The sequence below is a fragment of the Dermacentor variabilis genome, chromosome 10 (genome assembly GCF_050947875.1).
Source record: "Dermacentor variabilis isolate Ectoservices chromosome 10, ASM5094787v1, whole genome shotgun sequence".
Lineage (NCBI taxonomy): Eukaryota > Metazoa > Arthropoda > Arachnida > Ixodida > Ixodidae > Dermacentor > Dermacentor variabilis.
In genome coordinates this window covers 76,252,306-76,396,484 of record NC_134577.1, presented here as the reverse complement: position 1 = coordinate 76,396,484, position 144,179 = coordinate 76,252,306, and the positions used below count along the sequence as shown (strand labels likewise).

The window sequence follows — 144,179 nt, the reverse complement described above, 5'->3', positions numbered from 1 at the left end:
GGATACACAGATAATTCAGTGGAACGTCAGAGGTCTCCTTAGAAACCTTGATGATGTTCAAGAACTAATCCACAAACACAATCCCAAAGTGCTGTGTTTACAAGAAACAAACTTAAAACCCAAACACACAAACTTTCTCCGACAGTATATAACATTTCGCAAAGATCGCGATGGTGCTGTCGCATCATCGGGCGGTGTTGCCATTGCATCCATAAGAGCATTGCATGTCAACTTTTACAGCTACAAACGCCTCTCGAAGCAGTGGCGGTTCGAGCTGTACTCCTAAACAAACTCATCACCATTACCTCTCTTTACATACCCCCACATTACAAATTAACGAAGCACGAATCAATTGCCAGAACCTTACGTTGTTCTTGGCGATTTCAATGCGCACAGCTCTCTGTGGGGCGACTCTCGTATAGATTCGCGAGGTCGTCTTATTGAACAGTTCCTTTTCTCTTCTGGTGCGTGCCTTCTCAATAAGAAGAAACCCACATATTACTGTCTTGCAAACAATACTTTTTCTTCAATTGATCTGAGCATAGTTTCTCCGTCCATACTGCCTGAACTAGAATTGGAAGTTACCAGCGATCCCTACGGAAGCGACCACTTCCCCGTACTATTAAGAACACTTAAAGAAGACGAATATCCACCACAGGCTCCTAGGTGGAAGACTGAGACAGCAGACTGGGAGAAATTCCAAAACTTAACCAGTATATCATGGGATGACATGTCCTCGTTAGGAATTGATGCTGCCGTGGAATATTTTACAGCCTTCATAATAGATGCCGCAACTAAATGTATATCACAAGTAAATGGATTGGCATGCAAACGGCGTGTCCCGTGGTGGAACAACGATTGTAGGATTGCTCGTAGGAAACAGAACAAAGCGTGGGGGATGCTACGCGCCTCCCCCACTGCGGAGAATCTTATCAATTTTAAAAAAGTAAAACCCCAAGGCAGGCGAACCCGCCGACAAGCCAGAAGAGAGAGTTGGCAGAAGTTTTTATCTGGTATCAACTCCTATACAGATGAGACCAAAGTCTGGAACAGGGTCAATAGGATAAAAGGGCGACAAACATATTCACTCCCTTTGGTGAACACACAAGGTGAAACACTGAAAGATCAGGCGGACACACTTGGAGAACACTTTGAGAGCGTGTCGAGTTCAAACCACTATTCGCAATCATTTTTGAAATACAAACAAATAGAAGAATGTAAGCCAATAATACAAAAATCCAGACAAAATGAACCTTATAACCGGCCGTTCAGTATTGCAGAGTTGAGAGCTGCTTTGACCACATGCAAAAGCTCTGCACCGGGGCCTGATAGAGTCATGTACGAAATGATCAGAAACTTACACACTGACACCAAACTTACACTACTCACGCTCTTCAACGTTATTTCGGCTACGGGATACCTCCCATCCACATGGAAAGAAGCGATTGTGGTCCCTGTTCTCAAGCACGGTAAAGACCCTTCCTTGGCGGCAAGCTACCGTCCGATAGCTCTTACAAATTGTCTTTGTAAGCTTTTTGAAAAAATGGTTAACCGCAGACTAGTACATTTCCTTGAACTCAACAATATCCTCGATCCCTTTCAGTGTGGCTTCAGAGAAGGGCGGTCCACAACCGATCACCTTGTGCGCATTGAGGGAAACATTCGCGACGCCTTTCTACATAAACAATATTTCCTATCCGTATTCCTCGATATGGAGAAGGCGTACGACACTACGTGGCGCTATGGAATCTTGAGAGACTTGTCGGGAATTGGCATCCGTGGCAATATGCTCGTGCTAATAGAAAGCTATTTGTCCGACCGTACATTCCGCGTGAAAGTCGGCAATGTATTGTCGCGACCTTTTATACAGGAAACTGGTGTACCTCAAGGAGGTGTACTCAGCTGCACTCTCTTCATCGTGAAAATGAACACCCTTCGTGCTTCATTACCGCCAGCCATTTTTTATTCTGTTTACGTAGACGACATACAGATAGGTTTCAAATCCTGCAACCTTACTGTATGTGAGAGGCAAGTTCAACAGGGCTTGAACAAAGTGTCCAAATGGGCAGAAGAAAACGGATTTAAAGTTAACCCCGACAAAGGTTCTTGTGTGCTTTTCACAAGAAAGAGAGGGCTTACTGCAGAACCCAGTATCGTAATGTATGGCCAGCAAATTCCTGTGAACAAAGAACACAAGTTCTTATGCATCATACTTGATTCGAAATTAACCTTTATTCCACACATCAAGTACCTCAAGGTCAAATGCTTAAAAACAATGAACTTACTTAAAGTGCTATCCCACACAACATGGGGCAGCGACAGGAAATGTTTAATGAACCTTTACAAGAGCCTCATTCGATCACGGTTGGACTATGGTGCCGTGATCTATCATTCTGCAGCCCCGAGCGCGCTAAAGATGCTAGATCCGGTCCACCATCTAGGAATCCGACTGGCCACTGGAGCTTTCAGAACAAGTCCCATCGAAAGTTTATATGCAGAATCAAATGAGTGGTCACTACATCTGCAGAGAACATACATCAGCCAAACATATTTCCTGAAAGTCCACTCTAACCCTCAACATCCATGTTTCAATACCGTTAACGACATGACATATGCTACACTCTTTCATAATCGTCCCTCCGTAAGACAGCCTTTCTCGCTGCGTGTGAGGGAGCTTAGTGATCAAATGCATGTCCCACTCCTCGAGCTCCGCCTAATGCATCCAGCAAAGCTGCTACCTCCTTGGGAGTGGCAGCTCATACAATGCGATATATCTTTTGTGCAAGTGACAAAGCATGCTCCTGAGATAGAAATCCAAATGCATTTCCGGGAACTCCAGTACAAATATTCCTGCACGGAGTTCTACACAGATGCATCGAAGTCACGCGACGGGGTGTCCTATGCAGCCGTCGGTCCATCCTTCTCGGAATCCGACGTACTACATCCGGAAACCAGTATCTTTACGGCTGAGGCCTACGCACTCTTGTCGGTTGTAAAGCATATAAAGAAATCAAACCTCCAGAAATCAATTATATATACGGACTCCCTTAGTGTTGTGAAGGCCTTGATGTCATTCTGTAACCACAAAAATCCGGTAATTAACGAACTCTACTCCGTACTGTGTAAAGCATATATATCCAACCAACATGTGATTGTATGCTGGGTGCCTGGGCATAGGGGCATTGAGGGAAACGTACTAGCGGACCAGATGGCCACATCCATTTCATTGCATGCAGTTAGTCCTACTGCTTCGGTCCCTGTCACAGACCTGAAGCCTTTCTTAAGAAGAAAACTGCGAAACCACTGGCAACGTATGTGGGACGCAGAAGTAAACAACAAACTGCACGTGATAAAGCCACAATTAGGTTCTTGGCCCTCCGTAACAAAATCACGGCGAACAGATGTCCTATTCTGTCGCCTCAGAATAGGACACACGTTTGGCACGCATAACTTTCTGCTCACTGGAAATGATCCTCCAACCTGTGGTAGATGCGGGGAGAGGCTGACCGTCCTCCACGTCCTCCTGGAGTGTCGGGCAGCCGAATCTGAAAGAAGGAAACATTTTTCCCTAGCATACCGGCAGCACATCCCCCTACATCCCGTAATGCTACTCGGCCCAGAACCTTTATTTGACACCAACGCAGTCCTAAGTTTTCTGAAAGATGTTGTCTTGCATGTTTTTAGCCCCACATGTTCGTAGCGGGTCCTCTCTTCAGAGGATGCCGCTGCGATAGCTGTTTAGTATAGCACAGGCCTCTAGGCCCTTGTGTTTCAAGGGCTCTGGCGAGGCAGCAGTGCTCCATGTAATTTTACGATCTTATATATTTTATATTTTGCATCATTATTCTACTATGGATTTTAATCTTCATAGTATTCGTCACAAGTCATCGCCATAATTTTATACCACGTAGACTTTACGCACTTTACAGCGACTATTTTAGGCCACTTTACAGCCAAGTCACATCTTCGTCACAGAACTCATCATTCCACCGCGAAGTCACTAACACTGTCTTGGCGCTCTTTGGCCATATCTGGCCCTTGCGCCACTAAACCACACACATTCATTCAAGTTCAGAAGAAGCACTTGCTCTCAGCTCTCAGCTTGTTTACTTTCTTTAAATGGTGAAATGCCCAGAACATTTAAACAATGTTTTAATTAACCACTAAACAATAATTAAACGGTGATCTTTTCGAAAACTGTGCCACAAGGTCAAGTTCTGATTTTTGGTGCTTTCATTGTTGACAGTGCGTAGAAAGCATTCTTGCGCCTCTTTCTTTTTTTGGAGGATCCAGAAAACACAGAAGGTTTAGTATATATCTGAATACATAGGACGAATGTACTCGCGTATGTGCAGCTATCTCGTGCTAAGGCAGGTTGTATCCTTAATTGTGAAGTGTGGTATTGCAGACGTATATTAGATTGGTGTGCATTACCTATGCACTTGGCAGTTCATGAAAATTTATTCGACGGTTTAGTTATATGTTTAGTGAAATAATCGTCGCATCAGCCAAAATTAAAAAAAAAATGTAAAACTAATGCTAGGATAGTGGATTTGCTTTGCTTTGACCGCTTGCTTGTTTTTTTGCCGCACCCTGAATAGTATGTTCGTCACCATTTCTTGTGTATGCAACGACGCAAATTTGCTTTGATTGAAAAGTGTCTTTTCGAAATTGTGCTTTATATGAAAAAACTGCTTATTTCGTTTCGTCGTGTTGCACATTAGAGTATACATCACGATGCAGCCGAACCAATGCCTGCAAAGCAGAGTTTAAACTTGGTATTTCCACACTACTGAGTCCCCAAGCGCTTTTATACTTAATTTTTTTCACAGATTTGTTCTGGAATACAATTTTGCACTGTTTGCGCTTCATGACGCCATTATTCGTCGGTTTTATAGGTGATTTTACAGATTTCACAGGCAAAAGTAGCCTTTGTTATTTCATAGTTCAAAAATCTTGTTTCGTAAGGACACATTAACGTAAGGAAAGACACACAGCTCTGAACAGGTGCCCCTCAAGCGTTATAACGCTGAACTTCAACTGCAGTTCCCTTGTTCTGTGCAGTTCCCTGGGGTTGTGGTGCAGTAATGGGTACATGTATCAAAAGAACAAAGACTTGTTGTATTCAAAGAATCCATAGAAACACTATACGAAACAAAATATGCAATATAAACGGACCTTTTTGTAGAGGGTATGCAATTTTTCACAGCAGTCTCAAATTTCCCGACAATGTCAAATGCAGTTGATATACGTTTATAAGAATTACTGTTCAAAATGTAAACGCATTCTGCACGCTAGAATTGAACATTAAAGCTCGTTCAGTGGCACAATGTATGTAACTCACTTTCAGTACTATTCGAAAATTTTCGATATACAAAACAATTTTTGAAGCGGGAGAACGAGCAAACACGGGCTTCGCGTGTGATTCTTACTTTTCTTTACAAGCTCCACGTTTCGTAAAACGCACTATAACTATTGCCACTGATTGTCGTGCCTCTCTCAATACGCATCTGTACACAAATTATTACGTCCTATCTATGAGATATTCTCTGCCACGATTTCATCTGCTACACTTCGAGTAATCTTCACATGCTCTTTCAGCTCGTAGGCTCAGTCCAATAGCCAGTAATGGTGAAAAGTATCACGGTTTATTCAGCCGCATTCATAGAAAAATCTCATTACTATACACTACGATTCATAATTTACCCCCTGTAAGTCATCATAGCCAAACTTGTATCAAGACAAGACCAAATCAATCAGCGCAACTCCTATGTAAATCATTTGTTAAAGGGCAAAATATTTTGTGAATATACTACAGCCGTGAGATGCATAGAGCCCTTAAATCATTGTTTCAAGCAACCATGCAGTTCACATTAAGCTCAAAACTAAGTCGCTGGTAATTTTGTTTGACTCGAAGTAACACTGACGCCGATGGGATGTCTTAAAAACGAATTAACTATGCGGAGCATGAATATTCTTCCTCTGATTATTAGTCGCTATAAAATGAGAAAAACTATTCCATTTGTCTGACGGGCCGGACTGAGTGAGAAGAAGGTCCTGCATACATTAATTTGCGCGTCATTTAAAAACGGTGCTCTGGAAAAAGAAAAGACGCGTCACTAAAGTACAGTAAATGCACTTTGCTAAATTTGCCTATCTTTAAAAAAATTCCGCTACAATAATGACACATAATTTCTTTTCCTAAGGCAATAGCCTTATTTTGAGTGCGCGTTTCATGAAACAAACGATTTGCTTCTCGCGCTTTTATGTGCTGAGGTCCTTTATAGAGAATGCGTAGTTATTTTGTTCTTATCACCAAATTATTAACTCAAGGATTCTTTTAACGTAAATTTCTTCGCATAAGGTATTGCAATAGTTAGAAGACACATGCGCTTAGTCATGGTAATGCGTGAGATTATTTATTGCCGAACATTTCACACGTCAGCACATTTGCAGCTCCGTTACGGCCTACATTAATCGTAATTTTTACTGTTGCATATGCCGTTACTTTCAGTCGTTACCTCCTATGTTTTCATAGGAATGCATGTACTCAGCGCATGTATTAGCATAGGTAAACTTTGTTTAAAAAAAACGAAAACAAATCCGGCAGCGCAGTGAACCACTTTTTCCACAGAGGACCACTGAGTTTCTATACGTTATCTATGTTTTAAAAATTTTAATGACCACTCATTTCAAGAATAATAATATATTCTTTCAAATATTTCACAAATTTAAAAAAATTTATATAGAACATCCGTGCTATGCATTTCAATTCATGTGCTAGCAGCCCACAATACCTACCTGGTTTCATACTATGATCCCTTTTGATCATAAACTGCTAACTTTGCTCACCATTAACGTTTGCGTAGATTAAGCTTTATTTATACCGTTTATTATTGCTAATATGCGAAGAGGTAATTGGTTCGTTTAGTGGTTGGCCGTTACTAGAATCCTCTTTACTCTTGACGCAGTGAAAAGAGATAAACACAAGAGCTCCGTGTCAACAGATGATTGACATGGCAAGGCAACCATTAATGCACATGCTAGATTACATAGATGCATGGTGCAATGGCTCAAAGGTCACGTAACAGGAGAGAGAGAGAGTGAAAACAAGGGTAGGAAAGGCAGGGAGGCCAACCAGAACAGCATCCGGTTTGCTACCCTACACTGGGGGTGGGGGAAAGGGGAATAGAAAGAGGAAGAAAGGGAGAGAGTAAGCACTGAGTACGTGTGGGAGGGACACGTAACAGGACAGCGAGAAAAAGCAAGGACGAAGAACGGAACGTACACAGGACGGGCGTCCTTTGCACCTTCTTTTCTCCGTCCTTGTTCTTTCGGGCTGTCCTGTTCTGTGCTCAAGCATGCACCAACTAACACAAACAAGAGCTTTAAGAAGTGGTACATGCATGAACAAAGCCGTAAACCCTTCAACAAGAACAACGACGACAACTTTCCATCGTCTTCATTCTAGTGTCGTATTCTAGTCATGCGGTCGTCGCAATACGAGGATGATAAATTCTTCTGTTCTTCCTAAAGTTGCCTAGATAAGCATATACGAGGATGATAAATTCTTCTGTTCTTCCTAAAATTGCCTAGATAAGCATATACGAGGATGGCAAATTATTCTGTTCTTCCTAAAGTTGCCTAGATAAGCATATACGAGGATGATAAATTCTTATGTTCTTCCTAAAGTTGCCTAGATAAGCATATACGAGGATGATAAATTCTTCTGTTCTTCCTAAAGTTGCCTAGATAAGCATATACGAGGATGATAAATTCTTCTGTTCTTCCTAAAGTTGCCTAGATAAGCATATACGAAGATGATAAATTCTTCTGTTCTTCCTAAAGTTGCCTAGATAAGCACATACGAGAATAATAAATTCTTCTGTTCTTCCTAAAGTTGCCTAGATAAGCATATACGAGGATGATAAATTCTTGTGTTCTTCCTAAAGCTGCCTAGATAAGCATTTACAGCACCCTGGCGCTTCAGCGCCTTGGCTTTCGGAGCAGATGCCAAAATAAGAAAGAATGGCGCTATGCAGTGTCCTTTGAGTGACGTCATATTTTTTGAGACTCAGGAAAGAAGGGGGAGCAGGCACCACATTTAATATTTTGTCATCATTGACTTAAAATTTTTTGCGCCTGTGACATTTTACTCTCTGCCACCATGGAGATAGAGAAGCGACTAAGCAAAACAGCAAATAATTTGTTGGAGTTTCAAGAAATCTGACAGGAAAGATTTACAAAACATATTTCCTTTTTTCAGAGCATTTCAAACGCTCATCGTAACAATATGCCGACATTCATATTTTAAAAAACGCTTACTGCAAGGAGGACAAAGAAGTGTCATACAGCGATGTGTTGGTTTGTGTTTGTAGAATTTTTAAAATTACATTAGAAACATGAAATGTTCACTAGTCTGCGTAGAAAGAGATCTGGCATTATTTTTTGTGCATGGCCGATGTTACCAGAACAATAGCGGAACCGCGAATTCGTTTCCTTTGTTTTCGTCTATCGCGACATCGATCTCTAGCTTTCGCCACCCTGCCGGGAGTTCGTTCAATCAAGTATAGGCACTTAGATATCCTGTAAGCGAAAATTTCAAGGACTCAGGCAATGAACAAAATGTGTAATACAGATGTCACACGTTTTTCCTTGGATGAGCACGGCATGAATACAAGTCTATGTTGTCTTCAGCGTTTTGTCTTTGTAACCATGTAAAACACCGTAACCTAACATCAGCTATCTTCCATGTAAATTTTCAATGGCCAAGTTGATGTCGAAAGAAATAAAACAACCATAAAAACAGGACTTTAGGTACAGCTACCTTTATATGCCTTCAGCTGCGTTTTACAACCGAGCCACTTGTGTACGAAAGGAGACTCACACAGGGTAGGCGTCTGTTTGATAATAATGTAGTTTGATGCTTCACCTTATGCTGAATCAGGCCAATAGATCTCATGTTCATGAGGTTACGGCTCCCAAACTACATGTAAAAACCGTATCGTACCTTTTCTCTTTTCAAATTCTAAAAAAAAAAAACAGTCTTCATTGGCGTTTTGCAATACTAGACGCAGCTAGATGAAATGGCTTCTAACTTCACTCATCCTTGAATTGTTCCCATAACCACCGCGAAGCACGAAATTTTCGATAATCCCCGACAAAATAATTAGAGCTTTTGTTACTGTTGTTGCTACTACAAAACTGTACGGCGCATTGATGCACAGACAAGAGCCTCTGTTTAGTGCGCTATCTCTTCATTCACGCCCATGTGACGTCTCGGCAAGAGCAGATGGACCGGCGACAATCTCAACTCGCAATACCAGGCACTGCGCCATTGTTTATTTGGCAGCAGTAACCATGGTAACACGGTAGAAGAAAATTAAAAGGGATGTTTAGAAAATTACGTTTTTTTTTTCATTTTCTGCATCAATAGAATTTGTCACGCTTTGAGCTTTCCTTGAGCACGAGTCTTATCGAAAAGAGTAGTACGTCTCTAACCGTTGCGACTGCATCGAGTGGAGCTGGACGTTGTCATCATCAAGCGTGTTTGGACGGTCACGAAATTTGCAAGCTGCATTGAAGGGGTCACTCCGCCGTTGTCATTCCTTCGTCGTTCCTGCATGGCCTCCGCACGTTCGAGCAAGGCAAATATATGTTGAGACAGGTGTTTTCCGGTGAAAATGTGCCCAACTCGGAAAACTGCGTTATAGTTTCAAATGTTCGTTAGAGAAAAAAACAACGTTCTTTGGAAACAGCAGCAATAGTTTCGCTTAAATCAATCCCCGCAGAAGATCTTTCTTTTCGTTCTTGTTTTACATTTAGGGCTATAGCAGCCTCAGCGGGCTGCTGAGCATGAGGTCGCGGGATCGAATCCCGGCCACGGCAGCCGCATTTCGACGGGGGCGAAATGCGAAAACACCCGTGTACTTAGATTTTGGTGCACGTTAAAGAATACCAGGTGGTCGAAATTTCCGGAGTCCTCCACTACGGCGCGCCTCATAATCAGAAAGTGGTTCTGGCACGTAAAACCCCATAATTTAATTAATAGCGGCATCAGCCTTTACAATAGAAGGCAGAGTGTATTTCTTCTTTCTTCTGCACTGATACTATTGCACAATTATCACTGCGTTTAGATATCCTTGAATTTGGCCAACGTAAACACTGTTTCAAGTTCGTGAAATCCAACATACCAACACTCAAATCAATGACATAGTAGCTCTTCTGCGCAGTGGAGTACCCTCAATAATTTGTATATGGCTGCTCTTCGGCTTGTGGGTAAACGGAGAAAGCTGCACTGGTGCCCGAAATGTTTCGTGTAACTAGCCTCTCGAGGTATTTTTCGCCGATTGCGTGAGGAAGCGGTCTCGCAAGGAATAACCACCGGTCTTTGTATGCGGGCCCGTACTGTTCGGGCCCTACAGTCATTCCATGCGACATTGCCTGCCCTGGTCGAACGTTTCTTGCCAGGATTCTGCCACTTAGGCAAGAGGCACCTAACCAAACCCCGACTGCTGAGTGGCTGTGTGCCGGGTTAATGAAGCTGGCTTCCCAACCACGCAAACACGATTTCATGAGCGCGCTACTGAGGCATGAGCTCACAAAGGCTCTTATGGAGAGCGTCGAATGGGCCAAGTGAAAGGTAAGGATCGTTTTTTTTTAGTTAGTGTGTGTTTTTACTTATGGGAATAAAACTCACGAAGGAACGAGCAGGTACCGGCGTTCCTGTAGTACTCTAATAAAGATTTTCGTGGGCGACTCGTGTAGCAAGAACAGAGGTTCACGGAACTCGAAACTGATTGCGAACGCCCTAGATCCATCCAGCCTACTGAAACGATATAAAATTGGTGAAGTTATACGGCCCAAGTAAATAAATTTGTCACAAATCCCTTTTTTTCATTCTTTCTTTATTTAATATGTTATCTGTACCTGCCGTGGTGGTTCGAGGGCTCGTTGCACCTTGATGAACATAAAGTCGCAGTTCGATTCGCGGTTGATCGGACAGAATGCAATTGTGTTCGTGCGTTGTGGTTTGGCTGCACGTTAACGAACCCCACGTGATCCAATATAATCCAGAGCCTTCCACTAAGGCGCCACTCATAATCCGCTATGCAGCCTCTAGGCGTTAAACACCGTAATCCTTTCAACCGCTGTCTCACCCGACCTGGTTATTTCACAGCGAACGCGTTTATTCAAGCCATTAGCTTAACTTCGGTCTTGCAACCAGCTATCTTTTCCTGAAGCTCAACGGTTGTATGCAGGTCGATTTCAGCGTTATTTCCTTGTGTCTAAAATCTTGGTGGCTTCTACAACAACAATGACTAGTTAATGTAATACTCTTCTCGCGGAGCGACGTGGAAAGGACAAAATTCAGCAGTGCCTTTATACAGCGATGCTTGTCTAAAACCTACATGGCTTTACAAGAACAATGACTACTTAATATAGTACTCTGCTCGTCAGGCGAAGCGGAAAGGACAAAATTTAGCAACGCCTTTATACAGTGATGCTTCTCGCTGTGATTGCTATAGAACTATCGGTGTGACGAAATTTGTATAACGTTAACCGATAAAGTGCTCCCCCTTTATAATGTGTAAAACTACCTTAAACACAGTTTTTGTGCTTCACAGCTCCAGATTATTCCGCGAACGCCCTCTTTATTTGTCCATTCTCACATTACACAGGTCTTGCAGGGTGTGATTAGTTTTTATTCGAAAAGAATTGGATAGCAAAAGCTGCCTAATTACTGCTTTGGCAACCGAATATAAGTTCTGAAGCCTCATATGGCAGTAAATTATCACTTGAGTGCCCTAGCTTGATCCGATTTCAGTAGCTTGGATTTCTGAATGATACACATAGCAATTTATGATCGGATTTCTAAAGGTTCACAACGGTATTGTTGCACAGCACTGAGAAGCAGAGCCAGGGCTCGTATTCGTGGAATACTTCGGGCATTAAAGCGGTTTGTAAATGAACAGCTGTAATAGCTTACGAAGTGCTAGCGGCGGAGGCCAGTGAATTACATGGAGCTCTGGCAAACGAAATGCAAAATGCAAATGGCTTTGCAAAATGAATTCCTACGAGAATGCCTTCAAGTTGCTAAGTTCCGGAGACATTTCTGTGCAAAAGGGCACAGTACTATTTTTACAGGAGTCTACTCTCAACCTGTTGTCTTTTTTTTTCAATATGGAAGTTGAGTATTCAGGACTTCTCATCAAAAACTCGTGTACATAATAAGAACGCGTGACTCTGCACAGCCATAAAATTTTTCACGGATACGAAGGTCACCTTTGGAGCCACACAAGCAACATGCAGTGATGGTATGCTCTTGTTTTGTTGCGTCTACCACCTTTTTTGACATTAGCGGTGGCAGCTGTTTATCTATAACGGTTAACTCGTGCCTTTGTTTGAGCGTTTCTGCGACAGATTGTTCAACCATTTCAGCAAGTGAGTGAATAATCTCTGGCATGACTTTTAAGGCAATACGCCATCTTTTCAGGTCAAGGCATACAGTCTCGCGTCTTCACGTTCACCGTGGTACGTGTTTGCTTTGACGAGGCAGTTTGCTACACCCTACACCTGAGAAGCTTGCCCCACAGTTCGCTAAAGCGGGGCGCCTTGACATTGCTTTATTTGTAAGTGTTGTTCGAGAGCATACTTTTCTTTCTATGCCCATACGAAAGGAATGAGGGAAGTGGATCCTGGCAGAGATGTTGTTCTCTCATTGAATTCTTTTTTCTTTTTCGTACTTCGTGAGGAGGTAGAAGGCGATCTTCCTACGTTATCATATGGACTGGGCAATCACGACAGCCTTATCACCGTTTCTCCAGCTTGCCCTAATCATAAGCGCCACATTAACTAGAAGGTTCGCGAGCCTTAGCAATCTACTCTCCAGTGCTATGTAGCACGGTTACACTTATTGCCAAAGTGAGAAGATGTGAACCCTGGAGAACGTGCCTATAGACGGAAACGTGCGTTCGCGGTCTCAAGAGCAGCGCCTTGTTGGCGTCCATGTACTCCAACTATCGCTGCGCTGTGTGCAGCAAAGGCATCTGGAGTGAGCGGTGAAGATCACGCTTGACGACATGACATGCTTCGTTAGCACCTTGGCCAGTAGTTAAGCTTTCCTCGTGTTTGGTGGAACAGTTTCTAAAAGAGAGCGCTAGGTGCGGCTTTTGAGAAACAACCTATCCCGAAACGCATCCTGAAAATGCAAGTCCTCTCGCAGTGACTCATTTGGGGCGCACGGCGTTAGCACGCTTCTAGGGGTCACCCTCACGCTCTGGAGAAGAGTGCCTAGGGCTCCTAATAATAAAAACGAGTGTTGAAAACATTCTTTTACAATTTTTTCAGCTGTAATGCTATCGTTTCTTATATCCAACAGTTTTCTTTGTCCGGTTACTGCTCCGAATTATCCTCTACATCAAGGCTTACTTTCGGGATTTAGTAATTTGCGTTCACGACCAAAAATGGCGGCTGTTGCTTTCAAGGAACAGAACATACATACATTATATATATACACATCATTTCCGACCTGATCGCTAGTTGACCACCACACCTGGGACTCGAAACCTCGACTTTACGGCTGAGGGACAGAACAGGGGGGTTAATCAGTCACAAATCTGGCGATATCCTTGTTTCACGTGTTTATCGTGGTTTCTCTGGCCGCGTGTATTCTCTTTTTTCCTTTTGTCGCAAGCATCATACTTGAGGGAGGCTGTATAACTCTCTTTAAAGAACGTCCGTGTAACTTCGTTAAACTATTAGGTAAAACAGTTTTGCTTGCGCCGCAACAAGTTTAGTCGTTGATAACATAGCTCACGTAAGGAAAGTGATTACCCAGAAGCGCTTCTCACAGAAGACTGAAATTGGTTTTATATGCGCCCAAAATGAGTTGGCGAGCAACATTTTCACTAGGCGTACGTCTTCGCGAAGGCACTTATGGGGAAATTCAAAGCCCTGTTTCAGATTTATCATGTTACTATAGCTGTCCCTTCTGAAATTGCTCTACATTACTTCGAGTTACCTCTCTTGAAAAGCTCTTTCCTTCCCTTTTTGTCTCTCTCTCTCTCTCTCTCGATATTTGAAGCCTACGCAATATTATTTACCACAGATCTCGCACCGCGCAGCATGTTTCTCGCTCTCGCGTGACAGTTTGCTAAGCAAGTTTCCACGAAAACGAAATAAACGAGAAAGCGAAAAAAAAACATGCTAAGCACAATCGGCAAGTCTATGGACATACAGGCGCGCCTATGGAAAATAATGGCTGATGGATTGCTTCGCGACGCCAAACCGGCGGTCTCGAATAATACGCTTCACTGGAAAACTTCACCTCCTTTTCGAGACAAAACTCCGAAATGCTCGCCACCAACGTTTTCAAAGATTTATTACTTGGACTGTGCGTTCTAAGCCAAACGAAGTTCTTCGAACCATTGCCAAGAACTCTGAAAGAAGTGAATTTCGAAATGGCAATATTTCTTCATTCACTGGCGAGAAATAAGGGGGCAGTTATGACTTTCCTCGCTCAAGCGAACCTAACTCTCAGTAACTCTTAAGGGCGGCCTAGCTGGCCAGCTGTTGGATATTATTATTCTGGAACGATCTCTTCTGGAACGACGTGGGAGCGGCCCGCATCAGTCCCAGACTGATGATCCCTCAGGACCTAAATAAAGTTCTTCATACCATATCATACGATCTTTTTCGGCGATACTATCGCTTCGGCCGTTAGACGCACGCGGATTGGCTTGCTGAACAAGACCTGATTGGCTGGTTCGACATTACGTCACGCGAAGGCCAAAGTGATTGTCCGAGAATGCAGCATTCCCCTCACGCATGAGTAATAGCCGCCTTTTCGTATTCTTTGTGTGTGTCTTTTTTTTTCTTGCGCTATAATAATGTTCTTATCATTTCCAGTTTTTATTTACAAGCAACCGTACAACATTTTACTATATTTAAATTTCTGAAAATGTTCAGTGAAGGTGACTAGGGGCCGCTTGCACGAACATGTAATAATGAAAATAATAAAGAATTTAACAACACGCTCTAGTGCGGACTGGGAGTTGTCTACGGAACATTTAATAACGCTTTCTTAAATTCCTTATTATTTCCGTTAATAAATGTTCGTGCAAGCTGCCCTAGTTGCGGTCCTTGCTTGCAGGTTACAATTTTATCAGTTGTTCTTGTATAACTTTGCTTTCCCTTAACAATTGCCCGCGCGTATAAAATTCAGCTGAAAATCTTAAATGTCCTCATCCGTTATTGTCCTTGTCTGCCGATTCACTGTTCTCTTAGTGAAGGTTGAACTAATGAACATGACTAATATGCCCATTCAGCAAAGAAAGAAGAGCCGTCAAAATCAGACTGATCTTATTTTTTCTGTTGCGAGGTCATGAATTTATGCATAGTAAAGTTTGATAGTAAAATAACAAGATTCAGAAAGTACCAGAACTATTGTTCGCAGAGGCAAACGAAAGTTAAAAAACGAAATATCAGAATTAGTCATTACAATGCTCGCATGTGCGTATCTACAAGCGCAAAAAAAACCATTTTAATACCAAAATGTTCAGTCTCCTCGTAATAAATTTGTTTCACTGTGTAATTACTAACAAAAACAAGACACGCTTAAAGAATCCACAATAGTTTGGTGCCTCATTAGTGTTTGATAACATTTATGCTTTGCACGAGTTTCTTCTCGACTGCTAAAGTGTGTTGTCTTCTTTACGCTATAACATACGTTCTGTAGTTTTTACAACACTCGATCTCGTGCAAGTTTGGCGAAATTTTCTAGCTCAAGTTGTACTGCTTTGTTCATAGGTAGCGAATGTGAATCAGATATTTTGTATTTGTCAAATATTAACCTACTGTTTTTCTCTGGATTCCCTCTCGCCTTTATATTAATGTGCCAATGTTCCGGAACCGTGCGACTTTAGTATAATCAAGTACAACTATAACGATGGAAACTGTTAAAGGTAGCTAATTTCCTCTGGTATAGCTTCTTGCTGCAGGCACCTTATGAGAAAAAAAACGGCAATTGTAGTAAAAATGTCATACCTTTCATGTGGAATTGCCATCTATTGTAGTAGCATGTTGTGAACGCTATAAGGGCAGAGGTTCTGCTAACAAGCACTTCAATTAGCAATGCTAGCAAAAGAGGCACCAGTGTAGAGGTTATCTGAAAACTGTGGCGCCGAGATGAATACTTTCTTATTTCGCAACTGTCAGCAAGCATTCAAATTGTATTAGAACTTTCTGAGGCTGGGGTGCAGGATGAGGCATTCTTTTTATTTCATGTGTTTCTTATGGTGCCTTAGCCGTTAAATCCGCAAAAGCACGTGCAACAAACGCAAGGCACTATACACGTTTGAAGACTTTTTCTATGGCACGTGATGCAAGTGGAGAAAATACACCCGTCTTTTTTGCGCTAATAGTATTTTCATGGAGAGACGCCGGTTACGAAAATAAGTAGTGACGCATAACACAGCAGCACCTCCCTAACCATAGGAGATAGCAAATATCCGTCAAAAGGTGTCGTTTTTTTTTTCTTTGTGGTTATCTTTTTTCTCTGGCATGCTACAGCATATTCTCCTAATTTTTCCCAGCCCTCCAGTACCGTAACGTCTGCCGAACAGGAGGATATACTTTCTTGCAATTTAGAATGCTAAAGAAAATAAAAAATTTAGGTGGTTCAGCATGCCGGCCGGCGTAATGCATGTGATCAATCGATAAGTGGAAGCTCGTCTGTTGAGTCGAAAGAAATTGAATTTGGGGTCCCAGAATCTACCATAAAGGGATCAACTTTTTTTTTCCTCTCAAGTGAGCAGCTGAATATGGGGCGTAGTGGTTGGCTCGCGTCTGTGTTGATTGAATAAAAGGGTTTATTGTTCTAGAACTACTACATATGTAGGACCAAAAGAGCAGACAGTATTGGAAAATGATGGGGCGTTTATAGGTCAGATGCACTTCAGATGCACTTTCAGAAATTCTTGCTCTTAAACGTGCGCCAAAATACTCGGCACACGACTGTCTTCTTATTGGCCCCCATATGTATTCTGTCCACCGCTACCACATGTGCAACACGCTACCCTACGCTCACCAGTATAACGCTGAGCCTATTACGAAATCCTTCAATATTACTGCATGCGGAGTTATTAAAACGGAGTAATTTGAGATTATGTGGTAAGTTTACTGGCTTAAAATGGACAAAAGGTACATAGCACGTCATTGAATGCGTTGCCAGAGCACAGTACCATGGTCGCAGCGCCGATGCACATGTGCACCTCCTTCTCGAGTACCTTTGCCATGATACTGCGAGGGAACGGATCATATCATCATCATCATCCTCATCATCATAACCAGCCTGGTTACGCCCACTGCCGGGCAAAGGCCTCTCCCATACTTCTCCAACTACCCCGGCCGTGTGCTAATTGTGACCATGTTGTCCCTGCAAAGTTCTTTATCTCATCCGCCCACCTAACTATGTGTCACCCCCTGCTACGCTTCCCTTCCCTTGGTATCGAGTCCGTAACCCTTAATGACCCTCGGTTATCTTCCCTCCACATTACATGTCCTGCCCATGCCCATTTCTTTTTTTTTTATTTCAGCTAAGATGTCATTAACTCGCCTTTGTTCTCTCACTCAATCTGCTCTTATCCCTTAACGTTACACCCATCATTATTCTTTCCATAGCTCGTTGGGTCGTCCTTAATTTAAGTAGAACCATTTCCGTAAGCCTCCAGGTTTCTGCCCCGCACGTGAGTACTGGTAAGACACAGCTGATATACACTTTTCTCTTGAGGGATAATGGCAACCTGCTGTTCATGATTTAAGAATGCCTGCCGAACGCACCCCCGCCCTTTCTTATTCTTCTGATTATTTCAGTCTCATGATCCGGATACGCGGCCACTACCTGCCCTAAATAGATGTATTCGCTTACCACTTCCAGTGCCTCGCTACCTATCGTAAACTGCTGTTCTCTTACGAGACTGTTAAACATTACTTTAGTTTTCTGCAGATTAATTTTTAGACCCACCTTTCCGCTTTGCCTCTCCAGTTCAGTGAGCATGCATTTCATTTGGTCCCCTGAGTTACTAAGCGATGTAATACCATCAGCGAATCGCAAGTTACTAAGGTATTCTCCATTAACTCCTATCCACAATTCTTCCCAATCAAGGTCTCTGAATGCCTCCTGTAAACACGCTGTTAATAGCATTGGAGAGATCGTATCTCCCTACCTGACGCCTTTCTTTATTGGTATTTTGTTGCTTCCTTTATGAAGGAGTACGGTGGCTGTGGAGCTACTATAGATATGTTTCAGTGTTTTTACATACAGCTCGTCTACACCCTGATTCCGTAATGCCTCCATGACTGCTGAGATTTCGACTGAATCAAACGCTTTCTCATAATCAATCAAAACTATGTATAAGGGCTGGTTATATTCCGCAGATTTCTCTATCATCTGATTGATAGTGTGAATATGGTCTATTGTTGAGTAGCCTTTACGAAATCCTGCCTGGTATTTTGTTGACAGAAGTCTAAGGTGATTCTGATTCTATTTGCGATTACCTTAGTAAATATTTTGTAGGCAACGGACAGTGAGCTGATCAGTCTATAATTTTTCGTCTTTGGCGTCCACTTTCTTATGGATTAAGATTATGTTGGTGTTCTTCCAAGATTGCTGTACACTTAAGGTCATGAGACATTGCGTATACAGGGTGGCCAGTTTTTCTAGAACAATCTGCCCACCATCCTTCAACAAATCTGCTGTTACCTGATGCTCCTCAGCTGCCTTCTCCCTTTGCATAGCTGCCAAGGCGTTCTTTACTTCTTCCGGCGTTACTTGTGGGATTTCAAATTCCTCTAGACTGATCTCTCTCACACTATCGTCGTGGGTGCTACTGGTACTGTATAAATCCCGATAGAACTCCTGAGCCACTTGAACTATCTCATCCACATTAGTACTGATATTGCCGGTTTTGTCTCTTAGCGCATACATCTGATTCTTGCCTATTCCTAGTTTCTTCTTGACGGCTTTTAGGCTTCCTCCGTTCCTTGAGAGCATGTTCAATTCTATCCATATTATACTTGGTGATGTCAACTATCTTACGCTTGTTGATTAACTTGGAAAGTTCTGCCAGTTCTATTCTAGCTGTAGGGTTGGAGGCTTTCATACATTGGCGTTTCTTAATCAGATCTTTCGTCTCCGGCGAGAGCTTACCGGCATCCTGTCTAAAGTTTTCACAGACTTCTATTGCACACTCCTTAATGATGCCCATAAGATTGTCGTTCATTGCCTCCACAGTAAGATCCTCTTCCTGAGTTAAAAGCGAATATCTGTTCTGCAGCTTGATCCGGAATTCCTCTATTTTCCCTCTTACCGCTAACTCATTGATCGGCTTTCTATGTACCAGTTTCTTCCATTCTCTCGTCAAGTCTAGGCTAATTCGAGATCTTGCCATCTTGTGATCACTGCCGCGCACTTTGCCGAGCAAGGCCACGTGTTATATAATGCCAGGGTTAGCGCAGAGTATGACGTCTATATTATTTCTAGTCTCGTCATTCGGGATCCTCCACATGACTTTCGGCTTTCCCGCTTGTGGAAGAAGGTATTCATTATCCGCAAATTATTCCGCTCTGCAAACTCTACTACTAACTCTCCCCTGCTATTCCTATAAGCTCATCACCTATCAATATAATATTCGCCCATCAATATAGTGTATTTTGTTGTGACTTTACCCATCGCCGATTCCACGTCTTCCAATATATATTTGCAGCCTTGCATATAAAAAGAAATGTGAGAAATAGTAGGTAGAATGCCGAATAGAGAAGTGATCATACGCCTGATGGCCGTGGCGTTATGTTGGAGTGATTCGGACATCAACTTCTCCTTTCTGATTATTTCTTTCCGAAGGACTTCTTTACCGTCGTCAACAGTGACACACCGGCATTCAACTCAATCCTCCGTTTCCCTTTCTCGGCATGATTCATTGATAACAGCGACTAAAAACAAAAAAGGGATAAAGAAAGTGGTTCGGGAGATAAGAATCGTAACTTTAAAGATACAAAGGACTATCGCTTCATGCTGTGACAGGCCATCTAGAAACAGTGAAAAAGAAAAGGAGGCGGCAAGGAGTTTCCCCGTCCTACCAAACGCAGAAAAAATAAACATCTCCCGTATCTATACTCGGCGGGAGCCGCCAAAGGGTCCGTGATAAGTGACCGTTCATGTGCCACACCTTTTGCATCGGTGGAGAGATGGAGAACGTGGCTCTATGCGACCGAGATGAAAAGCCGAGTGGGAGTCACCGCGACTGCTCGCGCAGTGGGTTTTCTATAGCAAATGCTACGAAATCGAGTGGTGACGCTCGGGGCTCTTTCAAAAGGGATCCCGACTACGGATGCTATTTTGTACCGGGGTCGAGAATGACGCAGCTTACATAGGCTTTTTTTACTTTTTTGTCTCCACACCTTCCTGTGTCTTTCTCAATGCTACAGGCCTTTGTTCCCATTCTTGATACGCACAAAAGCTAGCACGAGCAATGCCGGGGTTGGAAAAATGATGGTGCTTTGAACGGCGAAGTCACTTTATTACCACCGGCCATCATTGTGACGGGCTGCGGAGGGTGGCTGTAACTGCTTCGATGCGGGGGGGGGGGGCGAAATACACACACAACGCTCACTAGTGTAGCCGGAGTTGAAGCGGCCGCCATATATAAGTCTTAGTGCAAGGAAGGCTATTGTTTTCTTACCATTGCCGCCATCAGTTCAAAACTTCGCAGAATGGCGTAATGTAACATTATTTTTGGAGAGCTATTTTATTAGGCAATGCGATCATTTGCCCCTCAGAGAAAGCAACTTGAAGGAGAAGTCGAATGCTGCTCGGCGTCGTATGCTGTTAAACAATATTAAAAATACATTTTTAATCAAATAATATATTAATTATGGCCTGCAACACACGCAAACATCTTTTGTATTCTTGCACGGATTCTGAAAGGCTATGATTATGTTTTCTTGCTTCCGTTTATCATTTAGATGTCGCAAAGACGTGAATCTCCTTCCTGTACCTCTACGCTGTTGTAGATGCGTTTTCATTCTTGTTCAGTGATGCTAAACTCTGATGAATTTATTTCGGTTGAACGTTTACACGGGTAACGCGTTTAGCTACTATGCAAGTCCAACGAACACGTTTTCGTGGAACATTGAGAAGTGCGGTATCGGAAAAGGACTGAGCGTGCCTGTTCATTCCGAGAAAAATTGGCACCAGGAAATAGTATTTTATTAGGTTCTAGAGGTACTGTTTCTCGTGTGACGCTGCTTGTGGAGAGGGAAAGGGCAAGAACCGACTCGTCTTTATAAGTTCTCGTATTCACAACAGTTGAAGGCTTTTGATGTGGTTGTACATGCACGCTCATTTCTAAAGGAATGTACGCGCAGGACGTTATTTTTTATTATTTTTCTTTTTGGACGGTCTACATCTTAAGAAATTGGCTGTGGTTGATGGCGCAAATATATTCGTTGATCTAAATTACTCGGTGAGGTGGCCATTCTGTTCCATGAGAAATAAGAATGCTTAATTGGATAATGAAGATAATTTGGATAGTTAGCGTGTAATTATTTAACCTGAGGCACGTATTTCAATCTACGAGTCGTAACTAGTGAATTAGTGTGGAATACTGACTTACATCGAATTCTGGGGGTGACACCGTTTTCGAGATATGCGCCACCAAACTCGCGGAAAAGGTGCATTGTCGTTACACTTAATCTTTTAAACGAAAACGGCTGTTTTATGCATTGAAGCACACACCTAACTGCAACACCAATGCATTTTACCGGACACTTTGAATATCTCCAAACTGGCATTGTCCTGAAATTTCATTTTAACTGAGTATACCTAGCGAACGCGCCGGCTACATTTCCTAGATTGAGATATGTGCCATAAGGTAACTAATTAGGATGTTAATTGGCGTAATTGTGTTACTTAAGCGCTTTCATTTCTCATAGATGCAATGACCACCTCATCGAGTAATTTAAATCAAGGGTGGTAAATGTACTGTCTGCCACGGACAACGCTTAAAAATTGCTGGACCTAAGAAAAGAGAGCTTCCTGTATTTTTTTTTCAAATGGTGGCTACTTGCGACGTACTCAAACTGGCGAGCTAGATTGTCGACCATCATCAAAACTGCAAAACTTGGCACACGCAAGACAAAGATTCTAGAAGGTCTGTGTCCTCCTCAGTGGAGGACTTGTCTATAACGAACAGGAATGAACAAGGAGAAGAGAAGAGCCTTGTTGGCCTTTGATCACGCTTCGTCCTGTGTGCAACAGCGACGTCATTTAATATATATATATATATATATATATATATATGCGGATCCGACATATATTTTGGAATCTCTGACGCGAAGCTTTCATGAAGTGGCTAAAGAAACGCTATAGATATGCCCATTTCGCTCCGTCGTCTTTTGCCTAATGGAAACCGACAGGTGCATACGGTCTCGCACACCTGCACCACGGAATGTGACACAAGTGGCGATCATCTGAAAGCGCTAATTAGTTAGATCTTTCAGTTAAGAGTTAGCACAACCCGCCGTGGTTGCTCAGTGGCTATGGTGTTGGGCTGCTGAGCACGAGGCCGCGGGATCGAATCCCGGCCACTGCGGCCGCATTTCGATGGGGGCGAAATGCGAAAACACCCGTGTACTTAGATTCAGGTTCACGTTAAAGAACCCCAGGTGGTCAAAATTTCCGGAGTCCTCCACTACGGCGTGCCTCATAATCAGAAAGTGGTTTTAGCACGTAAAACCCCAAATATTATTAGAGTTAGCACAATAGGTACATACGTAAAGGGGCGGCCAAATGGGCGGAGCAACAGGCTGCTGTCCTGGGGTACCAAACGTCGGTTCGCACCACACGTGATTATTTTTGAAGCTAAAGCGTCAAATGGCTCGTTGAGCGAGAAAGCTGGCGCCTGTAGCTGCGAAACGGTACCTAAATTCTCATTGGCTGCAACGCCACGTCGCGAGCATGACTCGGCGGCGCTGAGAGGGAGAAAGGTGCTGCCTCAATATCGTGCCAGGTGTTGCGCGAGAAGAGAGGGCATCGCCGCGACGCGACGCGACGTCACCTTCGCTCTCTCTCTCTCGAAAGCCCGTGTTATCCGCGCGTTCCTTGGCTGCGCAAGCTCTCGACTGCATTCTAACTGCGTCTGGGTAAGGCCAAGTCAAAAAGCGCCGAGTGTCTCAACGCGCTCGGTTGTCCTCAACTTGAAGGACCGCTAAGGGTCCCATTGTACATTAATGCTTTCGCATTCACAGCTGATAAGGAGTGCTTAGATGTCCTCGCATTTTTAACTGTTAAATGCTTTTAGCTCCCGTTATCAGCGAATTTTAAGTGACCTTTAGCAGAAAGTCAGAGCCCTTACCTCCGCTCAAGTTGTGAGCCCAAAACGAGATCATTTGTGCAAGCAGTTAAGACTTAAGAAAATGCAGTCTCTGGCCCCGAACTCTTTGTACCGTAGCGCGTCACATACGCTAGTTACTGTCCAAACGAGTGACAAAAAATATTGCTTCCGAGTCATCCCTAATGTCTGTCCACAAACTCACTAAAGCTGTAACTTCTAGTACGCTGAAGCCTTATTTATCATTTCCAATAGCGACGATCGAAAGGCAGATGCGGGCACTCTGCATTTTATTGAGATCTTGCGGCACTGAGACAAAGTTGCCTGTTCAACGCTAGCGATACCCGAGTTCCGCGGCTCGAGAGATGGCGCCCCCCTGCGTCACCAAGCCGGCAGCGTCCAGCGTGCCGCGGATGGGTGTTTAGCCGAGACGACACTTGTAATGTTGTTCAGTCATGGTCTAAGAATAGATTAGGTGAGAGAACGGCGGGGAAGCGACGCTTCCTTGGGATAGGCGAATTAAGTTTTGGTTGGGAGACCTCTCGAGAGGTCTCTTAACCTTGGCGCTATAGTCGTGTGAAACTAGCGGCCGCCTTGCCCCTGCATCCACGCCGGTCCTCCTCGCTGCGCCTGCACTTGTGTTACGCCCAGGTGTGTCTGCGCTTCGATCTGTTTCATAGTTTAATGTACTGGCGTGCTACGCGATGGAAAAGTGCTTTGTACTATGCTGCGGCACGATACAAAGTAGTGAGGGGTGACGTTCACAGCGATCATTTTTTTAACGCAATCTGCAGACGAAGGCTTGCGTGTTACCCTTAAGTATGTTCAAGAACTGTCAGAGTTCCTTCTGAAGCAGTGCGGTTTCAAGTAGGTGCTCTCAGCCAAAAAAGAGTCAAGATCCCTTGGAGTGTTTTTTCGGTATTATATGACAAGCGGGTGGCTAAAATGACCATTCCACATTTCCAATGTCCCTGCAGCTTTACTGCATTCTTCCTCTTTATTCTTTATAGAGGCCGCCACAGCTTGGCAAATGTGTAGCTTCTCAGAAAGAGAAATCTGCATTTCTCAACCTCAGTGACTATATAGAGAGGTGTTTAAATCTGCAGCGGTTCAGCACGCCGATAAAACGCACGACCTCAAGCAGAAGCTGGATGGCCTTATAAGGGAGGACAACTGGGAGTGTGATGATGTATTTGAGCATGAATATTCGAATGCTGCAGTTGTTGGCTGCATTGTGTTTTATGTCACTGGATCTGTGGCACGAAAACTTGGCACTCAAACATCGTGTACAGCTTGCAATGAGGCTCTGGTTAGACAGAAGGGAATTTGAAAGCCACCTGAAGACGACTCGGCAAACTGTGAAACGAGACGAAGGCTCACGTATCCAAATGTGAATCTTCTTCTTTTTAAAGAGGCTGAGGAGCACTTCGCAATAGATGCCGGCGAAAGGGATGTATATGGTCGTACGACTGACGCTGTGCTAGTAAACTTGAACTTCACATGTACATGTGCTGCTCATAAAGAAGAAATGCTTGCTAAGCTCTTACACTATTACATGTGCGTGTGCATGCGCCAGTACTGTCGACGGTTAAAGCACGAGCGTGTAAAAGAAAAACCAAGGCTTGCGTAAATTGTTGAAACCTGCATGATTTCCTTTATGCGGGACGAGCGCATTGTGTAATATAATGTTTATGTGCACTATTTATCTGACTAACCTTTCTGTTGTGTATGTATGGTGTGATGTACACTGTTACTCTTACCAATGTAATTTTCCTGTATTGATAATAAAATGACATTTATGAGGCCAACGCCTAATTGTTACCTACACAAATGCATGCATTCTGCTCATGAACAATACTGTTACATGTATGTTTCTGAAAGTTGAAATACAACAGTATACATGACAGACAACATCGAATTTGTAGTTGTCAAAGACACGCATGTTAGCCACAGCTGAATAAAGTTGCAAGGGTTATGACAGTTTACTAGCTGTTTCCTAGGCCAAGACGTTGCAACACTTTCCAGTGAATTCTCTTAATTTTATTTCACGCTTATCACCCGCTCACGACGCTATCGCCATGGTGGGCCGCTCATGAGCGGTAGAAAATAAACTCGTGTTTATAACCGCAGCTACGCTTGACCACCCACGATGGTCCACCGGGGCAAGCGAAAAACATTGCAGACGTTTATTCACGCGATAGCCGGTATCAGAGAAAGTCGGACCCACGGCCGGTTCACAGCCGTGTGTCCATCAGGGTCGGCTGCATCGTGACTGGCGACAAGGAAGCGGCAGGGCGTTCTTTATCTCATCCGCAGGGCTTGGCCAGCAGCATTGCATTTTCGCCGTCATCCGACGGGAGCCGACCTTGTTCACCGAACGCACGCTTGAGAGCAGCACGATACCACTGCGCAAACGGTCCGTCATGTGGCTTTTTGTTTTTTCATATTTCGCGGCTTTCTTTTGCAACCCGGAAGAAAGGACTACGTGAGACGTACCGTAAAGAAAACAACTCGACCGGTGATTTCTCAAGCCGCTCGACAAATCTGCTATCGTACCTGGGGTCCTCTGCCAATAATTAAAAAGTTGGTTACTGAACCTATTTAATTAGTGACCCGTGGGAAAAATTGTCTCAGTTACTATAGGCTACGGCGAAGAGTATGCGTTCGAATTTGCTTCCGACGCACCTTTCATTTTTAAATTCTTGGCACAGGTTATGTGGGACACCCTATATATATATGTATATATATATATATATATATATATATATATATATATATATATATATATATATATATATATATATATACGGTACATTTCTGCGACCAGTGGCCCCTTGGGCAGTGATTTTAGACTGCACTAACTGCGTGATCGTTCAAAGGTGGCAACATAGCCGAGGAGGAAAAGCACGGGTAGCTCGCCCGAAAAAATAAATGTTTGTCTTGCAAAAAATTCTGAAATAACACATTCATCACAGAAAGAATTACTCCTTGCTTGTCAATCAATATAACACTGCATTGCGGAATAAATATCCTGTACCACTGTCTTCGTGACTTTGCTTGCTACACCAACGCTACAAGTTAATCTAACGTGAAGTTTTGCCTTCAACAAGCAGGTGGCTTCCGACTTTTCGTTCGGATGAAACAGAAGGGCACACATACGCTGTGTTCACAAATCGTGGCAGGAAGCATGGACGTTCTTCATTAACCACTGCAATTGAATTGGCCGCAGATTAACGCATGTAATCGCAGGGCGTCTGGTCCGTGGGTCATCGCTTCCATTTCAAGTGACCGTAGACGCCCTCACGATAAATCTTGCCAATTTGTGCGACATACGCTTGCCCATCAGAGCGTGCACTTCGCGGTACGCAATTCGGCCATCTTGAAGGGGCTTGTGAACCGAGCAACGTAATACCAATGTGACCATGTCGAGGGCCTCATTTAGGCTCAAAAATTTCTCCACAATACCTTCAAAGCGGTTGTCCATTTAAGCTTCTACAGCGACGTGGGAACCAATTGCTCCCGTCTCCGTTTTCCAAACAAAAGCCACGAGAAGAAGCCGCTTCAACTCGCACATAAAGAAAGTGCAATATCTAGCTGGTACTTGCAGTCGATGTTTGTGGAGAATAAAAAAAAATGTGTTGGAGCAGCGAAGACCAAAGTAAATGTGTTAAAGCAGCTTGGAGTCGCGTACGATATGAAGAACTGAGTTGCAGAGAGAGAGATAGGGAGAGAGAGAAAGGATGGACTAAGGTGAAGCGAGTGTTTCCCGAGAAAATAATGGCGATATCTGTGGTGCGTGCTCCCTTGGGGTCGACGTGACGCAAAGAATGCGGCAATCCCATCGCTGTTCGCGTGGCTGCCTACCGGACTCGAGATTTGATGCGCGTCTCGCTGCAGGCCGCTTGCGCCACGTATGGCTACGCACGCTGCACTGTATAGTTGCTGCCGTTCAGGAATTCCGTTGGCGGGGCGCCCCCCCCATCTCCAAATGGAAAAACGAAAACGAGGGCGGGAGGGGGAGGGTGGCACAGAAAACCCGGTGGAGTCTTTTCGTTGCCGCAGGCGATGTCGAGAATGTGTTTTGTTTGGGAGCGCTGCTTCGCATTGTTGTAGGGAGTAGTTCTCTCGCGCATATTCCTTCTTCGGGTTCAGGCCTATATACTGCGTTTACGCCTGCCCTGAACAACACTCCGCGGGCCCTTCTTCTCGTTGAACTTCCTCGTATATAGAGGTCGCGACGAGTGTTGATTTCAGCATTTACGTCTTGGAAGTTTTGCAACACGAGCTGTTGGGGAAAAGAAAACACTTGTTTATCACGCAGCTTTCAGCTGGAAGTTTATGCGCTGCAAAGAACACCCCCGTCTTTCCAGGAATGCTTTTCGTGATAAACACGCATATATCGAAACACTTTGAGGGCATTACAAGCGGTATGTAGGATGTTGGCAATATAAAACGGGCATCTCAGTGAAACTTGTAGTGCTCGAAAACTTTTTTATCTCTGTTTTCTTAGGGCCAAGGTATAACATATGAGAGCGGGCAGTCCGTGAGACTAGGCCTATTTTAGCGGTTGCGTTGAGTTCTGTAAATTTTCGATTACGGACTATGTTTTAATGCATTGCCATAGACGATGAAAATATTGGAAGCGTGAAGGTTTTCCCAATACCTCCTTTGTTGACCGAACGTCACGACATGTGAGCGCAAAACACTGCGATATTCTAGCAAGCCATTCTTAGAACTTACGACCATATTTGGAAAAACGTAGATGGGTGATCACACGAAGAGCTCGCCACGTCAAACTGTGATAGCCTTAAAGAAAAATTGAAATACAATGACGTATAATCTTACGACGAAGAGAAAGCCATACAAGTAGTCATTTGATTTGAGTAAGTAACACTTGCTCACGCTGTTCTGAATGCCTTGTATATTCGGAATTAATGGAAATGAATTCAGGTCTCCCAGTCTTTTCCTAATACCGTTGACAGTGTACCACTTGACCACTTAATCCAAGCAGTGGGGGCAAGCCAGTGGGCAAGGTTAGATCTATAAGCGAGGCTATCCGCAAGATCAATGCTGGAAAGATTTGAATTTTTCGAACACGTGAGCTAAAGAATGGAGAATCATGGAAGACGTGATTTCTCGTCCGTCGTTTTCTGCGCACTACAGTTTGTCAGAGGTGACGCTTCACCAACCAGCTGAAATGATATAGTGTATTTGTGCAAAATAGCATTTTTATTTCTGTTCACGTAGTCATCGGATTGGGATGGATGGAAGTCGTTACGTGACCGCCTGCACTCGCGGTCACAACATTGGCGTACGAGGAGCGCCGGCAGTAGAGGCTGCTGCGCGTGCTGATCCCAGAGCCAACGTTCCGTGTGGCCGCTTCTTTAACGTGTCACTGTGCTGCCTCCTCCGAGAGTGAGCAGATCACGGGAGCTTCACGGGACGTGATCAGATCCTACAATCACAACCAGCAAAGAAGCGCGCATCAACGCACCAGACTTCGCGCCTGCGCTGTCACGGTCTTGTCCTCAACAGATGATGACAATCGGCGAGAAGCCCGCGCGTGCGACATCGCACACCTAGACAGCACAGAGTCCGCTCAGGTGCGCCTCGAGCATCCGTAAAACTACCAGTGCAGTAAAAAAAATATCGGGGCTCTGCGGACATTTGAAACTTCAGATATGATTACAATAAGGTCTGTTATTGGAACCAAGTCCTTTATGAGAATTGATATTAGGAAATTTGCGCAGCCGTTTGCGGCAATATGTGGGTTCCAAACGATCTTTACGGCTTTTTGCATCGTTGTGTTACGTCGTTTTTTGGAACTGCACTGCGCTGTTCTGTCTTCTCCGAATATTTAACGGCCTTCGTGTACGTGAGCCATCTCACTTTCCCTGATTTCTGTGAAGCCTGGTACAGGACCCAAGGATTGGGCACGGAAATCCTACCCGGCCTTCGTGGGTGTCCTTGCAGCTGTGGAAGTTTTGGTATATGTCGGCTACAAATCTGTAGCCAACATTCTTGTGATGCATTTATTTAACTCGGTGTCTACTTCACTGGGTACGTGCCGATTTTCAGTGAACGCCTATCACGCCAACGTTTTAACGAGCTGCGCCATGAATGCACTGGGCACGGGCCGCCCTTCAATAAACCTCTCGCCAAGTTGGCTCACTATGGGCCACTGAGTGTGTGAGGAAACAATTCTGAGCGTTCGCAGGCACCGGTGCGCCAACGCTTCTGGTCTCGGAGGCCACGCTTGGACGTTGCGGCTGTGACACTAGATGGCGCAGCCTGTGAAGAAAGAAGAACGAGATAAGAACCTTATTACCACACGACGCGTTCCTCGGCGTCCGCACGCACCATGCATTTCGGAGGCCACACGTAAGCTTCGCAGCGACAACGCTAGATGGCGGCGAGTGTTCTTAGGGAATCGCAAAAAAAGGAATCCTCCTGCAGTACGTGCACTCCTCATACATAACTCGTTTCGACGTTGGCAATACTTTGTGTAGCTATAGTCATTCAATGGTAAACGCATTAACGTCAATGGTCACCGCTGGATTGGTTCTGTCGCCGTTACATTATAGGCTTCAGCTTTGTGGGGTTATAAATAGCATGCCCGGGCCTTATCCGAGCCTGACATCGGCCCGGATCTGACCCGAGCATTGATGCAAGTTGTGAGACCGGGCTAGTTCGTATTCTATGATGATGTAATCAGCGCAAGAGGGGACACAGAACACCAGAAAGGCGACAGCGCTTGTCCTTGTCGCCTTTCTTCTGTTGTGTGTCCCCTTTTGCGCTGGTTACATCGTGGAGCATTGAATCCCTGTGCCCAAGCCCTACACTGTCCCGAGTCAGCAATTGCTTGCCCGGTGCGAGCCCGGCTACGCCGCGTAGGCTCGAGTGCTCTAGTGTATTCAGACGTACTAATCAGCGCGGCGCATGTTGAAATATACATATTCAGAGAAAGATTGTCTAAACATATGTGACGCGGGCTGGATTCCTCTCAACGCCAGCTATTTTTTAAAAGAGTTTCCTTGTAACTCAAGAGCGACACGTACACAGTAGCCCATACTCAGTTACTCAGGTTGGCGTGAAAGATGTTCATGGAAGAGGGGCGCATACCAAGTGTAAGATACTCTGCGACCCAAGTTGGTCCAGCAGTTTCTTCTGAACACAGTTCTCTCAGCTAGTAGCATTGTGATCTACCCATTAGACCATGGGATACTGGTTTACCCATGATGTCGGCAAAATGGGTAAAAATGTAGTTGGGTAGCAACATATTGATACCGCAAAGCGGGTGAAGTATATTCAAAACGCTAATTGTCTTAAAACCCTTATCATCTAGGGGCAATACAATAATTCCTCCTTGGTGCTTGAGGTGGACAGTTCGCAAGGAAATTTGATTGACAAAACGATTTGTAGGTTCATATTCGGATTGCACGAGCAGGTTTAAATTGTAGGCCAGAACTGTTTCAACAGCCGACGAAGTATGGTAACATAATGATGGTCGATTATAGCCAGCAGCTTGAAGAAAACACAGATTAAGACGAGACGCGTGCTCACAATAAGCAACACGTTGTTTCTAATCTTGAGCTAAACATCAAGGCTTTAGCAGTACAACAACCAGGAATTTAGCTTATTGAAGTTGGTACCTGTCATTACCAAAGTTTGTCATTACCTAACTTATCTCTGCGCCGTAAGCTTTAGCGTCTTTGCCCTTTTCACAAAGTCTACCACGTAATGTCATTGTGTATTCAACTTGACATGCCTCCGACTAATCGCTCATCGTGAACTCATATCCAACACAAAGCTGCAATCTCTATAACACGACACTTTTTCTTATTCCTTCGTACCACACGCACACTTAATCATTGGAACCACCTTTCAGTCGACAGCGCATCAATTTCTGATAACGCTCTTTTTTTTTTGTTTATCTGCGCCCCTTTACTATGATAATCCTACGTAATCATTTAACGTATTCCTACTCCCGCCTCCCCCTTTTTTTATAAGTGTTGCGATTTCTGCAGTTTGCACGATGTTTGCGTTGTATATTATGATTTGCCGCTGCTATTGTATAACAAAGCGTGTTTGCTATTTTATTTTGTTTCACATTCGTGTATTATACCACCCACTCCCCTCGACAATAGTTTGGCGCTTGAGAGTATGTCAAATAAATAAATAAGTAAACATACTAGTGAACAAACTGCAAAACAAATAAATGAATGAGCTGTTCCATGCACTTGTTTAATACCTTCAGTTCCTAGTGCTGCTCCCTTGTGAGTGTTCCAAACATCAATTATATTGGCCACAGCAATTGAGCTTGTGGGCCTTCGGGGGTTTTCTTGAGCCTGGAGCTTTTCTCGATATATCTAGTCTAAGAACTTGTATCTATTTTTCTTCTCATGTAGTTATCATCTTGTTTGTATACTTCTAGCCTCGAATAAACTAGACCCGTTTACGCACCCTATGACCTTCCTTCATCGTCCCCTTTTGTCTTTCGTTTTTGAGCCCGCCGCCCCTGCAGCAGTGTAAGCTGGCAAACCCTGCGCAACCTGGTTATCCTCCTGCCTATCTTTTTCTTTCTTTCTGTCACTCTCGTGAACTTAACAACGAATCTTTGCCAAGAAAGCACATGGCAATTCGCTTTGTTTTTCGAAGGAATTATAATCGAGGCAAACTAAAGCCAATTGCCCTAGCCTTCCTGACTTCGAACACAATAGCGAATGATCACTTATTTTCGGTTTACCCTGACTTTGAGAATTTGTTTTTTCCTGTACAAATTTCTTTTTGGTGCAGTGCTGTACAAAAGCACTGTTAAACGATTGTCGCAAGTTGCTTTCGAAATGTAAAAAAAAGGTGACAATGAAAAGCTAGAATTCCTCAAGCGTGATGAAACGGAGCGGAATGCAAGAGCACTCGAATGAACACACACACATGACACAATAATTCCTTTGAAGGCCTCGCTTTTTTTTCTTCCAAAATGTGGGAAAACATGACAGAATGACATTTTTTTCTACAAACTTGTTACGCACAAGTAGCACTCAGCCACACACATGTGAAAAGATAACTCCCAACAATGGCACTCTTACACGTGACGACAGGCAAACATATGTACGGGGCAGAGACACTGGCCATTTCAGTTCATTGGGCTATTGAAAAAAATAACTCTATTAAACGAAGATTCAGCTATTGGATCGTAAGAAAAAGGTGACTCTCATAGATGCAAAACCACGAAAACCATGCGTGGCTCGATGATGTATATCATTACTTGGGGCCTATAAAAAACACAACTTTTTGGGTTGAAATGACTCCGTATTGGCAAGCAACAATATCGATGAACACGTAGCATTCGCGACAGTTGACCAAAGTATTCACACAGTGAAACACTCTTCATGAAAAGGGAGCTACCCTTGCTAGGCTCTGGCGAAGTAAGGCGACCTGAGTAACGGCGCTTGCGAGGTCATCTTGCAGTCAAGATATCACTTTGCAGCTATAGTGGAAGGAAGGCAACATATTCAATGCGTGAAATATTTTAGGTACAATAAACACCTACGGCACGATGTTACCACCATCAAGTTTCTCGCTAAGGAGTAAGCTGCGAAGAACAGTTCGCTAAAACTGACCTTCAATCTTGGACAGCCGGCTTGCTTTGTACAAAGGGCACGCACTCACAAAGTTACGCCAATGAGACAACATCGATTACAATTTGCAAGAAACAGCAACACAAAATAAAAAGGTAATATGGCGTTGCTTTTTTAGCACACTCCGAAAGAAGTGTTGGCAAAGCCTTGGTTGGCTTATTTACGCTTTATTTTCTCCGTCATATCGCAAGATCCAACTTGAGCAATTATTCGTTTCGTCTACCAGCCACGCAAAAGGGCACATTCTTTAGTTATCCTTGGTCGTCATATTTTTTTGTGTTGCCTTGCACTGTGCCGATATAATCCAATCCCTGTCGAACACACATTTGATCACTGCAGATTAACCGAACGGGCTTTGAAAGAGTAGGCCATGTCACACACAGTGCACATCTTTGCACACAGCGCAACATCTCAACGTTGTCAGCTTCCTACGTCACTGAAAATTCAAGTTGTAGTCACTAGGTGGGGAAAAAAATTACACGAACCTTCAATCATGCACACTTAATAACCAGGATAGCCCAGATCTGTAGCAATCTACGGTGGCGCGCCTGAGAACCTGTAACAAGACTTTGTGTGTCGAGGAGCTTCGTCTGACATTATTATTTCGGAACACGTACTGACGTTGCCTATGTCTAGCACAATTATGCCATGAGGAGCTGTCTTATAAACGCTTGCTTGAACGTACGATTCTACAGTTTTAAATGCCGGCTGACGAAAATAATACAATTAGCTCACAAGTTCCTGAATCGCCCATGCCTGTAACGAACAGTGTATATAATTGTCTATAAAATCTCTAGTCTCCATTTTTTGGCAGATGTGAAAACTGCAGTGACCAAATCAACTGCCAAACATAAACACGTAATGTCTTGCCATAGCATTGCGTCAGGCTGCTTCTAGAGCACTATACAGATTTAACGGGCGTAAACAGATTCCAGATAGTGAAAGAAATCGTTTTCTGTTGAGCATTTCTAATTTACACCAAATTCATGGAGCCGTAGAATTTTGTGATTGTGTAAAATTCGCTGGAACTTGAATTTATACCTTATACCAGTATAGATTTAATCGAGCATCCTTAGACACATTTCTTCATGATGCCCCGTTACTAGACAATGCGCCAGCTTCTAAGACGCTTCCACCTTATACAAATTCAATCAATACTCAAGCGCACAGCATGTGAATATGAAATCAGGCATTTTATTTCAGATTGTTCGCATTGTATGCCTCAGTATTCGGTTCGGCCTTCGTCACTTCCAACCACTTAATCCGGACGCGCCCATAAAAACGGTCCATCACATCCAGTCACACAGCAACCCAGCTGAGCAAATCTGTCACACTTTGAGAGTAACGCTGCAATGGCGCACTCACTAACATGAGAGTAGGAAATCTAGGCACGTTGTTGCATAGTCTTATGCCACCGCTCGAAAAAAAAAGTGGTAGTTCACAGGAATTCCAGAGCTTGCGGCAAGGAAAGGGCAAATGAGCAGGACAACAATCATGACACACTCCGTAGGAAAGATTCTCATGTCCACTTTCTTTTTCTGCCGAGGAAGGCGCAAGCACAGGCCTATATGACAGAGGATCAGAGTCTTCATTCACTTTCGTTCACATTCAATATAGAAGCCGCCAACGTCTGCGTAAGAAATTTCGTACCGGCAGGTGTCATTCGTGGGCCAGGCTGACTTTATGTCAGGGCACAAACTCAGCAGAAACTGATTGTGATGTTTTATTTTTCTTTTTTGGCGTGCGATGAGTGAAACTCATTAGACCTAGCTTTTCAAGAATAATATTTATCATACTAAATAAAGAAAACAACAACATGTAAGAATACAAAGGAGAGTCTTGGCAATCATATATTAGACAAATATTAAAATTGATTTAAATACTGTAATGAAAAAGTACTATGGTACGAAGGCCTAAATTATCACATGAGGCATTTAGCAGAAAAGGTTTATGACGTAGGCTGTTCGCTGTTTTCGGCTATCTGCAGCCGTCAGAATTACCCGACTTTGAAGAACACATTTGGAAAGTTGTCATCTTTCCAATCAGAGACAGGAAATTGCAGCCTAGATCAGATTTGGAGGTGGCCTTAACATCACCCTGGAACGAGACAAGTTGTTCCAGAGCACCATGTTATGTCAAAAATAAAGTTAGAACCCCAGAACTGTTCTTAACGAGCCCTGGTATCATTGTACTACCCTTCAAGCGCATTCACCAGATGTCCGCACTTTCCGTGATAAAGTTGCAAAACATCGAAAGCGATAGAGTGGGAATTCAGTGGAAAGGTGCCGTCAAAACATGAATGCCACTATGCAGAAAAAGCAGCACAGTAAATGCATTTCGACGACGCATCGGCTTTAAACGCAGTCATGAAAAGGCAGTGGCCTAGTGATTCGCCGCCTTAACTTGGCCATGTTGTCTATGATGAGCTTGTTCTTTGGATCGAGAGACAGGGCCACCTGGTAGTGCCGAAATGCGCCTGGGTAGTCGCTCTGGAATGAAAATTCACAGTCTCACATATAACGAGAAGTAAAAACACAGCCCTCTCTGTGAGCTCTCACACAGGAGGGAGGAGGGAGGGACAAAGGGAGGAGACGTGGCATGACGCGAAATACTGAGTCTGAACACTAGAAAAAAAATTAATGCAGCAACAGACAATTGAAACAGTGAGCAAAAATCTTATTAAAAAGAAATAATTCAAGTAATTCGTTCAGATAAGGACAATAAGTATCTGGCAAAAGTGCTCTGCGTTTAAATCTTGATGTCAGTACGACCCCAGCTAGCGTTCCTTATGATGCATTCTACTCCTGATGCTACATAGAAAGTAAGAAAGTAGATTTAAGGAAAAAAGGGGCAATTGACAAGAAGAGAAACATTTAAAGTATATTAGCAGTACTACTGAATGTTGGGCTATATAGCAACTATTATTGCTAAACAATTAGGCCAGTTACACAAACATATTAGGCTAGTTACCAGCTATGAGCCTCTGAACAGCCCTGGAGATGGTGGTGCAATAGCAGAAAGTAATTTTTTTCTTTTTCTTTGGGCTTCTTGTTTCAATAACCCTTTGAGTGCCCATTTTTTCGGAGCTGACGCACCTATGGCGTCGGTAGTTTTTGTCGGGTATTATAAAATGAACAGAACTGTTTATTTTTGGTTATGCAGAAGGGAATAAATGATATGGTTAATGAAAACTGCGCTCTTGTTATCCTAGTGGGCGCAGTGGAGAACGTAAGAGTACGTCAGTGAGATAGCACAGAGACGCGAAAACATACCCGCAAGTAAATGACACTGAAATGGTTAAAGAAAGCTTTTAAGAAAAAAAAAACAATTAAGTCTTTTCCATTACTGTCGCTATCTTTAATATGAAACGTTATAACCTAGAAGCTCTTATAACGCGTAATGTTTTGAAACCGCTGTGTAGTAAATGCGACAGGGTGCGTCATTGCAGATTGACTACTAAAATGTATTTATTTATTTTAGTAACTTCACAAGATACGTGACTAGACTGCTAAGGCTCACCTCTACATGCAGACAGTGGTTCATGTATTCCAAAATGTGCAACGGTCGCAAGAAAACACTCCGAAATTTGATCACCATTTGGCATAATAACAGCGTTCTAAATGCTGTTATAATGTTTGTAATAACACCCATAATACACACACGTAATACTTTTAAATTAGCGCTACTTGCATTCCTGTGGTCCATGTCCCTTGGAGTGACGATAATTTTACACTCAGGGGGTATACTACTCGGACCGTAATACATATGTGCCTACATTTTACATGACGCACTTTGTTATGTAATTAAGAGTTAGGTGTTTTCAGAAAAGAAACAATGTCACCTAAAAACCACAACACCGATACTCACCTCTAGGTGTCTTATCACGGCCAGGTTCAAATGAGCATGAGCGAGGTCTGGATCGAGACGAATAGCGACTTCGTAACTCTGAAAAAGGAAAATAATTTTTTTTCAAAGCTTTTCACCTTTTCATTGTTGTTATTCTTTGGGAAACAAACACTTCGAGTGATAACGAAATAAGTTCTAGGACGTGCTTTAGCATAAATATCTGTACGGCCAAAGTGAAAATTGCTTGTTAGACAAATGACATTTGTCCCAAATTTATTTGTAGTTGTACGTGATAGGGGGGGGGACGCGAACATTGCGTTTTGTGAAAGTGGTTTGCATCTGCTACAACACAACAACTTAGACATTGTAAATGGGGAACAAGATTGGTTCTGCGATGCTAAAATATATTTGCAGAACTATTTCTCGTCGCATAACAAACGATTTATTAGTATAATGGTAATGACTAAATCAGTTATCAACGAAATTACAATTCTTATATTCAAGATTTGCGAAGATAATTAGGGCGCAGCATTGCTTAATTTCGTATAAATATTCAACCAAATTGAAGAAATGTTCTAATTTACCAATGCTAGATTTCGAAGTTGCAGTGTTTTTCCTCCATCATCTTCAATCGCCAACTTACTAGTTGTCTACCCATCTATCTAACGCGACAGCAAGCCAAAATAAGGCAACTCGTTGCTACATATTTTTATGAGCCCATAATGAAGCAAACTAAGAACATCAGACCAGAGCATGCTTATTACTTTGGCTGTATGAGAATACCTTGTTCCTGCTAACTACAATCACGCACAATGACCTGCCTTGAAAACTATCATAAAGATTACCACACTATGTGTACCGACCTGTGCAGACGAGCTGAGGTCGCCTATGTCCTTGAGTATGTCGCCGTGATCGCTGTGTATTCTTGCGCAATGTGGTTCGTCGACGCCGCACAGCTTTAGAGCCTTCAGTATGTAGTCCAGGGCCTGCGATGTCACAGAACATTTAAAACCATGTGACAACTACTCTGCTTATCCTTAGGCTCAAATGCGACTACACTCAGCATTGGCAGTTTGACAGCGTTATTGTTTTAAAATGTATAGCAAAAGTACCCCAAATTCAAGGCGTTTTTACAGCTCCCCTATTTATTAGTCTAGTGGTAAGAGCAGCTTCCTGTGGAAGATAACCGAACAAATAATGCACCGCCAACCTCAAATGATATTGAGGAATTGAATCTGTCAAAAAAAGAAACGTTCGCATCAATGCACCCGTCCTGCAAGCTAAAGTGGGGGGTAAACATCACCGCGCGATGCAGCACTTTGTGTGGCTAAGTCATTAGGAAACTTAACTTCTTTGCAAATTTGTCGCTACGAACACGGTCGGCTCTGCCTGTCGCATTGATAACAAATATTATAGCACCTGTACAATGCTCGTCACAAGTGACAGCCGACACAAAGTAAACTATTAGAGTTCCAATAAAGGATCATGTTATTGGAGTGGGACAAAAGGTGACCATTGTTACAACAATAACGGGATTAGCGATGCTGTTACACACCTAACCTTTGAGGACGCATGCAAGGTAAGGAATAACCAGTGATTCGTTTCTATGACTGCCATGAGGTAAAATGAACAGTAGTACTCAGAGGGGCAGGCATGCTGGGAGTACACTCGTCTAGGTATGTTTTGTACTGTGCACAGTCGGATGCCTACATTGTACTCCCTAAAACAAAATTGTTAGGAATCAGTTTCGTATATAGTTAAAGGTACCTCGACAGTGCGGTTGATGTGGTTGTACAAAAGCGCAGCCGTGTGCAAGGCCCCTCTGTCGGTGCTGTTGTTCTCTATGACGTCTAGGAGGAGGTCTTCAGCCGCTCGGAAGCTTCGGAGCCTAATGAGAAGCTGAGCCTGGAAATGAAAAAGTAGAAATTACCAACCCGTCCCCTACCGGAAAATCGGGATACGCGAAACTTGTCCTGTGTGCACCTGACCTTCCTCGCGGTTAAGTAACCCACAGGTGAAAGTGCCGGATTGCTTCGGCCTCCCGTTCCCTCAGCTCGGAATCTTCTTCTGGTTGGTGTCGGATTGCCTGGGCTCGGGCGGCTCTAAAGCTGCGTTTATAGTCCGACGGCATAGGCGCGCAGGCGAACATCGCTTGACGCCGGGCGCGTCGGAGCGCGTCGGTAGCGTCCGCCTACGTTGGCTGCGCCAGTGCGTCGAACCATCGGTCGAACTATAGACGACGTTGTTCTCGCCAATGTGACGTAACGTGTGCGCGCTCTCACGCTGTGTCGAACTATATTTAGCCCTTAACGTCTGGATCTGCGCGCCGACGGCGAACCCTCTCACGGACGACTTCTAGCCGCCGCTCATCGAAGGCTGCCAATTCCTCGGAGGAACGCACAACACCTCGCCATACCATGCGGTTTCCATGACGGAATTTAGCGGAAACGAAGCCGGCGCAGCGCGTGCGAAACGCTTTCCTGCTTTTTCCTTCCCTGGTGGAAGCGAAACGGCTCTGAATGGTAGCGCGCGTGGTGTGATCGCGCGCCTATGCAGCTGCAAGCCTTGCCAATGACTCACGCTCCGGCACCGGCGCAGCTACACAGCTCATCAAACCACCCTTTTCCGCAGCTGGACTGCTCTGGGAGCCTCTGTTTTTTTTTTGCGCAACCATGACAATGCCACTTGTGAGCGAATACAAGCTTAGCTTGAACAGAAAACGTAAAGTTAGCTGCCGCCCCACGACGCTCGATGAAGAATGTATCATCTTTAACTCACCCTGGAAGACAATATTTTGGCGCGCAACGTTAAAGCGAAACGGGAACGCCTAAACAGTTATCTTACGTCAGCATGTTTGCAAAAGCATACACTCAACGCCTCGGAATACACTTCCTCCTGTTTAAAAACGCATGTTTGCGTAGCCCCGAAGTTTCCGTCATGCTTTCTTGATCATCAAAATATTTTTTTCTAATATGTCTTGTGAAAATGTGAGTCAAATAAATGAAAATAAGAATAGTCAACATTATTTTATGTCAGGCGGATACGGCGGTCTTAGCTTTCTCACAACACATGACAACGGTTAAGCAAAATGTGATTTTTGAGACCAAATCTTGTACCTATCGGATTGTGAAAGACGCGAATCGAATATCGGATAGTTTTCGAATGGTTTCCGAACAATGAACAGCCGTTATGACAAATAATATAAATGGATCTTCACATCCGAGTATTAAAATTAGCGAGTTTCTATCATTAGATAGCACGCTAAGAAGCGTTGTTTCTTACAAGCTAGAATGAATCATCAGAATCGAACAAGCAGTTTATTCGCATGCACAGGACCCTTGAGAGTGTGCGAACGATCGCTGTATATGTAACCTATAAAGTATGGCTGCTTAAGCGACGTAGCCTACTCCACTACGGAAGTTCTCATAACTAATGTCTATACCATGCGCCGCGGGGTGAAAGTTTACCGTACTTTTGCTCCAAATTCCTGTTTAACTGGGCACAATAGACGTTTTGAAATATTCTGAAACTAACAGTAAGATTATGGCATTTAGAAATAGCGACTATTCGATGCGAAGACCGAATAATATAGTACGCTCTTCGATTCGTTGTTTCCAAGTTTCGAACATTCGCACACCCCTAAACATGACTACAAGTATAAACGCCGAAGAACGTCAACACCAAAGGCGTCGCCATCACAAGTAGGAGAGTTCCTTCGCATATTGGGGCATGATTCTGCAAGTTCGCGCTACTCTGCTGTCTGTACAATGTTCCCTGACTTCGAAATAGAAGTATTCATAGAGTACCCAATATATAAAATTTCCTAAGTACACGCAAGCATTCAAACTCTTTATTGCGATAGCAATTATATGGAAATTCGAGGCGCATTTTTGCCGTCGCCGTCGCGGTGAGGTTTCGGATGAAGTCCAAGGGTGATAAAATCGTCGCCGCGCGCCGTATGCTGTATGTGCGAGTGCAAGCGTGAGACGGTGAGCCTGCGAAGGCGGCTCAATCTCGCGTGCGCGAGTGAGGAAGCGCGCCATTTTGGGTCGCGCGCGAGGCACGTGGGAGAGGCGACAGATGAAGGGAGGGGGGTTCTTCTCCGGTGGCTGCCGCTTACGGCGCGGCCGTGCGGGCACCGTATCTTGAGAACGATCTGCGACGTTTGCAGAGTGCGCGTAGTGCCGATTGTTACGTATGCGGTATGCTTCCGACGTTTTGTTCCCGATGAAGCGAGAGATGAACGATGGTCAATTCGATCGCTGCTGCTGCCGCGATTCCTCACTCCGGAATTTTGATAGCGCGTTTCCGCGGTCATCGAGCTGGATGTGTTCATGTTTACCTGTGCACGCGTGACACCATGCTTGTTCATTTAGTAAGCAAATGATTGCAAGTTTGTACTGCCGATAAAACTACTATCCTTACTTCGTGTAGCTATCTACTACTTTGCTATCGCAATCGGTGCTTCGCCTATCGGGAGAAACTGCATACTTTTCATGTGTCCGTGGCTTTAACTGCAAGCATAAATATCGAGAGAAGACTTCTGCAGATTTTATGCTTCAATTGTTCATCCTGAAGCATCTCGCACCAACGTTTATAATATGTAAATAATCAATGAAGCATACTTGCAGACGTTTTCATCTCTATGGCTAGTTTATCGGTTATCAATTTTTTGTCATTTATAGGTTATATCATGTTTTTCATTTAGGCAGGTTTCTCTCAAAAGTAAATAATTAAAGGAGAGAAAAGTAATAATAATATTTGGGGTTTTACGTGCCAAACCCACTTTCTGATTATGAGGCGCGCCGTAGTGGAGGACTCCGGAAATTTTGACCACCTGGGGTTCTTTAACGTGCACCTAAATCTAAGCACACGGGTGTTTTCGCATTTCGCCCCCATCGAAAGGCGGCCGCCGTGACCGGGATTCGATCCCGCGACCTCGTGCTCAGCAGCCCAACACCATAGCCACTGAGCAACCACGGCGGGTGAGAGAAAAGTAGCTTCGGTTTACGGAGCTAGTAACGTTATTTGGGTAGAAATAGAATTGCATCGTTCAAAGAAAATCTTTACTTTATGAAGGCCCTCACATGGTGAACCTTGCTGTCGCGATGCTCTGGGAAAAGCCGATGAATTTCTTCGAACAGCTGCCTTGCTTCGTCCAGGCGACCAGCATTGACGTAGAACACAGCCAGGTTGTCCATCACTTGAGGGTCTGGCTCAACAGCGAGTGCCCTGTTCAAGAAAAAAAAATTGACAGGTCGCGCACAGAAGCCTAGTTCACGCATAGGAATGCCCAAATCACTATTTATAGCAAACACGTTTTCAACAGCTTCTTCTAGTAGCTATTGAATTTGGTTTATGTAGTGGTAGCCTCCCATTTATTATGTGTCGCCTTTTAAGATATTGAGTAAGACCAAAGAATACTCTAAAGAGATGATGCCGAGTCCGTTTTGTGTAGGTCAAGGATCGCAAATAACGTACTTTCACTGTGTTCTATGTAGTATTAGTGTCCTCCCACTTCTCTATATGACCACAATTGAAAACACGAGTTTAAGCCTAAAAAGATGGGTTACAGCGCTTATTTGGCATGTTCGTTAAAATCCAGCTTTCAAGCTTTTAATTATTTGAAGTTATTCATTTTATAATCGCTGTATTACAACCTCAAAGCAAGATGTGAAAGACAACAAAAGAAATCTATACTAAACAAGATGGAAATAAAATATTTCAAAGTATACTTATAGTAATAACAAATGGTATTTCTCACGCCTGTGTCCAGACAGCAGCGCACGCGATTATGCATTTTCTTGAAACATGAATCCGAGTACAAATTGCCACGTGACGTTCGTGTTTCCAGTCTGATTCCTGAGATTTGTAGCTGCGCAATCTCGATACGGTGTTGTCAATTTCACAAGTTTGCAGCAGCGCAACTTCCTAACACGTTTCAAAACATTGCAATTTGCGCACACGCTTTATCCACCCAAATGCCGGACAGGTAACATCGATTTGCCCATCTTTTGATATCTCGCGTAGCTTTTAAGGAGGAAATTACACGGCCGCCTGACCATTCTCAGTTAACCAGTGTAGCCGAGAGTTTCGGGCTCGATATGGTTATGCATGCAAAAGACTGTCTCTCAGTGTGCGTTTTAAGTCAAAATTTCTGTTTAAGTTCGCTGCCTCTAACCCCCATTCCACAGGAGGCACGCCCACCATTTTTACCATGGAGGACGCAAAAATATAGGAGGGAGCATTACGTCCCGCAACCAGCTTTGGCAAGCGAACGCCCCGTGAAGCCATAGTGGTGGCCCAACACGTGACCTCCTTCGTCGAGATCACAGAGCAAGAATCGAGATTTGCTGAGACGTTTGGTTCCAAGTAGCTATGCCAGTAGTTTTTATTCCGTGCGGGCATGTGCGGCTGCCCCGACGTGGCTCTGCCTGCAGAGCGGGAATACTAAAGCTAACCGCGCACTTTGACGGGGGATCACGTGTTGGGCCGACTGGTTTGGCTTCAATCGCGTTGCGGTATGCTCCCTTCTTACCTTTTTTCCTTCCTCCATGATTTTTCCGGTGACTGCGTGACATTTGCGTGAAATCCGTAGCAACTTCCCCATGTTTCGGTTCATTTGTAGATGCCCTTGGTTGCTTAATATATTTGCTTTTAGTCTGGGTTTTATGCGTCACAAGAGGAATCTATTAGCGTACCTCTTGTATAGACTCTCCGCCTGCATGTTGAGGTTCATACTCCGGAGGCTTCTAGCAGCGTTCAGGAGAGCCACGGTGTGATTTTGCTGGAGATCTAGGGCTTGCTGGTATTGCGTCATAGCCTCCTCCGCTCTCCCTGTGTAGGAAAGAAAATAACGCTGCATGAACAAGCCTCATATTAGGCGTGTTACGTCCTCGAACAGTACAAGGAAAAATGAAACGCTGTATATTCGCTGTTGTTTATTTAGACATAGGTTGTCTGCGGTAAAGTGACTAAGCACAGATTAAACTGCCTTACGAAGGCTGCCATACCTATTCTGTCCTCAGGTGAGGAAAGAAACGCGAACAGAGCTAAATAATACGTAAAGATCAGACAGTAAGATTAATTGTAGATTTTAGCAGTCTAATATAAGCTAAAGATCTCCTTACAATTTATATGTGCGTTATATTCAGCAATGCCGAAACAATCAGCAATAGTGCTGAGAAACGACAATGCTGGGAAATCGTGCAAAACCAAATACAATAAAAAAAAAGATATAGGAAAAAATAGCACGCGATAAATTACATAGAGCACAAAGAGTGTTGGTCTACAGAATCAAGACAGAGATAATTCTTAACCTTGTTTTTGTTATTATTTCTGAGGCCATAAACAGATCTGCACTGGTGAATTACAAGGGTGCTTTTTTTTTTTAGCTCCGCAAATTTTCGAAGGTTGCCTATGGGATATAGCACAACGATAAACCTTGATATAAATTACTCGCTGAGGATCCGACTAGTTTTCTGAAAATATAAATCCTTAAGTGGATAATTAACGCAATTACGGCAATGTATTTTTGAATAATTACTTTGCGCCTTATATTTGAATGCACGAATTGTATACAGCTAATGAGTTTTGCGAGAACGAATTCTGAGAATGGCACTGGATTCGAGAAACACGCCGTCAAGACTGCAGTAAAAATGCAGTGTTGTTCCACTTACTTCTTTAAGAAAACCACCGTGTTTTAGGTAGAAGCACGAAAGTAACTGAAAGGCCAGTGCACTTCGTCGGAGACTTTAAAGATTGATAATTCGAATCTGGTGGTGTCCTCAGAATTCATTCCAGAACGATACGCCTAGCGAACTCAGCGGCTACAATTCATAGATTGAAATACGTGCCGTTAAATAATTACTTGAAAAGCTTATTAGCGTAATAGCGTAAATTATTCAAATATGAATTTTGATTTCTCCTAGAAGTAATGACCGCCTCATCAAAGGTTAGAATTGTGCTAATTACCACAGGCAATGTTTAAAAATTTCGTGCACCTAAAAAAGAATGCCCTGTATTAGCAATATTAGGATGTTTGTATAGGGAAATCCGGTCTTAGGCAAGCCTGTGTCTGCGTTCCATCGTTCGGTTTGAATATCGGTGTTCACATTCGGCTCTACGTAAGATGATGTTGTGTGTTGTCCAGCAGAGAAGGTGAAGACTGAGTAGAAAGGTCGCATGGAGCAGGCAGCACCGCTTTCCAAGTGAACCGCCATTTATCATTTTGAACGCTTTGAACCTCGCTCCTGGTATGTTCACGCGATCAGTAATACAAGAGGACATGCAAGCACAGAAAGCAACCTCTTAAAGCTTTGCGTACTCAAATAATTACCGCATCAAGGGTGACGTCAGGATTAGGCTTCAAGCATCAGGCTCATAGAAATGCCGCTGCAGCTACGGAGTCAGGCTCACCGTGTGACTGAAGGAACGTTCCGTAGTTGTTCCGGGCGTCAGCATTTCGGTCGTCGCTCGTTAGCGCCATCTGGTGCAGCCTCTCGGCTTCAGCCAGGTCTCCCCTTTCGGCGGCGAGCGCTGCTAGGGACGAGTAGGCCTCGCAGAAATCGGGCTCCAGCTCCACCGCACGCTCCAGCAGAGTCCTGGCAACCTCCTTTTGGCCTTGCTTGCTGCGCGTGAAAATTGACAGGTAATTTTTGAAGAGGCGAGACAACGTTTAATCTGGAATAGAATTACTTTCTCAGCCCAATTAATAGCGCCAAGGCTTCGTGACAATAAACAGACTGCCGTTCGCTGAAAACAATGCATAAGCTCAAAAGCGAACCAGAACCGCAGGTTCCTCTGTGTGATACTCTGCTTTATTGCAAGTATACATTCACCTGTCAGATACCATATTTTTGTGCATGCCCTGCTGGGTGTCTGTCATCTGCTTAACACTCATGGGTTTAGCGCTTTCAAGATACACGGAAAAAATAATACAGAATATCATACGAAAAGGGGCTACACGTCGGATCAATAACGCAAATTTGAGACACGCGCAGAGAAGGCAATACAACAGATGCGCTTGTGTTATCTTGCCAGCTCTCTCCCAGTCTCGAGTATGCGCTATTGCTCCCTACGTTACCCTGATGAGGCGCGGATAAGGCAAGCATGTCCACAGTTTTACCTTTCCTTAGACCCACTGTTCGTGATATAGTACAATGCCTTCACTGGTTTTCATGAGTCACTCGTAAACGATCGCCTAAAATAATTATACCAGATATGAAGTAAGACGTCTGTGCATCTTTACTGAAGGGATTTAGGTATATTTTTTTCGTTCAGCTTTGGACAAAAAAAAAAGACACTAATTTCACTTAGACCATCGTGCCTTCGTAGATGACGAAAAGCAACAGTGAAGTGCGTTTCGAATAGCACAAAATGAGACGGTAATCAAGAATGCGGCGGCAACAAGACAGCCCACCACACTATCCTACAACTTCAAATGTGTCTTTAGGCAAACAAAAGCGTTTTTAATTATACCAAACGCGAAGAGATGATTACTTCGTCCACGTAAATGGAGATGCGGCTTTTGGCCTGTGATCGTGACGCTTAAACAAAGAAGAGCCTTGGTAGGTACGGAAAATTAAATCTGTTCTATATTAAGAGGGTTGCAAACAGTACGTTTCTGGCGGCCTTGTTTCGCACTATGCCAAAAAAATTCATTTAAAATCAATAATTAAGTCAACGAAAGTAAAAAGGAATATCAGCAAGCACAAGCGTTCACGGAAGCGAAAGCGAAAAAAAAAAAATAGAGACGAAACACTAATTAGAAAGGCGAGGCATGGCCATATTCTGTGTACAGCCGTGGCCTATGTATTGCCCCAAGGGACACTTCATAATCGTCCAAAGTCTTAAAAGTAAAGCAAACCTGTTGCTTTGCGCGACATTTAGGGGCACTCTGGCTTTTCACATTCGCAGTATCAGAGACGGTCATAGGAACTAACCTTAAAGGGACACTAAAGCGAAACAATAAATCAGTTTAGACTAATGAAGCATTGCTTGAGAACCCTGCAGGCAGTGATTTAAAAAAAAATAGTTTGATTATTAGATGAGAAAATGAAGGTCCAAGTATCAGTATTTTAATTTCGCGCCGAAACCCCAGCGCCAGTATGTCAGCGTAACGTCAGGGATTCCAAAGTATGTTTTAGCATTTGGGCCGCGTTGGCTGATTAAAGGTTCCCCAAACTTGCCAGGGGACCAATTGCAATGCATGCTCACTCACCTGGAGAGGCAAAGCAGAAGAGTGGGTCCGAAAATTAATCTGCAGGAAACTAAAGTAATGCTTAACAGTCTCGGGAGAGAACAGCGATTTACAATAGGCAGCGAGGCACTGGAAGTCATAAGGGAATATATCTACTTAGGGCAGGTAGTGACGGCGGATCCGGATCATGAGACGGAAATAATCAGAAGAATAAGAATGGGCTGGGGTGCGTTTGGCAGGCATTCCCAAATCATGAACAGCAGGTTGCCATTATCCCTCAAGAGAAAAGTATATAATAGCTGTGTCTTACCAGTACTCACCTACGGGGCAGAAACCTGGAGGCTTACGAAAAGGGTTCTACTCAAATTGAGGACGACACAACGAGCTATGGAAAGAAGAATGATAGGTGTAACGTTAAGGGATAAGAAAAGAGCAGATTGGGTGAGGAAACAAACGCGAGTTAATGACATCTTAGTTGAAATCAAGAAAAAGAAATGGGCATGGGCAGGACATGTAATGAGGAGGGAAGATAACCGATGGTCATTAAGGGTTACGGACTGGATCCCAAGGGAAGGGAAGCGTAGCAGGGGGCGGCAGAAAGTTAGGTGGGCGGATGAGATTAAGAAGTTTGCAGGGACGGCATGGCCACAATTAGTACATGACCGGGGTTGTTGGAGAAGTATGGGAGAGGCCTTTGCCCTGCAGTGGGCGTAACCAGGCTGATGATGATGATGATGAAAATTGCCATGTTTAATATTTCGTTCCTTTAGAGCACAATGTAGTCAATCTGTACCGCTATATATAATTGGTAGGCCCTAGAAGATGCCATCAAAATGCAAGACGTCACAGCCCCCAGGTGCCGGAACTTAAGTAGGCGTCGCCACCCGTATTTCATTCTTGCGCGTTTTCTGGCTTACCAAACGTCTTATCGTTCGTTGTAAGAGTGGTATTTTTGGTGTTGTAGAACAGTAAGTAACTGATGCAGAAGAAATCATTTTTCACTTTAGTGTCCCTTTAAGTGATTTTATCCCTCACCTGTCTTTCAATCAGAGGAGGCTAAAGTAGGTGTAAAACATTTTTGAGAATACTGTTACAAGGAGGAAAAGCCCAGGACTGTCTGAGAAACGTTAGTCTACAACATTATTTAGTACACTGTCCCCGTCCATTGTTTACAATGGTGACATACTTCTTTCTGGAGAGCGTTTCGTTATCATGACGCGTATGTTTTCGTTTTCTCTGTCAACTACTCTCCCCTCCCCCCCAACCTCGCACACACACACACACACAGACACAACCAAAATGTGCCCATGTAGATAAATATGCACGTGAACTGAGCTGTTCGAAATGATGCCGAATCAAAGTGCGGGCCAGCCACCATTCGCGATTACATATGTATAAGTGCGTCTCTGGGTAGCATGGTAAAATTGCTCACAGTGATGAAATTGCTTAGGTGCTGCTAAAAAGTCGCTCGGTGACTCGGTTTGTTTAAGTAATTGTAGATGTAGGCACACACTTGTGGTTTTAGTACTGCAGGTTCAATATCAGTTTTATTCGGCTGCAGTATTTTATCTTATCAACGCAAATTTGGCTCTGTCAGTTTTACCTCTGAACTACTTCACGAGAGGCGAAACGATTCATACCTGTAAATATTGGCGAGGTTAAAATGAGCCCCTGGATGGTTTGGGTTGACCCGCAAGGCGTACCGGAAGTGGTGTTCTGACTCTTCTGTCGACGTCAGTACAGTCCCCAAGTTATTGTGCGCGCTGGCGTGCTCGGGCCATAACCTGTGTGAGAAACCATCAGTGTGTTCAAGTCAACCCTATCGAACTGTGCCTAATGACTATTTTTTATTCTTAAATACAAAACAATTCAAAGCGCGATTGTCAGAACAACAGGCACTGCCAATAACAATAAGAATACAAGGTGGTGGCCAAACCATGTGACGAATCCACTCAACTTTTTTTGAAGGGCACGTCAGAAAGATCCGGCACCATCTTATGGAATTACGTCCGCCATGTCTGCTTGTTTTGGCATCCTTCGCGTTAAGAGACGTCAGGCTTAAGGATGCTAAACGGCTGAATGCACTTGCCCTCTAGTCCTCGCTAATTTTTTGGTGTGTTATGGTGCAGCGTGCCTGAGTGGGCGTAAATGGGCGTGCTCATCAATGCTGGAACTACTGCGCGCTTTCAAGGAAAAAAAAACTAATTACATTAGAAGAGCTTCAACGCGGTACCATGACAACATGCACTTCTCGCACATAGCTCGATGATTTAATTACGCTCTACTGCCGATCCACTTAGGTGATTGGTTGGAAATGCGTCCATATTGCAGCATTTAGCAATTACGAAGATTTCGAAGTCCAAACTAAACCTAACAGAAACGTCAACGGAAGGCGTACGAACTCGACTTTTCTCCAGATTATCTTAGCTCCGCTGACCGCGTTCTTGAAGTAACCTTCAGTTTTAGTTTGCAATCAGATGCGAGTGAATCTTATCGTAGCATTTATTTTGTCGCTTAGAAGCAGTTGTTTCTTGATGCTTTGCCGAGACCGCTTTATTCATACCGCTTTGCGGAGGACTAATGAAACTTGGAAATCGGTAGCGCCAAGTTACGGGGTCGTACGAGTTATCGTGGTTGTGCATACTTATAAAGGCTTTTTCGGTCATATCTGCGCAGAGTCTCACTATAATGGCTTTTTTGTTTTTCCGCTACATTTAAGCAGTTGATGCTGAAGAGGTGGGGCTCTGCGCAAATTCAATGTAGAAGCTAGGAAGCCGTACAAACATTGACAAGGACGTGGAAGGACGCAGAACAAGCACTTCTACTGTGCTCTCCCTTGTCCCCGTTGAACCTTAGGCTCGTTCGTAACCTCTAAGTAGGTACCAACTTGCCCGACAACGCACGTTATTGTACCTCATGCTAGGTGCAATTAGTGCCAACGCGGCTGAGGACTTGCTTTTGTAATGAATCAGACGTTTAGAAGTGGCTAGATAAAAGGTTGTGGTAGAACGTGCGTAAGCGGCACAAGAATCGGTCTTCGGAAACGCAGAAATGAACAAAAGTCACGTTGCAGGAGGACCCTCAACAGTTTTCAGTTATTGGTTAATAAGAGAAGCACAGGAATAATCGCAAGACGGCCGTTTTGTTAGATGTGCCGTAAAATCTACCATCGCTACTCTAGGTCGCTGGGTTGGATACCAGTTCACGCATGCGCACACACGCGCACACGCGCATAAATTGTTCTAAAGAAATTAATTTTTTCTTGCAGTTTGCTTGACGGGAAACAAACCTTACTTAGCCACTTACATCTCACAAGGCAAATGTGACAGCAAAAAGTGCGTTCTCACTACTGCTGGACGGCCACATACATCGGGCCGTCGAAACACTCCTTTCAGTAAGCTCATTGAGCTATTTTTATGTGCGGTAGGGAGCCGTGCAAAACAACGGAATAAAATTTCTGCGAACGCAGCGCAATGAACGACTTGAAGGCATGAACCGGCGGTGACACAGACGTGGCCGATGAGCGGCAGGGCGGAAGTGCTGCTTGCTATTATTTGCCGTAGTCACATATCTGGCGAAAACGTTTTTGCCGCGTCATAAAAAGTTCCACATGTGGTGAAGACGAAGACGAAGAAGGCGCTCTTGTGTCGGCTGTGCGCGTGATCAGCTTTCGACTACTGCCAGTGCTACTAGACTGGGCCTAGTGCCTCATAATAAATCATCTTATTACATTTGGTGGAGGTGCTGCACTCCCCGACCTCACCCTGGAACTTCGCAGCCGAACTTTAACATCTGCTCCAGCCGCTACTATGAACGACGCTCCCAACAATCCGCTTGGCGCCTCTGCCGTTCCTGTCATGTGCGGCGCCGTGCAACGGCAGCGGGACCCTCCTGTTTATAGCGGATCAGGTGAGACTGACGTAGAAGATTGGCTCTCTACCTACGAGCGCGTCAGTGAACACAACAAGTGGGATGACCCGACGAAGCTCCGTAGCGTCATCTTCTATCTTGCTGACGTTGCGAACCTCTGGTTCCACAATCACGAACGGGAACTCCAAACTTGGTCCGCTTTCAAAACTGCATTCGCGGAAGTCTTCGGTCGCCCAGCCTTGCGAAAACTCCGTGCTGAACAACGCCTCCGCCAGCGCGCTCAACAGCCCGGCGAGACTTATGCTAGTTACATAGAGGATGTCGTTGATATTTGCGCCCGCGTCGATTCCACCATGCCTGAAGAGGACAAGGTGAAGCACATCCTCAAGGGCATCGAGGACGACGCATTTCAAATGCTCCTGGCGCGGAACCCTACTTCTGTCGCAGCTGTCGTCACTCTTTGCCAGAGCTTCGATGAGCTGCGTCGACAGAGGGTCCTTGCGCGCAGCGCTCTCGCACCTGGCGACTCTCTCTCGGGCCTCACGCTTCGCTCACACACCACGCCAGCAGCATCGCTCTCTGTTGAGATTAAGGATTTCATTCGTGAGGAGGTGGCGCGCCAATTGTCTATGCTGCCTCTCAACGATGGACCTCCCCAGCCTGACACATCTTTGGCTGCTCCCATTAGGCGGGCCATTCGCGAGGAACTTGCTGGGTCTTTACCTTTCGCCCAACCCTGCCCTCCCGTGGCTGCACCTCTGACCTATGCCGAAGTCGCCGCGCGACCTGCGCCGCCGACGTTCTCGTTTCCGGCGCCAATGCGACTTCAAGCTGCACCTCCTCCCGCGTCGCCTGCCGTTCCATCTCGACGCCCAGTTCAGACCCCTTGGCGCACACGCGACAACCGACCCATATGCTTCGCTTGCGGTGTCGCCGGCCACGTTGCGCGCTTCTGCCATCGTCGTCTGCCAGCTGCTAACGCTACTGTCGCACCACCTGGATATGCCTATTCCCACGATACCACCGGGCATGCGATGCTTCCCGACCACGAGTTTTCGCCGCCTCCTCGACGCCCTGTCGGCACCCATCGTTCGCCATCACCACGTCGTCGCTCCCTTTCCCCCTTACGTCGCCGCCAGTCACCTAGCGAGGGAAACTAGTTGCTGCAGTTCCGCAGTGTCTGAAGCCGCCAAATACGCCGAGGACTGTAGGCAGCTCGCGCGAACCCTTACGACCGCTGCTCAAGGTCGTCAAAAGCTGCGGTGTGACAGTGACGCGCTTACACCAGTTTTCCCGACTGGTTCCCTTGTTTGGTTGTGGGTCCCGCCTCACAGCCCTGGCCTTTCGACCAAACTCCTTGCACGCTATGATGGCCCCTACCGCGTCATAGACCGTACCTCCGCTGTCACCTATGTTGTGGAACCTGTGACACCTTCACCCGACCATAGGCATCGCGGGCGTGACACGGTTCATGTCAACCGACTTAAGCCGTACTATGACCCCCTCATCCTACCTACGCCGTAAGTCGCCAGGATGGCTCCTCTTCTCTCCCGGGGGCCATTGTGGTGAAGACGAAGACGAAGAAGGCGCTCTTGTGTCGGCTGTGCGCGTGATCAGCTTTCGACTACTGCCAGTGCTACTAGACTGGGCCTAGTGCCTCATAATAAATCATCTTATTACACACAAAACAAAAGGCTCTGACGCAGAATCTAAACCGCGGAAACGGCATGCCAATTCGAGATCCTACCCCAACGCCACTGCTCCAACTTGCCCAGCTGCTTTTCTGGTTGTGATATTTACCACTGCCCGAAAGTTGCTCAGTCTTCCTACGCATTATTTTTGTTGATTTCGAAGTCTCGAAGCCCGATTATTGCGCAGTTTACCTACACTCTGCTCTAACCTAGTTAGCTAAGCCATATATAGCGTTTGGAGCCTCTTCTGAACTCCTCTTTTGTGAGAATAGCGCGCTCTCAACAGAGCTATAGCACTGATTGCTGTCGAATTGAGGTACGACATGTTCGTTCTAGCTTCTTCTTTGCGCGGTATCCCGTCCTGCACATTTCGCGACGACAATGTAATCGTGTATGACAAGTAGCTCCGTACTTTCGGCTTAACATGAAATGCGAACAGCGCAGCGCGTGGGCGGAGCATAATTGAAGGTGTCGTGCGCACCGTCCAATCATCAACCACTCAGAGGGCGGCACAATCGGTTTGGGCCCGCACTGCGCGATGGTGCTCCACCATATACTGCGACATTTTCGTTTCTCTTCTGTTTCACTGTAATTTTGAAATTGAGAAAAGATGAAGCCCAGTAAATGATTGATGACCGCACAAACAGTAGCACGCGCGACGTTGTTCCGAGTGCTATTTGGCGCCGTGAGCCCTTGCAGTTTCACCACACTGGGCGATCGCACTTGCCCTATACTGCGATGTTTTAGCTTCTGTATTCCTCGATTTTTTTTTCTCTTTTCTAGTTTCCAAATAAAAACGAACCAGAACAGAAAAGAAAATATCTCGGTATAGGAGGAGCGTCATCGCGTAGTGCTGTCAGACAGGATCTGCGCGCCTGCCATTGGTGAGGAGCGGATGGCACGCGCAAAAATTAAACTATGCTTCCGCCATTCGCTCCGCTCTTCGCGTTTTATTTTACGCCTACAGTACGTGTTATAGCCACTGTACTCCGAAGGTTGTGCTAAGCTTCGTCGAGTGCCAGCTGCGAAAGAGCTTTATTTTTTTTTGTTTACGGACCCGCCGTATCGTTAAAAAGACAAAGTCGATTGTTCGCGCTTACGTTGGATATTGCTTTACACTTAGAAAAAAAAACAACGCCTTAGGATAATAACTACTGTGAATAGGGGATGTCATAAAAAATATTGCAACGGGGCCCTTACTCGATTGCTAGCCTGTAGTGCTTGACAGCTTGGTCAGAGTTGCCGATGTCCTTCTGCAGATTGGCGTAATTGTAGTGCATCTTTGCGTTTCCTGGGAGGTCCTTGATGCCCGATCTGAAGAAAAAAGATAGTGCTTCGTTATCTAACGTGCATATAATCAGCACGGGAGCAGAAGAAGAAACCGTGAATCCTGTTCAGTATTAGAAGGACACAAATTGTATAAAGAAGTTTGAACGGGGTGAAATTAGGTCCTATTTAAACTCACTCGAACAACGTTTCTCTAGAGGCCCACACGCCGTTCCTACTCCAGGTACGCGCAGCAAACAGCAGCACCAGAATGAAGCAGGAGGCCCAGCTGCACCACCTGACCACTCGACCGCACCGCGTGTGGAGGCGGTGCAATCCTTGGGCCACGAGTAGAGTAACGCCGATGCTGCAATGGTGAATAAGTGAATCTACAAGAATGAGTACGCATCAGTGAACAGCGAACGAAAAAAAAACTGATAATTTTGGTAGAAAATATTAAAAAATAACATTCTTTGAAGCACGAAACATTTCGGTCCACTAGCGCTTTTCAAAGAAAAAATCTGGTAGGGAGATAGAGCCGCCGAAAAAGAAGTCCTCATGGCGGATGGCTAATACTGAATGTCGAGATGTGCCAACAGCTCTGTTTAAAACTGCATTTAAATAACGCCACAGTCAGAAAAGTGCAGACGAAAAACGCATTAAAACCTCCTCAAAAGGTCAGACAATCGCGAGCAAGGACAAGGCAGCCAATTAGCCTGGGACCAGAAAGCAAAAAACGTGTTTCTGCTTAGGGACCACCCAAAAAGAAAGGCCCTAATTATTCTCTGAATAAAGATTACCTCATTCTCTTTCTCTTTCCTGATAATCCAACAACGTCTTTATCTCAGCTGCACCACGCAAAAAAAAAAGAATACGCAGTGCGCTTTGTGTCCGGCAGCAGGTTGAAACAAAGTAATACCACTGTGAGGAGAGACTGCAATGTGGTCTGCCGTTTTCTGGTTCTAGGCCTATAATACCCACACACAGTTCCACGTCGAATAAAAAAAAAAATTATCAGCCATTCCACTCTGCGAACGTGAATCGCAAGAATCTTGAACAACTGCAGAAACACATTTAGTGTCCTGATCGGTGGTCATCGCGACGATATATGTTCTCGTATAACCTGTAGTATTAAATGCGCAGGCATTTAATTCCTAGGGAATGAGAAATTTGTCCGTCACGTAAGGTAATTAATGGCTCATACACCCGTAAGCAGTGAGTCAGTGAGTGAAAACTTTATTGTAAATGTCGGGCGATATGGGTGGGGTGGTACCATAAGCACCCCAGTCTAGGTGACGGCCTGGAGTCCTTGGACTCGGGCGGCTTCCTCGGCGTGCCGGACGGCCCACCCCGTAAGCAAGCCAAAAAACGTGAAAAAATATCGACCTAAGAGACCACTGATTTTGAAAATGGTGCCTACTAATAACTAATCTGTTGAAAATGCATATCCAAGTTAAGAGGCGTATAAGGTTTTGCATAAAATGAAGCGATGTTGCGTGAAATTCGGGAGCTGCGTTTTTCCACGCGCGGATTTGTTGACCGACACCTAAAATCCGCGGAACGCTAGCCTAAACAGCTTCGGTGCAAGAGCAATCCCTTCTTCACCTTAATTTGAGTTATTTGCGTGATAACTTGATCAGTATAGAAATTCATTTGTTTGCTGATATACCGATAACTTAGAAAACTTCCCACAAAGAGAGAGAGAGAGAGAAAGGCAAGGGAAAGACAGGGAGGTTAACCAAAGATTATCTGCGGTTGGCTACCCTGTACTGGGGGAGGGGCAAGGGTATTCGATAGGTGAGAGAGAGAAGAATGAAAAAATAATAAAGAAAACCTTCACACACACACGCACGTACAGACGAACTGTTTCTGTGGGCACTGTCACGTAGTCCGCAAAGGCGTTCCCAGTGTTACGCAGTGTCACCTTACAATCCTACATCACACAGTGTAGTCACAATTTGTCAGAAAGTCCAGTGTCTTTTAAGTACCGCAGGAGCGCCTTCATCGCGGATCGCACTGATGTTCGCGTAGGCCAGTTTCCAAGAATCTTGTTTTCTGTCATTGGGCGCTTGTCCAGTTTGTCTAGGGTGTCTGATAGGGCTGCTCTTTGCACGTTGAAACGAGAGCACTGACAAAAAGGTGCGCAATTGTTTCATTGCACCCGCAGAAGTCACAAAGTGGGCTGTTGCCCATTTTGATAAGAAAAGAGTACGCATTTAAAAATGCTACTCCACGCCATAGACGGACTAGAAGGGTGCAGACACGTGGTGGAAGCTCGGGCAGAATACGGAGCTGTTAATTATGGTCCAGGGTATAAAGGTGTGTACTTGCGAACTCGGATGAATTCTATTGAGCTCTATGAATTCTACTGAGCGAAAAAAACTCTCCGTGCTTGCACATGACCTGCTATTAATCAGGTCATGTGCAAGCACGGAGAGTTTTTTCGCTGCGTTGGCTCTCGAAAGAGGAATGGCAACGCAGTTGACGCTGTCATGGGCAGATCCGGCAGCTGTGTCTGCTCGATCATTGCCATGTATGCTACATTGACTAGGCAACCACTGATACATTATATCGTGTTCTTCGTCGACTATGCGATGGTGGACTTCTCTGATCTCTGCGACGAGCTGCTCATGTGATCCATGGCGCTCTGCTGAGCATACACTCTGTAGGGCTGCCTCGGAAACACAGAAGACTGACCATGCATGGGGTGGTTCCTCCTGAATGAAATGAAGAGCCGCACGCTGGGCTACCAGTTCAGCAGCTGTCCTTGATGATACATGTGACGTTTTTAGCTGTATTTTGACGGATCTTGTTGGTATCACCGCAGCAGCAGCTGAACTTGCAGATGTGACTGGGCCATCGATGTAAACGTTACGCGGCCACTGTGCACCTCATGTAAAAGTTCTAATGTGGCCTGCTTCAGGGCAAACGACGGCATGTTAGCCTTCTTCATGATTGTTGGGGTGGTGAGGCGTATTACAGGTCTGTGCAGGCACCATAAAGGAGATGATGGTCTTGCTGCAAGCATGTAGTTCGATGGCAATGAGGTACGATTGGCAACAATTATATGACTGAAAGTTGCGTCTGGCCTTTCTGCGGGTAGCGCGGCAAGATGGTGAGAAGGCAGTCGGGCAACGTGCCGAATATGCGCCCTGAGAGCGTCGGTTGCCATGTACGTTGATATCGGGTGATCTCGAGCTATGGCAATGGTTGCCGCTGTAGACGCATGCCTCGGAAGACCGAGACACACCCTTAGGGCTTGAGCTTGTAGTCACTGTAGTACACGCAGGTTTGTTTTGCAGGTGTTACGAAGCACAGGGAGGCTGTATCTTGCGAAACCGAGGAACAAGGCGTTATAGAGCTGCAGCATTGGCCGCACCGATGTACCCCATCACTTTACGCCGTGAAATTTGAGATGTGTTATTATCATTAACCTCTTCTTTAGGTAAGAAACTCCCTTACTTATCGAAAACGCTAGCACAGACTATGCGTAAGTTAATTGTTCTTAAATCAGAATTTCCATGTATTAAGACAGCATAGCATATGTCATACATTAGTCATTATAGGTTTAAACATGATGTAGGTAAATTATTTGACGACTGTGTCTACAGGACGTCAATAGGAAACTGGCGCAACTTACCCGTCAGCGTCGAACGCATGTGAGGACGTTTACGCACGATATTTTCGGAATTATGCAATGATTTTGGGGGGCAAAGCGTGCACACTGAGAAACCCGTTATACTCGCATGTCATGATTGCATTTCAACAATGTAAAAGAAAAGAAAAACACTTTTTTTTAGTTTTCTCTTAGAGTGGCATGGAGACACCAGCATTCTCATTGCACGTTTCCTTCCTATAGCAACGTCATGTTGTGTGTTGCAGTAATCATTTAGATCATTATCAGTAGCACAAGCTCAACACAGTATAACTTAAGTATCTTTTGATGAATTTTGCCGCTCACGTTCTTTAGTGTGCAGAGGGAATAGTGCCAGTGCATAGCTAGAGAACAGAGATACCGCTGGCCAGATAATTGCGTTACAATTAATAAGACAGTGTTTGCGACTATATCTTTTTTAAACCCCACCTTTAGCAAGCACTTTCACCATCCGAGGAACTAACCAATCAGATATTGTAATAGTAAGAACAAAAATGCAGAATGCGATGTCGACGTGAAACGCATTGTGGCAAGAGGCCCGTTGTTGGCAAAGTAGCGCAACTTGAGGATAAAAAATAATAGTGCGTCTCTGACAGTTTCCTGAATGAATGAGCAACGTTGTGGAGTAATTTTTCGTAGAAAGTATCAAGAAAAAAATAGAAGACAGAATGATACAGCGGCTGCAACAGTAAGTGCTTACAGCGCTCTGTGCTAAAGTAGAATTCATTCACGCACTAACAACCTCTGGAGGAAAAAAAAACAATGAAATATTTCTGAACAAAACAACACAACCAATCAATACGAAGCCAGCCCTGCCACTGTTCGAGACAGCAAACAACCAGCTTCGCGGTGAGCAAAACGCAGCAGAAACTCTCGATGGGGAGAAAAATCAGGTGATGGGCATTTGCTGCAAGCGAATAACTTATTGCTGAGAATACACAACGCGCCATCAAATGGCTGCGCCGGGGGTTTGAAAACAAACAAACAAACAAAAAAGAAAGACTGGAATGGAGTCGAACGACCGTTCTGGCAATTTACTGCAGCAGTGAAGCAATTGCGTGAGGATGCGCAGCATGCCGGCGAGCGTTCTTTACAAGCCACATAGAGGACACGACACAAATGCAAAACTAATGGTTTGCAAAGGAATCGTTTCTGTTTGCGTTGTCATTGAAAGAAGTGCTCTGTAAAGACATTTGTGCCTTTGCGTATGCATTAAATGGCGGCAATGCATCGTCAAGTAAACGTGGTACATATGCAGAAATGCAAAGTGCATACGACCTTGCAGCATGTTCGAATGCGTCGATATAGTCACCGTTAGAGCAACGTATGGCGCTGTACTTACGATGATAAACACAAGCACATTGCGAGAGGCTACTTTGCATGTCCCTTCACCATAGTTAGCTTAACGCAGAACACAATAATAAAGAAAGCGCTAAAAGACAGGCCGCAGTCTGGTACGTCGTGTCATACCTGGACGATCTGAATACAATCCATTAGCACACATGCTGTCGTTTGTATGTCAAGAGAAAGAGAGCGAAAAGCTTTATTTTGATGGAGCACGGACAGCGGTGCATGGATTGCCCGTGTCGGGTGGAGCCCTCAGTCTAGGGACCCAGCGGCATTAGCAGCAATTTCGGCTCTGGTGAACAGCTTTCGCTGATCCTCCGATACCGAGCTGGTCAGTGCCACCTTCCCAGTACTCGTGCGTTGCGCTTCGGTTAGGGGATGCTAATAGGGATTTTCTCGCAGACCCATTTAGGGATGATACAGGGTATCTCGCAATGTAAAGAAAGGATAAAGGGTTTGATATGGCGTGGAGGAATGTGAGGTGCGGATAGGTGTATGTCTAGAGTTGCCTCCAGGCTGTGGCTTCATCTATGGTGAGGGTTGGGTGTGGTGGCGGCATTGTTCTTCTCGAAAGGCGGTAAGGTTGAAGTATTTCGTAATAAGCGTGTAGTGCTTGTGAAATCGAGTCATCTTCCGTCTCTTGCAGTGCCCGGTTGCAGCGGCCTCGGGCTATCCTGTGTGCTCAGTGGTTTCCGCTGACAGCTTCGTGTCTGGGTGCCCAGATTATCGTGTTGCGGGGTGTTTCATTGAAACGGCTGAGGATATCGCAGGCTACTTTATGGAGATGGCCGTTCCCCTAGGCTCGACATGCTGATTGACAATTTCTTATATACTTCCATATCCTGTCTAGGTGCCGAGATGGCGATGGCAATGGCGGCCTCTTCAGCTGCTGAAGCGTCATGTCAGACCATAGGCGATTGGCCCTGGTTCCACCTGTACTGTGAAGTATTTTACATCCTTAAAAATGAATACGGGTCCAAATAAATTTAGAAATTGCCCCCTTAAACTGTTTTCAGTGTAGGGATGTGATTTATAACATATTTACAGCTTTTTTTCACATTTAGGGGTGTAAATTATGTTACGATGCAAAGATGCCAGAATCACCGAAAGAGATGACAATCAATTTAGACGCTCTGAGCGCCCACAGCTAGCATTTTAGGAGAGCTTAGAAGGAGCGAACGCTTATTTCACCTGGTATTTGCCATCAACGGCAGCCTGAGCGCAGCCATCGGGTCAATTCGCACTGAATGAGATGGACGGCTGCCGCTACGTCTCATAACTCTATTTCGTTGACGTACGTTCCATTCGATAAATAACGCATGTTCGCTTTACCCAAGTAAAACTACGGAAACAAAACTGTGAACGCAGCATGCGCACTGAGTGAAGCACTTTTTACTTACCTGGGCAAACCACTAACGTTCGCTTGCATGTTATGGTGAATCAGGTCTTTGACATACGAAGCCGTAGGAGGATTTTTCGTATATTTTTTGTTGCATGGCCAAAAGCAATTGCAAAAGCAACTCCGGCTTTTGCTGCTTACGGTGCGGCCGCGCGGCCGCCATATATTCAAAGCTATCTGCGCTGTGGTTAAAGCGCGCGCTCGCGCAGGCCTCATCTTCGAAGCGATCTGCAATGTGAACAAAGTGCATGCGCCGAGTACCGCTAGCTTCGTATGGGCTGTGGTTTCGACGTTTAGTTCGCGTTGTAGCGAGAGACAACACGAAGGTCGATTCACTCGCTACTGCTGCCGCGTTTCCTCACTGCAGCGTTCTCACAGCGAGTTTCCGCGGTCATCGAGCACAATGTGTTCATGTTTACCTGTGTACGTGTGTCGCCGTGCTTGTTAATTTGGCTAGTAAGCGAATGTTTACAATTTTATACGGTCGATAAACATACTATCCTTATTACGTATAGCTGCCTACTAATATCGCAATGAATGATTCGCGTTTCGGGCGAAACTGCGCGTTTTTTTTATACAATCTTACACTTTTCTGGTTACACTAAACCCGTTGCAATGCGAGGTTTTCACTCTCTTGGCTTTGTTTGCAGACTATCGAGAGAATTCAAGTCTCCTACATCATTCCGCAAGTTGTACACAACAGCCTATCTTCCTCAACTCGAATACGCGTTGATCCTCTGTAATGGTTCTTCTATATAGATCCAATAGTGGCATTATAGATCGGGTCCAGACAACGTTTCTAAGCATATATTACCACCGCTTTCCTAACACGTACACTGGACCTCGTTCTAGCATTGATGGATTATTGTCATTTCCCTTACTTCGCTGGCGACGTAATCGGGCTGACCTTCTATTTCTTTCAGAGTCCTTCGCGGTGCCCTCACCTGCCTCGAAGTGTTGAGTTATATCATGTTTCGTATTCCGCGCCATGCCACCACAAGACATAGACCTTTCCATGTACCTGCATGTCATCACGAAAACTCAATAGTCCATAGACTGTTGAGCCTAACTTTAACGCTTATTTTCATGATTTAGATATTTTTCATAACTTGCTATCTTCGTTCTTTTCCGAGCTTTGCCTTGTTTTGTAATATTTTCACGCATGTACAACCGACTCGCTCCTCTTTTTTTGTTTATGATGTGAACAATTAAGAACAAGGTAAGAGTTATAATTGCTTTCCTATTCATTGCTTTTTTATTTATAATACCCCACAGTTTCCTTTGTTTGTTCTGGTTTTTGGTATTTAATGCATGCGTGCACAAGCACTTATACTGTTGGGTTGTTTTTGGGCATGGTGAAAAATTGATCGATTGCTTGAGTATTTAATTATTATGGTATTGTAATTATTATACTCCTCTCCACTCCATCATTGATGGTATATCAGTGTGTATTTTATTTTTACTTATTTACTTATTTATTATTTATATAGTACTGCCAGTGGCCTTATGGCAGCCAAGCAGGTGTGTTAATGGAAGAAACACGATAACAAATAGAAGGGTAACAGACAATTTTCAGAACAAAGAAGCAACACAGGTGACGAGGGTAATATCGACACAAAAAGAAACAAAACGGACACTAAGTCACTGCACGTGGCGGGACAAACTGAAGTGGGTAAGAAAAAGCAAAAAAAAAGCTTTTTTTTTTGTTCCACCCTTTTATTTTCCACATTTTTCTTTTAATTTCGTGCCAAACGATGAGCAAGGAACCTTATTACGAATTATAAGAGACGGCTGATAAGAAGGATGCGGGTGACTTCACTTGTGTCATCTTGCTTGGCAATGAATCCTATTCCGACATCGTTCGCGGAAAGGAAGAATAGAGATATAAGCGTTGGCTCTCGTTTGGGCCATTATAATGTTTTATCGTGTTTACCTCGAAGTCTGTCGGGCGGTATTTAATGTGCGCATGCGAATGAAAGTCTAGTTTTGTTGGACTGGTGACGGTGCTGAAGAGAATCTGCAATCGCTGAAGTTAGCGGTGCGATTGAAGTAGAGCCAGTACGGATTGCGTGCGCAAGTTGGTCACAGATACGTTTCTGCCATGGGCAATGTAGATAAATCGGAGCGCCCTGTCTGGGACTTCTTCTATGCGACTAATATCCGTGTTTGTGGGCGGGTCCCCGACGGCATCGGCATATTCAAGCTGCGGTCGTGTGATATTTGTGTCATCATCATCATCATCAGCCTGGTTGATACTTGTGTAGACGACTAATTTTGTTTTAAGCGTGACGCACTTCAGGCGGTGCTTCAGCAGGCACACTTTCTTTCTTTTTTTTTTTTTTGATGAAGCCGACACCCTGTGGTGCACATGAGCGCTACAACCTAAGTTTGAACTGATGTGAACGCCTAAGTACTTGAAATTACTGACTGATGCAGCTGTTCTGTTACTGATCATTCGTTTGCAATACAGTGCCTGTTCCTTTCGCGTCATAGACATGTGGGCTGATTTAGGAACATCAAAATACACATCCCAAGTGGAACACTAGTCACACTACGGCTGCTAAATGCTTTTGAGAATACCCTGGTCTCTCTCGGATTTTACGCCAAGGTACAGAACGAAGTGATCTGCGAAGATGCCTTCCACTGGCAGAATACGCATCGATGGTGTGTGGGAGTGGAACTTTCAAATCCCACAGTGATAGACTAGAAAGAGTCCAGAAAAAAAAGTTCGCTGCAATTGACCGCCGTCGTTCCGGCGCCGGCATTGGTCGATCTTGTAGCGCTTCCACTTTACTCTCAATACCCTCCCTTACCTGCCGACGTATTCGCGCAGACCTTGCATTTCTGTATAAGCGGACCTTCGCGGAAAACTGGACTGCGCTGAGGTACCTCCTAATTGTGCCGCGCTTCTTAGCCTGCAGAAAGTCGCGAGGGAGCGCGGACCATTCTTCGCTCCTGCTCGTCACTGCAAACATTCTGCCGAGTATAGAATTCAAAATATGTGTAAGACTTATTTCGCTGATCCTGATATTTTGTTCATCCGTCTCTTTCATCGTTCTGCGCGCAGCTTCGTATTGTCATGTGCTAGCTTTTTTTTTTTTCTCAGTATGCGTACGTGCTCTCCGCCACGTGATTTAACACATTTTCAGATTGGCCGGCGATATGTCTAATGTTTCAGCGTTTTTTTTTCTTTTTCTCGTGGCTTTAATGTTCTTCCTGCATTGCATTTACATGCATTCTTCATTAATTACTCGACTTTCGTTATTTACTTTCCCCTTAAATTTTCGCCTTTAGCTGTACAGTTAGTTATTTTTTTTTCTCATTTTACTTGCTCACTAATGCTCTGGTCCCTTTCAGTTCGCTTTACTTATGACGATAGATAAGAGATTATTTAAGCAACTTTCTTTGTGCTTTGTTGTGTAACAATATTGTGCTCAAATGGCCTTTCTGTGCATGTAACTTTCTTTTATACCCTTTCTTTTAAGCTGTCATTATGTTTTCGTTTGATTTCCTGTGCATCTGTATCAGACCTCATGGCTATCTGGGCACATAATTTAAAAGCCAGATTGATTTATTTTTATTGACTCTCACGCATTGCTCGCATTTGTCTCCGTCTTTGGGTTGCGAAATCATATTGGCTTTTGTGGATTGTATATGTCTCTATATATAATTGTCGTTCTTTATTTCATGTATTTTCCCCTTTATTCGTTTGCGTATGTTTACTTTTTTTACCGTGCGCCGACACTCAGACCTGTTATTATTATTATTATTATTATTATTATTATTATTATTATTATTATTATTATTATTATTATTATTATTATTATTATTATTATTATTATTATTCAACATACTCGTTAGGTATGTTTTCACATATATCTGCGAAACTATCAACTGGCACAACATATTGTGACAGCCAAGGCATTGTTTTATGAATCGTTGTATCTTCATTTTTAATGTTAAATCTCCGAATAAATCTAACTCTTGGGAAACTTATTTTCTTAAATTTTTGCATTAATAATAACGCAACCTTAAGTGAATGGAAAACAAGCGCACAAGCGAATGAAAGGACGCTCGTCTACTGCACGTATAGTGCAGGTACTGCAACACCACGAGGTAAAAAAAAAATTACTTCCGTGATCTCTGCTGTAGCATCCATCCTAACCCACAGTGAAGCTTCGGAGCGTTAAAACCACAATTTTTTTATATTAATTGTGTCATCTGACATTCCAAGGTTCATTTTCTCAAATATACGTATTCGACGCAATTAAAAAGACAGCACGGTTCGAACACCTTCCAATAACTGAGCACGCATGCAATCCCTGCAGTTCCCACTGCTTTTATACCTGTCCGTCCAGGTTCCACTGTTCCATACCTGGGAATGTACAGAACTCTCTCGGCGACAACGAAGCCGACGGTCACGAAGAGGTTGGACGCCGGAAGGAAAGGCAGTACGGTCAGGAGCAGGGCCACTAGCAGTCCCGAAGCAGGCTCGTGCAGTTGCTCTGGAGTTCTGCAGTAGCAGCACTGCTGCCTTGACTCACCGGCACACTTGATGCAAAGTTTAAAACGGTACCGAGTTAGTGAAAGCAGCGATCGCCCAAGTCACACCCAGCTCACACACAAGAACAAAAGCACACACACGCGCATGACACACAGTCGCACGTATACACCCGCCTACGCTGGTTAACCCGCTCGCGTGCAAAACTGTCGGACCCCGCTAGAAGCCTTATGCAAAAGTGTCCGTGTACCGTGCATTCGATGCACGTTGAAGAAGTCCAGGTGGTCAAAATTATTCCGGAGTGTTCCACAACGGCGTGTTTCATAACCATATCACGATTTTTGCACGTAACACCTCAAAATTTAATTTTAATGAGTAGCATTATATATGTGGCGAGTCGGTCGAGAAATTCCATGCGAAGCCCGAAAACCTCTTTCCCAATACGGGGAGACGATGCACCGTTTTGAAAACATTGTGTGCGTGGTTGATAGCTGCTATCCGGAGCAGAGTGACAAACGATCTATTGTCCGCGATAACACTAGGCGCGCCGTCGCTAAACATTCTACGAGGCAATCCCCTTTTACTCTTCCCCTTACGTTATACGTAGAAAGGAAGCGTTATACCTTGAGCGACGAAACCTAAGCCTATATTAACAGGGGAGTGGGGGGGGGGGGGTGATCACAAGCAGGCTGCGACGCTCTGGTAAACACCCGACCAGTGAGGAGTCAGGACGAGAGGCTGCGATAAACCAAGGCAAAGGAAAATTAAGTGGAACCTCCCTGAACGGGGACTGTCAAAGAGATGGGCAGCACAATCAGCAGGCGGCCTGGTGTGGAATATACATGCTCGGAATTGTAAATATTGTTACATCTCCGCTCATACTCCTCACGCATATATAAATAACGCACACTACAGCACCACAATCCCCACCCATAGCACTTTAGGATGTTTCTGAGTATGAGTAGCCTTAGAGAACAATTGACGGTAACTTTCCAGTCAAGAGATGCGCAACAGCGATTTCTGTAATCTGAAGTTTTTGATTACGGTACTTTTTTCCTTCGATGCGCCCACGACACAACTGCCAGAAAATGACAATTTTCGTGCACGAAAACGTGGAGCGATGTTCAGACATCGTGTGACTTAGAGCCGGTACGCTAAACACACACAAGTTGACATAACCGTACAATTATTGGGTATTTGCAAGCGCATGCCGGAAAAGAAAAACTGTAAAACGAAATTTCCACTCACGTTGGATTTTCGATGCCACGGGCTCGAGGCCCGCCAGGCGAGGGCTGCTAGCGAAGCGAGTATAACCAGTGTTGCCAGATTCCTAGGATCTAGTGGTGACGTCACGAGAGGTACGCTGCCCATCTGCCAATCGTAAGACAGGGTACGTGGACACAAGACGAGCCAGGCGTTGAACGCGCAAAGGTAGCTGTAAGTCAGCAGCCTGTCATAAGGGAAACATGACAGTGTCAGTCAGCAGGCATCAACTATCTTTTTTATTCAGTAATGTGACGGCATGGATTTTCGCGCAGTATTCGATTGCTTCTGCATTGCTGGTAACGTGTTCCGTTATTTCCTTGCAGTGCGCTTAACAGAGGTTGAATGTCGTTTTCGCACACACAAATTTTTTTATTGGGTTTTGTGTGCCACAACTACGATCTGATTATGAGGCACGCCCTAGCGAGGGACTCCAGAAATTTGGACCACCTGGGGTTCTAACGTGCACCTAAATCTAAGCACACGGGTGTTTTCGCATTTCGCCCCCATCGAAATGCGGCCGCCGTGGCCCGGATTCGATCCCGTAACCTCGTGCTTAGCAACCGCGACACCATAGCTACTAAGCAACGACGGCGGGTACAAAACAATGACATCTTCGTGAAAAAAGCAATAATTGCTGCTGCAATAATGAAGCTTACTAAAATATTTGTTTCTGTGGGATTCACCATTTATTTTTGCAAGAGAATTCAAATTTTCTCACATTTTCTTCCAGATGTTCATTATTACTATATTTTCCTTGATTTCCTTCCTGCGTAACACTTCTCTTGTTGCTTATAGCTGTTCTGAAACTTTTCGCTAAGCAGGCGGGACTTAATAATGAGATCGTAAGAAAAAATTTCTATGGTTTATTTTGGGACTTTGTATCTCAAACATAAATACAATTGTAGTCTTGTTTCATATTTTAGAGCCAGAAGGTGGCCAGCTTTGTTCCTACAAGTAAAAGCTCCCCATGAAAGAGTAAACTCGTTGATCAAACCATCTCGAAGCTAAAGCACAGGACCTTCAATTGATAGCCTGCTTACCAAACGCAAACACGACGAACGTTCTACGTCAAAGCGCTTGCTAGCGTGCTCTGATACTCTCCTAATTACAGCGGCGATGAGGAAGTTTAAGATTATTTTGAAGAAGAAATGTTTTTAGCACACATATTGGTATAGAAGCTACAATCGACAGATAGCCAGAATTTTCTTTTTTTTTTTGCTATGGAGCATTTATCTTACACATGAAACTTTTTACACTAGCAAGATCACCATCATTAGCATCTAGTTCAATGACTTTGCGGTAGAGTTAATAATATTGCAGCCATGCGGGAAAAGAAAACGCTTCGGAGCACTTTTTAATTGATTAAGTAGTGAATGAATCATTAATAAATATTGAATTATTGTTTGATTGATAGATTGATCGAACAATAGACAAATCGATTGCGCGGAATAAATGTAACAGCATTTCATGCATAGCTTTGATACATCAGCATCACTTCGTGTCTCCTTCTTTGCTTCATTTTTTGCTCTTTGCAATATTCAGTAAACTCAGTAAACAACAATATGAGAACGCCCTAGCGCACTCCTCAGATCAAGCATTACCAACGCATGTGTGTTTTGTACCACATGTCTAACCAATACTGTTCGAATGAGAAGATATTGTAAATATCGTTAGTTTGCTTAAACTATTTTGTTCACCTCGTTCCACGCTTTGGTGAGAAGGAAGCAGGGTTGTCCATCTCGGAAAATTCGGGGAAGCTTCCTTGTAGAATCCATAGCCTGAAGCACAGTAGTAACGTCGTCTGCAAAAAAAGAAAGAAGTACAAGGGGGAGGGGGGGGGGGCACGAATGTAGCATGACACAAGTTATTGGTATACGCCTGTTTTGTTAAGTTGTTTATAAGAGAATCGCTTTGAAGATTTCGTGGTTATATCGCAATGAAAGGAAAGAAGTAGTCGTACACCTTATAGTAGCGCGAAACTACAAATGAAACGCAGAAAAGTTTTTATCCGAAAGATGGATGGATGGAAACAACGTTATTGTAAATCCGGCGAAGTTTACCGACCCGGGCAATGCGGGGACTCCGAGGCCTTGCCTCGTCGGCCCGAAAGCTTTGTAGTTCATGAAAAATTCGTCCTGCTGGCGGGACCAAACACAGGCACAGAGCCTTTCCGAGTCCCTTGCCTAGCTATGCAAACGAACCAGAATCCTAACAGATCACAGGGCAAATCCGTTTCGCTAGCTGATATGGTAGAGCGGCCGCGCCAGAAAAGCGTTGGTCCTGGTTAGGTTACCCGAATATATACCGATGCTCCCTGAACTGTGGAACCCCTGCGGGCTTCATTTGTAACCCATGCCGCTGTCAGGGGGACATTTTCTTTTTCGTTACATAAAACTTCCTCCAACTCGCGCATTTCCGGAGAACTGATTTGCAGTTATCATTGCGTGGCTATTGCGCGAGATACGCTCGCTGTTTTGGAAAGTTCGTAAATGTTATTGCCAATGGGGTAACAAGACGGGCTTATCGATCAGGATGCATGAGCCGCGAATACTCTGCACGTTGACGAATCTAAGCTGGCATTAGCGACTGCGCTGGAATATACAATGACATTTGCTTAAATAGTTAAGGGCTTCAAACAGGAGTGCAATTCCACCGAACGACGACTGGCCATCGTTTCTGCAATGGTACGCCTCGCTTGCCAGATGCGAGGTCCCCCAGTTAATAGTTTGAACACACCATGGGACTCTTGCATAAATAACAAGTTACACACAATAAAGCCCCTGCTTGGCGAGTGGAAGTCGTGCAGTCACCAGCAACACTTCCATGAGGTGATCCTCTGTCGAGATCGAATTGGACATACACACCTGACACACAACTTTCCACTTCAAAACGAAAACCCGCCAACTTGCGAGAAGTGCCATGAAGCACTTACAGTAATGCACATTATTATGACGTCCACATACTGAAACACAGAGGCGGAAGCTTTTATAGAATCTATATAACCTACACATACCTTTACACTCCGCGCAATACTGGGAGATGATCCGCTAGTGCCCTTCACTGACTTGTTGAGTTTTTTTAGAAGAAACCGGTTTTTCGCGCAGACTATAAGGTAACGCAGCTTTCACTTCTTCAACATTTGATTGCTTAATATCTTGTGATTGGCGCAGCATGGCCTTAGTCGTTCTTGCGCCATTAAACCCGAATTAAGTAACTAACATTTACACTTTCTCCTGGTGCGTCCGCACCCGCTAGCGTGTGAGATTATGAGTTAAGCCTGCTATATTCAAGTGAAGAAGCACGTCTTGTCCTTAGCATTTCTCGTATGTGTCCGTAGCGTCGACCGATCGATCCGCAAGGCCCTGTGGTGAACGAATGATTTCGGCAACCAGGTAGCGGACCTCATAAATTTTTGAATACACGGAAACGACCTGGGTCAATAAAATATAGCGCTTCCTTTTAATCTACTGCAGTTTCTCTAATATCTTCAAATTATCATTGAAATGTAGCTATCTCGTCCACGTCACCTTTTATGTCTTCTGGTAGCACGCGAGGGTTTACTCGCCGGTTGCATATTCCCAAAGTCCAGGTATCACGTGACGCCTTACGGCAGGAAGGATGCCCTACATCCGCCGCCGACGCCATGATTGGCGGCACTGTCTATAATGCACTGCCGGGTTTAACTTTAACACACATACATAAATGAAGAAGAAAATAGACGGAGAAACGGTTCCGCGGTAGTTCAAATGGTAAGAGTATAGGGAGCGTAAAACGGAGGCATGGGTTCGTATCATACCGGCGGCCGCTTGTTTTTTGATACACTTTGGCCTCGCTTCGTTCATAATTTTTACATTTGAAATAAATAAACGCGCAATTTCCGCTACGCTTCTTTGTTATTGCCTGTTAGCTTCACGTGGTTGTGACTTCAAATTATGCAGGAATTGGGGAAAAAATGCGCTCAAACGCTCCCTAGACGACGCGCTCACACTTCTAGAGTGTAACCAAAATGGGCAATGGGGCATGGTGAGCAGTCCGCCCAGTTGCTTACTGTGCGTGTGAACGAGGTTTTGGTTCTCGTTGCATTTCTTTTACGTTTATTCATATTTTTATACCATCATCTCAGAAAAAAGTGTCAATACATGGCCGGATCCCTCTGAGCCCCATGATGCAAGTTTGATTCAAAAACATGTACAAACGCTGAAAGTGCGCCTTGCATAATCTTGTTCATCATGTGACTCCCTTATAATTCGCGAACGCTGAAATTTATTTTTTTTTAAGGGGGAGGGGGGCGAGGGGCTGTCGCGCACGTCACCATTATCTATTGCTTTTTTGAAGCTCCTAAGTAATGAAAATGCTCAATTTTTATTGAAATAAAGGAAGGTTATTGTTTTCCTATTCTATTGGTAAATTTCTGAAATAACATTACGACCGTCAAGGCACAGTTAGCGTGAATAATTACGTTCATTTTTTTTACTTATTTTCATTATACTTGCACCAGCAGACAAGCATTACTATACGGAAGGGAACTGTATTGTAGATAAGGATATATCTGTTTTTGAGGCTTCGTACAACTTAGCAAAGGAGCGGCACACTTCGTCCAAAACCGAAACAACTCAAGTACTACTACGACGGTCCTACAATGATAACTGGATTCATATGAGAAGCCATAACTACGCCAGATGCCTGAAGACAAGAAGAAAAAAAAAACAATGTAAAGCCTACTAACTCGAAAACTAAACGTGCATAAATTATACCAAGACACACATCACACCAACTAACGCAACAGTCAGTCCGTGTAAAGTGTAAAGCATTGCGCTGCTAAGCGCGAGGCCGGGGGATTTTGATGGCGGGCGAAATGCAAGAACAACCGTGTACTTAGATATAGGCGCATATAAAAGAATTCCAGGCGGTCAAAATTGATCCGGAGTCTCCCACTACGGCGTGCCTCATAAGCAGATCGTGGTTTTGCCACGTAAAACCCCCTAATTTAATTTTTACAGTTTAATACAAATGTGTTGGAGAGCATACGGCATCCTGACTGAAAGCTTACCATTATCATTAAAAAGAAAGGTGTGCAATCAGTGAACTCTACCGGTGCTAACATATGGAGCAGAAACTTGGAGACTGACAAAGAAGCTCGACAACAAGTTAATGACCGCGCAAAGAACGGTGTAACGAAGAGTCCTAGGCGTAACGGTAAGAGACAAGAAGAAAACGCTATGGATCAAAGAGCATACGGGGATAGCCGATATTCTAGTTGACACTAAGAGAAAGAAATGGAGCTGGGCAGGTCATGTAATGCGTAGGTTAGATAACCGGTGGACCATTAGGGTTACAGAATGGGTGTCAAGTGATGGGAAGCGCAGTCGAGGACGGCAGAAGACTAGGTGGGGCGATGGAATCAGGAAATTCACCGGCGCTAGTTGGATTCGGTTGGCGCAGGATAGGGATAATTGGAGATCGCAGGGAGAGGCTTTCGTTCTGCAGTGGACATAAAATAGGCCGATGATGATGATGATGATGATGGTGGTGGTGGTGGTGCTGATGATGGTAGTGTAAAGGAATCAGAGACAAAGCATAGTCTACCCTGTGTGCGAAAAGGAAACCGACGCTAACAAGCGGGAATCTTTGCGAAAGAACGCGATAAGATTTATGGGTATGACCATCGCATTTACCCTCCATCACAAGCCCATGACTTATCGCTTGACAGACTTGCACAAAGACGCACGAAAGTACACCTTGTTCCTTGCAATAAGATTATACACAGGTAATGAGCCATTACGACACCGGTTTGGTTTGGAAAATCCGTGGCACCCATAATCTTAATATTTATCGATTTTAATCGCGCTTATACAGTTTCAAAAATTGCTTTTTTCCATCGGCAGTTCAACTCTGCAATGGTCTTAACGGCACGATTCAACATTTACCTTCTGTTAAACTTGCGAATAATATATATATATATATATATATATATATATATATATATATATCATGCCCATATTATCATGTAGCCCTTTAGTTGGTAAACCTGACTGTGTAACCGTGTAATTTACTGCTATATATGGACTCCTGTGTACGTATCTCGTATTTGTTACGCGTTTTGTTATTACCTACCGCGTATGTAGCATGTTGTTCTCTTCTTTGTATACCCATACAGTTCCATGCTTTTTATTACATCGCGATATGAAGGCTCTTATCTTTCTGATCGATTGCCTATATAACTGATTTTGGCTTGTGACTCATTTTAGTTCTCATAAAACAATTTTGCTTTGTTAGTGAAAGCTCGTACTTGACCGTTACAGCTCCCCTTGGTCGAATGGCTGAGCGCATTCTGCACAAATATCCAGCTTTAGCTAAAAACATTTTTTTTTCGTGACTAATCCAACAGTTTCAAGAATGCTTCCTTTGGGCTTATGGCCTATTTGTGGCAATTTGTCTTCCAGAATGCTGGTCGGAATTTTACAGTGCAATTAGTCCAAGATGTCTGATGAAATAAGCAAATTTGCAGGCACAACTTGGAATTAGCTGGCGCTCAGCAGGGACAATTGGAGATCGCAAAGAGAAAATGGTGGCAGTACACATAAAGACAGGCTGACGATGACGATCCCGACATGAGCCGAAGTCGTTATACTGGCGAACAACTTTTTCTTCTTTCTTTTCGGGAGGGGGGGGGGGGGAGAGGGCGTCTACGAAGCGAAAAATATGCATCGACTCTTGCATCGCTGACGTTTTCTTACGGCGAAAATAGAGAACAGTATTGTTTTGTTTTTGACACGTTAATGCATTTTTAGTTTGGCCTTTCGATATTTCGCACGCTGGAGACCATCGAAGTTATACGCATTTCTCAAAGGCCAAAATTGGAGCCTGCGCATAACGGTGAATGTTCGTCGCTCGCCCTCCCGACTGTCGGCTCAGCTGAGAAAATAATGAGCGAGCTCAGCAGCAAAAAGTTGTCGAAACACACAAAACAAATGTTTGTAGCGTCTACGGGGGCACCAAGCAAATGAATTTAGAAATAGCAAACGTAGGCACGTACAAAAATAGTGAGCCAGTCGGCTTATGCTGCGTCGGCTCTACTGATGCCGACGTCTGTTGGGAGTCCTAGTCCTAACCGACGCCGAGATCATACTACCGCTACGAGGTTCTGAGGCAGGCTGCCGTTGCTCGCTGTTCAGAAGTCGACGCAAATATGTATTGGATGTGTATAAACAATGATTAGCTTGAGAAATTTACGCCCAGTCCACTGTCTGCCTTCTCTAACGCTAAAGAGCTATACAAGGTTAAAAAAATAAAAACGGAAACCCGTGCAAAACTTGCCCAGACTACATTGTGCACATGTACCAATACAGGTGTAAAAGCTCGGCTTTCATAGCTTTCCCTTCATAGTAAAAAAAGAAAGAGTTTACCGCGAGCATATCAATCATGCCTGTGTGGCGTCTTTAATAACACGAGCCTCACGCAAATGCCGTACTCTCATAATTACCCGATGTGGCGAATAACTTTCGCCTGCAATGACCCCACGTGAAAAATGAGGAGTCGTTTGGAGCTGATTGGTTGCTAGGGTGTGAGCTCATTTCGAACAGCGTGTCGCTCAAATGTTGGCTGAGCCTTGTCGTTTCTAAGGGCACGTTATTTCTGTTGTGCAGCACGTGCACGAACCGCTGTAGGGTGCATTGTACGCCTTTCTGGCTTTCAAGCAATAATCATGGCCATCTCCTGCTGCAATGGCGTGCGCTCATAACGACAAGGCGTGTACATTTTTTTTGCTGAACGAACGAGTACGGGCCCCGTTCCCTATAACAGCAGGAGCAGGAGCAACGGAAAGCGCGCAGGAACAGGAAACAATTGGAGTGAGTGTCGCGAATGGGAGATTCCGCTCCCAGTGTTATGGCGCAACCGTAAGGCGCCAGGGTGACGTGCGCTTCCCTCCCGCCTACGCATGTACGCACGCAAGCAATCAACAAAGCAAGCCGGCACACGTTCGCGCATAGAAACGATGCTCATCAAGAGAGACACGGCAAGAACAATGGTTACCACTGTGCTTTGTGCCACCACCTCTCCGGTGCGGCCATCCGATCGATGTGAAACGAGGCACTAATTTGCACCTGGTACGGTGCTACGTCTGCTATCGATCGGCATCCATTGCTTGCGAAAGCGTGTGGGCGGCCACCCACGTGAAAAGAAGCAGAGCGTTTGCAGCGCTTACACTATGCCTCCATACTTCGCCGGCTGTGACATATTTTTCCTGTGAGGGAACGACACATTACAAAGCAGCTATGAGGGCACGATGCGCCATTTACATGTTACGCCAAAATTTTTCGTTTTCATTGTGTTTTCATTGTGTTTTCATTGCGTTCAAACGCTTTTCCAAGAGCAGCTCATATTAGAAACATGTTCTGGGAAACGGCTGGCCGGCTGCGTAGGCGGTTGCGCCCAGTAAATAACTTGTTAACTTTTGAATAAGTGCGGTATTGAACGAAGTAGCGCGTATAATGAAAAGCATTCCAATGTGCAGCGCGAGAGTCCACGTAACTACCATCGTAAACTATTTCTGTCTGACTTAGTCGTCGCGCTCTACCAGCCCGTGCCAACTGCCCGGCGACTTCCAGCGCGCCCTGCAAGCACAAGCCTTCCATCTCGAGGCGTCGACAAGGGCCTTCCATCAATGACAGGCTCAGGGCGTGCACGGTACGTGAAGGCGCGCAACAATTTTATCTGTTGGCTTCCTTTCCTTGTTTGTTTTTTCCACGAACATAAGTTGGTATGAAAAACACGGCCACAACGTTGGGTATATCATTAAAATTCCTGCACCGCTATCGCTAAACCTCGTAATTGTACGAACCTACATTTATTCTTTTTCAAGGTTTATTTGACGCTCTGGAGGCTTTCAGAATACGACATCTACTATTTTGTCTTTTCGGTAGACTTATTCTGCGCCCGCACCGTCGCATTTTTGTTTTAGGCATCTGACCAAAGCACCACCGCAGGAAGTGGCAATTGTAGATGATGTCTCAGAATGGTGAGACGCCCGCGAATGGTCGCTTCATGGGCAAGTGACATAACGACTGGACAACGGAGGGACGTTGGAAACGTTGCGACGCGAAGCTTTATTAATGCGGTGAATTATATAAACTAAAATTCAAGCGGACGCAGGCAATTCAAGCGGACGCACTCTGTCGGACGTATACACAGAGATGTCACCAAGGACGAAGGCGATGTGTTACGCTTCTTGAGGGAGGAATGGCGATGACAGGCGTATACGCACCGAAAGTACGGCGCGCATCAACCAGCATTTAAGAATTCTACACCTCTCGAGTCAGTGCGGGACATGCCCATCGTGCATGATTGGCCAAGAACGGGCACATTCCCAGTGGTACGTACCAATTGGCTAAATTAAACAAATTCAAGCAATTCACGATGTATAATAAACTATTTAATAAACAAAACAATGTGCCTTAGAAATATCTGCAAACGGGTTCGAAATGTTCACGTCTTATACCGCAATCATAGTGGGACATCGCCATTAACTAGGATAGGCTAACAATGCGCATACGCGCATACTTGGTATCTAAAGGAAAAGAACTACAGTGAATCGGAGAATCCGGTAAATATATTTAACGATTCTGATAATTGATCGGTGTGCCTTATTAATGCGTGATGGTGTGCTTTATCGGTGGGCTTCACAGACCTGTGAGTCAACATTCTATTTCATTCTGGTTTTGAGCGGGAATTATATTGAGTATATTGTATTAATTATATTATTATTTTATAATAATTACTATAATAGAATATAGATAATATATTATACTATATTGAATTATATTGATTAGGTTAATACTTGGTCCGCATGCAAGGGTTGTATAAGCCACTTCGATGGTAGTTTCATTTTACATTTCAAAATATATCCACCGAGATAGCGGCCGTGCTCCCAAATTCTGTTTGTGCCCTTGGACATCTTATTCCTTGACAGTCCTTCAAACTGTTATGTGCAGTATGGGCTTCTTCTATTAGCTCTTTTATACTAGATTTCGTTTTCGCGTCTCTTGTCATGTCACTGTCGCGAATTGCCGACCTTCATTGATTTCATATGTTTCGCTAAGTCTAATAAACTTATCTTTCCGACCTAACAGCACACACTAGCCTGGAGCAAGGTAGCCACGCAAAACCTGGGAAAGTATGCAAAGAAAGATTCGGTCTAAAAATAACGGCTGTATTCCATGCTTCATCTCTTTCTTGCCACGTTACCCCCGCTTTTGCGTAACGGATATATGTCTAGCATATATATTTATATATATATATATATATATATATATATATATATACATATATATATATATATATATACATATATATATATATAAATAAATAAATATATATATATATATATATATATATATATATATATATATATTATATATATATATATATATATATATATATATGTGTGTGTGTGTGTGCTAGAAATATACCCACTACGCAAAAGCGGGGGTAACGTGGCAAGAAAGAGATGAAGCAGGGAACACAGCCGTTTTTTTTTTTAAACCGTATCTTTCTTTGCCTACTTTCCCAGGTCTTGCGTGGCTACCTGGCTCCAGGCTAGTTGGTGCTGTTAGGTCGGAAAGAGAGAGTGCGTTTACGCCACGAATGCTTTTCCCGAACTCGGGTTTGCCGCCTAATCGGAGCGTAGCTTCGGCACGTAAAATAGCTGAAGTTATTTAAAAGTAATTAACAAGTAATCATACGTAAAATTGGGGCCTACACCGAAGATAGCGCAGTCTAAAATCTAAGACGATCGAAATTACTGCAATAAAAAAAATTAACCCGACGCTTCACCTACTCCCCTCACGCGAAGTTGGACGTCATTGAGTGCCGTGTGCCTAAGTCCGCCCCAATCGCGCTCACAACCAGCTAAAGAACGTTCTGCTTTTCATCGACTTCGAATGGAGGTTGAATTGACTTCAACTTGATGTTTTCATAAAATGCGCATCGTGCTGTGACAGAAAAGTTCAGGGTGATTATCTAGCACACATACACACACACGCATGTACAAATACACACACACATATAAAGGCATACACGCACATACAAACACATGCACGCACATGCAAATACACACACGCACACATACAAATACATGTACACATGCAAATACACACACGCACATACAAATACACGCACACATGCAAATACACACACGCACATACATATACACACATACATGTACACACACGCATATACAACTACACACACATACATATACACACACGCACATACACACACGCATATGCAACTACACACACATACATTTACACACACGCACATAAACACACATACAAATACACACGCACATACAAATACGCACACATACAGATACACACACACATACAAGTACACGCGCGCACATACACAAACACATACTAATACGTAGACGCATACAAATACACACGCGCACATACAAATACACACACGTATATACAAATACACACACGCACGTACACACACATACACACGCATATAACTACACACACATACAATTAATTACACACATGCACATACGCATACACACACGCACGAACAGATACACACACACATATTAATACACACACACACACATACAGATACGCAAACTCGCATACGCATACACACACGTACATACAAATACACACACGCACGTACAAATACAAACGCACATACATATACACGCACACATACACATGCACACACATACAAATATACACACATACAGATACACACACACAATTACACACGCGCACATACACACATGTAATAATACATACACACATACAAATACACACACACACACACCAACACACGCATGCGCGTTCGACGAACTCGAAACTGCGCGCAGCAAAAAGAAGGGATTACATGTCTTATCCTGCCGCCACAAATTACTGGCTACATTTTTGCTAGTTAGAAGTCACAACCACCACATCCATATGCCGAAACATGCTTTCCACGGCTGTTCACATGTATAAATAAATCGCCCTGCTGAATAGTGACCAATATTTTCCTGCCCGCCTTTTCGTGGAACGTGCACTCCGCACAACGCCCCCCCTTACGAGTGTCCCCAAAAAACAGTCTATAATGTCACGGCATCCATGCGTTGTCTGGTGCGTTTGTACGAATGGATGTAACCGTACATGTGTCTCTCAAGTTCGCGCCCATAAGAAATGTAAGTACTACGTTTTGGTTTTAATTCTTAACCTAAGAACAAAGGCGTTGTAGTGTTACAGCATGGTTACTGCGACTGCGGGACGGCCTTCAAGTAACCTGGAATGAGCGACTTTACTGCGGCAAGTGCACAGAATGTACAACTCAATTGCAGTCCATTTCGTATCTATTAATTATCCTGAAATACAGGTCAATTAAATAAGTCTTGTTTTTATAATTATTTCTAGACCTCAGCGGGTGGCTATGTATTTTTAATGCCGAGAGATACGGCTCCGCATACCCTGTGAAAGTCACTAGGTAATCGGAGACAACGAAAATTGCCTGCTCCTCAGGCCAGGATGTTGTCCGTCATAGCGTACCGTGCTCTTGGCCACGGCCTCCAAACTTGACTGAACAGAAGATTTGGTCCCCGGTGAGTGACATTGGAGAAGGTCGTCGGGTAAAAAGATGTGTGTGTGTGCCGCTTTAAGCATACTATTAAGTTGATGGCAGTTACTCTAAAGCATTGTTCGCGATTCTAATTTCGAGTTCATTGAATTTGTTCGCGCGAATTTGATTTCTGGCTAACTTTCAACCTCCTGATGCGAACCCTACACAAAAGCCTTTTCACTGTACTAACTCCAACAAATATCTTAGGTTATGGTGATGTATCCACGATTCATCTATCTTTCATGCATCATATTAAATTATTTCTGTTTCATAATCCTGTCGCGAGACATGTATGTTTCTAGCCCATCCAGGAGAACACCTTAAAGCGTGCACTTAGCGTGACTTCTTCAAGCTGAGTTGCTCAGTAGTGCATTGTCAAGCGCAATAAGAACAGAAAAAGGTAGAGAAAATTCTCAAGTATGCTTTAAAAAATCACCATTGAACTTCCACGTAAAGCATTTCTAGAGCGTGCGTCTCGCAGAGCCATCAGCGAGGCGGAAAGTGCGTAATTCCGGCAACCCTGTGACGGCGAGCGATGGTGCTTGGCGTGCGACTACACGGATATGCATTTGTACCGTATCGTGGCCTCGGCGCCGCCATGACAATTTCACACAGAGCGACAGCTGCGCAGTAATCAGTACTGCATCGCGCTCCATCTGCGTGTCAAAGCGCGTACCCCAGGGACCGCATTTCGGCCTTGATTACCGGGCGCTCATAACGCCGTCAGGGGGGGAACGCTACGAAGCTTTGTTAAAGGAACGTACGAGCAGCGAGCTCAACCTGGGCAACGCTGAATTTGCGTAGCGGGCTTGGAGGCACATTAGAGTCGGCAGCGTACATTTTCGCCCACAGGAGACAAGCATAGACTGCGGTGCACGAATTCAATGTCGCGTGCTTTGTCGACCATGTTTCATTGGGCGGGCGGTAAGCAAGCGGCGACTCGAAAAGCCTCGTTGTAGACTTCGCGCGAGCAAGCTTTTCGCTGTCACATTGCGAGGGCTGTTGGTACCGCAAAGACAGGTATAATTGCCGACTTTTCAGGAAACACTGGGTTCTTACACACCCTGAATTAAATTCTGCCATTGTTACTCCCCAAAACTACAATTCCATTGTGAGGGCATGCGCCGTGTTGCCGGACTGCGGAATAATTTCGACCATCTGTGGTTCTTTTCAATGAGAACACAATCCACGGTACACGAGCATTTTTCCAATCCGACTTCTTTACAATGCGGCCACTGCGGTCGGGATTCGAACTCGCGACGTCGTGCTCCGCAGCGACGTCATAGCCACAGACGTCATTGTCACTCAGCTAATAGGCTAATGTTTTAATGCATCCTCCGTATATTTATAAAATAAACACAAACAACGCTACTCTAAACATTTCCAGTTTTCCACTGGATAAAGGAGAAAAGTTTAGAGTAGTAGATTTTTCTTCCCTTCAGTTACCCGCACGGAATAGCTTCGATTATTGCGCAGCACATCGGAATGTTTTACCTACGCGTCCAGAACTTGCAGATTCACCATCACTTCAGACGTCTAGCCGTATTCGTTCTCATGCTCTAGAGTAGGTTCCCAGTAGACGTCTATTTTCCAGTGTACATTGTCGAGCGCGAAGTTCTCCGGACAGCACTGAACCAGCTGGACTCTAGACCGTTTTCCGCAATGAAGATCCCGGGACCCTGGCCGTACGCGTCGATGGCACAGAAGGCCACGAAAGCGCTCTTGGAATACCTCGAGTGGACAGGTATTCGGAACCGTGTGTAGACTCGGTGCGAACCTTCCACTGTGCGCGAAACTGTGCTCTCTCTCTCGTCTCTCTCTCTTCATCCCCACGCCCCCTTCCCCCAGTGCAGGGTAGCAAACTGGATGAGCGTCTGGTTAACATCCCTGCGTTTCCAGTCTTCTATTTTTCTCTCGATCTCTCTCTCTCAACACAGGTAAATGAGGAAAACAGTTACACTTACCAATGCCGCGAGAGCGGCAAGGTCACGATCCAAAAAGCATCGGTAGACAGTGTCTCGTATGCAGTTTCTGCACATTGGCCTGAAAAATAGAGACAATCATTTTGAGAATCCAAGCTGTGTTTCTAAAAGAAGTAGATATACGTATGGGTTTTGCGTCATCGTTCGTGGAACACTGAATGGTGCTCTAAGTTTATGCCTCACCTCAACCGTGACCTTCCGCACGCCGATTATAAGAATTCAAAAAGACGAATTGTTTGCTCGACAGTGGATGTTCCAGGAAGGCTGTGCTGGGAAGCAAGACTGCAGTGCTGACTTCGTGTTATACACTCGGAGCCGGTTCCTTTTTTAAGATTGTTCTGCCGTTTTGAGAGCTGCTGTTAGGATTTCTCAGATTGACGAATAATGGGCCGTTCAAATTAAGGCTCGGTTGACCACCCCAGTTCATTGTGGTACTTTGAATATATCGTAACGAGTTTAGTTAGGCTTTAAGGTATACACGGGCAAGTGACTCATTGCGGTACTCGACTTGGGTGCAATGGCGATTGGCTAGACACAGGGCAGCGTGCGCACAGAGCACTGACTCTCTCCCGCTTTCCTCTTTCTATATTACCACTTTCCCTTATAGCAAACCTTGGTTGACTTCCCAGACTTTTTTTTTTCTTATCTTACTTGCTCTCTCAGCGGTCAGTGCAGTGGCATGTTCCTCCCACTATTTGTTTATCACGCGCGCGAAGTCATTCGAGACAAATCAAAAGTTTGACGATAACCCGTCCGGCGAGGGAGGAACACGAAGAAATAAAAACGAACACTCGCTACGAGTATAATAAAAACGTAAACACTTGACGTTTCCGGGCCCGTACGAGTCCCTTGTTCGCAATGGAAAACAACGTTCGCTATGGAAACTCAAGAAAAACCTTTTAGTTAGCGATGTCTCAAAGCGTTCACTTGAGTAGTATACCGTTAGGAGCTTCATTATTTTATTGTTTTATCAGTAGCGTTGGTCCATAACTCCCTATTCAAAATGGTATCGGGAGAAGTTGAAAGGAAAATCAACAGTTTTGTATCCTGGGACGGGTTGTGGAAACCTTCCGAAATAGAAGTGAACAAATATCAGCCCCGAGATTCCTAACATGGTAGCTGGCTGGGCTGTTAGTGCATAGTGATAGAACCTGTAGAGATGCTGTATTTTCCAGGTTCGGCCACAGGGAGAAGAATGGCAAAATGGTGTTCTCCTTTTCTTTATTGCGCCATTGCGTTGCGTTAGGCTCGCCGAATCCTCGAAATGCGTCGGCGTATAATTTCAGAAGTTGTGGCAAAATACGAAATTACGCCTTCGTGCCTAATAAACCAGCCATGGCGCTTGTTTTTAGCAATATATCCTTAGCCATCGTCGTTTGTGAAGTTGCAAATTTTTTGTTGGTATGTAGCCCGCTAACTTGTTCAAACTGCCTGTGACGCTACCCGCATTCTTGCGTTCTTTCTATAGTCATTCAGAAGTGACAGGCGTGCAGACGCAGATTTATTTCTCTTTCTCATTCGCCTGCGTACCTGCTAAGTGTACACTATTATTCTCGTTCCAACTAAGTTCCGAATGGCAGGTGCAACTCGTTAGAAACGTCCTATACGCTTAACTGGTGGTAACCTATTGAGGACAAGATCGTGACGTTCATTTTATTTGTTGGCACCTACATGAAAGGACATTAAGAGGGATATATTTTAACTGCGGCAAGAAGCTCAACGCTAAAGGACATTTGTTTCACATGGGTTTCAATTGGTAAGTAGAACATTTATGCAAATATGCTCCATTTCGTCATGGAACTTACATGGAGCGGGGTTAGGAGTTTACGTGTGAGGAAGAGGCACCCTGTCATAACGTTATCACCATGCAGCATGTAGTACGTGCTGGTAGCATGCGACAAGGGGAGCTGGTTTTGTACATAGCGCAGAAACAACTTACCACCGTTGTCGGCGAGCCTTATGGCACTGCTTCTGTTCTTCTGGACTCCTAGAATCGACTAATGCGCGTATCCTCAGGGCCATGCACAGCGGCAGCACGGTGATGCCTTGCTCCTTGGAGAGCAGCGCACATACGGACAGTAGACCGCATGATGTTAGCCACATCGACCTTGCGTGACCTCCCCTGCCGTCACTGGAAACTTGGCAGCTGCGTCAGTGAAGAATGATTACAGTGTGTTTGCCAGACTTCAACAGAATTCTGTGACTTCTTCCTAGTTGTGGCAAACACAAAATAAGTATTTCATTACAGTTTAACGATCAATACGTGTACGAAATTGTGTTAGAAGTTCTAGAGAGTAAGACACGTAATTAATAAAGTGGAGAGTTTTCCATTTCGGACGCCCATTCTCGATGCTTCTCTGGGGGATTACGATCTTCATAATCTTCTGTCAGGCGCTTTCGATTCCAGTATACCATTCGCGATATTCGGAGGTGTAGCCTCGCAATAAACTACCGAAGCTTAGTTCAAACATGAGGAGAAATGAACTGAGGTCTAATTTGAATGATGCAGCATCAGTGCATGTTGTCGGTTGCTTACGCAAGAATCAAGAGAGTATTAATGGAACGGCACCGGCTGAGAGTAAATTGACGGATCAAATATCATCAGGCATAAAAATCAGAAAAAAAAGGGGGGGTGGCATATCTAATGTTTTTATAGGCGTAACAGTTGCGGTTCTGTACCTATTAGACACTCCTAAATACCACAGATAAAACGAAAAGAAAAAGGGCTGAAATGTTAAAAGCAATATGATCCGTTTTGACTGTTATCTCGGAACAGGGCAAGACGGGGAACAAATACACGAGCTGAACTGAATAATTGACATGGAACACAGTCCAGTCACTCAGAAAACGCGGTGGTACTTTCAACGCTTCATAACGTGAAGAGCACTTGCGTTTGCTTTGAATTACCCAAACTGAGCGTGAGAGTTTATGAGCAGTCCTCGTAAATGCCTACTCATAAAGGAAAACCACGTGTGAACATGGATAACATCTGTGCGTAATGCCACCAGTTGAAGAAAAACTACAGGACGGGGTATGTAGGAAGAACTTGATATAAGTGCATTACTCTGTATTTCCTAGCGAAAACAGAAATAAAAGAAAGCAGTCTTTACTATTATATGTCTTTATTTTCTGTTTATAGTTTCGCTAGATGCTCTCGAAAGAAAGTTGTTTGAATCGCTCGACTTCAATAGCATTCTCATCGGCGTCGGCGTCTTGAAAGGCCCCGCTACAGCGTACCAATGCAAAATCGCGACGTCCGGCTTTCTTCTGCAATAGCAACCTGCAGGAGAATGGCTCTTAGAAGGGAAAAAATAATACTTCACAGCCTTTATGAAGAGACGGGGCGCTAAGCCACATTTTGAGTTTAGCGTGTTGAGCCGTTATGCTTCTTTCCGGCGCGCTAGCACAAAGCTAGCGCTCCTTCGTCGTACGAGGCTTATCCGTAGGCAGCTTACGCATCTCGCTCTCCGTTATGAAGGAGCACAAAAAGGAACAGCCGAGAAGCAATCCTCTTTCTTCAAAATACTCATAGCGGGCTTTCTCCCGACGAAAGACTGCACTCCACTCTTTTGAAATCCGAAGCTTATTCCCTGTATTTAGGCGTCCATTAGGGCTTCTACTCCCGCAAGGTGCGGTCTCTAACAAGTGCGGCTTCTTTTTTTCCGCCGAACGTCTTAACGAAGACTCTGTGCTTGAAGAAAAGGCATGCGCTAATGCACGAAACTGCGGCGTCAGCCCCGAGAAACCATTAGCAAAATTGCTGAGAAAGCGTGCGCCAAGGCGTGCTATGTTTTCGGGACACCCTTTCCGAACAAACTCTTGCGCACGTACTCTTGCGCGCGTCGGCAACATTGTGGACTTGGAAACGTTGCTCACTGTTAGCACGCTCACATCGCTGCGAGGTGCAAGCTCATACTCGCTCAGCAACTCGTAGTAATCGGAAATGTAATCAGACGCAGTAGTTGCTTCGGAGATCTGCGTCAGCGACCGATCCTCGATCTGGTTGAAGTAAAAAAAAAAATAAGACTAGATTCACTGTGATTTTCTGTGGAGCCAATATGTGAGGTTACGGCAGATGGATACAGTGTGTATCGTAGCGTCTAGGAAGACGAACATGCTGGGCCAGGGCAGTGGGGGAAAGAACCCCGATTTATTGCACATGTGTACATATATATAGGTTTTAGCAAAGGGCGTGTCTTTTTATCAAGAACAGATAAGTTGTTTGCACAGCATGCACATAGTGCATGCGTTTTGACATACGATGCGCATGCGCGGAACACGTGTGGCGCTCGGCGCCCAAGATACGATACACAGTGCCGGTCTTTGTGATAATAGGCATCTTGTTCCGCAATGTTTTGGCAAAGATAGTTACCTATGAGTTGGCCAACTTGCAATACTGAACGTTTGTGTTCTTCCCACTTTTCAGTGACCTGAGCATTCTCACCTATGACACGTTGCTTCACTAACACAAGCGCAATGTTTTAGCTATCAATTGCGGAACGTATAAAGCTATGCTTCGGTGAACTTGTTTGACAGCACATCGAAATGGGAAATAACTCGGATCCTCGCTTTGTGATTAAGTAGTTGTAAAGTTTCAAAAGCGACAATATTTAGGACCCTTTCTAAGGAACGCCGTGGACCCTAAAATCTACACCACTCAAGAGAAAATACTTATCCTAAAACAACTACACTCATCATTACAGTTTCTTCCAAACGCAGAACAAAAAGCAGCCATGAAAGATTGCGGAGAATCACGGCAAAAGAAAGAAAAAAAGACAACATTCTTAGCCGCATCCGATATATGCCTGGAAATTATGAAAATGAAACCCTCGTGATCCTTTTGTTGTTTATTTCTTTCCTGCGTTTAGTCTTGGCTCGAAACTACGCAAAAAATGTTGTCTTATGCTTAGCTAAAGAAACGATAAATAATTTGTTGAAATTATTGTCACTTAAATGTGAAGGAAGCGGTTAGTAGACGAAACATGTACAGTTACGCAGGCTGCCCAAGGTGTCATGCACCAAGCCTAAAAAAAAGAAAAAGAAACTCGAAACCTTCTACGCGAATGAAACCATCCATAGATTGATAGCGGCAACCCGAAAAACCGTTCGGTATTTTTGTACTAATATTAATTGATTACCTTTTAATGCCGCGTAATGACAGACGGCACCTGTTTTAGTACACATTTTAAAACTAAAGTTTTTCTCACAAGAGAAAGAGTCACGCCGTCTCTTGTGTGAGCCTGAATAAAAAAAAAGAACCTGCGAAATAAAAAAATTTGATCTCTTGACCCATTAGTGCGCCTCAGTGGTGCTGGTCTAAAACGTTATTCGTAGTAAGTAAACACGCTTCATGCATGCCCACGTGGTTGCCCCGCTTTTCTGTATGTTATGCGACCAAACCAAGTGGTTGCACCTCTTGGTATGGTCGCATAATCTGCGCTAGCGCGGTGCCTTGTACCTGAGCGCTTGACAGTTTGTGACAACGGTAAGAAGACTGCCAAAGCCAAGTTAACAAAAAGTCGCAGCTCACGCTTTCGATTTACCACATAAGGCCAACGCGAAAACGGGCATGAAAGTAGCGGCCACGACGAATAAATTAGAACTGTCGTATGTACTACCTAAATTGTCTACTTTACAAGGACAGAATTATTTTGCTCGATGCATGCTAACGATGGCAGCACTGCTACGCCCTTACAGCAGGAATCCGCATGGGCTTATATATATATATATATATATATATATATATATATATATATATATATATATATATATATATATATATATATATATATATATATATATATATATGTGTGTGTGTGTGTGTGTGTGTGTGTGTGTGTGTGTGCTTCGCGGGCTTTCTTTCAGACGTCGAAACAACGGCAGCAATTGCGCGCCGCAAACAAGTGAAATATATGTGGTTTGGAATGGGTTCTCACACACACTTTAGGCGAACCAATTTCATACTTCAAAAGTTACTTAAATAACCATTAGAAATTATTTATTGAGGATCAATACCAAACATACTGCTTGCTCCTTCAGGTTGTTTTTAAGAATAAACCACTGGTTGGTGCACGTTAGCTGGGACAACCGTGTATTTAGCAGCCATTTAAATGTGCTCTTCCAGATGCTTAATTTGATCCTGCTGTTTCCTGCACTTCTCAATGTCTAATTGAGATGCGTGACCAGTTTCTGCAGCAAACATATTTGTCGAAGTATTAGTGCCAAAACCACTTTCCGATTATGAGGCACACTATAGTGGAGGACTGCGGAAATTTTGACCACCTGGGGTTCTTTAACGTGCACCTAAATCTTAATACACGGGTGTTTTCACATTTCGCCCCCATCGAAATGCGGCCACCGTGGCCGGGATTCGATCCCGCGACCTCGTGCTCAGCAGCCCAACACCATAGCCACTGAGCAACCGCGGCGGGTGAAGTATCGCAAGCTGGTACATTAAAAAAAACAGTACCCGAACGAAATTAATTCTAGCCTACGCTTGCAAAACTATATTCAAAGCTCAAATCGTGCTAGACAGCACCGCAGGCCCCGGGATCACTGTTGTAAGCGCGGTGATAAAATGGGTGCGGCGAATGCGGTGGTGCCAATCTTATAATAAATATCTATCAAGAAAAAGTACAAAAATATGGGGATCTTTTTTTTCTCCCTTGCGTTTCGAAGTACGCGATGTAAAATTAAAATCAGACATTCCGTATGAAAGCGAGAAAGTGTAAAGGGGATGAAATTTTGCGGTCTTGCCACTTTGTTGGCACGACGCCTATACGTCCACGTTCCATTTTTTTAGTATCGTGCCGCTGAGAGCGTTATTGATTGCGAGCGCTGCAGGGGCTGACTTTCTCGCAGTGTCGATCGACAATGTAGAGTTAAGCGTCTTAGACAGGCTGCGTCATAAAATAGAAACGTGCTCGAAGCGCCGGTTACAGCAAGGCTTTAGAAATGTTTGTGGCATCGCGTGCAGCGCGCACCCACGCCGCCACGGCATAATCTAACCACATCGCAGTGTGAGACATGTCGTGCACCATGCAATCACACGTAGCTGCACTACCTATGCCTGCTTAAAAGCCAACTCACCAGTGGTAGCAAAGTAACGAGAGCAGAAAGAAGAGGCAGCACAGCACTTCGGCTCGGCCCACTATGCTGGACACCTGCGCGAGGGCGACGGATGGAACTTGTCACACGACAGGTCACCGGCGCAATGCATAATTTCGCGCGCATCACGGGTACAGAGCGAAGCATAACACAATGCTACACATATAAGCGAGAGCGAAGTAACGAATTCTGTGATGGTGAGATAGCTTTGCTCTGTGAATGGTCGGCACAAATTCTATCACGGCGCCCTCGTGAAGAGGCAATAAAGATGAATCCCGCATTGAAACTAGTTGTGCAAGGACGTATTTGAAAAAAGAAAGTCAGGTTAGTACCAACACGTTTACATTCTCATTGACAAGAAACTGCTTTTAATCAAAAGAAAGAATATTGTGAGAAAACGGAGTTTACATGCCTACTGCCAACGCTGTTCGCGAAAGGAAACCATTTGTGGTCGTCCCCTGATACTTCGGAACAGGTCGGTCATTACAAGAAGACAGCGTGGTAATAAGCGCCAACTGTCATCGGCGCACTCAAAGAACATGTGAGAAGTCAGCTCTTGTGTATCGCATAGCGCCTGACAATTGTACTCATTTTCGCGGCCAATATTATGGAGATGAAGTCGTGTAAACGCCACGCCACGTCTCCGTACATGTAATAAACTTGCGTGGCTTCCCTTTGTTCTGTGTGAAGTCGTTATACTATAAGTCTGTTTCTAGCGTAAAAAGACGATTTCCGAGATACTCAAAATTCACCCAGTGGGGATTGAGCGGTGATTCCCAAGTGGACTTCAGAATGTGCAAGCTTTGAGTCCGTGTCTGCTGATTGGTTGCCTAGATGGAGCAACGGCTGAGTATCCATGCACTAAGGCAATAGGACGTGGCCCTATTCATGTGCTTCTTCATGTGACCAGTTTCTCGTTTCAACCTCTCTTAATGATGTTCAACTCATTGCAAAGCTCACCTAACATCTAAAAGTATTGTCTACTGACATGATACACCAACAAAAACTAAGAAAAAGAGCTTTAGAGCCTTTAGGACACTTATTAATTCCACTTAGGTTGAAAAGTTCTCAGTGGTCTTACAGGCGTAGCTGCTGCTACTGTTGTAGAAACATGTCTGGCGGATGTCAGAGGAAATGTCAGTGTTCCTCGTTAATGTAAGACAAGGGCGACAGTTCGAGAGGATATTACGAGTGGTTAAATAACTGTTGTAAGCGCTGACAGCGTTCAGTATGGGAAAGAAGTCACCCCTGACGAAAAATCTGCTCGAGCCTAACAGAACAGCACACCAACACTCACGGCTTCAGTGTGGACCGGATGCGCAGCGAACAGCGTCGCTGCCAGGCACGCGTGGAGGGCAGGTATCCGCATCACGCAGCGTGCGACGATGGCCACCAGAACAGAGCATGCGCAGTGAAGAGCCACGTTGACCATGTGGTAGCCGCGTACCTGGCGCCCATTGGCGTAGTAGTTAGCCCTGTGAGTAAAGAAATGAGTACACTCGTGAGAACAATCTTCCCGTGTAACGCGTGAGAGTTTGACCACTGAAGGAGTCCCGACATGCAATTCGGCCATGTTGCAAGGGCATTTGGCGGGAAGACTTTCCTTTTGTCATCGAAGTTGCGTTGCATACTGCGTAGAAAAAAATGACTGACATGTAGGCCTTTACACCAGAGCTAACCCAACCCATTTTGCAATACAGCTAGACAAGGCACAGGAGGGCAGCTGCCTACCACGCATATACGAATGGTCTTATGGAGCTCTTGAACAAGACCCCCGCAGACATGCTATCACTGTACGTCGGCATCAAGGAAAAGACGTGGGATGCGGTCCTGCCGTACGTAACCTTCGCTTACAAGACGGCGGTGCAAGAAACAACGCAGATACCGCCGTTAAAGCTGGTTTACGGCAGGTACTCGACAACAACTTTCGGCGCCGTGCAGCCGCATGTCACCGACGAAGAGGATCTAAGTGTAGCCGCCAACTTCCAGCACGCCAAAGAAGCCCGACTACTCGTCCGCCTGAGCATCAACACTCAGCAGAGGAGCGATAGCCGGCACTAGAAACTTTGGCGAGAATACGTGGAACATGCGGCTGGCGACCGTGTTTCGATGTGGACCCCGATACGCCGACGAGGACATAGTTAGAAGTTTTTAAGCCACTATTTCGCATCCTACAAAATCATCCGCCGCATTGGCGCCCTTGACTATGAGGCAGTGCCAAGCGGCATTTCACTATCACCTACGCCATCAAATAGCCCATGTTTTGTGGCTTAAACCACTGGTACAGCGCTAAGGAAATTTGGCACTTCGTATAGCTAAACTTTGGACTTTCTTTCTCTATTGTGTGCACTTTGAGTGGCAGATAAAGTAGCTGTATTAGAGCGCAAAACGTCACTCGTTGAACAGTCATGTCATTCTAACTAAATAATCTTTAGGCAGCCATAAAAGTTCTGGTTACGCCACCATAGGTTTGTACCGGCTGTATATAATAAATCATTTGCAAGTGAATATGAAGACACCTTCCTGCGATTGGAGGTCGCAGGCAGAGGCCTTCGTCCTGCAGTGGCCATAAAATAGGATGATGATGATGATGACGATGATGATGTTGATGATGATGATGATCATCATCATCACTATCATCACCATCACCAAGAATCTTACCACTCTATGTCTCTTTAGGATCAGAAGCATACTGTCATGTTTGGGCAGATTGTCTCGCACAGTTTGGTTTCTTAGTTTTTTTATAATGCTTTTATCGAATACAAGGGTGGGGGTTTACTATCTGGAGATGCTGCCCCTGTATATAATGCGGGTTGCGCACAGAACAGACGGACGAGAAGGCAGCAATGGAGAGCACAAACGCCAACTATCAACATTTACAGAGGACCTGTATATAGCTAGGGTACCGCAGAATTTTTGTGTCCCCAAGCAAAAACTATCGTCATCAATGGCTCATACCCTCGTAAGCAAGCAAAAAATGAGATGGCTTATAACGCCGTAAGGCAAAGGCTACAAGCACTCGCCAAATTGAAGCGAACGGTGCTTACTTTCTTTCTAATCACGCTTGCAACGTACAGAACAGCATGTTGAAAACTATCTTCATCAATGGTTCATACCCCTAAAAGCAATGGCTCATGCCTCCGTGAGCAATGGCTCATACCCCTGTAAGCAAGCAAAAAAAAATACAATAGCTCATAGTCCCGTAAGGTTAACGGCTACTCAGTTTGCGTGGTTTAGTTGCGATGGCAGTACCCCTGTTGTCGTTGTCGGTAATTTCAATGTGCGTGTTTCGGCACCGAACAGGGAGTGGATTACGCGTGTTGAGTTGCACACATGTGGCTTGCAACGCCACACCGATCCGGCCCAACCGACGACCCAGCGGGGTACGTGCATTGATTTAATATTATTAAAGAATGTGTTTGCAGTTCCGAGTATACCAATTAGTGTATATCATATCGACCACAAAGGCATTGTAACCGTGCTTACTAAGCAACAATGAGTGATGCTTATGAAGTCGTTTCACAGGTTTTCTTACCACGATTTTTACAGCTCCGCTGGTCATCAAAACTTATACAATGCTGGTGATCACAGTGATATCTATTGGCATCCTCTTTGAAATGGGGCGGTGACAAACATTCATCTGGTCTACTTGATCTAAGGAAGTTTTGCTACATCTATCGCAGTCTAGCGTTTTGCCCATGTTCTCGTGATATGTTCATTCTTTTTGTTCATCTCTATATTTTACTGATAACTATAACTGTAAGGCTACCGGTTCCGGTAATCTCTCCCCTTCTTTTTGTTGCCACCAATGCTCTACACGTGCTTTGCTCCTATAAACTGCTGATCAGTTAATACTTCCATACGCTTTGAATCCCAACGCTTCTAGAAGGTGGAGTTTTCATACGGTTCTTGCTGGGAGAATAGTTTGGCATTACATTACAGTGTGTTGAGTCGATTCCAGAGTTTTGCTATAGCATATTCATGCTTCATGTTGTTCCAGCACAAAACATCTCTTGCAAGCGGCACCTAATAGTGAAAGCAAATATTTAAAACAAAAAAATTCGAACAGCTTCACCGAAACCAAGCGAAGAAACAACAGCTGACGGATAGGAAATATAAATCCGCGACGCGGTGCCACACGGACGCTCGCATTCTTTTTCACTCAATAAAACAGACCGTTGACCAACCAGGGATTTCAAACTATGTGAAGTGTTCTGCCTGAGTGAGGCTATCTGGAAAACGTTAATCCTTAGTGTTGAGGCGGCGCAAAAAAAAATAAAACTTAAGTTCTGTAGTTTTAGATGCAAAAACCACGTTCTGATTAAAAGCCGCGCCGTAGTAGGAGAACCTGGATTTCCTTTGACCACCTGCAGATCATCAAAACTGAGAGCTGGGCGAGCTGGTCTGATTCCCCCTGTGGTTCCATCTGTGGATTCTTAACGTGCACCTAATGCACAGCCCACGGGCGTTTCTACGTTTAGCTCCCATCAAAACGCGTCCACCGCAGCTGGGGTTCAATGCCGCGAACCCGCACTTAGCAGCAGAACGTCATAGCCACTAAGCCACCATAGCGGTACGGCTGCCTAAAGAATTAGGCGAGGAAGGTATTGTTTTCACGTCATGTTTTTAAACCAAAGGCATCAATAAATCCCCAGTTCTGCGTCAAACAACCTCATCAGATTAGTCACCGGTTCGTCACCCTTTGAATAACAATACTGCTGCTCGAATTGTAGTGTTTCCGCGTGCATGAGCTACAATATTCCTATCTAACGAAGAGACAGGCTGACAGGAAGGCAGAGACTTAGAATGATCAATCCTGACACCCTGATATAGAAAAGCCTTCCTGTCAAAACGTCCGCTAGGGGGACATCTCTCTTTCTACTGTCGTTAATGTTCCAATCTAAGAGAGGAATGCGAGCGGGCAGTGAGAGCTAATTGCAATTCTGTGATAGCCTCTCCAAGTATAGACGAGGCTACAAGAAGGCGCCGTGCTAGCAGCACTGATAGGTCTAGCTTGTTAGGAAAACCATTATGCACTTCGTTTTCGCCGTTATAGCGAAGCTCGCTTAGTAGCTGATAGAATGCGAAACAGGCAGTGGCGTGCCGCATGGAAGAGCAGCCGTGCGGCGGATTGCGGTGACGACGGAATCACGTGCAGCGTCATTATGCGGAGCCGCGCGACTCATCGGGTGTCGTCGCCCAGTGTAACAACACTGCCGAGTCGTGCAATTAGCGCGTCTTGTTCCTGACGAGATTCACGCAGACTACAGCTATTAGAGCTGCCTGCCTCCCGCAAATGGCATTGGCGCCTCTGGCGGCCCCACCCTACGCACTCTGTGCACCGGTGTATTCGAGTGTGCTTTTGGAGCAATTCTACGAGCATTTTTTCTTTGTGAAGTATGCGTCGCGCAGAGCAATTTAAAATTTATGCACCCATCATCCAGAAAATATTTACTGTGCTCAGCCTTGTACGTGTGGAATGATTATCTGCCACATTGCGTGCAATTTTACATGGCATATACAGAACTGCACCTAATGCAACGGGAAGGCGAGAGGTGATGATAATGATATGATGGTGATGTAGGGTCATGACGATGCTCATGATGTTTATTGCTAAAGCGTATACCGCCTTCCAATGAGTGCCATCTACTGCCCACTTAGGAACGGTTGTATTCTCAATAAATTTAGCGCTTTTGTGAGGTATCTTTTTTTTCCACTTCGTAAAATTATCCAACGTGCCATTTTAAGCTTTTCTATACCTAAAGAACGTCGTATGCGGTGAGACGTAGAGTGCTTAGAAAAAACGTGTCCTCTAGATTTGATGATATGTGATGTCTAGTTGCGCAAGGAGGACCAAGTGTAGCCAAAAAAGCACTAGGATTCCTCCAGATATGACACGCGTGCCTTTAATGAAGGCTTCTCATTCTCGCTAAATTTCCAATATGAATGCCAAGTATTCTTGAGGAACAGGAGCTCTTTTAAGCACATACGTGTAATTTCACCTATTTGCTCCATGTAAAATACGTGATGTTAAAAGCCTGCCAGCATGAGTCGAGTTCAACAACATCAATAATTTTCCAAGGTACAGTGAAACATTTGTACACGGTGTTCCAGCTAACTTGAGCCATGCCTTCAAAATTTCAATCCACGTGCCAGCTTCGAGAATGCAAGCAACTTAGTAGATTCAGTACCCTCTTGAGCAACTCAAAGAAATGTTATAATTAGTTTAGACCGTTATCTACAATTATTACTTAAAAGGACCCTGAAACAATTTTGACGAATTTGTCCGAACGTACCGAGTCGTTAGAGTAGGTCCTTCTGATCATTAATTGACGCACCTAAGTGCTCCGCTTAAAGCGTGTAATTTATTATATATTTTGAATATATACATCGCTGCCGATCGCAGCACATCGCTCGGCTGAATTTGAAGCCGCCCCTACCATTTGACGTCATTTACCCATATGACGGTAGTAGGGCGAGCTATCCGATTGGCTGCCCAGGGCGCGTCATCAATAATTTTTCCAAGATTGTGGTGAACAAATGTTTTGTGTATTAGTTGAAATGTTAGCCAATTCGTTTCTATAAAAAGAAAGTAGCAGAAAGAGAATGCACAAGAACGATTTCTCAGTACACTTAAGCGTTTCCGGCACACAGCAAGTGTCGTCGCCTTGTGTTACAACGCCCTCCGTCTTGACAGGAGCTCCGCGGTCAGTGTCGACCTGTCTTTTTGTGAGCACCATGAATCGCTTTTGTTGCGTTGTGGGCTGCAAACGTAGCGACTGGTAATATGTCAAGGTGCGACATCGTGTCCCTCTGCAAGGCAGCAGACGAGCGCAGTGGCTGCAGCGCATAGGACTATCGGTATCCGATCGGCACGAGAATTTGCGCGTTTGCGGTCGTAACATTACACCGGAGGATTACTACCACGATAGTGTTTCGCGAGTCCGGTATTCGGATAAACGCAAGCGAGGGGAGAGGGCCTGGCCACTTGACCGTGCCGTTTCACGAGATGAACAGAAGCGCAAATGTGAAAGATCCGCACGGTGCAGCCACCTGGTGGCGCACAGCTCAACCAAACACAGTAGCAGTAACGAAGTGTATTCTTCTTTGCTGATGATGTAAATTTTTCGCAGGAGCGTAATCGTTAACAAGCCGCTTTTTTAAAGCCTAAAATGTTTTACACTTGGTTAGAGCAATACTAGCTCTCTGTTTGGCTGGTTAAGCTCTGCGCCAACAGGTACCTAGACCGTGTGGACCGATCAGGCCGCTCACGTACGTCTACGCTAAAGTTGCTTTATCAGCTTCAGTTTATACCTCCACCCATCCGTCGAAACACCCAGCTCGCCTGTTGTTACCAGAATACCAGAAGGCTCGGCGCTGCGGCAGAATGCTCGCAACGCACGCTGCTTCGATAGGTCTCGCTTGGGGCCGACTGCCAAGCAGCTTGCGGAGAGGTTGGAGAGGCTTCGCGCGCTCGCTCCTAGAGAACCGGAAGTAGACGACACGACATGCCATCATGACGCAGAGCCAGTGAAGGCGGCGCTTAGCCCCGATCACTCGGCGAACGAGTTGAGGAGAGAATATATGGCTATGGAGGAGGGTTACTTGTAATCGTCCGTAGCTCTCTTAATGTGGGATGCTTAACACAAATTGTGGTGCGAATGATTAACTTTAGCTGTACCCTACGCGTCTGCAAAATTTGTCCGAACCGTTTCAGGGGCCCTTTAAGGAACTTTTAACGTATAGATTTAAATGGAAAATATTCCTTGGAAGATTTGTATAGCCTATTGAGAAGCCCAACAAAAATTAGTTTCTTTAAGAAAGCAGCTGTGTAATTCATTGTGCGAACTGCAAATAGAGCCCACAAGATTTAAACGAAGTACCACGTGACTAGGCTTTTGCGCACACCGACATTAGTGTCTTCATATACAAGATGCCAAGTAGTGATTCAGCCTCCGGTCGGACCGAACACCAGAAATAGATCGAAAACAATCGACTTTCGCCCCACTTTTGCCGTCAAATCCTAAACCAAATGAATGTATATAAAGCACGATAAATCTCGCATGGAAATACTTGAACTCCTGTGAGCATTTCTGGTGTTTCCAGACTATGTAGAGGACGAGGAGGTATTGGCGGCCGATGGAGATGTGTCGCTGATGCATCGCCAACTTGAGACAACCGGTGTGCCCTCACCTCCAATTTTTTTGCGGCCTATTAATGCATCCGGTCTGTGTGCAGCATCCATTATTCGCTGATAGCATGCCTGATAGCACTACTGTAGCTGCGCGTAGGTGCCTTGTCACGTGGTGTTGTTCAAATGTCGCGCGGTTTCTTATTGCTGCCTCCAAAATTTAAACCACTGCAGTTGCCTTCCCGAAGACAATTGGGCCTACAACTACTGCATTCTCTCTCTCTATCTCTTATATATATATATATATATATATATATATATATATATATATATATATATTATGGGGTTCTCTCACCCGTGCTCTTGGGACAAAGGAACGACAACACAGTAGTGCAAACAATCACAAGGGCATTTATTGCACCTTTCATAGATCAATGCCTGCTAGCCGAGTTGCTATCCACAAAACATGCCGATGGGCGCGCGACAAATCTAGAAGTCCGACTTACCGCGACCTGGTAGCGAGTGAATATGTTCGCCCCATGCTGGATCCCAACGCCTGGTCATTCGCGTGTACGGTCACGCGGACGGTGTCCAAGGCGGCCACGCGAGACGCTCTCGCAGAAGCATGGGTCGGCGCACGCGCAGACGGCATGTCCGTCCCGCTTGCTTCCCGAACCCAAAGAGAGACAGAGCGCCTTGTCTTCCGGCGCCCGAGTAACCCCGCAGCGGCGCGACGCTCGCGCCATCTCTCGCACCGCGCTTGTACCACTCGGACCGCCGCGGGCGCCAGGCCACGCGACGGGCGAAGCCGCCCTGCAGAGACGAGCCATGCCGGAAAACTAGATCTCAGGGGAGGCGTGAGAGTCACGCATCCCCACATCATATATATATATATATATATATATATATATATATATATATATATATATATATATATATATATATATATATATATATATATATATATATATAATAGTTGTACAGAAAACAACGCGTTACAGTTAGGTTACTAGGAGAGGTAGAAGCGTGGTACACCTTAGAGAAGAAACAGAGAACAAAAAAGGGCGAGGAAGGACAAAACACTAGAGTCCGGTGGTACAGGTAGATATACAGCCACAGAAAATCATGAAACGCGAAGAAGTCATGTAAATATTTATGTGACGCCGCTACAGGTTCATGTCGTGTTCTTCCTCAGCGAACCTTGAAAACACTTTTTTGTTTGCGCCGTGTAGCAAAAACAAATCGAACTGAGTGCAAGAACCAGCAGCCAAAGGACTCGCTAAATAACAGACGCCTATCGACTAACACAAGAAAAAAGTGCGTCAGGGAGTCATCTGTTCCGTTAACTCCCCATAAAATAGCGCACTTCGTCGGCGAACATGTCACACGACCATTTCCCACACTAAAACACACTTCCGAGTGATCGCGCAGGCCTCTATTTTCTGTGCCTTTGACGAATCTTCCGAGACTATTGAAAACTCTGTCTGTCGCAAAAGCGAAGCGATTATTCAAAGTGCAGACTTTTTTTTTTTCTCCTTTTTTACGTGCCTTCGTTTCGTCGATGTTCCGAACGCTGTTCCCGCTTCGAAATATAGACTGACCTTGCAATTATTCCGCTTTCTCATGAGGTAAATTTCTTCACCGTTTAGCCCGTCATGAAGAAAAACAGTACTTTCTTTCTCTCTTTTCTCTCTCCTTTTTCTTCTTTCAAAGCAAAGTGCGGCGATGGAGTTCTTTATAACATCGCTAAAGAAACAGAAAAAGTACGACCACCTTGAAAGTCTATCGCGGCCGTAATGATGAAAGTCCGCCGCAGCAAAAGACTGGCGACATTTCTTTTATATTGTTTTTATCAGGCTCTACCATACGGATTGTACTTTTACTTTTTCTTTCTTTTGCAGGCTAACATTTCACGTCGTCTCACGTGTGTACTTAAAGAGCCGCCTTCTCAAAAAAAGAAAAGAAAAATAAACTGTCTTTTGGAGAATCACGCTCCCTGCTGATGATGTCTGCTATCTTTTGAGCACGGTTCTTTCTTCTTACGGTATGTCATTCATGCGATATCAGCTGAAGCCAGACGCGCCGCAGCTTCTACAATGTTTTGTCGTCTGTTCTCTTCTTTTTGCCAGGCGCCAGTCACCCCTCAAAAGCACTCGAGCAGGGAATGCGTCTGCGGCAAATCCTCCTTGCTGAAAAGAACGCGTGTCGCAAATGCGAGACACGTACACGACGTATGCTTTATAAAAGCAACGAGACAGGAGGGTTCTCCTGGATGAGCCAGAGTAGCTTCTGTGTTGTGTTCCTTTTTCATTTCTCCTGCGTGCGTACTGTAAGATTGACTTGTTACATTTGGTTCTAATGCTACAACGATCGCGCGAGATAAAACTCTCGCTTTAACATAGTTCCTGCAGCCGTAAAGTGCAACCTGAACTTCAAAAAAGAAAGTGGAAAAGAAAGAAAACATGATTGCTATTAAACGCATCGACTTAAAAAGAACAGTGGAAGTTAAGCCACCGGCTGTTGATGATGTGCGGCTCCTTGTCAACATCTTCTTAGGTCGGACCTCTTCCGTATTCGAGATACGCGCCATGCATGGAGAATTACACCAACGCGGAAATTGGCACCGAAATTTCTGTAGCTTCTTCTATACGGCTGAGAGATAGGCCTACCTTCTGCACATGCAAACTAAGATGCAAGTATGCCCGGTATATCAGCATCGATGAATGAAACAACTCAATGCCACGAACGATATAGATAATCCCCGCCTATGCTATTAGAATTCGGTGTTTTTTTCAGCTGTTATTGTATTTGTCTTTCGGGCAATATCCTCGCCCAACTTCATTTACAAATAAGCAGAAGTAATGGCAAATAACGGTTTTTAAAGTTCTTGCATCATTTATTTTTTGGCGCAAAGGCTGCAAAATTGTCTAATGGGGGCTGTTTTAATGTGTTGGTGTAGTGCTATGCATGCATTACATTAAAACCCGTTACATTACCATAATATAATGTTTTTTTTTTCTCGATGTGTTCACAATAATTTCATTTCAGATAGCTCATCGCTCAAAACCCGTTCTATAGGTCCTCTCTACAAACGATAAATTTTTGTGTGGTCTGTGTTGCACCGGAACCAGAATAATATGAGGGACAAAACACCATCTGCAGTTGTGCGTCTGTATGACCGCGATAATAATAATAATAATAATAATAATAATAATAATAATAATAATAATAATAATAATAATAATAATAATAATAATAATAATAATAATAATAATAATTTACTTATACACATCCAAAAGCAAAACAATGAAACGGGCCTGTCTAAGTCTACGAGGACTTGTGCGACTAAGCCCGGCAGAGTCGGTGCAGCGATGTGGTCACACCTTTACATAATAAAACGTTTTTACCAACTTTCAGACGAATAGTTGGTAGTATCACCTGTTAACCGTCCTTGACATAGCAAGCAAAGACAAAAGCATAAACAACTAAAGTAAAGAATCAGAACAAAAATTCAACATTTCATCATCAATTTCTTCGGCTAGATTTTTTTTTGGTATTGCATAAAACATAATGATGAGATCATCATAAGTTGTTTTAAAGGACGACACGAGAAACTGCAGTGGACAGAGTAGAGGGAAATTTTAGTATGAATGCACTCTTAGATACAGCAGAGTGCCGCTAACTCTTTTGTGGCTAGAGGAACTTGTCTCGCGTTATTCCATTTTAGAGGTTTGTCAGAAGCCCCAACGGAGTGAGTGAGTTAGATCTCATATTTCGCCTCATGAAGTGCACACACTTATCTCAGAGCTACGAGAGATCCCCAGAATGGAGTCAGACGTGGGCCGATCTTATCTTCACGTAAATGAGTGTTGAGCATTTCCTGCATCCTCTGAATGTAAGCGGCGAAAATACAACTGGGAGGAGGACGTGTCTGGCTTTTTACTGAGAAAAATCGGCCTCAGGTTGTAGTCGCTCCTGTGAATATTATAGAAACCGAACTAAATGTAATTGGCGCTTACCAGATGTGACCACTTATTTAGACAGCACGGCTCAAATGTTTAATAATTTTTGCCCGTTGGTGCGCAGTTGGGTCTGCGCATGTACGACATATCATGGGCTCACCATCTCGGCATTAAACATCGCGGCTACAAGAACCCTAGTCAAATACACACGAGTAAAGTGCTTGTCAACAAGCCTAACGTTTCAAGTGACTTCACTTTCGCGGTCACAGAATATGTTGCGGTTTTGTTCTCGTTTTTAAATTTATTTTCTCTTTTATATCCATAATGCAGTGTGGATAATTCAACAACATGCTAAACGGTTGTCGATTAGAGTTACACTTCTACAAAGCAAGCTATGAATTTCTTCTTTTGAAAATTTTGATGCCGTTTAGAATAGTGTAGGTTATAGAGACAACTGGGCCCTCACGGTTGTAATTGGGTTATAGAGACAGCTGGGTAGTTACGCCGCGAAGTTGTGCGCGAAAGTTGAGTTGTTGCTACATAAGATTCCTGACTCTCCGGCCTTTCTCAAAACACGACATCCGTTCTTCTAAAGCGTGTACGCCTGTCTTTTTTTATTTACTTTTAGCGTATTTGTCATTATTGCTATCTCGACAGGCTCCGTCCTTTCAAATATCGACGTTCAAGTACCTCTCGTCTCGTGCTCACATCCTTACACTTCCCGCACTCCTGGGAGGCGATCGGTCTCTGATCCCTGGCGCTTAAGAGCATATATCGCGCTCCTTCGAGTAGCGGAGGAGAGGGTGAGGAAGAAGTGGAGAGGAGAGGAAGGGGAACGCCCTGCTGGGATGGTGTAGATGTGCTCGCCGAGGGCATCGATTAATCCCTGGGCACTTGTTATAAACGACGACGGGGTTCATATCGAAGGCTGACCTCCGAGCACTTCAGGGAGGTCCCAGACCCGCAAGGTGTATTTAGCTTCCCCTCATTGCTTTCCCTCTTCTTCTTTTCCTTCTTTTTCATTTTTCTTATACTGCGACACTAGCGACCTCCTCGCTATGCTTTTTGTTCATTGCTTCCTGGGTTATAGAGAGAAAAAAAAAAACGTGAGCCGCAGAGAACGGGGAGTCACTGTGGGCCACAGAGCAGGCTGCCAGGGTTCAGCAAACGGTCGATACCGGTTCCGTTTACGATTTTCCACTGTCATGTCTAAAGAGCTGGATTTCCTTTGGCAGCCAGTTGTCGCTTGTCTGTGTAGTCAATTACAATTATGCGGTCTGATGCGCCGCATTAAAGGGTCTTCGTTGAGTTTTCTTTTTCCTGAATAACACCCAATAAAACCGTGACTTTGGATCTATTTCCTAATTTTTTTTAGCTCCCAGGCTTATTTCTTGTAGGTGTGTTCAGTGCTGTTGGACTTATAATCGGTTAAAGTGAACTCTCGAATTATGGGCAGCAAGACGCGGAGAGAACTGAGACAGTTGTTCCATATTTGACATTTTCCTTGCGGAGACAGACTAAAGGGTAGAGGTAATAACTTTAAAACCGTTCATTGATGTTGATTGCATGGTTATGTTAGTCTTCGCTCGCTCAAATAGGCAACAAAAAGTGAAATAGACCTAACAGCAACTAAGCTACCCCACATTCAATGTGCAAAAATATTAATGAACGAATGCTGGAAATGGTAAATGTTCAAAATGTCCTATACTTCCAGTGCTTTACAGAATGTATATTTTCTCCCGATTTCATATATTTGCAAAAGTATCTGTCTTATTAGCTGTATCTTTTGAAGAAAATAACGGTTTTGCGATTTCTGCGATCTGCCTAATGAAAAGAACTACCAAAGTCTGTCTATACAGCATCTATACCTTGTCTTTCTTTTAGTGTCATTTGGGTTATTCCACGCAAATCAAACAACGTTTTTCGAACATCACAGATATGGTTAAAATATTTCCACATGTTTGTTTAAGTTCAAACGTGTTCTCCATGTTACTCTTTTTCCAAAAAATATTCAACCATTTTAGCAAGAATTACTTTTCCTGACCATCTGACATAGGGAAGGCAAAAATCAAAATTTTTTTCGAAGGCACATTGTGTAATTCTGTCATTCAAATGTTGCGTATGGCAAGACAATAAAGAGGTGTGGTTGCGAAAATTTCCAATTTTTTGAAATATTTAAATACTTCGAGTGCTTTTCCCACCGGCAAAAGCGAGTAAACCTGGAAAGTTTGAATACGTTTTTTTTTCGGAACGCAGAAATGTCCAGAATGCACAAATTAAACATAGTATGGCAGCTCGGTTGATAGAGTATAACCGAAAGATATTTGAAGTTTTGAAGATTTAGCCAAGTGCATAAAAAATGAAAGTTTCAACTTTTTTAAAAAAATGCTTTCTGTTTAAGGTCAAAAATTAGCCTTGGTGTTCGGTCTGAAATAATTATGTGATACATGATTAGATAGCTCTGCATGTTTGCTATGCGTGTGAAAAGTTACAAGATGGTTTTGTATTGTAAACAGGCAAATATATTTTTTTTATTTTTGTGTCAGCACCGGCATTTCTCCAACGTGTGCCCAAGCTTGCCGGACTGGGCTGCAGACGACAAAGATAAATGATCGTATGAAGCACAATCTCTATGGCCTCGTCGGCAACAGAGTTGACGTAGAAACACGGTAGTGATGTGCGTTTTATTGCCAAGAGACGGACGCTCTAACACAATTCGGCGTGTGCTTGGTGTGGACCAAGTGAATCGAACAGCCAATGCATATTTGATATCCCCACGTGTTAATTTCGTCAGGGAGTTCCGCACAGTGGAGAGGCACATTTCATGCAGTTTATGTATAGGAATATTTGAACTTAGGCAGCCAGTAGATGCATAAAGAGCACTGATATCATTCACGCAAACATTTCATAAGATATGTCATACTGCAATGCTGTGAAACGTATCAACATGCACTGCCGTATACATGCAGGGAACAGGATGCTTTTTCCTGGAACCCAAAGACTCATAAGACGATACAAGTAAAAATGCCTTCATAATTAGAACTGAATGCCTGCACAAGCGTGAATGGAGCCTTCTGGTGCTGCCTGTTGCCACTGTTCGGCAGCCTGAATATGCTTGGCTATAAAATCCATACTTTATAATTATAAATTCAGGCAGATGTGCTCAGACATGGCTTGCGTGCTCTTCTCGCGTTCACTAAAAAAATATGAGTCGAGGCTGTGGCACTTGATGTCGCTTGTTTTCATATAGAAAAAACAATATACGTCACAATTTGTTGAGTAGTTTCCCAAGTCTACTTTATTAACAATGTCTCCTTGCGAGACGGCAGGGATTCACATATTTATGCCATCTTCGCGAACCACGTACGAACATTTCAAAAGGTAACTGCTTGCGTTTCAATACCAATACAGTTTTGTACCTTCTCACATACATACGCTTCACCACTGCATCTAAACCATCGATACCCCCTTGGTGTCTTATCAGCCCCACAGTCCATCTCAGTGTACCAGGAATCGGGAAAAAGTCTGAACTGTCGTCGCCTGTGCTGAAAAAACTGTATCTGCTTCTTCTGCACGAGAGGTACGCGGACAGTGAACACATTTATACTGATGGTTCCGCAAACATCCAGTGTTCGTCCACTGCTGTGGTTGTCCCAGCAAAAGCTATTACCATCATCTTTAGGACTGACCACCCTACAACATCGACATCTGCTGAACTAGCTGCTCTTCGCGCTGCACTTTGTTTCGTCAATCGGGAGCCACCTCGACAATGGTCAATCTTCAGCGACTCAAAGGCAGCCCTACAATCTGTACTATCAGCTCTGAGTCGCGGGCCATTCGAACAGCTCGTATTCGATATTAGATGCCTACTCCATATATCACAGGAGAAAGGACAACACGTGACGTTTCAGTGGCTGCCGAGTCACTGCGGCGTCACTGGAAACGAAGACGCCGATAATGCCGCTCGGGCAGCTCTTGAAGACGCACAAGAAGAGGCCATACCGCTTTCACGATCCGACGCAGCTAGCAGACTTCGAGTGCTTGCACAGGAGATCACGCTTTCTCTATGGTGCACACCAAACAGCCAGACCAACCAGAGCAACCGTCAATACCACCTGCCCTCTTTGATGCATCTCTATATGCCAAATGGACTCCGCCGAAGAGAGGCGACTCTGCTTTATCGCTTATGGCTAGGGGTGGCTTTCACGAAATCGTACTCGTTTCGCATTGGAATGGCCGACAACGCTCTCTGCATTGCCTGTCTTTGTAAGGAGACGCTGGAACACATTCTGTGCGACTGTCCTGAATATGATGTTCAGCTAGAGTCCCTGGCATCCGTTCTAGCGCATCCTCGACACGATTTTCACATGCCGCCGACAGAAGACATCGCAGGTGAAGGCGACGAAGGGACTACTTCGGTTTTTGAAAGAGACGGGATTGGACAAGCGGCTGTGACAGTGATATCACGTACCATGCCAGATTGATCGACTCTAACGGACGATGTGTGTGTGTGCTGTGCTATGTGCTATCTCTCTCTTCTCCTCCCCCATCTTTGATCGCCCCCATAACTCTCCCATGTTTAGGGTAGCAAACCGGTTAAGCTAAACTGGTTAACCTCCCTGCCTTTCCTTCTCCACTTTTTTCTTCCTTCCTTCCTTCCTCTCATACACAGCAGACGTGTACAGCTATCTATTGATATATCACATACATTTTAGGCCGACTATCAAAGCAGCTTCTTCGAACTTGAAAACGAAGCTTCTTGCAAAAATATATAAATAAATAAAATGAATCTTACACTTTGTTTCGTCGCGACATACTGAATCTTCAAAGCATCAAATATATTTCGGATATACTACGCCAACCGGGCTAACATTCTATATATAATTTCTACTCTCAAGATTTTTCGGTGTTTCAAGCAAAAAAAAATAAATAAAATCAAAATTTGCAATTTTACACGCTTTTGCCGGTGTCAAAAGCACTCGACGTATTCAAACATCTCAAAATGGGCTAATCCTGCAGCCATATGGCTTCGTTGCGTTGCCATTCAAACCACGTGAATGTCTGAGTCATGCAACATGCCTCTAAAAAAATAATGTTGATCGGTGCCTTCTAGCGCAGCTGGGCAAGAACAATGAATTTCTGTATAAATGTTAGAACCCTCCGGCAACAAAAATAAAAGTGCAGAATGAGTGTGAATAAACAAGTTGAATTTATTTTCAACGTATATCGGTGGCGGTATAAAAAAGAAACGCCAGTCGATTTGGCGTGGAATGACCCAATGGCTTATCCGGCGTTGTGGTCCACGTTGAAATAGGTCATATTGAGCGAGAATGAGAACGAAAACGTACAGTAGTACTGCAAGAAAGGAATGAATTGCAAAATACTACACGAAAACTAATTTTGTGCACAATTGTCAATGCAAAAAAAAAAAACACTTTTCCTGCTTCGACCAGCCGACGCGCACCCCTGATACGTCCTCTCAAAAGAGACTTAGATGGGCTACATTGTTGCTGGCTTGATGGAGCACAGTTACAACAGCGCGTTTTGACAGGACGCAGAAAGACTTCGGCGACTGTCCAATGTGCATTCTTTCCGTGCTCTGCCAGAACTAGCCGTTGTAACCATGTCCTCTCAAAACTCGCAACGCGCTAACCCGCCGCGCACCGTCAGCAAGGCCGGAACAGTAGTCCGTGATATAACAAAAAGAAAAGGACACGAATCTTGGGATGTACACTATGAAATGAAAACTGCGCCCCCCCCCCCGCCCGGAACTTAAGCCATGATAAACTAAACATAAAGGTAATATTACAAGCAAGACCGGCAGCCCGGAACGAGTTACACCAAAGGACTCGACAGGAAAGCCAAAGAAAACAGGGCGAAATGGGCAGAATCTGAGCTCAGCACTCCGGACGAACCGTCGGAGTCAGCGCCTTCGTCCCCAGGGGAGAGGACATGGTGTGTCCCCACACACCACGAGGGCTCTTGCAAGGTCCGGCTTGTCAAGGAAGACGTCAGCTGCAACAGACGTGCAATTCTTCTTTTCGTTGGTCCACTGAAGTGCCACAGAACGGCGACTCTCCTTACTACAGATCTGCGCAGTTCGAACTGGAGGCATTATTAGGCATTCCTTACAGATGAGTGTAGGTATACATTTAGTTTTCGGTAAATAACAACAAAACGCATATAATGATGCAATGCGGACAAAAAAAAAGAAATAAGAAAACACCCTTCGTACATGCACTTTCGGAAAGCGTGCTCTGTAAATCTTCCTTTCAGGAAAAAAAAGCAAGCATTGTTGCTGTTTTTCTTGTAGGCAGAAAAAGAGCCAACTGAGTCACGGTGCCTTGTTGGGGTCATTTGTCTCTGGAAGGCTAAAGACCTTGACAGATTGCTCGCTTTCTGCTTACTGCGCGATTGCGTCAGCTCTCAGTAAAGAAGTGTCACAGCTTTTTCCTTCAGGCTGGAACTCCTTCGCTCTGTACAGCGCCTTGCTAACCTTCGAAGGATTTAGCACCGCAGAGCCTTAGCGCTACTGACACAGCAATAATTATACGTAGGACGGAATGTATGCCTGTTCGAAGCAATATAACACGCTGACTGTGTGATAGCAATTTTCGTAGATTTAGCGTGTAATTGAACCATGCATGCAGCCCATGCGAAGGCCTGCTGTAGAAACATATAGCAACCACGATCAAAGAATCACACAACGTCATGCATGGTGGGAAAAAAAAGTACACATCGAACTATCTGCCTCATAAAGTAGATACAGCACACAAGCGGTAATGGCGGCGTATATTTTTCACGCTTCGTTACAATTGTGCTACTCCAAAAAAAAAATGTAGTTTGTTTTATTTCTTTAAATCAGTCGTGGCTGCCAATCCGCGTCGAGGATTGAGGATACCGCAAAATAAACAAGATTATATGCATAGTGCAGCCGCATTAAAGGCGAATATACGTTTCGCATTAATTACGCAGAAATAAAACAATACACGCTTGTTAAAATAACAAAGAATATGCAATGGTAACATCAGATCTAGAAACTCGAGTAGGAACCGAATGGAGACCATAGCATAACAGAATCAGAACACACATAAGAAATAAGCGAACAAAACTTATGAGAGACTTATAATTACAGAATGTCATCTAGCACTCTAACAAGAAACAGCAGCTGAAAGAGTAATTTCTGACCCAGAGAATGCGCAATGACTAGAACGTAGGACTGAGAAGCTAGCAAATATTTCTTTGTTCTTTGATGACTGTGGAGTACTTATTATGTTATGCGTTAACAATAGCAACAGTCTGCGCTAATGAACGCTGTAACAGTAACTTGATCCACATGTCATTGTCCTTCCCCTGTTCGCGTTCGCCTACAACTCTCATGCTTTTTTATTGTGCGCATTGGGGGCCAACGAAGCACCACGCGCAAATATAACCGAACAAGCGCTCCTGACGTCATGAAAAAAAAAAAGACACGCAAACTCCTCAACCTCACTTCTGCGGCACGAAGTCTTGAGCTTGCCGTGTGCTGCACGCAATTGCAAACGTCCGTGCAGAGCGCTGTTTCCTTTTTAAATTTTCAGCGAGGCCGCTTCACGCGGCGCGCGCTAACTGGCTTGTCCGTGGCAGCGTGTGTTATTGTGTGTAGGCGGCGAACGGCACGTGACAAGCGAGCCAAGGATACGGTCGAAGCCCGTCTCCGCCCACTCGTGTGAGGACAGCGAGGGGGGGAGGATGAATTGCTCGTTGCTTGGTTGCCTCCCCGCACAAAGGCCAGGCAGCGAGTTGTGAGCCCCCTACGAGGGGCGTAAAAACGTTTGTACTTTCATTCTTTTTTTCTTGCTGGAGCAAGAGAAGTGGTTCTTCCAGCGCGCCAGGGAGAGTGTAGGCGCGATTTTTTAAATTAATTCTGGCTGTCATATCGAAACAATGTAAAATTAATTACAAAGTGTGTTGAAATGCGAACTGAAATCGATTTTCTTGTGTGCGAAGGGGAACGATAAAAAAGAACTATATGCCGGTGTAATCTAAGGCTTCCCTCCTCGCGATTTCATATCTGGTGATGCATGAATTTCAAGTCCGCTTCCATTTCTTTCTGGTAGAAGCATAACATGGGGGTGTCAACGTTGGCGCACCGTCGCTCGAACCGAGGACGAAGCGCGAAAGTGTAGCTTTGGGCCCTTACGTTACATACTGTGCCGGCATAATCTAGCGATTCCTTCCGCTTGATGCTATGCCATTTTAATCGCACACCGATCACGGCACATCTGATCCCGTTGATAACACGGACGGAGCGCTGTGATACGGCCACTGACAAAAACCTGAATGACCATTGAGAATAGACGCGTACATTATCCAGGCTACGGTTAAGTTCTTACCAGATAAACATTGCACGTTAACAAAGCCACAGCTCGCGTAAGTCCTTCACGTGCATGCGCTAACCTGTTGCCACCTGGTAACGCAACCGCCTAACGAGTGCTAGCTACGAATTTACTCAGCTTAAAAAAAAATAAAGGCAAATCAAAGCGAGCAATGAGCCCTAGCTGTTTTATCTTTCGTTTTCTCCAACCATGCGCATGTATGAAGCAAGCTTTTGAAGCCGTCATTGAAGCAAGCCAAGTCAGCGGCTTCGCTGCAGAGTGCTGTTTGTACGTTTGTATAGAAGTAAACGTGAAACATCAAACAATGCCTGTGAAAGAACGGTCATTAATCCTGTCTTCCAGTGCTATGGAAACAACGGTTAACAAAACTCTGCGTGTAACGTTTCTCCTTTAGGAACGCTTTGTCATCGCACGAGTGACTCGGAACTAGAATATTTTTTTTGCACTTTACCTTGATATATAAAAATAAATTGCAACTCCCTGTGCAGCTGGTACTTAACGCATGTGTCGTACGGTAAATAACGAGTTCGGTGCACACAAGTTTCCCAAATCCAGTGCAATAAATAACCTCACTTAACGGTTATAAAAAGAACGCGTATGTGACCTCGTTATTCATTTATTTTTTCTTCGCCTTTTTCAGCACGTGGACGTCCGACCGCGTCCGCAAACGAAGCCGATATCAATGGCGAATTGCAGGCGCCGTGACCACTCAGTGGCTAATGACCACTTATGACCGCTCTTATTTCACTATAGTTCAGAGGCAGCACGAAGCTTTCCAATACGAAACGCCTGCACTAAACTAACGGAACGGCTAGAAACACAAAGACCACGAATCCTTGAAGAGTCCCTGTTAGTGCTTCTGTAGCTGAGCACGTAGTACATTAAAAAAGAAACAGTGATAGTGAAGGGGGAGGGGGGTTTGTGGAAGGGGGATGCGTGGTCGCCTGCTGCCTGCGCGGCCATAGGAAGCCTGTCACAATGACAAACACCGTCACGCCTGAAAACGCGGTAAAGCGTACGCACCGCCACGTCGAGAACGTCGCCGAGTGGGACCCCCTGTCCTCCCCCTCCTTGCCCCATGCGCTGTTAAACGGCGGGTAACATGCAAACGAACGAAAGCCGTCCGCAATACACGCAAAACAGGAAAGAAATTAACTAAAAGATGCGCCATAAAGTAAAGAGACAAGTAGGAAAGCTGACGTGATCGAGGAGCACCCTACCGGACGTTCGTGTGCGGTCGCCAGGGTGCCAGACGCCTCGGAACACGGGGGGCGAGGGGTCGCGGTTACTTGTTTGCCAGCACACCGCGAAGCGGCAGGGCGTCTGCATAGCCAGCCTACCCTCACCCCCCGGAGAGTAGCGAGAAGGGTAGGGGGGGGGGGGCGACCGTTACAACTGCGCTTTTTTATCTTTTCCCCACCCCTCTTCACAAGCTGGGTGCCTCGCGCAGGTTCTGTCGTCCGCTAGTTGGGTGGCCTCCTGCTGCTGCTTTCCGACCCACTGCCCATTGTGTGGTGTCGTCCGCCGACCGCGGTCACGCGCGCACCCAAGTCACGAAGCAAAAACTGCGCGGGTCCTTTTTTTTTTTTTGTGTGTGTGTGTGTGTGTGAAGCCGCTGCTAGGCAAGTGGTTCAAAAATTGGACGGGGTGCGAAGCCTATAGTCTGGAGGACAGAGACGAAATCTTCCATTCAGCCTCACTTCTGCACGTCGTCGCGCCGCTTCAAACAACGGCGGGGAACGTGTGTTGCATGTGTAAAACACTAGTGTGCAAAAATGTATGCGTCGATCTTCTGCCACTCGCACCTAACTTTCTTTCATTGTTCCGGTTGCCGTAAATATCCCAGCGGTACAAGCTCGAGTAACTGCTGCCACATAATGAATAAACTACGCCAAATCCACATCTAGCACTGGAACTTGCTTGATACTCGGTAGCAACTCCGTAATTTTTTCGGAATGGTCACTGTTTCTGGCGGTGAAGGCAGCAAAATGTAAGCACGAAAAACGTTTCGGAACTAGAGAACACGATGGTGCTGGTAACTCGCGATTTGCCCGTGCTTGTATAAAGTGTGAATCGAAGAGGCGAGAAAAATTTCGGCACTTTCGGTTACGACCGACGAGTCGGTAAAAAAGCTGAAGTACGCATGTGGGTTGCCCTGGGCGGTCTGGTCATTATGGTTGGTTATTGATGTCCGTAATGTGTTGATCACATACTACGAGAAATTTTTGTTGCTCAGTAATTGAGTACAGGTCGAGCGTACCTCCGACTCCAATTGTCAAAGGATCCGACAGTTGCGTTCGTCTTAATCAAAACGAGGTGACATACGAAATCCGGCGCATTGTTCTGCCAAAATTCGCGATATTAGTCGGAAGAGTACACTCGCATCATACGGCTAAGCTATCCACCCCATTTAGCACCGTGAGAAAGAGCGAAATAATCATACGCGATGGCATTTATCGTATCAGATTTATTTGCAGTACGCATTCGAGCGATTTCAATGGCAATAGCTAACTCTTTCTGTTGGAACTGTATTTTCCGTTGATGTAGAACTTTCTCACAACGGAGTCACAGAGTCTTGTCACCAAACGCCGCTAAAGCATGCGCCTATCTGTGGATTGTAAATCATAATTGAAACTACGCTTCTACAGCTTTCACGTAATCAGCATCGATTGCCAACGATAACGTCGATACAATCGGGTGCATTAATGAGCCGACTATGCAACTAAAACTACGTAACTACATAACTAAAAAGAAGTACAGAGACGTTCAGACGCATTTACACGGTTGCTGACGTGAGTTGTCGTTTCAGTGACCTCGATGCGAGAGCAAACGTGAGCCAACAAGATCAGATTTGTCCATGCGTTCTACTTGTATGTCTGCGTCTTTAAATATTTTAGTGTGAATGCTTCAGATACTTAGAGCCTACACACATAGCGCGTAAAATGAGGTATATGTGTCTTTATATATGCCATCGTCCATTTTGCGCCGTGGAGTTGAACAAGATGAAGCGTTTAGAAGCATTCGTGTTTTTCAGTCGAAGACCTTTTCTGTTTCTTCTAGGCACGAGCTATCCCCAAGAAAGAGAGCGTATGTTTCTGGAAGACATGCCCATCGGCGCCAGTGAAATGGCAAGTCTTCCGCAGTGTTACCATAAATTAGGCCTTCATATTTGCTGATATTGAAAGCCAATATCAAGGATACCGACAAATTACGCCTGAACTTTAAACCCGAGATAGGACAAAGTGTAGCGATAGCCTACAACACCAATTACTTCCTGGGAAGAAGGCGCACGAGTAAGATATGGCTAGGCATTGAAGCTTAAGTAGGCAAGCATCACACAGAAGTGCAGGTGTGGAAAGGTAGTCTGAGGGAGACCCATTGAAAAACCACTTCTGTGCTAAAAATGTAAGTTCGACAGAAAGTGCAACTTTAGTGCGAGTTGTTAGCGGTCGTTTTAATGACAAAGCCATCGTTTGTTTCGATAAAGATTGTTGTATACATATAGTCCGTCCCTAATAAAAAGAAAAAAAAAGCAAAGACGGCATCGCCCTGAACGTCGACGCTCGATAAGTTGGCATCCTGAGAGCAGCGGAAGCTCGGTAAATGTGCTATTCAATGTGCGTTTTCCCTTATCTGGCTCCGCACTTCGTTGGCATGTAGTCGGTCCGCATTAACCCTTGCGGCCGGGCATGCGTGTTTCTGGCAAAAAATAAACAAATAAAATAAAATGTTCAGCTTTTCGTAGTTGCACTTTACTGTCGCTTCGTTTCGTCGCGTCGGTAGTATGGTTAGCGATCAGTACAGAGCGGCGTGCACCGTGCAGACAAAGCATCGTGTCGTGACAGGAATGGCAAATGTAGCCCTGTTTACTGTGCCTTCATGAACCGAGACAGACACATCCGGTCGGCCAAAAGTGGGTGGGGAGAGGGGGGGGGCGCAAACAGTCGGACAACAATGCGCGCGTTGCTGCGATGTTGCTTGCATAAGGCTGAAGAGAATAAATAGCGAATTATAAACGCAAATGCGCTGTTTCGTGAAACATCGCAAAGCGGGCGTTACGATAGAACCATACGTGACGTGTAAATTGAAACACCCGTCACCGCGCGTGAGTGTAGGGAAAGAGAGGGGAACGCTGGGCGCGCATGCAGATTATACATGTGCCTATGTATACGCGGTTGTGAAAGGCCAGTATTTGTTGAGGCGTGTCCCGTCCAACCCTATTTGCTCTACCGTGGTATACTGTCATGAAATTCGGTCGAAGAACTTAATCGAGTAATAGCGCTATAGGCGTAGTGCTTGCGTGTCGAATTCTCTGGTGCCGTGCGCGCCGTGTTGTTTCGTGCTCCGCGCTGCTGTTCTGTCGATGTGTGCAAAGCGCTCATGAGGGTACACTGACGTACACTGACGCTGGATGATTTTGCGCAGTTGCTTTGTAGGCTGCAGTGTATTGACCGTCGCAGGCAGACACGATGGGGAGCTGAACCAGCGAAGCACGTACAGAAACAGACATGTTGCCTTCTTTTCTTTTTTTCTTTGAAAGCGTCATCAGCAGTTCGCAGAGCATATGTAGGACACAGTGTCAAACTTTGGTGACGAATGGGCTTAGAGTACATGCAGTTGCCTTGTTGGTGAAACAAAACATTTACTTAGGTATGCTTCCAGCGCGCTCATATTGTTTGCGAAAGGGGATATATATAGCATAGAGGTATAGATACATAGGATGTCTGAAATAAACAAAAAAGAACGACGCTGTCTGACTGTAACAGCAGTTGTTAGCTGGTGTTATTACATAACACTGATCATTATAAGTAATCAACAGGCAATCATCAGCATTTGTTTTGTTTTCTGTTTATAAGTATACCACACAAAATAAAAAGAATCCCGCGTATACTAGTTAAGTGCCCCATAGCAATACACGCTAGCAATGGTAATAGAAATAGACGTTGCTATAAACGTTTCATGCCAAATTTGTTTTCTAATATAACTCGTGTCAAGGGATAAAAGCGATGTTTATTCAAATCTGCATAGTGCTGATCAGTTTGTTAGCTTCTAAGAGATGCCACTAATCTGATACGTAGCCGTATGCTCCGATACTTCGTGTTGACCTTAACATGAGTATCCACGCAATGGCAAAACCCTACTGCCCCGCAATAATTTTGACGCGCATTCCCAGCGTCTCGACTCTTTCCTTTACCAATGGTGGGTCATTATTTTCGCTTTGTAAAAGGGACGAAACGCTCCCCTTTGGCGAATAGCTATCGGAATATGTATTGTCTTGTGCGCATGCCAGGAAATATGTAAAAGCGCCGCATCAGTGAAATCAGCGGGAATGACTCGTCCAACTGCCGATTAGGTGCTCCCTAATGCGCACCGTCGAAATGAAAGCTGCACTTACAGTTTGGTCTAAGCACGGTATGCGATGTATTTACAACATCATCGCGCCACACTGGAAATTTTGCCGGAACCGTATCAGTGCCCTTATACGCGCGTATAAATCCTCACCAGTTTTCGCCCCGGTGATTTCTAAAGCCTGACATGATGCTGAAAAAAAAATGGTGGCGCGTACGGTGCGCGTATAGTGGGCAATCAACATACACAATTATTAATGTGATTAACATGCTCCACTCGATTTTCAGTATAGTAGCGCTAATTCATTTTCCCGCCAGTTTGGATCACTGAGTCGTCCCTGGTCTAATGCGTCGAGCCTCTGGCTGCTGTGCTGATTGAACCGGGTTGGAAGCCAACCGTTGGACCAAATAGAGTCACTGAATATGTGACCCTAGGTATGTGCCACTATTCGGTAAAACCTCTTTCACGCTAACTTGGCTCAATGTATATCAGCCTCTCCTGTATGAATTCTTAGACATTTATTTGAGGCTGGTCGAAATAGAAATGCTTTGCAGAAGGGTTGAAATCCAGGACAGTTGGTACATATTAGTTGGTGCAGTTGGTTGGTTCACGCCACAACCAGTCGTTGTGGCGTGAACCTCTCTTCTTGTCTTTTGTGTTTTGTGACTGTTTTTTTTTCCTTCGAAATAGAACCCGCGTTCTATAGCTATATTAATACAATCTTGCCTAAATATATACTGCCACGCGCGCCGCACACGGACTTCATGGCGGTGCCGTCAGATGGCGCAGCGCTTCCAGTTGGGAAGCGCAAGACAGGAGCCTAGCTGCGTAAACGCCTCATGCATGACGCCTTTCGGCGTTGACAATGCGGCGTGACCGTACAGTGCTCCAATGCTAATCGCATTACCGTCGACTTTCGTCGTGAAATGAATTTTGCCGCAATTTTATTTGGAAATCCGAGAAATTTCAGAACGTACTTTTATCCAAAAGTCCCCGAAAAGTAAGAGTCTGTGAGTGTTGAATATGACTACTATGTCGCCATTTTAGGTCTCTATCTTCTGCCTTCTTCCTAATGCCTCTCTTGATAGCCTTGTTATGTCATCTTCATGCGTTATCTGTTAAGACCGTGGAACTGTATATTTTCTAGACAACGCTACTAAAAACTACGTAGATATTCCGACGTCAGCATTTACAGCGTAAGTAAACAGCCTTTAATAATAGAAATCTTCTCCAGTTGGTCGCATGACTTTCAAATATTGTTCCTGAAACACTATCATGGCACTCGAATTTTCAGCATTAAAATAAGACAAAATCTGCAGCAAATGCTAGCACAGTAGCCATTGTTAGGTTTGACCGGCGGCAGCTGGCGATCTTCGGGGAAGCGACCGTCGGAATGGCGCCGGCAGGTCTGCTGCGAATACAAACAACAATGCACCAAGTCAGCATCCTTTCAGCGCCACCATGTCTGCTGCGACGACTCGCTTTGAAATGACCACAATCAGCCGCTTACCCTGCCGTGAGGCGCCGAGATGTCTAGACGGAGTCGGCGGGCCAAGTATTGTTTGAAACATAACTGCGAGTCGGCCTAGTTGGAACAGATTCATTATTTAGGAACTTTTTCTCCTCAAGCAGACAGGGACAAAGAAGAGAGGCAGCACAAGGACGAGCGGTTTCCTTGTAGGAAAGCGCTCGTCCTTGTGTTGCCCCTCTTCTTTGTCCCTGTCTGCTTGCGCACAAAAAGTTTTTAAATAATGAAGCATTGTTTGTAGAGTCGCCGCCGCCTTCACGGTTCGATTGGAGCGGAGGAATTCCTGGGAGGATATGTTTTGCGGCGCCGTCTTACGGGCCTTAGAAGTTGTCAGTCAATTAACAGACGCGGCAGCCACTGTCTGCGAGGTCAACTCTGCGATCAAGGGGCGCCTGCTCGGGGCAGACTCATGTCTGCGAAAATTCCTCTCACCTTGGAGTGGTCAGTGCAACCTGTGAAGAAGTGAGTGTGTAAACTCTCCGCCTCAAAGGCGGGTCGGCTGCGATGACTTTGGACGCTCCGTATTGGTCGGAGGTTGAACGACCGTTTTCCCTCACCTAGAGATCTAGGGAGGATAGAGTGCTTATAAGCAGCCATCGTTGGCTCTTCAGTGTGCATTCCTCTTTCAGTCATGTTAGACTGCTGAACTGTAACGTTCTCATGTACATACTGTAAATAAATCTCATATCCTTCGTTATAGATGAGAACAAGTCTCTCCCTTCAACAACGTCCTCAGCGTGGATAAGTTGGATGACGGCATGGGCCAGCTACCATCTATTTCATACCCGACCCCAAACATTACACCATTGAACAAAGCTTGTACAGTTTCTAACAGCTACAGAAACTTGGGGTGTCATATAAATATGAGAGGGCGCGTTCTCCAGTCTAGTTTCACGATGCCTAAGTAATTGAAGGCTTCCCTTATGAGAATGCAATAATAACGTAATAATTATGTCATACAAGGTGTCATATTAGAAATACAACGGCGTCTGCTATGGAGTTCATCAAGGAAGTCATTTTGGCTGCTACAATGAAGGCGAACTACCCGTGCCTAATTTTATTTCTTATCTTTCACAGCACTGACGTCCGTGAGATGTATCCACGACTCATGTGAGCAAGAGTGCCGGAGAACTTTATTATCAACAGCCCCGAGTTTTCCGATGACAGTGACGATGATCTTGACGACCGAATAGCTTTAAACTTCTTTCAGGTAAGCAAGGAAATGACACCTATAAAGCTGGTATGCCTGTACGCTTTCCGTTGATGGAGCAGAGCCGCTTCCGGTCGCATCGCGATAAAAACAGATCTTCCGCTGCCGGTGAATTATTGCGATAAGGAAAGTAACGCCGATCGTCCCACTCGGAAGCATTAGGCGGCGTCCCGACGTCATCGTCAACGCAGCCGGGTTCGCCATCAGTCAAGCACCGAGAGATCGCGGCGTTGAAAGTGCGGTATAAATAGCTCTGCTCCGAGATTTCACTTCGCGTAAACAACACCCATCGTCGAAATCACGGCGCCGACTTTGCGAGAGGGCGCACAAACAGGAAGCAGAACGAAAACGAGCGCGGGGGATAACGAGCTACTTATAAAAATAAAAAAATGGAACGGGGCGCTGATCGCCGCGCTCTGATTTTTCATCTATCGATTTTCTATTAAGCCACGGGCGGCGCAAGATGCTCAAGCTGTTGAAAAAGATAAGCACAAGTGCGAGGCAAGGTTATTTAAATTTTATTTTGTGTTTGTTTTGCTCTTCTTTCGCGGAACTTTCTCGACCGTTCCAGAAGTTCGCTTGCGCAAGGACTATATTGACGAAACAGCAACATTGTGTTTACTTGGGATGGTCGCCTCTGGCGGATATTTGATTTCAAAGAACGCGTCAGTTAATTTAATTTCCATGAAGTGCGACAGGAACTTCCGTCTTCTGTGATGTCGCGACAACAAAACTTTCTAACGTCGCCATGCAAAGGCCTTGGTTGAAAAGGAATCGTCGCGTGCAGACGGCAATAGCTCCACCTAAAAGAATAACTCAATTTTTTTTCCGAGAATGTAATATGGGATACTTCACGTTTTTGTCGCTGTACAAATATTTCCGACATTGCAAGCGCAGTGTTTTTCCAAGCAGAACGATACTTCTTTTTTTTTTTCGTTAGGACAACAGCTTACGCTGTTTTTGTTATTTGACTGGTTGGACAAATTCAAATGGTCCAACTAACTCGGCGCGAAGCTTTCCCATTTTGGAAAAATTGCACCACGTGTGACTGATATTCATCCGCCAACCGAAAAATGCCCATTACTATACAGGTAATAGGCCAACCCAATAAAATATAGCCAGTATATACACATACATACACAATAGGTAATACATACGGTGTATATATATATATATATATATATATATATATATATATATATATATATATATATATACCATATGTAACCCACCAGATACCCAGGTTTTGTTTACAAGGTCCAACTACTGTTGACTAGATCAGTGACCACAATCCTTCTTGTTCTTCTAATAAATATCAAAGACCGTGATATTAAAAGTGGCGTAGCGTTGATTTCTTGCTAATTCACAGACGTTTCTTTACGTGCTATGTATACGTGCATGTATGTATGTACACGTAGCAAAATCTACGTGCTGTGAACGTATTTTCAAAGAGAAACGTGCCAAAAATGGGCGCTCTGATTTGTGCATTAGGATCGCACTGATAGTAAAAAATTCGAGCGCCTCAAATCAATTGACAAGAAACAAATGGCTGAATACAAATTTCTGCTTAAGGAGAGCAACAACTTAGAAAATAGTCACTCGTCAGCTTCGTCGCACAAGAGTGCCGTTAACCTAAATTAGCGCGGTGAGGTCACTCGAAATATTGCAGTTACATGAAGGTACAATGCAAGAAATAACGCTGTTTTACATTCAAAATTATATAGCCCCAACAGCGGCGTCTGTCTGCTTGTGATGTATGCGGTAAGGCACCAAGGCGCACACGATAAGGAAGGAACTTATGACGTTAAACCGAAGATGAGCATCATTGTCGCACGTCAATAACGATATCAAAATGTGCAACTACCCTCCAAAGTTGTTATCAGTTTTTGATGCATGCACAGGTAGACCAATGCCGTATACTATCTATACCGTAGAAACACATTGTATTCCCTACGTTTGAAATGACTGAACTGCGATTTCTAACGTGTAGAAAATACGCAGCGGGTTACGAAGGAAGCTGCAAAGGTATTCGGAAGAATTTTGACTATACCTGAGGTTATTCAGAGTGCACCCAATAGTACCGTTCAATTACAGGAGCACCCTTGCATTTCGCTTCAATCGAGTTGCTTTCGCCGAGGTTGGGAATATAGAACCGTGCGACCACTGTTCAGAAGACGAACGCCAGAGCAAACGAGTCACCGCGCCTGACATACTCCCCATGTTTCATATTCCTCTGTGACGACCACCATGTATTGAATGATCGAACGGCATTACAAGCTGTGCTGCTTCAGAACTCTGTGTATCCTGCGACAAACGAGAAAGAAATACCGTACTCAAGCATACCGCTTGCTCCTCCATCAATATATATATATATATATATATATATATATATATATATATACAGTGCCTGACGCCCAGCTAGCTATATTAGGAAACCCGTCCTTTATGCAAACAAGGTTTCTTGAAGTGCTTCTTCCCGCATACTAATAGCATCTACCACGCAGGCATTTCCTTCATTGCGTTTTTTGTGTGCGCTCGCACGCTTTCTCGAAGAATGCCGGCCACCTTGTATGCGCACATGCGTAGGAGCCCGGTGCCTGGTCATCCTACTCGTGGGCGAAATTAATCTCCGCCGCGAAAGTGGCGCTTGTCAACAGAAAGGCTCCGCGCAATTTTTCATCATCGGGCGTTAAAATTTTTTCGCCCACGGTTCCCGAAAATGCCTTAGTTTACTTTAGGCTTCAAAAACAAGAAGGAAGGAACGGAAAAAGAGAGAGCGAAGGAAGGAAGGAAGGAAAAAAGGAAGGAAGGAAGGAAGGAAGGAAAAAGAAAGAAAGAAAGAAAGAAGAAAGAGAGAGAGAAAGAAAGAAAGCCGAGGGGAGGGCGAGTGCCCGACACAGCATACCAAGGTGGCGTTGAGCATCTAACCCTTGAGAGAGATTTATTGAAGTGCCCTTTTAATATCGTTCCACGTAGGTTCCACTAGGTGAATGCACTATATTTGCAGGAATGTTCGACTTACTAAATGAATGCCGGTGGCAAAGATTTCGAGACATGTGCACGTCGCGCCATCTTTCGACGCTGACAGCGCGAGCGGCAGGAACTGAATGAAGAACAAACGAAGAAAAAAATTATAGCTATGGAACAAAATTAGTTGACATGAAATGCGGTTACACCTATTAGGTACCCACTGAGACCACTAGGTGAAATTCCAATAGCGTGCCACGAGGCACGCACGTTCGCCGGACATTTCAATATCTTACAACGGTGCGTAATGAGAATCTCAGTTACGGTAGTGGGTGTAGCCGTCATTGACAAGTGACGAGAAGAAAAGCCCCTTAAATTTCGTAATGTAGCGGTACGCTTTGAAAAGTGCCGCCTCCTCCTCGCGCGCTCTGGCCGAGGCCGACGCCGCGTCGCTATTGGCCTAATAGTATCACGTGTGCCCTCGCGCCGTGCATCAGCGCCATTTTCGCTCGAGAAGCGTCTACGGAGTGGCGAGGAGCGCATGTTGGCGCCATTGTTACGTTTGAGCAGTCTAGGCGGCGCCACGGTCGAGGAAGGAGCGTGAAAGAGAGAAACAAAGAGGTGTGAAGGCGGAGGAGGAGAGTGTCGCTACTTTACGAAGTTTAAAGGCCTTTAACGGGAAGCGTAGAGGACTGCCACCTACAGGAAGAATATTGACTCACAGTGGAGCAAAACAACTGAGAAGCTTAACAGCAAGTATGCGATCGGTATAGAAGGCAACGTAGCAACAAAGAACAACAAACGCCAAGTAAGAGAGGCGGAGGCAATTCCTGAACGATGGAAAAGAAACTGGTCATGAGTAACTACTTCGAAAGCAAAAACAAAATGAGGAAAGACACAATTCATCATAACTCGGAGGGAAGCTCTTTTCGAAGCGAGATCAAGGTGCCTTAGAACGACGCGCAGTTGTAAAAGTTATAAAACGAGTTACACCAAAGAAACAGGCTTATGTACTCGCTGCTGTAAAGCTAGGGAAACAGTGCTCCTGTATTTCGTGGCTTCTGTGCTTGGACACTCGCAGAGGGATGTATGCATCGCTGTGGAGAAATTAATTGTTGAATCTAACCGATTTAATTGTTAATGGTATTAATCATTCTTCCATCATTGTCCCATCTATAACTAGATATATATACACATTTTCTTTCTTTTTCTGCGGTACATTAGAATGACTGTTTTCCGTATCGTCTTCGATTTTACGCGCTCTAATTTATTCATCAAAGTTATGTATTTCTAAGTTTATTCACTTAGCAGATACGTAAAATCTGCCGCACTCTTGGCCAATCCCCGTGAGTGGCTATGAGAAAGAGACGTTAAGGTCCTCCTCCTCCTCTCAGCAAACAATGCAACCCGCCGTGGTTGCTCAGTGGCTATGGTGTTGGGCTGCTGAGCACGAGGTCGCGGGATCGAACCCCGGCCACGGCTGCCGCCGTTCGATGGGGGCGAAATGCGAAAACACCCGTGTACTTAGATTTAGGTGCACGTCAAAGAACCCCGGGCGGTCGAAATTTCCGGAGTCCTCCACTACGGCGTGCCTCATAATCAGGAAGTGTTTTGGCACGTGAAACCCCGTAATTTAATTTTAATCACACAATGCAGCACGTTTTATTAGACTGTGACGATATCTACATGGCTGTCGGTTAAGCTCCTCTGGCCTTCTTGAAGCTCTTGGCTTCATGAATAACAGGGGGAAATGACACATATCCGCAGTAGAAATTAGTGGACGGCGATTGGAGGTTCGGTTGCCGAAAGCTATGCAGACCACGTACAACGGAGGCTTGCGAAAACAAGGTTCCCAAAAGTGATTCAGAAAGTTTGACGCTGGAAATTTTTGTGAGGTAAAAAAAAAAGGTAGGTAAGGCATCAGACAAAACAAGAAATAGAGCTAGGTGGAGAAACCCACCGCCCCGATTCAGTTGGAAAGTTCATGACCGATCCATCCTTCGGAAATCCACCACCACCATGTGTCCTCCTACTTTTCTTACCTTACTAAGGCGGCATCCTTGCAGAATTTCACGTATCCTATATGCAGGCAAGTAAACCATTATTATTGCGCAACAAAACGCTCTGCACAAGTAAAATGTCAAGAAATACTACATTGCACTGATGTCCTAGAATGGTCATGTGAAGTGCCGTAAAGCGGCCTCATTATTGCACGTGTCCAGCTGCTAAGCAATAAACTAAATATAATTTTTTGATGAAGTGTATGTAGGAATTGTCGGCACGCTGTTGAGAAGTATACGTTAAAAAAAAACTGCTGCTGCGTTTGCTTTCTCGCGCGCCAATAAGCAACGGAATTGCAGTTGTGTGAAACCGAAAAAGAACCTAACTTTAGTGTTTTACGTTCCAAAACCAACATCCGATTATGAGTCACACCGTATTGGGGGTCCCTGGAATTATTTTGACCACCTGGGGTCAAAATTTCGCTTCCATCAAAATGCGGTCGCCGTGGCCAGGATTCAATCGCGCGACTTCGTGCTTAGCAGCTCAACACCATGACCACTAAGCAACCACGGCAGGTTTGTGAAACCGAGCATGAGAAACATGGAAGATATTAAAATTCTGATATTGAAGGGTCTACCCCGGAAATTTACAAAATATACTGTTTTTGAATGCATGTCGCGGGATCGAATCCGGGCCACGGCGGCCGCATTTCGATGGGGGCCAAATGCGAAAACACCCGTGTGCTTAGATTTAGGTACACGTTAAAGAACCCCACGTGGTCAAAATTTCCGGAGTCCTCCATTACGGCGGGCCTCATAATCAGAAAGTGGTTTGGCACGTAAAACCCCAAATATTATTATTATTATTGAATACGTACATGATTGCAAACCAATGGAGTAGCGTATTAATATAAATCGGGTAAATGAAAGATCTACATAATTCCGGCAACAACCGCAATGCGGAGTGGAGTGCACGATTTCGAATAAATAAATAAATAAATAAATAAATAAATAAATAAATAAATAACAGAGAAAAGAGAAAAGCAGATGTAGCCAAGTGAACGTCACCGTCGTAAGTTCTTGTGGGAAGGAGAGGAAAAAGGTACAAAGTGTTTCTGGTGTCAAAATATATTCCGTTCCCGAGAGAGGTGAGTTAGGGCAGGTGGTTCAAGTTGGAGCTAAGCGGAAGACGTCGTCGTTGCCGCGCAGTGACCGCTTTGGGAGTGTCGCGCTTTCCCGCGAGATTGAAGCCAATGACAGAAGTGGCAGTATGGCGGTACATTGAACGTCGCCTCTAGAGAACGCCGCCATCCAGCACTGAGATAAGAAAAGAAATAAAAAAAAGAAAGAAAGACAGAGCGACAAGAAAAAAAAAACGCAGCGTCACTTCCGGGAACAAAGACTGCGCGTCGAGAGAGCTACGCGGTGCTATCGATGACGAGGATCTCGAAGGATGAGAAAAAGTCGATATCATCGCTGCCATCGATTCCCCCGAGGCGTTCGATGAAAGCGATGCTGAGAAATCTTATTGTCAGACAGCACCGTCGTCGTAAGAGTGCATGCGCAGTGGAAACGCGCGTATCTCGGAGCCTTCAGCCTATAGGGGTATTCTTGCGTTTACTGATATGGTCTTCATGTTATGAGGTCTCTTCGTGTGCTGCTATTAAAGCAATGTCGGAACACACGTTTTATCGTTTACTCCTGGTGCCACGGTCAGCGTATCATAATGTCTTTACCACAGCTTTTTTTTTTTTTTGCTCCCTATAGGTCAAACTATAGGGCATAAATTGAGTGATGTTAAAACACTGAGCAAACTATATCGCAGCTAACTACTCTCAGCAATACACAGGAAGAAGTACTGAAATACTGCCAGTGACCGCACATCTACGGTTTAATGAATAACAATCTGGGTTGCGATAGTAGGCGGTATTACCACAGCCGCTGGCGCCGTAAGATGTGCAAATAGTGCTGCGCTGTATACGTGCTGTGTATAGAGTATCGACTGCAATGGTGCAGTTTTCGATCGTAATGTCACTGAGTGTATGGCGCCACTATACAATTCTAACCAAAGCTTAACTGAGAATTGCGATAATGAACTTACGGTGCGCGTGGCGCTATTATAACTCCTGAGCTGCTAATTTATCCGCATTGGCGATAAGACCGCTAAGCCTTCGTTTCTTCCGTTTTCCTTTCCTGCTCCTTCACTTCGTTTTCTCCCTGACAAATGTGTACACGTTTCAAAAGAAGAATATATATATATATATATATATATATATATATATATATATATATATATATATATATATATATATATATATATATATATAATACCGACAATCGATGGTTTGGTATATCCAGGATTCGGCAATAAGGGTGTTCTTTTTCTGATTTTTTTTATTCGGCGTACTTATTCAGCTCTCTTATATACACTTGAAAAGTTCTGTTCCTTTCTTTTTTGGTTAATATTGATTTAGAAGTAAACTTTGACCGACATATCTTGGTGTATATGCTTTCGCGTTATGCTTACGGTTTCTTTTTTCTTTCTATAGAACTTCAGAAAAAAAATTTGTTGGCTTAGAAAGGTGCTTTTGACTGCAGATCGTGCAGTTGAACACTGCAGTTGCATGCAACACAAAGAACAAGAGTTTTAAGAAGCAGCATACTGCTACGACACAACACCGCACGGCGACATGACAACACAAGAATTAAGAATCAGTACATTCGGTTTTCTATAACATATAGAATGAGAAAACATGGCACTACGCCAATGTATGTCAAAAGAGCTCGATACGCATGGCAAAAATTTGTAGCCAACGGGTGATAAATTAGAAACCCTGTATGTTGTATGGATCTAATCAGGCCTGAAAACATTGTCTGCAAAAGTGCCTAAAACAAACACGTGCTATAAATATGGGAATGAATGTAGTGATATGTGTTCCTAAGATGAAACACAACATATGCTACGAAGTGATCGAGAGAACTAAAATAACGTAATAAATCTTACATTATTACTTATTTTTCAATAGCACGAAAGCAGCTATCAGGGTCCATGAACGCCAATGCCTCGAGCCATATGACATCATAACGCTGCTGTCACAATAACAGTCACCCAAGGAACTGTACTAAGAAAGCTATGAGCAATGAAAATTAAACAAAGAAGAAAGACGGTTATTACTGGGTACCAAGTGGGCAAGGCTACCTACTGAAGCCGGAAAGGATGCTGGTCACCAAGGCTGATGGGGCAGAAGAAGAAGCGCCGAGCAGTGCAGACGTGGAAGCATCGGCTCCGTTTCTTTTTCCATGCTCCGCTCGTCAGTTTTGAGAGTGCAACGAAAAGGAGCATACCACTGGATCCGCGAAGCGACGGCGAATCTACTGACACCAAGATTCGAGGTGGGGCTTGTTTTTTCGCAATCTTACGGAGCGTTTTCTGCTCCTTAGTGAGGAGTAGGGCCTTTGTTGGGCCTCGTAAGCCCACCTGACCGCAGTCATGGCGGACACAAACATGGAAGATGAAGATTTCACTGGACATGAAGGAAACAATGGTCAGGACGACTACGGCTGGCAAGTAGTGGCTGGCCGAAGATCACGAGCTAGCACAAAGGCTGTGGATCAGTACAGCACATTGCCACGTAATCAGCGAGAGCATGCAGTCAAGGGAACCGCCGTCGATGGAATGGTAAAGAATCGGATTATCAAAGCTTCGAGGATGCCTCAACTGCCCGAAGAGCACTGAAAAATCATTATACGACCTCGAGGAGGGCTCAATTTGAACAAGGTGAGCACCACCACGATTGGTTCCGCAGTCATCGAGGCGTCCGGCCTAACGGAAGAGGAGGCCCGGGAAAATGTTGTCTGCCCGAACTTCACTCAAAATATCATCGTAGTCAGCACACCTAAGCCCGAACATGCTGCGAAGTTCGTTAGAATCAAGTCTTTGAAGATTATGGAAGCGGAATACGAGGCAAATGCATACGAAGCGGCACCACATGCCACATGCAAAGGCGTCATCCGATGAGTGGACATCAGAGACTGGCAAGCTATAATAACAAGAAACATCGTGCATGACTTGAACCCGCTTGCGCTGGCTGCCAAGCGCATCAAGACGTCGGGATCGGTCATCGTACTTTTCGATGGACTCAAAATGCCCAATTTTGTCAGGCACGGATCCACACTAGTGAGATGCTACCTCTACAGGAAGCAATTCGACGTCTGCTTCACCTGCGGAAGGGTCGGTCACCACTCTGATGTGTGTCCAACACCTGAGTTTGTTCAGTGGAAGGGATGTGGAACTCGCAACCCAGGAAATGAACATGTGTGTGTACCTAAGTGTAAATTTTGTGAAGGCGATCACCCTACCGGTGACAAGTTTTGTAAGCAAAGATTTCAAGTCCCTTACGTCGTACAACTTCGTCGAAGAGAGCGCAACAGGACTCGGTCGTCAACAAGAGTGCAGTCGGAAGCGCAACAGCTGGCGCCCAACTATCGCCCCGCAGACATGGGCACTCACGCTCCAGGAGTCGCACCAGATTCAGGCATCGTTCACTATCCAGGGAGAGAAGGCGCTCCAAGTCAAGGGAAGCGCAGGTACGCTTCGTGCAAAGGGACTCAATACCTGGCGAGAAGAAGACGCCAGAAACCACTTGGGCTGACAAAGTAAAAGGTATGGCGAAAGTTGCTGGGGGCGCCTCGGCTGCTGTGGGTGATGACAATGATGCCAGAATAGAGCAATTAATTAAAGAAGTAATTTCTTTAAAAAAAGCTAAAGAAGAATTGACCAGGCAGGTAGTAGAGCTTCGTAAAACAGAGCAGTCGAGCCCTGCTAGTGTAGAGATAGATAGACCTGTAAGCAAAAGCAGCGATCCCGGAGAATCCAGCTCTCCTGCCCCTAAAAAGAGGGCGGTGAGTTCCGAGGATGAGTCAGTCTTCTCAACCCTCAATGAAATAAAAGATGCAATTAAAGCGATAAGAGAGACAGTGGAAACGACCAACTTTAAAGTGGACAAATTGTGGAAATGGAGGCTAACGGCGGAGAAAAGACTTAGGAAAATTGAGACGCGAGGGGATGACGACGATGAGTATCTGCCATCGGAGGCGGATAGTATAAAGTCCATTCCTGGATTGTCGGGGGCCATCACAAAGAGGAAAGTAGGGGGTAATAGAAAGGCAGCCTCACCTAATAACAATGGACAGTAATCATGGATTTAACGTGTGGCAATGGAATTGTCGCGGGTTCCAACACAAAAAAGCAGCACTGCGACAGGTGATCAAGTCATCTGAGGCCAGCCCAAAAGTAGTTATGCCGGAGGAAACCTTAGCGGACGAAATTATGCTTACTGGGTACAACGTTATATGTAGAGACAAAAAAACGGGGAGGGGGTTGGCGACCCTCATTGACAAAAAGTTGCCATACATTGAGCATGATATTCATCTTAGACATTCAAGGTTTGAATTTATTCTAGTTGAGATAATCCTTAAAAGGAACAGAGGTAAGACGCAAAGCATTTTCTGTTTGAATATTTACAGCAGTCCTAACGACATGAGACAGAGGTTTAGAGCACTCTTCAACAAGGTGCTTTCGGTTGCCAAAAACTCCCCGCTCATTATTGGAGGGGACTTTAATGCTCCCTATCACACATGGGGATACACTTGGAACACAAAGAAGGGAGAGAAGCTGTGGAGTCTTGCCATGGATCTCCGGTTATGCTTGATTACTGATCCGGCGTATCCCACTCGTTGTGGCACGTCCACAAGCAGGGACTCCACACCAGATCTTACTTTCGTAAACAACTCAAGAGCAGCCAATTGGGAAAATTCAAACTTGGATCTCGGGAGCAAACATTATATCATACACATAACCATACGCATACCGAGACAGGAATTTAGAATCTTCAAATTCACTGATTGGGATCAGTTCAGAAAAATCAGGGCGAACAGAAGGAAAGTGGGGCCTCTAGATGCCGAGCAGGATCCCCTTCAGACGTGGGTCACCCAGCTCAGAGAGGACGTCAAAGAGGCCACTAAAGAAATCAGGACAGAGGCAAATATTGAGGCTATGGACAGCAGGCTGGCGCATCTGATTGAGGCCAAACAGTCTATATTACAGAGATGGAAAACGCAGAAACTTAACAGAAGGCTGAGGAAAAAAATTGCGCAATTAAACAGAGAAATTGATGATCATTCGAAGACCCTCATGAAGCAACAGTGGGATGAGATCTGTAATTCGGCTGATGGTAGACTCAAGCATGGAGGTAGCTGGAACCTCCTCAAGCACTTGCTCAACGAGAATGAAACAAGGACAAGCAAGAGAACAGCTATATCTAAGTTGGTTCATCAGGAAAGCCAAGATAAAACACAGAAGGATATCATGGATAGTCTCACAGCCAAATATCTCCCACTTAAACAACCAAACGAAGAAGACGAGAGCCCCGAATATACGGGAGGCATATGTGAAGAACTTCACCGGGACTTCACTGAGAGTGAAGTGAGGGCGGCTCTTCACAGTCTTAATAGTAGATCGGCGGCTGGACCTGACGGAATAACTAACAAGATATTAAGAAATCTGGATGATGAATCAATTTCTTATCTAACGGAACATTTCAATGAATGTTGGAGAAAAGGGGTATACTCAGAGGAAAGGAAGGTGGCCAATACTATCCTCATACCAAAGCCAGGAAAACAACTCACTCTGGACAACCTCCTTCCTATTTCCTTAACGTCCTGTCTAGGCAAAGCTATGGAACATGTCATCCTAAATCGACTCACTAAATACGTTGAGCAGAACGACATCCTCCCATATAACTTGATCGACTTTCGTCCCGGGCTGTCAACTCAGGATGCTATGCTGCTGATCAAACACCAGCTTATACAGGCCAGCCCAGCGTATACGAAAGCTCTTTTGGGATTGGATGTGGAAAAAGCTTTTGATCGTATAACGCATAAGGCAATACCTGGCGTCCTCTCGGAGATGGTGTTAGGCAAGAGACTATTTAACATGATTAAGGACTTTCTTAGAAATCGAACTACACAACTCATGCTGGGTGAGTTTAAATCAGAAGCCAAGAATTTGGGAAATAGGGGCACTCCACAAGGGGCTGTGCTCTCACCCATGCTATTTAATTTAGCAATGTCCAAGGTTGCAAGAAATCTGGAGAAAATTGAGGGTATACATTATGTGGTATATGCCGACGATATAACCATATGGAGTGCCAAGGGTAATGTAGGACAGACAGAGACCAGATTGCAGGAAAGTTTATATGTTGTAGAGAACACACTGAAAGACATGGGGTTGAAATGCTCAGCAGCCAAATCAGAACTCTTGGTCTTTAGACATCGCAGAAGAGGTCGCAAACCAACAGGTTACATTCCGGAAGATGAGCCAAGAGTGTGCTTATACACTAATGAAGGATCCGCAGTCAGGCTAGTTGAAACAATCAAGGTTCTTGGGTATCACATAGACGGAAACAATGCTAACTATAGAACAATACAACATATCTCGAATAAAACAGATGAAGTCATTAGGTTACTAAGGAGAATTACCAATAGACACAGAGGCTTAGGAGAGGACAGCGCTTTGAGGCTAATACACGCGTTTGCTCTCTGTCACTTCACTTATGTGGCTGGATTATTCAAATGGAAGCAGGTAGAACTTAACAAACTTGATGTGATGCTCAGGAAGCTCGTTAAAATAGCCCTAGGGATACCCAGTAACGCTGCAACTGACAAACTCATGAGTCTAGGGGTGCACAACACAATGGAAGAAATCGCGGAGGCCCAACAGCTAGCGCAACACGATATATTGACAAAATCACGAGCTGGCAGGAACATATTACAGGGAATAGGTGCAGAACTGAATTCATCAAAGAACCCAATAGAGGCTGAAGTAGAATTAAGGCCTGACGTTAGAAACAAGATCAGAACCAACCCTCTCCCCAGAAACATGCATCCAGAATATAATGTCGAAAGGAGAAAGGCAAGAGCTAAAGCACTCTTGCAGGAAATAGAACAGCAGAACCAATTGGCAGCTATAATTGATGCAGCCTGGGTGAAAGGTAAAGAAGCATATACGGCCATTGTCTCAAATTATCAAGGGAAGGTGCAAGATGCTATCACTATTCTTACCAAGGACCCCATGGTGGCGGAACAAGTGGCAATTGCTCTAGCCATCAGGAGCAATAAGTGGGCCTGCATTTACAGTGATTCGAAATCCGCTATGAAGTGTTTTGATAAAGGCTACGTAGCTGGTGTTGCAGCTAAACTTTTTGAAAACATTGGGATTATGAGAACTTACATTCGATAGTTTCCTGCGCATATGGGAAAAGTGGACGAGACTCGGATAAACCTCAATGAGGTTGCTCATGACTTGGCACGAGGACTTGCTAACCGTGACAGTCACAACCGAGCCGTTCACCATCAAGCCAGGGAATCTAGAGATCATTTAATAACATGCAATGACATTACCAAACGCTACTATTTAGGACGCAGGCAATTCCCATTGCGACATTCAAAACTGAACAGGACTCAGGCAGTCTCACTGCGCTTATTGCAAACTGGTACATATCCCACACCGTACACTATTAATAAAATATATCCAGAGAGGGAAATTAAGATGGACTGCAACGATTGTAACACTAAACGAGCTAGACCGGAAAGGTGTGAACGTTCTGGCCCTTACTAACAAAACCTTATTTGACCTGTTTGTTTGACTTTATTGAAACTGCTTATGCTTCTAATTGTTCTCGTAGTTGTCATTTGTGATCGGACTGCCTGATCGTTTATTTGATGATATGTTTATATAACTGAATCAAGATAATAAATCGTCGTGTCACTGCTGTTGTACGGGTGGCTAGAGCTTAGTCAAGCTGCACAGATGCAGCTTTTTTCTCTGGCCTCCTATTTTCGCAGTAACAATGTACTGTCTGCGGCGAAAATAAAACTTGATTGATTGATTGATTGATTGATTGATTGATTGATTAATGGCATCATTGGAATCAGACATATGCTGGCGGGGTGCCCCGTAACTCTCCCCAACCTCGTTGAAGAATGGACACAGTGGGAGAAAAGGATTCAAAGCCCATTGTTTAAGGACCAACTAAGGGCCGTCCAGAGGGCCCATGATGTCGCTGAAAGGCTTGGCCTGACAGTGCCAACGTGGGAGCGGCCCGCCTTGACTAAAGAAGTCGAGCCTCCGGACCTCATTCCAATAAATGTTTTCACACACACACACCAAGGCTGATAATTTAAAGTTGTGAAACGTTCTGAGATAGCAAGTCAATATTGTTTTACGTGGTTTATCGCTCTCGATTTGCTGGCATCTTGGAAAAACTTTAACAATTTTTTTTACCTTCAATTCACAGGAATACAGGCAATATAGACCTGAAATATCACCACACGCACGCACAGCACTTGTGCTATTACGGGTTCAAAGTTTCGCTTGTGCCTCATTCATATTTTACAATGAACTCTATTTTCTCTATTTGATAGGCGAATTTTTCTGATATTTTTTATAGAAGTAGCACCGGGCGCTGAGGGGAACCCCCTATGACCTTGCTGAAAAACTTTTCGCACTCGCTCGGCAAATAAAACGCCAAAGCAGCTGCGGAGTTTAAATGAACTGCAATAGATTGAATATTACAAAGCCAGTGTTCCATGTAGACCTCTGCAGCCATACATTGTGTGAATGTGCGTTTAAGGCAAGAGCAAAGTCTGGCTTCGTCTCTAGTGCTAATGAGATTTGTATACTTATAAACTGACTGCTAGTCTCTGAGCAATGGAATAAATGTTTCTTTTCAAAGGGGCACCTTGAAGTAAAACGAAACAAAGCGGAATTTGCGAACCGCTGCAGGCCACAATCAGGGTGGGCCGGGAAACGCCATTTTGTCATATTTTCGAAATATGGTGTTACCTTTCTTTTGTTTTCGTTTTAGTGCAGACAACATTGCTGAGGTTACCAGATCATTGCATAATTATTGTAGAGAGCACGCAAAATTCAAATTTACAACAAGGGGGAACCTTCCAGGAATGTAGTTTAATCCACGTAGGAGACGCTGGTCGCGCTATCACGTAGATACACATTGCTCTATTGTGTACACGCGTTCCCCTGTCGAACAATGTTTTGTCTATTATATTGATGATTATTTGTATTGTATTGATTATTAGGAATTATTACCAATGACTTCTTGTGCATAGGCCTTATCGAAAAATGTTGTTTTAGCTATGACGTCGTGAATGTTTTTGCGCTTTGAAACGTGAAAATCGTTTCGAGCTGTTCTGTGTGAGCTTGTTTCCGTTGCTGCCTTTCTAATCAGGGGATGGCGGTGCTAGTCAAGCTGCTACTATGCAGCTTTTGTTTCCCGCTATGCTCACCAGTTGGGTACATTTTTGTTACGTATTGATGTGCCAGTATGGTCAAATAAAGCAATCTCAATCCATCTAAATCAAATTGCCGCTGCCTGAACAAATAAAGAAAGCATATAATGAATACATAAACTCAACTACAAGGCGTCATTTTCAGAGCCATTTGATATGCTACCTAAATGAAAGCATCATTGAGTGTTTCGGTACCTTTCTCAAAAGTTCTGCAGCCTTTCCGTTCCCTTTTTTTTCTGTGCACAAGTGAGCCCGGACTCGCAAAGCTTTCATTTCTTTTTAAATTACTACAAGCATGTTTAGGAGAGGTTGACATCATGCATGATGCCCGCTCTTACTTCTCCTTAGGCATATAGTACTTATAAAAATTGCCTGGCTAAAAAAGGAAAACGAGAACAAAAAAAAGACAGAGACAGTACATAACATAGATAGGCCGGCTAAAAGAGACATACATAAAATAAAAGGGATACCATATCAATATAACAGGTAATAGGTCCGAAAGCGTTAACGCAGAGTTCGCATCAAGTGTAAGTTGGCGCTAGGTACCTCACTGCACAGCAAGTAATGACACTAATGAATATAGACTAGTGACCTGCAATTTAGTTGTATTTCAAAGGATCGCCAGAGTAGCCTACAATATACTATACAAAATAACACACAGTACCACACAAATTCCAGCAATAGAAAAGAAAACAGACAAAAGAGAATAGAAGAATTAGATTTTGTAAGAGCTTTCTGTTCTATTGCAGGTTTTACACCAGCTGCTGCATTTCCCATCAAGGTGTTAACAGCGCAAAACGTAGACGGGACAATAGACGAGAAGAAGAATCCGCAATCTACGTTTTGCGCTGTTAACATCAGGATAGAAAACCAACAAGCCCAAGCTTCTGTTCTAGCGAAATACATTTCCCATCCAGCCAAGGTACGCATCGAGATGCTAACCAGGAGGCGTCGTAAGTACGAAAGTTCATCGTCAAATATGATTTGTGCATTCCCACGAACATCAAAACTCATTTGTAATTTCCTTTAGACGTCCTCCACGATTTACGTTATGCATTGGCTTTAGAGAATGTGCTTCAGTGCCTATCCCCACTGCTCGCTGGGCTTTTTTTTTTTTTGTCTTCGCAATCGTATATCGTGATTGACGACAAGCAAATGCATTGTAGTTCACGGCTTTAAACGTGTTTATTCGTCTCGAAGACCTTTTTTCTGCCTTTACGCCAAATTCTAAGCTATGTACAATTAACCTTCAATTTTTCTTTCACAAAGTATTTGCGGATTCTATACTCGGTGTTGTGAAAACCAAGAATACTACGTTTTGCAAAAAGCCGTATAATCTCGCTGCATTACATTCCCACTAATGAACTGAAATCAAATAGTATTCCTATTGCCGTTCATTCGAAAACTAGTCATTGAAGAATTGAGCGGATTAAAGGCCAACCGCAACGAAATTTTATTTAGGCTAAATTTGTTATGATTGAGTTACCAGTGAATGAATCTCGGCTCAAGTCGCTGGGCTAATTGCCTAGTTTTTTCGTTACCACACTTTAGACAGCACCGAAGCATACGCCGCGAGCATCTGGTGGTTGTTTCTAGGACGCAAGTCCCAGCGCAAAACCTCCGAGATCACTTACCGCACGGGTCGCAGCCGCGCGGCCACCGCGTTATCTCGGAGGTCATGCCGAGGACCCGCGCGCGTTAGGTCATGCGTCACTTCCGGAAAGCGACAATGGCGCCCTTTTTCATAGTTTCGCAATTAGAAACAGCCATTCTTGCGAGCTGTTCGTGACGCTTCCGCTCGTATTTCAAACGTCAGTTTTGTTTTTTCATAACAGACTCCTGTATATTTACACTGTCTTATTCGAGGCTTCGTATGCGGTCCAAAATTGTATAGCAGTAGGTATATAGGAGGAGCAAATACGTAGTGGAAAGTTTATATTTATTAACTTTTGGCCCATTCGTCATGTTGCGCCACCTCCCATTGTTGCCCATCCCTCATGTCGTGCAACCTACCATCGCCACTACCGAACACTTACTAGTCACCCCTGAAAAGCTGTGAGGTGCTGCACCAGACAGTTTCCACTTTCGGACCTACGTACGTTCGCAGGTTCTTCCTGCAGTAGGGAACAGCCCTGGCACCGATCAATACGCGTGCACGTGAGCTTGCGTGCAAAAGGTATCCGGCATTTTACTCCCGAGTTACTGATGCGAACCGCGGAATCCATCACGATACGCAATTTTACCTAACGGGTATATGGCTTCCATCTCGTTACCAGATCCAGCTGAGGGGCACAACTGAGTGAGTTTCTTAGGTTTTTCTTTTTTTTTCATATTTTTGCCGCGGTTGCTTGCAACCACGCCCTTGGAAAGGGACTTTGCTTCGCGTGAGGTCGTTCGCGTGCGTACAGAAAGAGTCCTAGAAGCACGACAGCCAGACCGCAGCCGATGAGCTTTATGTGGGGCTACACACGCTGTTTGCATAATTCGGTGCAGCATGATGTGAGCCTGCAGGATTTTCTCACCCGCTATACCTGACATTGGTAAGAATTTAGAGATACGTTTGCTTACTTGAGTGGGCTGCTTGAAATATGTGTTTATTCTGGTCACTGCTCTGTTCAGCATGGGGACGCAGGTTGCTCGAGGTCACGCGGCGACATGCGAAAATGTTCGTGTACGGTGCAATAGGCAAACGTTAGAGAACTCCAGGCGGGCAGATTTTTTCCAGGAGTCCGCCACTGCAGCGTGGCTCGTATAAGATCATTGTATTAGCACGTATAACATCCCAAAATATTTACTTTTCTCTCTCTCTTTACTCTGCTCCCGAGTGTTTCATTCTACAGTTGCTCGCTTCGGGCAGTTAACATGCAGAATTAGAAGTTGCGAAGAGAACCGTTATATCTCACTAACGGTTCCGATGCTAAGCTTCAGCATTGATTAGCTTTGGTTTTGCTGATAAGATATGAATGAAATGCAGACCTGGTAAACATTGCTGATTGGTTACAAACATATAACCTTCGGGGACAACGCTTACCGAACGCTTCAAAGAGTGATAACAAAATGCGAGAAATGACCACCGGGCTGAATCCTCTGGTATTTGTTGGTCCCATGGTGAGAGTGGATTCACTTGTTGGCATAAAATATATGCCTCAGTAAAGAAACAAGGGACAATGAACTACGCCAGCACTAAAATTTTCTTTCGGAAATCTGTTTTTACAATATATTGGCATTGTATGTGCATGTATATATTGCGGTTTTCTTTAACTACACTTTGTGCGTTACTTTATAGACGACGATTTTGTGCTAATAACTTGCGCCTAAGCAATGAGGAGCGCATAATATGCATTACTGTCCTTAACGACACCGTGTGTTTTCAATGCGTCGCAAAAAATATAAGCTGCTAAGAACTTTCTTCGTCTGCTGAAATGAAAATACTTTGTGTATTGCTGCACGGAGGAAACTAGTGGGGCGCCAAGACCCCGTCAGGTGGCTACCCTTTAACGCCATAGCGTTAAAAGCACCATGTCGCATAAAGTCCAGGGTCGGCATAGGCGTCGGCGTCGGCGGCCGAGAAACTTCACCCCGAACCACGCATATTCTATACGGCACTAAAGTTCTTCTATCGCTAAAGTTGCCCGCACCTTGTTCTTACATTCTTTACAAACTTCTTTCTCGGCATTTTGAGAATGGCAGCCCACAAACAAATGCCATGAAAAAAAAAAACACCGACACCGCATGCCTTTTATGTTAAGTCTTTTCAGACTGAAATATCAAAAGGGCAAAACGATAACAGAAGAGCGGCCCATGCAAGATGGCCGCGTTTTGCCAGAAAGCTCACCTTCGTGCATAGATTTCGACGCCAGCGTTTCCCGGCAAGAAATTACGGTTACGTACAAGCTGCAGTTGCCCTGAAGCGTGAGAAGCAGTGAAGGATATTTGAATGCCGTCGCGTTCCACTCTTAAAGGCGAAGCTTAAGGGTCCTGGAACATTTTTTTTTTTTTTTGTCCCGACATCCCCTGTCTGCGGGAGGAAAAGGGCTTCATTCTTCAATTGCACACTTCTCGGTAAAGGTCAAGGCACGGAAGTAAGCTGATTTATTTTTCTGCGTTTCCAACCGCCGAACACTCTGACGCTCTTACTAATGAGCAAAATAAAAGAGGGCATGAACCATATTTCGTGTCGGAGCCCAGCAACGGAGAACTGTCTCGAAGAGGCTCTGCGAAGCAGGGACACCTTCCTTCTCTTGATTTCTGTAAGGCAACCCTCATCCAACTACGTGACTAATACAACAAAATACGTTTCGCCTTCGCATGATTCACTGTCGTTGTGACAGCCGCGCCGAAAATAGTGTCCACCAAGGATGGGAAATGAGGTTATGGTAAAGCATACTGGGCAAGTACACGCCCCCTCATAAATAAAGAGGGCTCCGGCCAACGGAGCAAAATTACAGTGAGTTGGAGAACAGTGCTTAAGACAGAGTAAACTAAGGCGACGCTGCTGGCGATGTAAAGCCACAGCCAACCTCAGTGTCTTGTTCTGTTTAGCAATAGATAAATCCAGCGTTTTACAGCCGATCCGGATGTGCGGAGCAAAATTCGACAAATTTTTCCCTTGCTCTGATTGCTTAAAAAAAAAAAGCAACACAGCGCTACGGACGTTCCTGTTCCCGACGCTAGCAGAGAATCTGACAAGAGGGCCTTGCGTTTGACTTTTAAGGTAAAAACAGAAAGAAAGAAGTAAAAACGAAAACTATTTGAAGTAAAAGCAGGCGCACTCACAAAAGTGTGATGGTCTGCTTTTTTCGACATATAATAGCCACGTGTTTTTTGTTTTGTTTTTATCACGTCGCTTCAAAATCGATAAGAGGTCGTCTCCGCCTCAGAGGAACCACTTCAGAGTGCTCTGTAATCCTCGCGAGATCTTGAAGAAATTGAGAAATATCGTTTATCTTTCTTTACGCTCAGATCCCCATTGTAGCCTTTACTGCTCCAGATATTTTGTCCAGCGAGTGAAGTTTACCGAAGAGCAGGAACGCTCTATAACTTGCCGCAATGAGTCGCCACTTTGTGTCACCTGTAATAGCGCTACACGCTGGGAGCAATGGCCCACCAATGTCGCACTCCGTTGCGGTCCATTCTCGCCGTTTGGTAGGAACCATTAAGGAAATGGTCTACACAAGGGCGGCTACTCCTTCGCTTTATTTTGTATTTTATATGAAACACTTGTAGAAGAGTGCGACATCGTAGCTTTAGCGGACAAGCGTCAAGTGATAGAGGGTACGGACGTTGATTCACGAATGATTTTTTTACAGCCGACTGCATTAATTGTTCTGTCGTGGTATGTTGACACGCGGCTTTTTATGTACGTTCTTGCGATCCGTAACCTTTGCTGTACATTTAATACAGAGGAGCAGCAGACGAATATGCGTAAACCCGGCAGTGCTAGTATTTGAGCAGAAGAACTGCAAACAATCTTTTTTTTTTTCTTGCACCGGAACTCTTAACACCATCTTCGATGCGTCACCGAAAAAGCAACTATTGAATTTTGGTGAGGCAGTAGCAATCGTCATCTGACTCAGTGTAACTTTCATTGTCAACTGTAGCGTGGTTAACTGCAATCTGTTTTTGTAATGGCACCTTAGATTTTGCACCAAAGAATGCCTGTCACAGCTGTGCACGTCGTCGACAATGTTTCGCCAACAGGTCAGGACCATCGTATGCCTCTCATTAGAAATTTTAATTTCCGCAGAAACAATACGTGTTTTTCTTTTGTATCGATTTCTTCTTTTTTCTCTTTTTGCGCACGCATGAGAGAAAGGCACGGCAAAAACCTTACGTTCAACTATTTCTTGTGAGACCTTCATTACGGAAAGTGTGTATAGTTTTCAAGTAAAAGGCAATCTTTCGTCGTATTTTGACCCAACAGAAGTATCTGAGAAAACTTGCTTGATCATCTGTAAGAAGGTCCGTATATACAAATAATACTGTATATACATATACACCGCATTACTGCGTATGCCGCATACCATATAATACGTATACCGCAATAAATAAAATAAGGTATATACCTATATACCAAAAGGTGCATACATACACATGGTTTTCCCGTACACGTGATCGACTACACTCTGCCTATAATGTGGATGTAGAGCGTGCGTGGTATCCAATAAAGAAGCCGTACTTGTCGCCGTAGGAAACGCTTGTCATGGGTAGGCTGCCTCCACTAACGTGATTTCGATAATAAGGCCGCCATAGTAGTAGGATGATAGCCGGCCCGCGCCGTATTTTCTGCGCTATAGGGTAGAAGGGCTTTATGACACAGGCCTAGATTTACATTTCAGGACATTGGTTGGCCCTCCGGGTGCTGCGCCTTTGTCCCCGCTTCATTTGCCCTCTATTTCATAATACTGCCTATATTTTATCGTAAAACTTGGTAAGCATTCAAACATCAACAGAAGACAAATTTACAAAACACTTTCGTATAAGGGTTCTTTCTGTATTCGTTGCGACTGTGCGCAAGTCATTGACTAATAGTCGCTGTTTGCTGCTGTATCTTTTGATAAGGGGCACTTGTGTAAGGGCGTTAGCTTTAGCGGGTTTTCGAATGCAGTTCGTTGCGCACTTTTCACTGAGCAGTTTAAATCTTTTTGTAAGCTGCAGCGGTGCGTAGGTGCAGGAGACAAACTATAGTGTGGCAGCAAACGGTATCACTTGCTCAATTCGGGAGCCGTCGACGGACCTTATTTACGAATGAATATGTTAGCGAATTGAGTTCCGTAATCAATGAAGAAACAGAGCACGCCCAAGTACCCATCGATATGAGTTGCACTAGCCACCTGCTGCATACTTTTAGACACTCGCCGGAAGAAGCACCATCTGTGAAGTAATTCCAGCTTCGTGACGAGACACTAAAGAACGCAATGGTTTTGACATCTGGAAGGCGTCGAATGAAAAACTTAGGAAAAGACGTATTACGTTTCTATGTACAAATAAAGCCAACCGATATGCTTAATCACACAGGATATGCCATATGCGATATGCTTAATCGGACACAGGACGTTGCCCGTCCTGTGTCCTCCCTTGTCCGTTTTTTTTTTTTTGGCGCTGTTTTAAATATGAATGCTTAATCGCTGATGGTGACTCAATTCATGCGGGCTGTTTTTGATCCCACAAAAGCTACCGTGACCTCCGCACGCGATGAGGCTTTAGAGGTTGTAGAGCGTGCTTCATACTAACACCGTTTTAACTTCCTCACCTAATTTACGGGCGAAAACAAGACTAATGTGAAGTCATCGACCATGTTGCGGTAATGCTCATTGCTTGAGTAAAAAAAAAAATTGCTCCCATGTGGCCGCAACGCTATGGAGGCACGATTAAAACAGAATTGCTTTGGTCGAATGAAAAGTCCTCCAAAGCGATTGAAAAATAGGAATGTGAGAAAACGTTTAAAATGGCCATAAGCCTTCCCAGACATCCTGGTATTCGGGGTTCGAATCCAGAAAGCTTTCAGTTCATGAGTGTTGTTTTCCATTGAGCAGCTGCTTTCACTGGTAACATGCCCAGCGTCACAATTGGCTTGCATACGCAATTCAATGCGTATCTAGCTGAGGAACCTTTTTTTTTTTGCGTATACAGTCCCCGATTTGCTATCTGTATGCAAGTGAAAGCGGTCAGCGCACCTTTTTTACCGGTTGAAATCGTTAACGGTGCTTATTTTTCTCAGCTTTTCTTGCTTTTCCAAGCAACCCCCATCCCGCAAATGCTCAGCCACCCCAACTGTCGATCTTAGGAAATATTTTGTTTCCCTGCGAGTCCAATAACTCCATTCGAGATGTCGCTGATACACGTTCATCTTTTACTCGCCTCTAGCGTTTTCTTCTAGACTCCATAGAGAGCTGACGTAAAAAAATGCAGCGTGCGTCTGGTAGTTTCACGGTTTTTCCAGGAACATTTTGCCACTACGCGTGCACAAAAAAACGTAAAGCTCCTCTAACGCTGCCCGCCTGACGTGACTGGCCGACTGGTGCAGGCTCATTACGCGGGCAGAGGGGGCTTCGGCAGTTTTTTTCTTCTGGCGTGCTTTCTCTGAGCACTTCTCTCGCTTCTGCGAAACAAAACTGGTAGAACAAAGGCGAAAGGTTAAGCGCCCTATCGAACGCCAACCGACGCACGCTGGTGCCCGAAGAAAACGGAGCTGCATTTGCAATTCATATGGGAGAAGAAGGTTCTTCTACGCCTATACCGAGTTCCCGGGGCATAGTAGTTTGCAACACTGTGGCTAAACTGCCGGCGGGGGGGGGGGGGGGGAGGAAAGGGGCTTTAACATAATAAAAAGCGAGAATCTGAAAATTCCGCACGTCGCCGTGGCCTAGTGAGCATGAGAATATTTCAACCGGAGAGCTTGTGTGCATCGCTAAACTTTATCCACCGATTGTCGCCGGCTCATTGACCACCGCCCGAATCAGAAAAAATTATTGATGGCACTGTCATGCCACAAGGAATCTGCGACATTGCTCTTTCGGAAATTTCTTCAACTTCGATGCGATACACCGCAGCGTAACTTAATGGGCAGCATTTTAACATATATATATATGAATTTCTATCAAAGTCCCACGTCACCTCAGGAGTACTTTAACACCTCAGGAAGTTTTCATTGGCAGTTATAAAATACCGCAACTATTGCTAGTGTATATGAAGCGATTGGTCAGTGCATTTAGCTCTACCAGCGTTGTCATATTATCTTTGTCATAATGTCAGAAATGAAAGACCTTGTTTCAGTAGCGCTATTTTTTGCTTTTGTAAGTTTTCGATCGCGAACTCCGGGCATTCTTTTGCGAAGGCTTCTTTTTTAGCCCTCAAAAGTGTCGATATCCGTGCGAACACCACACAGTTTTATTATTCACATTTCTTCACGACGACAAATGTGGGTGCCGTTCTTCTTTGACCACTGCATTTGTCGTTTATGTTATCATAGCTTAGGTTTCCAGAAAAAAGTTCTTCACGCATAAGGTAGTACGTTCAGAAATTTTAGAGCGAGATTTCTTCGCACATCAACGTTGCTTTCTGTGCGGTGAACGAAGTATCTTCGCTGGCCACATTGTTTGCCGCTAACTTCGTCTACTCGAATCCCTAGGGTGCGCCGAAGTGAACTCCTACATAATTCCACTGACTATGGGACTATCAGCTGTTTACCGAAAAAGGTAGATGTACTATACTTGTATTGCCTTTCTGTCCGGGCAAAAGTAAGGTATGAATGGAGGCAACAAACGCGTTCGGAGAAAAAAAAAAGATTTAGTAATGAATCGGCTGCAGCACTTCACCTTTATTGCACAATACTATATCGTATTGTAACACGGACGTGTGTGCGTCAGCTTCCTGATTGAATTGTTTCACTTTCGCTTTACAATCGCATACATTGTATTCACAATGAGTATATAATGACCTACAAAATATAATGCCATACACAATGAGTGCACTAATGAACTCGTGTATTCGTGTAGGGGGGAAGGTAATACTTATGCAGGTTGGTTCATCGGTAGTTTATAAAGTCGCATCCGCTACGATTCAATTATTGGGAAAGCTAATCGCGACAGCAAGGGGCTGCGCACCTGGTCACACAAGTATTAAATGTGTCTTTCTATTAAAGATTCTTGGCTGCTACTTTCTGTCCTCAAAAGATGGTAAGAAGGCCGCTCTTCGTTATTGCGAACAGAATCTCACCGTCTCAGCATGAACACTGGCGCACCTCAGCGTTGCCTCACAGCCGATTCGTTGTTCTACTATGCACCAGCTTTCGAAGCATATCACCCCGCCAAAGCGAGCAAAATTTAATTATTTCTGATATTTCTGAGCGCACGTTCTCACCTGAAACTGAGCACTGTGAGTGGCCGGTACGACTTATGGCTCCGGGGGTCGGCCATCGGTCGGCCCCAGAAATCGTTCGTCCAAAGCGACGACGAGGACGAGGACAACGCGTGTCGTCTGCTCTCACCGGTGACGTCGGGGTTCCCCACCACCGCCACCATGTCGTCGTGCACGAAATCCCCATCCAGCGAGTTCATGTAACACAGCACAGCCACAACACCGGCACACACGGCGGGCATCCACGCGGCACTGGTCGAACACCACTTCCGTCCAGCACCGTCATCCACGAACGTCGCTACTTTGGCGCCGGCACAGTCGACGCCGTCCCGCCGCTTTTGCTGGTGTTGCTGCGGCTGTTGGCGTCGATGGCAGTGGGACGACCACCGCCGCTGCTCCTCTGCTGGAACTGTGCTCGAACTGGCTTCGAGGCTCAGAGGACGTTCGAAGTTAGAACGTGTTCTCGCAGCTGCGGACGCGCACATGACCCTAAGTGAGTCGGTCAACGCGCGCACTCTGCCTGTACCGCACGCTGCTTTGCATCTGCGAATATTGCGAGGAGCCTCTCGATGACAACCTTTCCGCTCGCCACTCGAGTGACTTGATCTTCCCTTTGCGCCCACCGTTGTGGTGGACGCGTCTCCGGAAGACTCCAGGTATGCATGGAGCAGGGTCGATTCGGCGCCTCCGGCCAGCCAGCCTCCTGCGGCCATATCGTCAAGTGTCGCACAATAAACACAGTTGGGAATGGTTAAAACGCCCCCGTACGCAGATGTCGCAGTCTTGGTCCATACGCTCTCTTCGGCAGCGCTCCGCAGTCAATGAACTGCACAAACACCGAGGAATCGGACACGCTGTGCACTATCCGGCACTTTCGAAGCACGTGCAGCGTAGGACGGCTTACTCACGGCCGCCGGAGTGCCTCCAGGAGCAGGGCCACTCGCGACCGCTGTCTCCTTCGACGCTCTCGAAGGCATTACATCGTAATCCATGGTAAATCAGTGCAGAAGGCGCGATACTTTGACAGTCGGGTAAACGACACGTACGACACGACGACGATGACCTGCTTCCATTTGGGAGAGCGAACGCCGGCGGCATGCTCTGTACGCCAGCAGCTCAAACTGCGGGCTGTTTAATGGTTGAGGAGGAGAAAAAAAAATACATCAACGTATAATTATCCTAAGACGACCCGCACATCTTACGAAACGCCATCATTTCCCCTCTCGTTGCCTACGCATCATATGGGCCAGTGACAAGGTCCTGCGACACTTAGGTGAATCGCGCGTTAGTACGCTATATCCACTCAAACGACTACATCTTCACGGTTCCGCATTACCCTGCTGACCTGCCGACAGGACGGTGATACCTAAATCTGAGACGCAAAGATTCAGGCCCAGTGTTCGAATAGGGGAAAAGATTCACGCTGAGAGGCGTTCACACGGCGTGATAGAGAGGATACGGAGTTCATCAGCGTGCCTAACCACGCGGGAGCGTGCGCGCGAAATAAGCTAACGGTCGAGCGTCTGATCTGGCACTGGCAAAGAGACGGAGAGAATCTCGCTGACCCGACGAAGCGGGGCGCCCCTGGTGGCAGTGCGCATCGAGTGTGGGGGAGAGGCGCTGGCGCAGCGCTCGTGTTCGAGGGGTCCAGCGAGGGCTCTCCAGAATGTGCCGCCATCTCTCGGTCGGTGCACAAGTTAGAGGCGAGGGCGCCGCAAAATACCGCTTGTTGGACGGACGCAGCTCGAGTTGCGGGCTGTCCAGCTGAAATTTGCCCTGGCTGCCGAAATAAAAAATGTACATTCGAATGAGATGAGTAACAAAAGAAAAACAGGCAAATTGGAACTTAAAAAAAAAAACAAAGGCCCATATGAATAAAGGAATGGCTTAAATATATATACAGAAAATACGGCGTTCTCAAATTAACAAAAAGTAATTACCTGAAGGATAATTTATGTCAATGTTTTGTATGACCAGATCGACCACTGAAAGCATGGGAGGAAAGAAACATTCAGTGGATAAAAGGTGCGTAAGTGTGGCAGCGGTATCTTTTTTGCTATTATATTCTGAAGGACTCAAGGAAGTGCTGCCATCTACCGATCGTTAAAGAAATGGGGTGCGAATGTACCATAACAACTGGTATTATTCGCTTACTTCGACAACGCTGCTACTCAGTTCATACTTAACTGTGTTGCACGGACAAAAAAAATGAGAGAAAATTAATAGACCCTGGAATTCAGAAGACTGAAAATGAAGCAAATCAGGCTGTGATCAACGAAGGTACAAAAGGCATTAAGAAGGCGCAAATAAATCACATAGGAATGACGTGGCGTGCAAAAAGAAAAAAAGAAAAAGAACACAGAAAGTTTACAGGGGCAAACGAGAAGGCGAAAACTGTGTGTATAATTAGAGGGACGAAAGGGCAGCCCATTCTTTCTTTCCTGATAGCATTTACGTATTTACGGTGAACAGAGAAAAATAGAACCAGCGAGGCAATTTCCGCCTCAATCTATGCTCGCTCACTCGTTTATCGAGTACAGGAATAAAGACTGGGAATACTAATGAAGAAATCAGGATGTTACTAAGGGTAGCCAATATGAAAGAAAAAGGGTGACAAGAAAGAGTTGAGATACGTTACGGATTCG

At 44.7% G+C, this 144,179-nt stretch overlaps 1 protein-coding gene across 1 annotated transcript; it reads right to left on the bottom strand.

The window, feature by feature from the left end:
• Window positions 1–32,345: 32,345 nt before the first annotated feature.
• On the bottom strand, window positions 32,346–143,056 carry LOC142560701 (protein O-mannosyl-transferase TMTC1-like). The gene is made up of 18 exons (XM_075672962.1): window positions 141,538–143,056; window positions 89,081–89,258; window positions 87,766–87,839; window positions 82,616–82,822; window positions 80,659–80,737; window positions 67,771–67,874; window positions 66,056–66,257; window positions 64,682–64,857; window positions 54,105–54,272; window positions 53,840–53,953; window positions 48,719–48,862; window positions 45,296–45,507; window positions 43,579–43,714; window positions 41,965–42,109; window positions 38,645–38,782; window positions 37,741–37,863; window positions 36,899–36,976; window positions 32,346–35,520 (listed from the first exon to the last, which is right to left on the bottom strand). The coding sequence occupies exons 1-18, from the start codon at window positions 142,245–142,247 to the stop codon at window positions 35,386–35,388; spliced, it is 3,123 nt and encodes a 1,040-aa protein (XP_075529077.1). The 5' UTR covers window positions 142,248–143,056; the 3' UTR covers window positions 32,346–35,385.
• Between the last annotated feature and the right edge of the window lie 1,123 nt (window positions 143,057–144,179).

Coding starts and splice junctions, on each gene's coding strand:
- LOC142560701 (XM_075672962.1), bottom strand. CDS start 142,247: ATGGCCGCAGGAGGCTGGCTGGCCGGAGGCGCCGAATCGACCCTGCTC. Junction 82,823..87,765: donor TCGTTACTTTGCTACCACTG/GTGAGTTGGCTT, acceptor TCACTGACGCAG/CTGCCAAGTTTCCAGTGACG. Junction 43,715..45,295: donor AACGTTCCTTCAGTCACACG/GTGAGCCTGACT, acceptor TTTCCTACACAG/GGAGAGCGGAGGAGGCTATG.